We start from the raw sequence: 142,925 nt of genomic DNA, 5'->3' as shown, positions 1-142,925 counted from the left end.
TGAGTAAGTCCCTGGCTCCTTGGGGTCAGGTTTGACTCCCACATCCCAGACATTCGTGGTCGGGACTATTACATAGAAAGACCCCGCCCCCACCACCAGATTCACGTGTCCAGGGAGCCAGAGTGCAGCCTGTTGTCCAGGTGGATGTCATCTCCCCTGCCAGAGCACCCTCTCTGCCAGGGCTTTGCTCCTCTCTCTCTCCAGTCCTGACCAAAAACAGTTATTCCAGTCTGCACTGCACAGCGGGGCGCTCAGCCAGCAGACAGACCAGGACAGAACTGGCAGCCTGCAGCACCCCCACCCCAAGTTAGAACAAGTACAGCCCTATCAACCACAGCCTGTGTCTCCTGGGGCAAAATCACCTTCAACCAAGAACATGGCTTTCTTTTTCTTTTTCTTTCAGTCACTCAGTTTCTTTGACTGAGGAGCATTCTGAATTTGTTTTTGGTTGTTGTTGATGGTGGTATTTTGTTTGTTTGAGACAGGTTTTCCTGTAGCTCAGACTGGCCTTAAACTTATATCGTTGAAGATAATCTTGAACTCTTCATCTTCCTGCCTCCACCTCCCAAGTGGGAATCATAGGCAGGTACCATCATGCCTGTTCTATTACTGGTGATGGAAAACCTAGGGTTCGGTTCATGCCAGGCAAGCATCCTGCCAGCTGATTGGCACATATCACTGGTCACCGTGCAGCTCTGAGTAATGGCCATGTTCTCTAACCTGGGATGCGGGCGCTGCTTGGCACTGCCCCCATTGTATTGCACAGCTCTCTGCCTGCTGGTTCAGCAGCTCACCTGCCTATCATTGCCTAACCACTTGGCATTTTGCATCCTGGGCCTTTGCAGTGTCTGTGTTCTTGTCCCGATGTGTTTTCCCTGGTTTGCTCGCTCACTCTCATTGACCAGGCTGGGTGACCGTGGTTACCTCAGCCCTTTCTGCCTCTGATGTGTCTCACAGGACACACGGCTCTGTGGTTGTAGAGTACAGGCAGCTGGGCAGAGACCTTTTCTTCCACTTGAGCCTGGCAAAGTGTATGGCATACAGTAGGCATTTAATTGTGATAAAAACGGAGTGAAGAGTTCTCAGCCAACTCCAGCCCATCCCATCCCTCCACAGGAGGCTTCCCAGACCAGGGTCTGGTTCCTCTCAAGCTTCAGCAGCCCAGCACATTCCTGCTGTGTACACTGGAGCCTTTGTCTTCTGACCTGGCTGTTTGCAAGTCAACTAGTTAACCCGATGTTATTGAGGGGCGGGCACTGGTGACTGAAGGAGATTCAGGAAAACAAGGCAGGGCCCCTGTGCTTAGAGAGAGTGTGCATGGGTGGGGTGGACAGGTGAGTGCAGAGCTTTACATATGGACAACATCTTACAGCTTCAGGACCTGCACCAAGTCTGCTGTATAGCAAGGACATTCAGCAGCAGGCCAAGGCCTGACTGCATCGCCTGTATCCTCTCCTCCTTCCCATGCGTACCATTTGGCAACTGTTCAGAGTCCAGGCAGTAGACTGCTTGGGAAGAATTCAGTGACAGTAAGACTTGGCCACATCTAGGTCTCCCTTGGTGACAGCTGGTCCAGGACCATGGACTTACAGATTGTTAGAGACTGAATTTAGAATCTGACCCACACTCAAAGCCTGGCAGTGCCATAGTTTGAGCCTAGGGGAACTGGTCCAGTTTGCCTCAGCTTCTACACTGTCAAGCAGGGATAGGAGTACCAGCTGGTATCCAGCCTTCAAGAGAAACAGCAAGAGGGTTGATCACAAAGAAAAGGACAGGAGTCGAGAGAAGGCAGGCAGTGAGCCAGAAAGGCTGGTGGCTCTGACTGGAATGCAGAACGCCAACAGCTGTGTTCAGGGGCACTTGCTGTGTGCTGGCCCTCTGCTCAAAGCCACTCTTCTACCAAATTACAGGCATTATCCTCACTCCACAGACAAGGGGGAGAGCACCTGAAGGGATTAAAGACTCTGCCTGAGGTTGCTCAAAGCCAGGAATTGAACCTTAACTACCAGCCACCAAACCCTACCCCTCCCTATCCTCGGTATTGCCAATGAGGGATCTGTCCCAGCAGGGCCTGAGGCAGAAACCCTATGACCTCTCTGTGACTCCCTCCACACCCACATCTGTAAAGTGCTGATGAGTTGCCAGCTCCAAACAGCTAGAATCGTTTGACCTGTTGCCCTCCCTGCTCTCCAGAACTCAGCAGGAGACATAATCTCTGCCCTTTCAGCTGAACTGTTCAGAAACCCATCAGACTCTCCCTGTAGGAGGAGCATGAGGGAAAGCAGTCAGGCCGATGGGCCACCCCTCCAGTTGTCTGATTTTCTCCCTCACTCCCAATCTGAGACCAAGTGTAGGTGGGGATAGAAGAAGGGGAAACCGTGCACACACACACACACACACACACACACACACACAACACGCATACATGTACGAATGAAACAAAAACAATTTTATGTAAAGTGTCTGGAACTAGATTGCTGGTTTAACTTCTAGGCTCGGTGGTAGCAGAGCCCGAGTGAGTCACTGAACTGGCTGAGCAGTAGTTTTATCTGTCTTACCCAAGCAAGATGAGGATTAAATATAATTTCTGTTCAGTTCAGGGGCTGGCACAGAATATGTAACCCCCAAATCATAGGCATTCTGACTATTAAGATTTGTGAGAAATTTGGCGGGAAGGTCAGAACATACTCCACTGTCTTAGGTTTGGAAGGAATCAAGGGCACCTGATTAAAGAGGGAGAGAAGTGGAGCAGAGAGCCTGGTTCAGTGCCACCCTGTGTGGTCAGTGAGCCCCAGTGCTGCTCAGCTGGAGGCGTTCTGCGAGGTCCCGCCCTCCTTCCATATTTCGGCTGTTACTCGGCTTTTAGAGCCGATTACCAGAAGCTGGGTCATAGCGGAGTGGCTTTCCACACAAAGGCCTAATTCATTCCCAAACATGCCTGCAGGTTTTGCTTCCAACACAATCGCCCCAAACAACAAGCTGCCCCATGCATGGGGACCAGGAGCAGCCTGAGCATGGGCATCGCGTGCAGAGTCCTGCTTCAGGCCAAGCTGAGGGCTGGAGTCAGGCAGAAAGGTTCTGTCCTGACCTCCCACAGGCCTGGGCTCTGAGTAGCCCACTCTGATTCTGTGCCCATTCACCTGGTCTCTGTAGTGTCCAGAGGCTGAGTGCTGGGCTTCTGGTTTAATTGAGTATACATAAGTGTTCATCAAAGGTACCAAATGGGGGAAGTCTGTAGGGCTGTACTCTAGGATGCTAGCCACATCCTAGATGTTTCCAGCTGTCCACAGTGACCACCTGTGCCCTTTGCAGTTCTTGTTAAGAACAGTGATGTAATCAGGCATGGTACAGCACTCGCCTTTAATCCCGGCCCTAGGGAGTTAGAGGAAGGCAGATTCCTATGAGTTCAAAGCCAGCCTGGTCTACTTCGTGAGTTCCAAGACAACCAGGGCTGTGTAGAGAGACACTGTCTTATGATGATGATGGTGCCATGTCCAAAAGGTTCAGAATCCATGGAAGACAGGAAACTCCCAGGGCCCCTAAGAGATAAGTTACCTTCAGTTGAGAGAGTTGTCCCTCTGGCCCTTCTGGCCCCTAGAGGGACAACTCTCTGTAAGAGAGGCTTGGGGCAGCAGGCAACCAGGGCCTGGGTATGAATCCCTGCCTTAAAAAATAAGCATATCCATCTATACATAACTGTCTAAAGTTAAAAATAAATAAAACAGGGTACTTCTATACAAATTTTATCTCAGTCCTCACAGTGAGTTTACGAGAGAGGGCCAGTCAGTTGGTATCCCTGGAGGAGTAGGAACCAGGCATCCCACTGTGGAGTGGTGGTCACTATACAGTGATTGCTGGCAGAAGCAGCAATGTAACTGTCAAGAGAGTGGAATGGTGGCCCATTGGAGCCCAGCTCCCTCTACACACTCCACACCCTCCATGACCCCCAGTGACTGGGCTTCTCCATGACCAGGAGGCCCAACGGCATCCAAGGGCACCCTTGCCAGTGAAATGCTGAAGTCTTGAAGAAAAGCTGCTTTTTATTTCTGGAGGTCTTCAAAGTCACCCATGCCTTACTGACAAGCCCTGCCTTCCACTCACCAGGGGGACCTCAAAGTCCCAGCCACACACTTGAGACTTCATCCACGACAGGCTGGGATGAAGGCGCCACTAATCTCTTGAAGGTCAAGCCACCAGACACTTGAAATGGTGGCACAAACAGTTTCTGATTTAGTTCTTACAGATGCCATGGGGGCCACAGTGAAACTTGGCACTCCGTTCCTCCTGTGTTTACTGAGTCTCCTTTCCCCATGGACTGTGATTTCTGAGAGATCAGTGACCCTGTGTCCTGCTGCCTGTGTCACTGGCCTCAAGGACTTTGCCCCACTTTCTCCTTGCTGCCACACATTGGTGATCTGCTCCATTTTGCCAGAAAGGAAGCTCAGGCTTCTAGAACCTCAGGAACTCGTTAAGGTCTTACCTTGAATGAGAGCATCCGAGCTGGGCTCTGGGGTTGGCTGCTGACCCCAGCCATGGCTCGCACTCCTGAGAGTCATGTCTAAGGTACTTGTGTCATGAGAGAGACATACCTGGGGCCAGCACAGCTGTGTCCAAGTGTCAAGGGCAATGGGGCAGGAAGGGCAACTGGACCTAGAGAGGACTAAGCACACAGTGACACCAACAAGAGCCCCTGGCAGGCAGCAGTTATAAAGAAGTGACAAGCATGTGGAGTCCAGGCCTAGCGGCAAAGTTCTGACCCCACATAGTGACTTTGAGATCCTGGGCAAGTTAATCACTCTGAGCCTCAGTTCCCCTTTATATAATGGAAGTAATATCTCATGGGTTGTCATGAGGGTTAACTGAACTAAGACTTTTGGAGAACTTAGAGGAGCTATTGGTCTCTAGTGTGTATGTATGTGTATGCATATTTGTGTGTTGATGTATATATGTCTGTATACATGTGTATGTATGTGCATGTCTGTAAACAGCCATATATGTACGTATGCATGTGTATGTATGTGCATGTCTGTAAACGGCACCAAGACAGTCTCTGTGCAGCTCAGACTGTTGTGATGGAGACTGGCTGCCCCTGCATTCCCAGCCTCCTAGAATGGGTGCTTATGCACACACATACCCTAGTCAAGTCCCAGACTCTGCCGCATAAAATCACTATTCCTCATAATTCTTCAGCTGGTATCAGGAGACTGTTCTCCCATCGGTGTCATCCAGATTCACTGACTGCTACTGTTAGCGGGGAGGTCAACCGGGGCTTGTTCTAAGACAGGCTTTCTCTACTGCAGAGGTGTGGAGACAATTGAGACATGGGCTATATCTGAGGCAATCTAGAGACTTTTTGTTGTTGTTTTTGTTTTTCAAGACAGTTTCTCTATAACTTTGGAGGCTGTCCTGGAACTTGCTCTGTAGACCAGGCTGGTCTCGAACTCACAGAGATCCCCTACCTCTGCCTCCTGAGTGCTGGAATTAAAGGCATGGGCCACCAATGCCCAGCCAATCCAGAGCTTTTATTGTTGTCACTTACCTGGCTCTGTGGTTAACCTGTGTTTTTCTGTTCTGCTCACAGTAGTTCCCTTGCACTGGGGCCTGGGTTTGGCTTTGGGGAGATCAGTGTAGCTGAGGGAATTGCCAGGAAGAGTGATTCTCTTCCTGCTAGCTCTTCTACCCTCTACTCAAGCTCCAGATCCCAACCCTGTCTTTGCTCTTTTCTTCTGGTCCCACCCTTCCATCATTACGGTGCCCTCTGACCCCTTTCATCTCAGTGTAGCTCACTGCAGCCTCCTCCATTTGTAATTCTCCATTTCCAGGTCCCAGCGACACCTCCAATCCCAGACCATTTCCTCCAGTCAAGGTGCAAGCCTCAGCCTGTTCCTAAGCTTAGATGTGAGCACTGACTTCGAGTGCATCTCTCCACTCATAAACTGAGGGTGATGATGTGTTCCCAAGCACACACCCTGGGAATCTTACCAAGCCCAGGTAAGAAACCCTCTGTCCTGCTGCTCACCAAATGAGAGGCCACCCGAGTGGAGATCCTAAAAACTGTGGGTTTACTCTGGAGCTTCTACAGTTTGCTTCCAAGCTTTGCATCTACTCCCCCGCTTTATGGAAACAGCCAGAAAGAATGGCTTGCTGTCTCCCACCCTCTGCCCTTCAGTTTCCTCCTCCTTGGAATTTCATCTCCAGGCCCTTGTGCAAGTTTCCCCGTTCTAAATGTCATCTCTGCTGTCTTCATGGGTATGGGATCTCCCTCTCTGTTCAAAACACCACAGGATTCTGTCTCTCCTCAGTAACCTTTGCCCTTCTAAATTCTTGTAATTCTCCTTGGCCACATTGCCCTGTGTCATAATTCCAGGACTGTAAAGTGGAGCATTGCATATTAGCACAGGGGCTGCAAATTGATGCATGGGGCTTTGCCGCACAGACACAGTCAGAGAGCAGCTCCCCGGCCAGCCCTTCTGCCTCTGCTCTCTGAATACAGCTATGTCCCAGTGCTTAGCACTTGGGTGTGGTGATATCTTGCTTATGATCTAACAAATAAAGCTTGCCTGAAGATCAGAGTGTAGATCTAGCCACTACTTAGCCATAGAGGGCAGGCAGTGGTGACACACACCTTTAATCCCAGCACTTGGGAGGCACAGGCACACAGATCTCTGTGAGTTCAAGGCCAGCCTGGGCTACACGAGATTGCTCTAAAAGAGCCAGGTGATGGTGGTTCACACTTTAATCCCAGCACTAGGGAGGTGGAGACACAGGATCTTGCCCACTTTGGTGTGAGGATTTGGTAGAGGTAAAAAGTCTCTCTAGTGGCTGCTCCTTTACACTTCTCTGATCTTTCAGCATCTACCCCCGTATCTGACACTGGGTTTTTATTACTAAGAACAATTAGAATTCATGCTACACTTTGGGCCTTCCCTCTCATCCCCCCCCCCCATCTTGGTGAACTCACCAAGCCTTGCTCTCTGTCAGCAAGGGCTATATGGGCCACTGCAGCCCAGACCCCTATCGAGCTCGCTTACCCTCCCCCACCTGCTGGCTCCCCTTAGGGCGTCTGAGAGCATCACCATCCTCGTAGGTGTGAAGCCAAGTCCTCACCTTTTCTCCTCCTACAGTCAATGGTGGCAGTGCCATCACTGCTCAGGCCGCACAGTTGACTTCTGTGTCTCCCATGCCCGCATCCCTTCACCCTGCAAATGGATTCCGATGCTAACCCCTCTTGCCATTTCTGCTGTGAGCCACAGCTAGCCCCTTGCCTGCTTTGTTGTGGAACCCTTAACATATCCCTGCTTCCGTGTGTTTCTGTAATCCAAAGAACTAACTCAGCAGCCTGACCCTCTGCTGTCAAAACTCAGCCTTCTCCTCAGCTCACGCCCCTCCTGATGGTACCATGTCTCAGATCAGAGTAAGAACTGGTGTCCACGCTGTGGCCTGTGTGGCTCCTACCGCAGTGGCGAATGCTCACTGCAACCAGCCACGATGGGCTGAAGAACTCCAGTCTACCCCACTTCCACACCTGGGCCGTGGCCGCCTCTCTCCGCTCAGAGCATGTCTTCTGGGTGTGTGCATGGCAAGCTCCACCTGTGGGTTTGTTCGTAGCATTTTCCTTATGCCCCACCCATTTTTCTGCCCTTTCTTTTTGTCAGCAATACTTAACCCATCCTAACATGCCATATACCCTTTATTTTGTCTTTTCTGATGGACCACAAGCTCCTAAGAGGGCATGTTTTTTTTTTATCTGACACACTGTGGGTGCCCAGTGACTATCTCTGAGTGAAGGAATGACCAGGACAGAATGGTTCAGATGTGCCTGGACATCTTGCCTGGGAGCCGGGTTCCGCTCATCATGTATCACACTGAATTCCAGGGGATAGCAGGGGAAATAGGCTTCAAATTGTCAAGTTAAGCTGTTCCCGTGAGTGACTGCCAGGCATCTCAAACAGCATGGCACACTAACGGTCTCCTAGTGTCTCAGGCAAGGTCTGTCTTTTAGTCCCCTTGTTGCCCACAGCCAGAAGTCACTACATTCTGACAGAATTTCTAGTCTCCTGAGTTATAAATTTAGAAAAAAGGAATGAGGTATGGAGAAAGGGGGTATTTTTAGCCCTGCTGGTTTCTCAGTGCGTGCGTCTGTAGAAAGCTTTGTCTGTACTTAGTATCAAATCAGGAAGTAAGAGGAGTGAGTGGTGGCTCAGCTTCTCTGGGGGTGGCTGCAGGAGTCTGTTGCCACACAGGGTTGGGTCAGAGCAAGCTCCCCAGAAATGGCCCTGCAGAGTCATCATAGGCTCAGAAGCAAGAACTTACACCCTCCTGTTCCCTCTCTTCCCTCAGCCATAGGTGCCCACAAGAGTGGAAGGACCACCTGGACAGGTCGTAGCCAATCAGGCTCTCATGAGGACAGGCGGGACTCAGAGGCTCAAACACGGGTGTCTGCTGTGGGCCAGGCTAGGGAATGGCCCATAACAGTGATCTGAGACCAGCTTTCCCCTTTGGAGTTTTCCCTCAGGGAAAGGGGGCTTGAAGGCTGAAAAGAAGAAAACATTTAGGAGGGCAAGGGGCACATTCCTTTAGAATTTATGGTTTGGCAAGTGTCCTGGCAGAGGAGTGATGGGAAGTGGCCTGGTCAGTAATGAATTATAGGACATCCCTGCTATGGTTTGACTGTCCCTACCAAAACCTCATGTCACAATCTCCACTGGGAAGTATTTCCAGGGGCCATATGGAGCTGTGTCATGAGAGTTTGGTCCTCATTAATAGATTAGCCCATCCATGGGCTCATTTGGGCGCATAGTTTCAGAGGCTTGGCCCGTTGCCTTTGGGCCTGGGATGAGGCACAGCATCATGGGTAGTTAGTGCAGGTGGAATAAAGCTGCTCACCTCATGGCAGCCAGGCAGAGAGCACAGAAGGAGAAGGACGGGTGCTAACAGCCCCCCAGAGAGCATGCCCGTGGTAATCAGATGACCTCCCCGCTAGGATCCACCTCTGCCCAGTAGCACCAAGACTGGAGACCACGCCTTTCAGACACGGGCTTCTGTTTCCCTCGCAAGAGGTCTGTTAAGAAGCCAGTTTAGCGCTCTCTTGGATGCCCTATGATTTTGCCATGTGACGCCCTATGCCGCCTAGAGTCCTATAGCGCACGCTCAGCCTGTGAGTTTGGATCCCCAGGTTCAAATGACCCTTTACAGGAGTCTCCTCAGACCATCAGAAAACACAGATACTTACATTACGATCCGTAAAGGCAGCAAAATCACAGTTACGAAGTAACAACAAAAATAATTTTATGGTTGGGGGGTCACCACACACGAGGAACTGTATTAAAGGGTCGCAGCATTAGGCAAGATTGCTGTAGAGAGTCCCTTACCAGCAGTAAGAACCTCAGAAGATACGGCGGGCCAGCCTTCAGAGCTGTGAGCCAAACAAACCTCTCCTTATAAGATGCCCAGACTCTGGTGTTATGTTGCGGCAACACAGAACAGATGGAGAGAGATCACAAGACTTGCTAGTGGGCATGCCATAGAATGAGAAAAACAGAGGTCTTAGTGGTGACTTCTGGGATTTGGGTGAGCAACTCACTAAACAACAATCTGTTACTGTGGTGAGAAGCAAAGTGGGCTGAAGAGAGCTTTGAAGACAGAGACAGGGCCAGAATCCATGCAAAGGGTTCATAGATGAGGCCCAAACAAGGCAGCGCTGCAGCCCCACAGCGGGGTATAACCTGTGAAGGCTGGCTCCACACACTGCTGTTGGAAAGACTGAGAATCTGGGCCCAACAGGGCAGGTTTGGTTTTGTTTTTCAAAGATCGCAGACTGTGTTGGCTAGCTTTTTTAAACACAAGCTCAAGTCACCTGAAAGGAGGGAGCCTCATTTGAGAACATGCCTCCATAAAATCAGGTTATATTCTAAGGCCATACCACCCTGAAAGCAACCTATCTCGTCTGATCTCGGAAATCAGGTTGTAGGCACACCTGTAGGGCATTTCCTTATTAGTGATTGATGGCTGGTACCATCCCTGGGCAGGTGATCCTGGGTTCTTAAGAAAGCAGGCTGAGCAAGCCATGGCAGGAAGCCAGTAAGCAGCCCCCTCCCCAGCCTCTGCATCCTGCCTCCAGGCTCCTGCACCAGATGAGTTCCTGTCCTGACTTCCTTCAGTGATGAACAGTGATTTGGAAGTGTCAACCTAATAAACCCTTTCCTCCTGAAGTTGCTTTTGCCATGGTGTTTTATCTCAGCAATAACCCTAACCAGGACACAAAACTAGGCAGATGTTTCGTGAATGGTATAAACAATTCCCAGATACTTTTCATCATCTTTTCCCAACACCGTACATAAAAACAGTCACCAAATACCAGGAAATTAACATGAGCTCCTAACATTCCAATTCTGCTGGACTGCCCCACTGATGTCAGCTTCTGGCCTGTGAGCCCATCAGGCATCGACAGGGCATTCAGGTACTAAGTTTCCTTGGTCTGTGGTCTGAGATTGCACCACAGCTGACTCTTCAGAGATCCTCATAGTTCTGAAAAGTGCTTGCTGGGTTGTTCATTTGTAGGCAGTCCTTACATTGGGTTCTGGCTGATACCTGGACACTTTTGACTGGAACTTCATGGTTTATGTTGATCCCAGAGTCTCAAAGCAGATGGCCCATGAGCTTGATTATTGCTGGAGTAACTCTGGTAGCCCGGTGGTGTCTGCCAAGCCTTCCCCCTTGCTGTGTGAAGTGTCTCACGAGGAGACATCGACGTTATGCAAACATCCTGCTGCTCATCACATTTCCTCCCACGATGTTTGTTTCCCTTGATGCCTCCTCCTCAAAATAATCATTGCTGTGCTTGTTGAGCGGCCAATCTGTTTCCGCCATGCTGACACTCTGTAGACAGGAAGCTCTGTCCCTTCTCACTCAATCATTCATTCACTCACTCATTCATTCACAGACAGTTGTCCCTGATGTCTCCAGAAGAGAAGAGTGCTTCCAGGACCCATTGAGCCTACTAAACTTACATGATGAAATGGTTTGGTGTTTGAATATAACCTATGTAGTCTATACCTCCAGAGCCTCTCCAGAGCACTTACAAAGCCTATACAATGTGAATGCTGTGCAAATAGTTGTTGAATATGTTCTTTAGGGAATGAAACTGAACTTCCAATTCAGTAAAGATGGGGTTTTTGAACTAATTTCGGTCTGTAATTGGTAGGGTCCACAGGTAGAGGCTGGAGGTGCCTTCCTGTCTTCGATGTGACTTATCTGTACTGTTATCTGTATTGTGACAATGTGTTTGCTGTTGTCACTCATACTATCCACTAATTCCTGTCCTTGTCTATAGAGGCTGCAGTCTATGGCTGGTTGGCCCCGTGACTTTGGGGCCACAGCCAGGGACACAGTGTGGCAGGAGCAGGTGGCAGGTCCCTCAGCTCATGCCTGTGGGAAAGAAAGAAGAGGGGAAGGAGCTTGAGTTCCCAGTGTCCCCCATAAAGACATGCTCCAGTGACTAGAAGACCTCCTCTAAGTCCCCCCTCTTAAAAGTTCTGAAGCCTTCCAGTGGCTTCTGGGGAGCAAGTCTTTACCAGCCACATTTAGGAGACACCCAAATGGTGGCACTAAATAACTGGTTTACACTTCCCCAATTGGTGGCACTAAATGACTGGTTTACACTTGCCCAAATGGTGGCACTAAATGACTGGTTTACACTGACCCAAATGGTGGCACTAAATGACTGGTTTACACTCACCTAAATGGTGGCACTAAACGGCTGGTTTACACTCACCCAAATGGTGACACTAAATGACTGGTTTACACTGACCCAAATGGTGGCACTAAATGACTGGTTTACACTTGCCCAAATGGTGGCACTAAATGACTGGTTTACACTTGCCCAATTGGTGGCATTAAATGACTGGTTTACACTTGCCCAAATGGTGGCACTAAATGACTGGTTTACACTTGCCCAAATGGTGGCACTAAATGACTGGTTTACACTGACCCAAATGGTGGCACTAAATGACTGGTTTACACTCACCTAAATGGTGGCACTAAACGGCTGGTTTACACTCACCCAAATGGTGACACTAAATGACTGGTTTACACTGACCCAAATGGTGGCACTAAATGACTGGTTTACAACTTACCAAAATGGTGGCACTAAATGGCTGGTTTCTTCATTTCTTATATTACAGAACACCTGAAGTGGATGGTGGTCCTCCACCTTGTGTTTGGTTTGCCAGGCTCTTTCCTTTTTTCCGCTCTACCAGACTTCAGACACCGTGTGTCTCCTGTTGTCCTCCTCTCCGTTCTACCAGACTTCAGATGCGGTGTGTCTTCTGTTTTCAGGGTTGCCTTATGGTCATGGTTCCGGACATCACACCCTCATTCCAGACCAGAAAAGGAGAACAGTAGGGCAAAGGTGCTTGCCAGCTGAGCCTCCTTAAAGTGCTCACTCGGAAGCCCTCTGAGCAATGTCTATTTTCATCTCACTTCACCACACAGTGATCAGGGGAATCCTATCTGCAAGGGAGTCTGGGAAGTGTAGTTTCTTATCTGGGTGCACAGCTCCCATAAGTAAACAATGGAGGTCTCTAATAAAGAAAAGAGATGGGCGGCTGTGAGGGTGGGGCGTGTTTGAGGTGGTATGGCGGTGGTACTCTGTCACAGTTGAGATAATAGACAAGAGTTTATGGACTCACTTACTGTGGCCTTTAGTAAGTGCTATGCAATTCGGGAAATTGAGGGAGCAAGCCCAGTTTCCATCTTAGAGAAAAAGAAAATGAAACCTAAAGCCACTCAGTGACTCACCTGGGATCACTCAGCAGCATCCAGATATCATAGTCCCAAATCTACCAGACTTCCTTCTCGGCCAGCCTCACAGCCAGCTGGGGCCTGCTCCACAGAGAGGAAGGGAGGCCCTCAGGGAATCTCTGTGTTCCCAGTATCCTGCCATGACCCGTCCCAGGTGTCCTCAGGAGAACAGTCTCTGATTGCTCAGAGTGGGAATTTTTAAACAGAGAGTGCCTACTTAGGTATTCATTCTGAAAATAACTTAATCTGTTTTATAACTTTAAAAAGTCCAATGAAAAACTGAAGGGGAAATTTTCAGAGTTGATACTCCAGATGCAGGGCAAGGCAGGGCACCAGAGGATAAGGTAGCAAAGTGGACCATTGCTTAGAATGACCCCTTCAGGGATCCCTGAGGATGCTGGCCTTCTGGGAGGCTCAGGCGGATGGAAGCAGATGTGTGAGCAGCAGTCCTGGGTACATCCTTGCCCAGGGCTGATGGCCTGCAGCAGAACTCTGGGTGTCCTGTGGCTAAGGTCACACCTTACCCAACAATGTGGAAGGACCCTGTGAACCCAGCCCCACCACACACAGGTGTGTCCTGCCTGAGAGTGGAGGAGAGCCTAGGGTTTCAGGTATTGGCCTGACAGAGGCTATGGCTGAGCGCCCCCTTTGGGTAGAATCTGGGACTGCATTTAGAGGTACTAAGGGTCAGTGGGCTGCATCTACACTTTCTCTGTTGAGCCCAGCCTGCAGTGTGACTGAGGACGGCCATGAGTGTGACCAACACAAAACCACAGACTTACTGAAAACCTTAGGGGGGATTTTCACAATCCTTTTTGTGACTTAACTGTGTGATCCTGAGTATAAACTTTGTAGATGATAATATCATATTACAATGCCAAAAGGTTGACCACTCCGGCACGGTGACCTGAGACAAGGACTATAACCCACTGACTCTCAAGACCACATGTGGAAACTGAAATAACCAACCCCACCTTACAAGGTAGTGTGCAAAGAGACTGGGTCCCAACAGCACCGTAACTGTCATGCCAGCCCTCAGGTCGCTGAGGCAGAAGGATTACTGTGAGTTCAAGGCCAGTCTAGATTATGTAGGGAGTTTAAAGCCATACTGAGCCTGAATCATATAGCCAGACCCTGTCTCAAAAAACAAAATAAACAAAAACAACATATAACTCCCTCCCTGCCATGCTAATCTCACCGTTTTAGTTACTGTTTGTGGTAGATAATAGTGTCATTATAATAGTGTATTCCAATACAGAAAAAGTGGGTTTAGGGGAGGAGAGCTGGACACAATCATTTCTGTTTCAAGATAAATTGGAGCTGAAAAGCTGAAATGTGAAATGCAAGGACCTGGACTCCAATACTGTCTGATCTGCACCACGCTTTGCCATTTAGATAGGAAGTGCAGTGAAAACACAGCTGAGGGCCAGAAAAATGGCGCAGCTGGTAAAGGGGCTGCTAAACCTGGTGGCCCGAGATCAAGTCACTGCACTCACATGGAGGAAAGAAAGACACAACTTTTACAAGTTGCCCTCCTACCTTCACGCGCGTGCGTGTGCACACAAGCACACACACACCACATACACACCACATACACACACACACACACACCATACACACACCACACACACATACACACACACCACATACACACCACATACACACACACCACATACACACACACACATCACACACACACACACACACACACACACACACACACACACACACACCACACACACACACACACACCATACACACACACACACACACACACATACACACACACACACACACACACACACACACACACACCATACACACACACACCACATACACACACACACACACACACACACACACCACATACACACACATACATACACCATACACACACACACACCACACACACACACACACACACACACACACACCATACACACACACACACACACCATTTTTTTAAAGAAGAAAAACAAAACCCCAGGTAATCCATTAGAAGTATCTCATAGGAATTTCCTGGACACCTGAAAACTTTCCTGTTTAAATTTATAAAATTTGCTTTTTAAAGTGTTAAACTTAGGCAGGTGTGGTGGCGCAAGCCTTTTATCTCAACACTCTGGAGTCAGAGGCAGCAGGATCTCCGCATCCAGGCCAGCTTGGTCTACACAGTGATTTTGATACATAGTGAATCTGAGGCCAGCCTGGTCTACACAGTAAGACCCTGTGTCAATGCTAATAATGACAACAACACTAACAATACTTTTAAATGTCAAGCTCCGGAGGGGAGGTGTTTCTAAGTGTGTCATGCTGCCTCTGCCTTCTTGTGATGTTTTTCTGTCATCTTCTCTCCCCACACCTACCTGTCTGGGTGCCATATTGGTTTTGTGTCTGTTTTTGTTTTTCTAGTTCTTTTTTTCCCTCACCTTCAAATGTTTGTGTTGAGCTTTCCCTCCCCTCTTTGAGCCTTCCTTGAAGAGCTCTCACCTGACAACTTCTTGTTTGGTTTGGGGTTTCTGAGACAGGTCTCACTATGTCACCCTACGTGTCCTGGAACTCGCTCTGTAAACCAGGGTGGCCTCGATCTCACAGAGATCTGCCTGCCTCTGCCTCCTGAGTGCCGGGATTAAAGGCGTGCGTCACTACACCCAGTGTCTGACCACTTTTAATCTGCTCTGGGATTAAGACTACGTGCAAAAGCTTTAGCCCATCTCAGGAACAAAGGGAACTGTTACAACACACAGAGGTTTCATTATCTCTTTCAGACTGCATTTCATTTTCTAAACAACCCTGTGAGATGGCAATTTCCATCTCTATTTATAAATCAGCAGATTTTTTATAAATTTATACTTATGAACTGTTTATACATTTCTGAGGCTCAGAGAGTTTGGACAACTTGTTTAATACCACACAGCTAGGCAGGCAAAGCCAGGGCAGGCCTAACTCCTGGGGGGCCCTGGTTCTGAGTCTTTGCTCTAAAAAAACCTTTGGGGAGGGGAAAGATCCCATCACATGAGTGAAGGATTTCATCATGACTCCACAGTCCTGTCTGTGTTTGGCTCTCTGGTAGGAACCCCAGCTCAGTGGAGAGCACCTCCCCTCATGTGACTGGGGCACTCAAGCCAGGTCACATGATCACCTTTGCCCATGAGCAAGCATTTCTCTGCATGACATCATATCGACATTGCCTATTGCCCAGGTGTTTCATGGCCTCCCGGGGGCCCCGCCCGGAAGTTTCGTCATTCCTGCTGCTTGGCTTTTGAGTTGTTTGTCTTTGGTTAATAGTAAAGCTAGAATAGGATCTGGAAACGTTGTCAAGGCAACCAGACAGCAAATACTGTTTCTGTGGCCTGGGTGAATCATTTCATAGGCCTGCGGAAGGCAGGGTTTGGGCTGATCAGCTGAGAAGCCCCCTACAGTGTAGAAAAGACTAAAGCTGGCACCTTGATGTCCCCTAGCATCTCAACTGGCCACACAACCTGACTCACTGCATGGCCCCTCATGGCCTCCTAAGGAGGACCAGGCAAGGGACACAGGCCAAAGTTTGGGGCCAGGTTGGCTTGAGAAAGAGCAATCCCTCCGTGGCTCTGGAGGTCTCAAGCATTGTGTTCACAGAGTTCCCTAGAGGGTTCAAGAGGATACAGCCTGGGGACTCCCGAGGCACCTGAGTTTACCATTTGGTAGGTCTGAGGTGGGGTCAGTGAAGTCATATGGCTAGCAACTTCTCGGGTAATGTAACCTACAAGTTCAGCATCTGTGTGCTCTCCCTCCCTCCCCTTCCCTGAGCACAGGCACTTGAGATGGGTGGGACAAGGGGAAGAGTTGCCTCTGGTGCTGGCTGTGGCTCTTTGGCTCTAGAACTCTTTTTCAATATGTTCATTGAATGTGAACTTGGGCAAGAGCCAACCCTCCCTCTGAATTTTACCATCACACGAATAGAAATAAGTGCTACCAAGAAGCGGCTCAAGACTTGAGCACCATTCTCTGCCTAAGACCCTCCAGCAACTCCCTTGAGTCTAGTTCTTTGTGTGGTCTGGAGGGTTACAGGAGCCAACCCCCATCTCCCTATTCACACGGGGCCTTCAGCCATGCTCACCTGTTCTCTCTGGCACATGACCTCCCCAACATACAACCCATATAGTAATAGTAATAATAATAATAATAATAATACAAAAAACAACCAAGTGTGCTGGAGCTGGGGAGATAGATGCACTGAGCCATTTATCTCCCCAGCTCCAGAGTTTGGCTCTGCATATAAACATAATCCCAACACTCAGGAAATGGAAATGAGGGATCCCTAGTGCAAGCTGGCAAGCTAGAGTGGCTGTGTGAGTGAGCTCTGCATTCCAGTGAGAGACCCCAGTCGAGGAAGACAGCCAACATTAACCTCCTCTGGCCCACACCTGCTCACAGGCACACACCACACATGCTCACAGGCACACACCACACATGCTCACAGGCACACACCACGCTACACGTGCATACATATGCAAAGAAAATGTGTAGAATCATTAAGTATGAAATGACATAGACTCACTGATTGCAACACAAGCATAAGGTAGGGTAGATTTTTGCCCCTGAATTCATGGAGAAGGGGGGCAGAGCCGTCCTGCAGTCCGGGAAGATTCCAGTCCCAGGAGAAGAGGGGCATAAAGGGCCCTGGTGTGCCTGCTGATAGCAGGAGGGGGATTGGCACCAGCCAGAAGTCTCGGGATAAATGCAGAGGGACCGAAAGGGGAGGGCCAGGATGGTGGCTGCAAGAAAGGATGGAGAAAGTCCATGTAAGTTGCACCTGCTTCTCCTCCTACACGGCCAGCAGTCTGGACATAAAAAGCGGCTTTAAATCTGGAATAATGTTTATATTTCAGGGAAGCGGGGGTGTTTGGTGAGTGTGTGGGGTGTGGCTATGCACCTGTTTAGAGAAAGCTGGGAGGGACATCAGGGTGAAGCTGTTGTGGGACATTCCACAGTGTGTTGGGAACTAGAGCACTACCTTGTGTAAGGAATGTGCACAATAGTTTTTCAGTAGTTAATAGAGAAAAAAGAAGCCCATGCCATTTCCTCCCCCAGAGCTATCAGAAAGCATGGTGAGACGCTCAGTTTTATATTTTACGTGTACGAATGCTTTTCTGCATGCATGTATGTGCATCCATGTTCATGCCTGGTGCCGTTGGAATTTATGAGGTGTTGGATCCCCTGGGACTGGAATTAAAGGTGATTGTGAGTCTCTGTGTGGGTGCTGACAACTGAACCCAGGTCCTCTGCAAGAGCAGCAAATCCTCTTAACCACTGAGCCATCTCTCCAGTCCCAGGATGGTTGGTTGTATCTATAACTTGACCCAACCTAGAGCCACCTGGGAAGAGTGTATCTGTGAGGGACTGTCTAGATCAGGCCGGCCTGTGGACATGTCTGGGCCTGCCCACCAGCTCTTCCTCTGTGGCAGCAGACTGGTGGCCCTGTCACTAATGTCCTTCCCTGCCCTGCTAGCCACCCATAGTGCCGAGGGCACGGCTCTGTATATACACTGCAGGTGCCCTGGCTTGTGTGCTGTTGACTACATGGACAGGGAACTCGCTCTTGCTAAGGGGGGGAAGGCAGAAGGAGCCTGAGACCATGGGGAAGTGATTCCACGGAGGCGCCAGACCATGGCACAGTGACTCAGCTGCCCGTTGGCAGACAGACGTCAGTCCTCAAATCTGGCCCTTCCCTTTTCTTCCAGAAACAATAACAGGTCCTGCTCTGCACTTCAGTCACCATAGGAACTAGAAAACAAGGGGTAACATGGAGACTCTGGACAGGTGGGCTTGGTCAGGTCTGGATCACACTGATCTCTCTGTCCCATTACCCAGAACCCCAGGCATCTCACCTGCTTGGTGCAGGCTGGGTAAACAGCCAGATCTTGTGTAAACTCAGAAGGATGGGCAGGAGTCTGCAGGTCAGATCTTACCCATGCTGCACCAGGAAGGAATGGGATTTCTTACAGTCCCGTCCAGGGAACCCTGGGTATCCCGTGTGTGCCACTGCAGCCTGTGTGGATCCTGTCCTGGACCCTATGGGGAGTGGGAAGGAAGAGAAGGGGAGAGGCTGCGGGGGCTCAGGAAGCGCCTGGCCTGCCAGGGCAGGGCACTCATGGAAAAGCCCTGTCAGGGAGCCAGGAAAGCCAGGATGGAGCCGATGCGCTGTCTGGGAAGAGGCAGGGTTCTGTGTACTGGACCAGAACTCTCTGTTCCTGAACTCAGTGTGGCATATGTGAGGCCATGGGATTGCAGGGGGACGAGGGCTGCCCTGGCCATGGCTATCACCCTCTCTCTTGTCCTAGCGTCATCTCTGTGGCTGTGACAAGAGGTCCTGATCAAAAGCAGTTTAGGGAAGAAACGTGTATCTGGATTACAATTCCAGGTGACAGTCCTTCATTCCCAGGACGTGAAGGCAGGAGCTCACACGCACAGTGCGGAGCAGAGTGAAGCAATGCTTACCTGCTGCTCACCTCCTAAGTTAGTACTGCTGTAGAAGTGTGAGTGCTTTGCCTGTGCGCGGGCGCGCGCGCGCGCGCACGCGCGTGTGTGTGTGTGTGTGTGTGTGTGTGTGTGTGTGTGTGTGATGTATGTGGTGTGTGTGTGTGTGTGTGTGTGTGTGTGTGTGGTACGTATGTGGTATGTGTGGTGTGTTGTATGTATATACACAATATACCCTCACACTACATGGGTATATATCAGACTTTATTATTCTACGTGTGTGATATATGTGCAGTGACTGAGGAGGCCAGAGAGGGGCTGTGAGCTGCCATTTAGGTTTTGAGACTTAAACCTGGGTCCTCTGAGGTAAAGTGGGTGCTCTTGACCACTGAGCTGTTGCTCCAAGCCTCTAGGCGGCACATTGTAATCAGAGCATTCCGTATGGATGTCACATAGCTGTGAGTGGGGCTCAGCACCCCTAAGGCGGGAAGGTGAGCAGACTTCTAGATCCCAGTGTCAGAGTGCTGTGGAGTGAGTTCTGACAATCAGCTATCAACCTATGACAACCTAAACACCCAATGAAGAAATAAATCCTGCCCCCCCTTCCCGAATCCCACCAGGCTGCCCATAACTAAAGCCAAAGAAGGCCCAGTGTGCCATAGCCAAGGCCTGGGCACCACACAACGCTCCCAGGATGCCATGGAAGAGGCCCAGCGCTACCCACCCAGAGCCTTGATTAGTGACTTAAAAACCTGGTAACTGACGCCTTTAACTCCAGCACTAGAGAGGCAGAGGCAGAACCTCTGTGAGCTTGAGGGCAGCCTGGTCCACAGAGTGAGTTTCATTCAGGACAGCCAAAGTGGTGTAGAAAGACCCTGTCTAAAACAAAACAAAACACCTGTGCCTCAGATGCTCGGGTGACACTTTCACTGCTGGGGAAACTCAGAGCTTTTGATGCCCCCAGGGCAGCATCAGGATGGCACCGTGTGCTCCAGACATGCTGCTCTGACAAAGCTGAAGTCAACTTCACCAGCTGTCCGGGTCTGCCGGGATGTGGGCCGAAGGTCAGAGCCTAGTGACAGAGGGGCCTGTGTGGGTGGGAGGAACAAAGAGGCCTGTGGTCACAACACCCACATACAGTTTCCTGGACTCCTGAGGGACAAAGGGCAGAGCTCTAATTTGGGCTCCCAGTAGGAGCAAGAGAAACCACGTTCTTGTTTTCTGCACACTTGTGGTAGGCGTGCTCATCCCTGGCACTGGGGCTGTTGTTCTGGGCTCCCACGAGACTGTGTCCATCCTCATGTCCACAGCCCACACAACTGACCACTAAGCCCATCGTAGCTTGGTCACATGTACACTCCCTAACTCATCGTGACCAGGATCCTGACACCATGGCTGGGTCCCACCGTATGTGTGCCTCATGAGAACACTTTAGGCTGTCTCCCTCATGAGGCAGCCTCACAGCTAGGATGGGGAGTCCACGGTGCTCCCTGACAGCCAGGCCCAGTTTGCAAAACAGACTGACCTTGAGGGGAAACCAGTTTCCCTAGTGATGAAAGGAGGGGAAGGTATAATAACCAGCATTTGTGAGCAGAGACATCTCATTTTACTCTTCCCGTTTCCTTGGGAAGCAGCCCCACCCCTGCCTTGAGACTCCTCCAGGTTCCTCACCTCTGATAAATGTTTATTTGGGAATTGCTAAAGCAGACTGCGTGTAGCCCTTTGAACTTCCTCCTTCATACTCTCTTAACTTCTGTCTGCCATGCTCCTGTCACGGGCTGGCATTGAGAAGGAGACTGGAGGACCTTGCTTGAAGGTGGCTCCTGGTCCTTGCTCTCTCTTCCACCCAAACAGGAAGCTTTGGGTAGGACCCTCCCTAACATCCCGGGCTCAGGGACTTGGCTCATCAGCTCACCTTATCAAAGTAAGAAAAAGAAAAGACAGTCAAGGCAAGCTGTATTGGCTGCTGCACCCCGGTGCACTGACAGGGACTGCTCAACGGGGAGTCAGCCTCAGCTCAGCTCCCTTCTTCCCACCTCTGTGCCACCCTCCCCCTGTGGTCTGGCTGACTCTGCATCTCCTCCATAAATTGAGAGGGAGAGTCCCCCTGGGGAATGGATGGCATACTGGGGAGAGGGAACATTAGTGCTTTCCTCAGGGCCACCAACCAGCACGTTGCTCAGCCCCTCCTCCCTCCTCATGATGAACTTGAGTGCTCCTTCTTGTCCTTGGACACCTTGAGTGGCTCCAAGGCATGATGTAAGGCAAGGAGCCACACAGCTGACGATCATGTCCCACACAAACTTAGCGTTTGGTAAGATGTCCGCTGTGCCAGCTTGCCCATGGCATAAATCACCTTGTGGTCCTTGTTGAGGTCCACAGCCATGGGGGTAACACAGGGCTGTGCCTCTCTGATGGCAGCTGTGGCAGGAAGCTTTCACATTTTCAAAATAGGTTTTATTTAATTTATTTTACATGTGTGCATGTTTTGTCAGCTTGTATGTACGTTTCCTGGGAGTGTGTACCTGGTACCCTGGGAGTTCAGAAGAGGGCACCAGATCTCCCCAGAACTGGAATAACTGATAGTGTGATCCACCATGTGGGCACTGGTAACTAAACCCATATCCTCTGCAAGAGCAACACATGCTCTTAACTATTCAACCATCTCTTCAGCCCCAGCTTCAATTCTTTTGGCACTAAAAACCTTTAGTCCAAGAAAATCTCACCTAAGCTCCAATGAAAACCCAAGTAAGTCAGCAATCTCAAGTAAGATTGTTTAGTTAACCAATAAAATACATGAAGAAGAGAAAATGGGGGGGGCTGAGGAGGCACCTCAGTTGGTAAAGTGAGTGAGGACCTGGGTTCGGTCCCCAGAACTCATATTTTCATAAGTTGGATATGCCAGAAGGCGCCTGTAACCTCAGAACGGGGGAGGTGGAAACAGGTGTGGAGACAGACAGGTGTGGAGGCAGACAGACAGGTGTGGAGGCAGACAGACAGGTGTGGAGACAGACAGGTGTGGAGACAGACAGACAGGTGTGGAGACAGACAGACAGGTGTGGAGGCAGACAGACAGGTGTGGAGACAGACAGACAGGTGTGGAGACAGGTGTGGAGACAGGTAGGTCCAGGGTCTCCCTGGCCAGCCAGCCTAATGCACTCGGCATTTCCAGGCCAGTAAGAGACCCTGTCTCAATAAAACCAGGTAAATAACTCCACTGGCCTCTGCACGCACGCACACACACACACACACACACACACACACACACACACACACACACACACACACACGAAGGGAAAATAGGTTTTTTATTTACAGATTAAAGCCAATGTGAGGGGTTTAATGCAGCCCCCACACCAGCTATGTGTCCTACAGTTTGTTTTTTGAGTATAGGGACACAGAACAGGGCCTTGCACACTAGGCAAGCACTATACCACAGAGCTACATCCTCAGTTTACTTTGTTATTTTAAGTTTTATTTTTATGTGTGTGGGCGGGTGCTTTGTCTGTACATATGTATGCTCAGTGCCTGAGGAGGACAGAAGACAGAGTTGGATCCCCAAAGCTGGATTTATAGGCTGTGAATCACCCAGCATGGGTGCTGGGAATTGAACTCAGTTCCTTTCAGCAAGTGCTCTTTACCTTTGAACCATCTCTACAGCCCCATCCCAGCCCTACCCCAGCCACCCCTGCCCCAAGTTGCCCAGGTAATTTTGTAGTTGGCAATCTTCCTGCCTCAGGATCTGAAATAGCTGGGATTACGGGTCTACACCACCAAGATTAGCTTAATTTGGTCATGTGTGACACTACCAAGAATTATGGAGACCCCCACAGGTTAAGGGTCAAACACAGATCCCGTTACACCATCTTCACTGAAGTCTCCATTTTTCTTGCCCTGTGGAGACTGCTGTGGTTGGTTTTTCCTTCCTCTCCCTGCTCCAGCCTTTTCCTTTCTGATGGCAGCATCCACATATTCTCCCTGGTCATGTTGGGTGTATCCTAGTGGCTCCAGCCACCAGTGCTGGGCAGGTGATTAGGCAAGACCACACCTCCCTGTCTTTGCTCCTCTTTCCCCAGAAAAGCAGTGAAGGGCTGCAGCTTCCTGATCTGTGAGCTCCCTGGGGCATTCCAGCAGGAGGTCACTTGCAGAGGACAGAGGAGAGCCTCACCAGAGGACACCTGCTGACTTTTGTCTGTTCCTGTTCCAGTTCCTCCCTGTGTGGGGTGTCCCAAGGGCACCTTCCTACAAGAAGCCATTGGTCTTCTTGGGCCCATGTGTGTCCCAAGCTTAACCCAGGGCCTGCTTTTGTCTCAAGTGTTGGCTCTGGCCCTAGCTTCCTTCAGCATGGGGCCAAGAATCCAATAATCAGTATATTGTCACAGCATTGATGACAGCTAACCAAATGGGTGGCTGTGAGTTTCTAGATGCCTGGCCTCCAACCCATGTTGGTATTAAATAAGATGCATAGAAGGACATTGTTTTGGATCATGCCCAGCAAACCAGACCAAAATGGAGCCACTTATGGGAAGAGCTACACAACTGAACAGAAACCAAGAAGCAGAGGACATGCCCCACCCTGCCCCCGAAGACTAGATTGTCCCAACTACAGGAGAGTCACAGCAGCTCACCAGAAAGAGTCCCTGTGAACTGGTGTCATAAGGAGACAGTTCTGCTTTCCCTGCATCGATTTAAGCAATTGCTTTGCTGTCTCTCTGTTTCCTTGTTCCTGCTCCAGCCATGTTACAAAGCCCTGATGTTAAATGGAGTGGCCTCTATTTGATGCTTTCATTAATGAAAGCCAATTAGGTCTGTCTAGTATGTTTGTTGTAATTCTGTTTTTTAACCAGTGCCCTGGTTAGACCCGGGTGAGAAAGGTGGGCCTTTGATGACATCATCAGATGACGTCATCTCAAAGCTGTCTGATTCTGTGATTTCTAAACCTGTGTTGCTCTCTGGAAAATGTAGATTCATACATCTGTTCATCTGGAGCAGGGGTTCTCAACCTTCCTAATGCTGCAACCCTTTAACACAGTCCCTGTGCTGTGGTGACCCCCAACCACAAAACTATTTCATTGCTACTTCATGACTATAGTTTTGCCACTGTTATGAATTGTAACGTAAATATCCAACGTGCGACCCTTGTGAAAGGGTCATGTGACCCACAGGTTGAGAACCTTTGTTCTAGGGTCATAGTTGGCAGTTCCTAGATATGTATTATGGGCCAAACAAAAAGGAATAAATGAAAACTATTAGTGTCGCCAGTTTTTAACTGGCCACAAAGGCCAGAAACTTCCCTGGCAGGTGGCTGCTTGATCACCCAGGTCCTGGAAAGAGGAAATATCAGAGGAGAGCCCTGTACCAGCCCAAAGTAATCATACTTGTTTTGAGTTAGGCCCCTGAGGTATTGGGGATGTTTGTTACCACAACATAACCCATCCAACCCTGACTAATAACCCTGCATGAGCCCAGAATGCCAGGATTTCCGTGTGGCCTGAGCTGAGGTGTTATCCTGTCATTCCCTTCTGCTTTCCATGTGGATCTGAAGACCAGCTCTGAAGCCCCCTCATGCGGGAGGCTGTGGTGAGCTGATTGGTTCCATCCAGAAAGACCTGGGATTTCGGGGGGGGGATGGGATCTCTGTAGATGTAACTAGGTTAAGGTCCCTAAAGCAGAACCTGGATTAGCTATGTGGCCCTTAGTGGCCCAGTGACAAGTGCATTTCTTTGTTTCTTTTTTCTTTTTCTTTTTTAATTATATATACAACATTCTGCTTCCATGTATCCCTGCACACCAGAAGAGGACACCAGATCTCATAATGGATGGTTGTGAGCCACCATGTGATTGCTGGGAATTGAACTCAGGACCTCTGGAATAGCAGTTGGTGCTCTTAACCTCTGAGCCATCTCTCCAGCCCCCACAAGTGCATTTCTAAGTGTGAAGCGGAGAAGTAAGGGGTTTAACTTATTGGCAGAGCAGTTTTCTAGCAAGCCTGGAGCCCTGGCTTTAGCCCCCAGCCATATAAACAAGAGGACTCAGAAGGCCAAAGTGCCCAGGAGAAGGCCAATGAGCGCAGAAGGTCTGGAGGTTGCAGCACAGGCAGACATGCATCAGCCTCCAGGAGCCTACGGGACTCTAGAGATGCTGCTGCAATCTGTGTAGTCCTGAGAGACCTTGATTTCAGATTCCCAGCTTCCAGGACAATGGGAGAATCTTTTGTCACTTTAAGTCATTCACTTTGCTGTTGTAGGAAGCCTCATGCCCCTCCAGGAGCTCCCAGAGAGCAAAGGAGCTGTGCTGGAGAAGGGAAGCCCCTGAGCATGGGGGGAGTGTGAGTAGCTGTCTGGAAGGAACCGAATTACAAGGTAGGAGAGGGGCAGGGTAGAGTGTCTAGAGAAACACTGGGGATCCAGGCACCAGGAGGGAGACCTGGCCACTGCTCCAGCTGGGGTTTAAAGGGATGGGTGGGTCACGGGCATAACCTTGGAAACCAAGCTGACATTACTTAATTGGAACAGCCAGGATGGTAACTTGAAAAAAGAGTCAGTCCATAGTTTCAACCTACGCCCTAACAGAATAATTTTCATTGGTATTTATGACTTGGCCACACCCACAAATACACAAGGGTATACTTGCGTAGACAGCCATGTGTGGTGTGTGTGTGTGTGTGTGTGTGTGTGTGTGTGTATTTGTGTGTGTATTTGTGTGCATATGTGTATATGTGTGTGTGTGCATATGTATGTATGTATGTGTGTGTGTGTGGTGTGTGCACATGCATACCTAAGCAAAATATGGGAAAGTTATGAGTGCATGCATAAGTTTGTATGTATGTGTGTGTGTGTGTGTGTGTGTGTGTGTGTGTGTATGTGTGTGGTGTGTGTATGTATGTGTGTGTGTGCATGTGTGTGCATGTATGTGTGTGTGTGTGTGTGTGTGTGTGTGTGTGTGTGTGTGTGTGTGTGTGTCGTGCATACCTAAGCAAAATATGGGAAAGTTATGAGTTTGTATTCTGAGTTTCTATTGAAGTTGCAAACTTGCTTAATAGACAAAAAATGAAAACACAGATATCGGGGTTAATGTAAGAGTGGTGTGGAGTGAGGAAAAAAGATTAAAATGAGGGTTTAGGCCGTAGTGGGCCCAGCTCTGTTACAAGGGAGAGAAGAGGACGGGGCCCAGCCAAGCCCCTCGCCCCCCAGTGATGTGCCAGGAGTCACTGGAGCTTTCCATATCCATTGCCCTTCAGTGGCCAGACGGTGGGGGCAGCTGTCAGCCATCCAACCATCTCAGCACCAGCAGCCAGGAAGGCAGCCCTGTCGAAAGGCACTGTGCCTCACTGGCTCGGCAGAGCTGCACAATGGGGCCCCCTGGTGGGCAGAGATGGACAGCAAAGCAACAGGGCAAAGTAGGGTTGAGCCTGGAACTGGACACTCTCTGAGGATGTGGGAGTTGGTTGGTGCTGGAGGAGCAACTGCAAAAGTTCAGGGCAGGTGGGCTCTGCTCTAGGGAGTGTGGCGTGTGCAGCAGCCAGTGGGGAGCCTCGGGAGTTGGGCAAAGGCGTTAAATCCTAGAAGGTGGTTCCAGTCTGTACTTGAGCAAAGCTGTCACTTTGTGGGGCTCGGACTGGAGGAAGCAGGGGTGGTGGCAGGGAAGCCAGGCCTTGCTGAACTGTGGCAATGGGATGGGGAGAACACACCTACAATGTGCTTTGTTGTTTTCTTTATTTTGCCCGTACCTGCCACAGCGTGGCATGCGGAACTGTGAGGCCCTGCCCTGACCCCAGGCTGCCCTTTGTGGACCACGTGGAAGTAGGCTACTGACCTGCCCAAAGACTGGCACCCAAAATCTTGATATACATTCGGAGAGACCTGCAACAACCTGGACAGGGTTCGGGACATTGGGCTTGTGGCACTCCTGTGAGAGGCCCGAGCTCTGCTAGCTCGGAATTTGCCCTCAGATGACTTTTGCCAACCACTCACTCAACCAAAGTGCTCTTCCCCTGGCAGCTGCAGGAGCTGCCACTGTGCCAGCCGAGATTGAGGGTGAGGGGCAATGAGCCGGCTGTGAAGACATTCTTTTGCATTGAGAGTTGTCTTGGCAGAAATAGGATGGGTCTCAAGTTTTACTTCCTGGGTACACAGGGTTCGGCCAAGAGACCCTTTGACTTTGGGAGGGAGTGTTTTGAATTCCACCCTGCTGTCTGTGGTGCTGTGCAGCAGCCCTGGGGTATCCACACTCAGGTTCACCGCTGTGTTCGTTCCTCAGCTTGTTGCTGTGCAGGCTACCTGAAGAAAGCAACAGAAGCTTAGGAAGCAGGGCTTACTGTGTCCCATGGTTTAAGGAAAGATCAGGCCATTGTGGTGGGAAGACAGGATGTTGAGAGCAGGAGGCAGCTGGTCACATTGCATGGACAGGCTGGGGACAGAGGAGGGATCTAATATTCAGTTCACTTCCCTTTTTTGTTCCATCCAGGACCTCAACCCATGGAATGGTGCCCCACACACACACATTCAGGGTGTCGTCACTGCACTGTTGATTAACTCTGGAAACACCCCTTAGACACCCAGAGGCATGTCTCCCAGGTGATTCTAAATCCATCAATGAAGATGACAATCAATGTTAAGCTTTAAAAGTCTGCTCTTGTCACCTTGATACAAACATTCTTTAAATCAGATCAGCCACTTACTGGTTGTCACTCTGGGGGCTTCAACTGTATCACCAGCCTCGCTGGAAGCTTCACTGTGTGAGCATATTTCTTGTTGAGATATTGATTAGTTAACCACCAAGGAATAGCCAGACCTGGTGCACGCCTTTAATCCCATTACTCGGGAGGCAGAGGCAGGAGGATCTATGAGTTCAAGGCCAGCCTGGTCTACAAAGTGAGTTCCAGACAGCCAGAGCTACACTGAGAAACCTTGTATTGAAAAACAAGAACCCACTAAGGACTAAATGCTATTATGCATTATAACAGCATTATAATACTATTACCAGTTACTTTTTGTTGCTGTGATGAAATGCCATGACCGAGTTTGGTTATGGTTCCAGAGGGTTAGAGTCCATCCTGCAGGGAAGCATGGAGGCAGGCGGCGTGCGTGGCAGCAGGGTTAGGAAGTGGAGCAAGCACATCTTTAACAGTAAATACAGAGCAAGAAGCCCATGCTGCAAGGAAGGCTATAAACTCTCAACATCCGAACCCAGAGATGTGCTCCTCAACAAGTCTCTACTGCCCCGAGGCTCCACAGCCTCCCCAAACAGCTCCACCAACTGGAGACCAAGCATCCCAGTACCTATGGGGGACATTTCTCACTCAAGCCACCACACACCCACACAGAGACCATACACACTGTGCATATTCATATATGCAAAACCATATATACATACCAACGCACACACACAGCAGTTACAATAAGGAACAGACTAGTTCATCTCAGGAATAAAGTCCCCCAGGACAGAATGTGTGTCCTCCCCATTGGTCCTTATGTGGAAACCAGGTACTCACAGACCCTCAGGGATGGTGTGGCAAATACTGGGGTTCTGAACGAAGGGTCTTCTCTTACTTAATTGAGATCCTTTTAGCCTTTAAACCACCTTCAGGGACCAGGAAGCGGGTTGAGATGGGGGCGGTGAGCAGGTACCAATGTGACTGAAAGCCCTCCAGTCACCTACAGGTGCCAACGTTTCCCTCTAGCCTCACCATCCTCCTTAACAGTAGATCAGTAACTTACACTTAGCTCGGAGAACCGTGACAGAGTTTATCTGAGCAGTCCACACAGCCAGTGTTGAGCAGAGGAGAGCCAGCATAGGAAGTGAGGCCGCAGGCTGTGCCCTACCACTACCTTGGGGACCCAGAGTGGCAGTATCCCAGGCCTCAGGTGAGATCAAGACCAGACCCAGGCAGTGGCCAGCAGTATGATGGACCAGAACCAGGCAGGTGACATCCTGATTGCAGAGGAAGCATCTTGGTAAGCTAAAACAGAGTCTGGTAAGGTAAACAGAGGCCAGGCAGAGATACATTGTGGCTTGGAGAACAGCCTGGCTACATAGTGAGACCTCGCTCAAAACGCTAAAAAGCTAGAAAGCTAGAAGCTGGAGACATGGCTCAGTGGCCAAGTGAAGGGCAAATTAAGAAATAGCAAACATTTATTTAGGGAACACTCACACACTGAAGGTAAAGCACCGCCACAGTCTTCTGCCCTTGGAGGCTCAGGATGCTGAGATGTAGAATGATGGTCAGGTCTCAGACCATCACCCCAAGAGAGAGCAAGAGTGAGTGACCCCTCCTCTTCCTTATAGGGGATCACATCCAGACACTGAAGCCACACCCTAAGACTGTGAAACTACTGGTGGGAAGGAATTCCCACTACAGTTCCCCCTTTTGTCTAAATAAGAGGGTTTTAAACCTGATATAAAAACTATATACAATAGGAACAGATATCAAGCATTGTCCAGGAGAAAGAAAGGCAAAAAACATACACAGATGTAGACCTACAACCAGCAAGAGCAACATAAAGCGAGAGACACATCATGAAGTGTCCAGGCTACAAACTGGCAAAAAATAGAGAGGTTATTCCAACAGCTGTCCTATCCTGAGGAGTCCATGTCTTGTATCTAAAGTGTCTTAGCCAAGGTATGAGAGGACATTTGCTGTGACTGTCTAGTCTTCAGCCTCAACAAGACCTGAGAAGGAAAATAATATTACCTGGGTAGTCAGGGGACTTCTTCTTCTTCTTCTTCTTCTTTTCTTCTTCTTCTTCTTCTTCTTCTTCTTCTTCTTCTTCTTCTTCTTCTTCTTCTTCTTCTTCTTCTTCTTCTTCTTTTCTTCTTCTTCTTCTTCTTCTTCTTCTTCTTTCTTCCTCCTCCTCCTCCTCCTCCTCCTCCTCCTCCTCCTCCTCCTCCTTCTCTCCTTTTTTTTTCCGAGACAGGGTTTCTCTGTATAGCTTTGGAGCCTGTTCTGGCACTCGCTCTGGAGACCAGGCTGGCCTCGAACTCACAGAGATCCCCCTGCCTCTGCCTCCTGAGCACTGGGATTAAAGGCATGCGCCACCAACACCCGGCCAGCAGGGGACTTCTTAAAGGTGCAAGAAATGACAGAAACACCTGGCTGCCTGGACAAGGCCTCAGAGTAATTTCAGGGTGATCAACTTTGGCCAAGGTCTAGAATATTTGACAGACCATTATCAAAAGCAGGAAATTTGAAAGACTGTCCTACCCTGAGTTGGCAAAGTTCAGCAGTCTTTTTTTGTTTATATCCTGCTTGTCCAGTTGGGACAGTATGTCCAATGTCAGCAGTCGAGGCAAGGGCAATTCTTTGCTCAGTAGGCCAGTGTTGCCAAGAAGAAAACAAACTCCAGATATGGAGTGTCTCCGGTGCCCATCAAAACTCTCAGGAAAAGTTCTGTGCTGTCAGGAGCAATTGTGTCTCATGTCAGCAGAGTTCTAAATTATTAAAACATGTGAATGCCACATTCTGTAGTGTTTGAAGTGTTTGAAGATCAAATATCTATGCTGAGTGCATCTCTGAGCATCTAGAGAACCCCACTAACAAAACAAGGTATGAGAAGCATGGGTGACTATAACCCGTAATTCTCAAAAACATATATTGCTTACTGACTGAAACTTCCCAAATAGAAAATAAACAATCTTCAAACAGATGTGCAGCTTGAGGACAATGACCTCAAAATTGTAACTATATAACATACATATGTAAATATCTTGATCAGACGTAGAACTGAAATATCTTGATCAAAGATAGAACTATATTGTGCAAAATGATAAAAAAATCCTAAATTATATCAATATACAAAATATCTTAAGCATATGTATTAACACACAAACATACAATATGATAAATTAATTTTATATTAGTGTACAAAAACATTGTAAACAGAAAGAGGAACCTATACACTATGACAAATATAATTTCAAATTTGTAACAATATACAAATTATCTAAGACAGGAATACCAAATTAATTTTACATAAGTATCAATATACAAGAAGCTATATCAATTTCAGTTGTCTAATAGTTTCTAAAAATAGTTCACAAGTAGATACACTAATCTACCTATTATCTCATCCTATCCCATCCATTCCCCGTTTTTCTTTTCCAAAAGAGATTCCTGAGTCTGAACTTCATATTCTACCCCCAACCCTATTCAACTTATAACCAGCCCTAAATAGGTGACAATTATCCATAATCTAGAGAAAAAGCAAAAACCTATATCCATCCTACCTATTGGGAGAGGGGACATCATTTTCTTAGAATTACTTCCCGCTGTCCTGTGAGTGATGTTTCCTCTATGGGATCCTGTAAAAGAACTAAGACAATGGTTAAGTCTCGAGAGGGCCAGCTGTAACATTTTAGCTGGCCTCTGAGTAGTGGTTAAGGCTTATCTGAGGTTCTTATCTGAAGCTCTGACCAGAGTGTTGTCAGAGGGTAGAACATCTTAGCTAGCTAATCTGGAATTGTCTAGAGCAGTTTTAGTCCAAAACTGATGCTTGAGTGGTGTTTAACGGTTCCTGACATCATATGAACCAAGTGGGATCAATGTTGTGGGGCCCATCTTCTTTCTTGTCGGCAGAGATGTAGAAAATTTTTCTCTGTCTAGTCTCAGTCCCACTGACAGATTTCTTTCCAAGGAATCAGGTCTCCCCAGCTGCTATGAAATATCCACTCTGAGACTTAATATCTATTTGTAATTGTTTGGCCATTGACTTAGGCTTCTTACTGTCTATCTCTCTCTCAATTTTCAGCCATTAATTACTTACATTAATTACATTAATTACTATTAATCTGTGTCTCTTCACATGGCCCTTTCTTACCAGAGAATGTCCCGGCGTCCTATCTCGCCAGTGGCTACATGGCATCTCCCTGACTCCGCCTATTACCTCTTTCTATCCTTGTTCAGATTTCCCAAATAATACATCATTATATATCATCACATATAATGATGATAATAATAATAACCCCCTTTTTAAAAGCCCAGCACTAAAGAAATTAATAAATAAAAAGTGTCTGGTGGTGGCACCCAGATCAGTCCTTCCTTTTTATAGTTTTCTTAATTGACCAGAATTTTCACACTGAAAGGCTTTCTGCTTATAATTAGACCAAATGATCACCACAGGGAACTAGAATTTGTGCTGTTCACCCAGCAGCTGCTGCCGCCCAGGTAGCCTTTGGTCTTATGAGGCCAGAGCCCCTTTCCAGATGCTAATCTCACAAGGTTGTATCCAGCCCTCTCAGCACAGGCCCCTTTCTGACCACAGCTGCCCTCCCTGTCCTTCGAGGGTTTTCCAGAAATTCTTTGCCACAGTTTCTTGGCAGGAGAGTACGGCGTCACATGGCCAGTGACTGGTGCCTTCTGACTCATGGAATGGAAAGAAACCACACACAGAAACACACAGGGCCTCTGTTGCCAGCCAGGGTGACCACACGGAGTAGGAGGTGATTCACCAGAGCCTGCCTGGCATGGGCACTCCATACACTTTCCTGGGGCTGAGCCACACTTAAGTGACGCATGGGACATCTCCATCCCAGGGCAGACCCAGCCCCTCCTAGGAGAGACAAGGGGCCTCTGCCTCTGCCCCAGGGGCTGGTAGATAATGGGGAGGTTATACGGCAGCCTTGGGGACAGAGGTAATCATGGTGGGAGAATTTGGAGAAGAGGCTGAGTGTGGCCAAGGTCTTCTCTAAATTCTTAATGCACACCCAGGGTCTCCCACGTAGAGGAGACCACACATGTTCACCATCTCATAAGGAACGTGACAAGCTTTTTACACAGGGCAGAGGGCATGGAACACACAGGACAAACACAACTCTGCTTCATGCCCCACATCAATGAAGCCAAGAAAGAAAAAAACGAGGCTCAAGGTATGGTGGTTAGTGTTTGGGTTGTGAGCCTAGCATTTAACAGCTGACCTATCTCTCAGCTCTTTGATAGTTTTAATTGTTAAAATGATACACCCTGTGTAAGGATTCAGGCTGGCCTGCTCCTGTCACCTGGCAGAATGCACTCAGGCAGTAACCTGGTCAGCCCAGGTGCAAGGGACCCCTTTAAAAGAAAGACGTAGGCACATTAACGCTCTATTTCTGTTCTGTCTTCCCTGCTGTTCCCCTGGGGCAGACAGGGCTTTTCCTGGCTCCTGGCTCCTGGCTCCCTCTTCTCGTCTGTCCTCTCTCTGTCTCTGTCTCTTTTCCCTTCCCTTCCCCATCCCTTCTCTTTCTAAAAAGACTTCTCACTTAAGCTCCATCTGCCTGATACGCTTGTCCCTTGCCTTAGGTCACCCTTGCCTGCCATGGAATCCACCAAGATCCCCCATGCAAGGTTCCCCTCATGCTTTATCATGACACCCTGGAAGACCTGGGCAGAGAGTCTAGTGAAGGGCTATCTAGATCTTGTTGGCCTTTGGGGGATTATCTTGATTACCTTAGTTGGGGCAAAGGACCCACCTACCCTGGGAAACAGCAGGCAGGGCGTCCTGGACTGGGTAAGGAAGAGCAGAGGAGGTGAGCTGAGCAGTAGTGTGCGTGAGTTCATTCTCTTCATGGCTGTGACTAGCTTCTTCACCTTCCTGCCTTGGCCTTCCCACAGTGATGGTCTGTAACCTGGAGTTGAGAACTAAAACAAGTCCTTCTCCTGAGTAGTTTTTGGTCAGGGTGTCTGATCACAGCATCAGAGCCACACAAGGACACAGAGGCGTCTATGGTGATGTATGGCCTCCCCCAGCTCGGTCTGCTTGCTAAGTCCAGTACATATGGTTTCCACGGCATCTGTGTTTACGCTGCTTCGGGGACTGTGGTCCTCTTTTCTAAGCTGGAGCTCCATCGTTTGGGTTGTTTAGTACTTTACCAGCTGCCTATGGTTAAGTTTCCAAACCTGGCCTGTGCTGAGCTGTGGGAGAGAGGTCTCATGAGGGAAGCTCAGGCAACCCTGGTGCATAGGAGGGCAGGTAGGCTGGGGGCCCTTAGTTGGCTAACTACCTTTGACAAAACGAGTTTCTGGCATAGGAAGCACTCTACTAACTGCAGTGGAGAAAGAAACTGCCTGTCCCAAGCTCCCCTGAGGGCTCTGCAAACCTGTTCTACACTCCTTTCAGGCCACCCACATGCCATGTCCAGCCCCTCACCTGCCACCTGCCTCATCCCTATCTCTTAGGGGACATTTTCTAGCCCAGCACACATGAGTTCTGAGGTCTGGAAGGCACCCACTCTGGGCCTCCTGCTCAGCTGACATCCTGGGTTAAGCAGCTCATGCTGGCTTTGCTCCCCCTGAAGGAAACCTGGGTCACACCCCTGCCCTGGATCAAGCCTTTGAGCTTGGCAGAAGCGTGGAGGGTGAATGGAGAACCCAGTGTTGTGCCCAACAGAAAAGCCCAGCTTTTCCTGGAGCCGTCCCAGGTGTCCGGGGCCACCCATTCCATTGCGACAAACCTGGATGCCCACCCAGAGCAGAGTGGAAGTTAACCGCTGCATGACCTCTGCCCGCAGCTGACCCATGGGTCACCAGCTTCCCTCACCCTCTGCTCAGAAGCGCCAGTCTGAGAGCTCTGGAGCACCAGCACCTGCTGGACCACCCAAGGCTGGGCAGAGACCACAGCCAGGGCAGCACTGGGTATCCACAGCACAGCAACAGCTATAGAGGCCGGGTGCTTCCTCCATGTGCATAGGGGGAGAAACAAAGTCCTTCCTGTAGGGGTCCAGGCCTGGTGAGTGGGAGCCAGGTCACAGGTTGTGCCTGTGTTATGAGGCCCCTGGATCCCCATGTTCCTTAGTCAGGCCAGGGCATTGTCAGGGTCCCCAGTCTCTCAGATGCCCATGTGGCTCCCTTGAGAGCTGACAGCCCTGAGCAATGCTTGGCAACTGCCTTCTCCATTGCCCACTGCCAGTCAGGAGGCAGAGGGCTCAGACAACAGATCCTTAAAGGCAAGCGTGGCTCCTTCCCCAGGTGCAAGACACACACCCACACCACACACACACACACACACACACACACACACACACACACACACCACACCATACCACACGTGTACTACACATCACACCCACACCACACACACATACACACACACCACACATGTACTACACATCACACACACACCACACATGTACTACACATCACACACACACCACACACACCACACACACACCACACCATATCACACATACACACCTCATACACACACACTATACACTGCACACACACATACACACACCACATACCACACACACACACACAGAGGACATGGATATTGTGAGGTTTGACTGCTCCAGGATGCAGGCTCCTTGCTTTAGTTCTTTAAAGCATCTGTTCATTCTCTCTCTCTCTCTCTCTCTCTCTCTCTCTCTCTCTCTCTCTCTCTCTCCTCTCTCTCTCTCTCTCTCTCTCTCTCTCTCTCTCTCTCTCTGTGTGTGTATGTGTGTGTGTGTGTGTGTGTGTGTGTGTGTGTGTGTGTGCTGGTGCATGTCACAGTGCAAGTGTGGGGGGGGTCAGAGGGCAATGTTCAGGAGGCGAGCCCCATCTTCCACCCTGTTTTGAGGCAGGCTCCACCAGGCTGACTTTCTTGACACTGCTTGCATCTCACCACCAGAGTGCTGGAACTACAGACGCATGCCACCACACCCGGAGCTTTAGGTGGGTTCTGGGGACTGAACTTGAGTCATCAGGCTCATGCCTTTACCCACTGAGCCATCTCCCTGTTTCAACTATTATACCAGAAACATGGATCTCTTTTGCAATCTACTGAGCATCCTGGACTTTTGTGCCCTTTGTTGATTTTGCTGCTTAAAAATGTCTACCAGGTATAGCATTCCTCACAGAAGAAGCAGGTGAGGTGTGTCTCGTGGGAAAACAGCCGAGTGTGAGATGAGCTCGGTTCAGGCATTTTCTCCTCACTGGTGGCCGTAAGTTCACTGTTAATGGGTCAACAACATACAATAACTAGGCATCTTCAAGCAAAGCTCTGTGAAAGGGGGACACAAGTTGATGGGAAGGAGGTGCCATGGGCACCTGGCCTGTGTTTCTCCTGAGAGCAGTTTCTGTGGTCATCAGCTCTGTAATCACAGCAGGGTTCGGAACTGTGACTACAGTTAGCACACCGACGCCCCCTGGACTTAGATAAGAATCACCTCTTTTTGGCCCTGGGGCTTGTGTTTTTTCAGTTTCATAGGTGATGCTGAGGCTGGTCCTGGTCTAGGACCTCTGCATGCCATGCCTGGGAGTAGCTAGGACAAGCTTGCAGAGTAGAGATTTTAGAACATGTCTGGGCACCATGAGACACTGTGTGCTATGAGGCTGTGCTGTGAGCACAGGGCCAACAGTGTTAGGGACCTGGAGACCCTGTGTGTCCTTGAGCAGGTCACCTCACCTCAAGAGCCCCAGTTTCTCCACCTATCTCACAAGGTAGCAGGATACACAGTGGGGGGTTGCTTGGGGATCCAGGTATGTTTGTATACAAGGACCCCAGAGTTCCATTGATACCAGAAACTAGTGTGTCTGTTTCCCCCTCTCTCTCCCCCTCTTCTCTCTCTCTCCCCCTCTTTCCTTTCTCCTCTCTCTTGCCACTCCTGTCTCTGGAAGCTGGTCTCCCCTTTCCCCCTTTTATGATCCCTTTCCCTAATTTAAAACAAAACAAAAAACCCTGTCACATGGCATCTTTCACATTCAGCTTTTCTTAAATTACAGCAGTGTCTTTTGAGAAAGGACTCACCACAAGAGACACAGCAGATGGACTTGATACAGGGACAGCAGGCACCTACCCTCGGAAGGGCAGGAGGAGGAAGGACTCGGAAGGCCACTTGATGTTGGCCACCCAGGTAGGCCTTTGACCTGGAATGTGTAGGCTTGTGCCTCAGGACACTACAGGGAAAGCTTACTCAAGAATCTTAATGAGATCTAAGAGTGAAAGACCACACTGCATAGAAACTGACATCCGGCCTGTGGGACAGACCTGAGAGGAGAGCCCCATACAGCCACACTGCCTGGCAGCATCCCTTCCCCACACCTCAGATGGGGAGGGCAAGCCACAGATGTCACCTCAGACAGCTGGGTGAGGAGGGTAGGGCACTTCCTGAGACACCTTCGAGGGACCCAGGGACCCTGTTTGGTGGCTGCAGCTGGTACAAAGCTGAGGAGGACGGCTTGTACTGTTTCCCTGTTCATCCAGCACCTGTTGGGATAGGTGAGGTCAAGTCCCTGATTCTTGAGATTGGCAGAGCTGGTCTCTACCAAATAATTTTGGAAGGGAGCAGAAAGAGCCAGACCAACAGGATGCTTCACAACAATCCTTTCAGACACACTTTGGCAGAGCAACATGCACCATGAACAAACAGGACCTGGCAGGTCTGAACGTCAGAGCATACTGTGCAGGGCTCTGTCTGGTGAGCCATTGGGCCTGGGAGAGGCATGCTCGAGGTGGTGTCCTCTCTCCCAAGTTTATGTGTCTTGGAAGGCAGCTAGTGTTTGCTCTCCCAAGCCAGGCTTTCCTGAAATATAATTTCCTGTAATACAGACCCAACGGAATCATATTTTCATTCGGTGTTCTTCTGTTTGCTTTGGATGGAGAAACTGTAGTTTTTTCTCCCTTACTCATAATAGCCAAGATATAGAAACAACCCAAATGTCTGTCAACAGGTGATGGATAAAGAATAAAACATGGAAGTGAAGCACCATGGAATATTATTGATCCTTTAGAAGGAGGAGGAGGGGGCTGGAGAGATGGCTCAGAGGTTAAGAGCACCGACTGCTTGCTCTTCCAGAGGTCCTGAGTTCGATTCCCAGAAACCACATAGTGGCTCACAACCATCCGTTATGAGATCTGGTGCCCTCTTCTGGTGTGCAGATATACTTGGAAGCAGAATGTTGTATACATAATAAATAAATAAAATCTTAAAAAAAAAAAAAAAGGGAGGAGGAACTCCTGTCAGTTGAAACGCATGGAAGGAAAACCCTGGAGGACTGTATTCCAGGGAAAGTAGCCAGACAGTGAGAGACGGGCACTGCATGAGGCCACATCTATGAGGTATCTGGAGCAGTTAAAACTTAGGAACAGAGCACGGTGGCGGGTTCCAGGGTTGGGATGGAAAGTGGAAAAAAATAGGAAAAATATTTTTGTTACAAAAGAGGCAAGTGCCAGAGATTTGCTTTACTGCAAAACCCCCATGAAAAATACGGTGTGTGCTGGGGGCAGGGGTGCACACCTGCAACCCCAGCATTACAGATATGGAGGAGAGCAGGAGAGGCAGGAGCTCAGGGTCATCCTTGGCTACATGTTGAGTTCAAGGCCAGCCTGGGCTACATGAGACCTTGTGACAAACACTAAAACAGCATGGTAACACCACACGGAGACCCACAAAAGGCCACACATGCATTTGGGGGAGTAACAATAGATTGTGGAAACGGTGTCATAGATGTGATGGCTAGTACTGTAGACCTAATAGGACACAGATCTCTGGGTGTTTGTGGGGTAACTGAGGTGCAAGGGTGCCCTAAATGTGACTGTGTCAGGAAGTCCCCAGACAGAGGAACCCAGGTCCTCGCTCTGCTGCACACTGAACCTTCCCTGGGCCTTGAGAAAATGGGGACAGTGTTGGTCTCACAGGGTCTCCAGGAGCAAAAGTCAGCCATGTATGCCAAGCTGGGTTAAAGCCACTAGTGAGTCAACCACGCTATTATTGTAGTTGCTATATCACTGCTTCTTTGCTGCTGACGTGAGCTGCACAGCAGCCTCCTGACCCGGGATCTGCTGTTCTTTCCAACACGTCACTACGAGACTACACACTCTTTTGCCTCTGCAGCCAGATTGTGACCAGAAAAAGCCACCCCCCTGGGACCTGTGCATCAAAGCCTGTGGAGTAGAGACACCAGCACCTGGGAGCCAAGAGCAGATTTAGTCCTGGGAACAGGGGTGTAGAACAAGGGCCCGGCAGTGTGGCGTCCGGGTCCTTTGCCGAGCCATCTGGCTGCTCCTGTTAGCATTTCGTTTTGGAAATACTGAGAACCAAAAATAGAAGTTCCTGAGCAAAGCTTAATCCTCCTGGCTTTCAAGACAACTGCTGGGACGGCTGCTGCCCGGCCACCAGGGGGCACTGTGGTCTGTGCCGGTGCTGGACCGTGCGCAGTCTATAGAGGGCTATAGGGGGCCATAGTGTGACGGCAGTTTCCTAGGAAGCCACCTGCCATCCCTGCTACCTGATTCTGCGCTGCTGCCCGCAGACCAGCTCCTGGTCCTAGGAAAACAACTTTGCAACTCAGCTCACTGCTTTCCCCGCGGGGGACCCTTCAGAGCCAGACCAATTCCTCTTGTCCTAAATTCTTCCAGGATAAACCCCAGGACCTAACCCACGGCCCGACTGCCTCATCTAGGTGTTCAACAGATGAATGTGTAAAAGTGTAGTTAACAGCATCAAAGAGCAGTTTTAAACATCTAATTAGCTTCAATGAGCCCATGCTGTTAGTCTTCAGTCATCTGCACTGGCCTGCCCTTGTAGTTCTGACAGGACACGCCCTCAGCTGCTGCCACTAAGAGTACCACCTGTGCACATTCACTACGTTCCCTTTTGCCCACCTGCTGTCTCCCTCCCTGCCCTGTCTGTCTCTCCACTCTTGTTCCAAGGACCAGTCTCTCCCCTTTCTCTCTCCTCTTCCAGTAAACCTCCCATGTGAGCCCTGTTGTACGGTGTGAGTCCTTCCCACCATTTCCTTTTTAAAGTATAACACATGGGCCTATCAGAGAGTGACTTTCGTGGGCAGAGAAGGCTGAGGAGAGAAGCGCGCTGGTCCCAGGCAGGTCGTTTGTAAACTCCCTTTCCTTCTAGAGAGTCTCTGCTCACTGAGATTGGCCTGTCGTCTCTCCTGCTTCTAGGAAGGGCAGATCTTAGGCTTGCGTGCATGTGGGGCTCCATTTTGGGTTGTCCTGTTGGGAACCCAGTGCAGGAGCTTGGTGAAAGTTAATGGCCTTCCATTAAAAAATACTTATTTTTGTGTATGTGTGTATGATACATGTTTGTATATGAGGTCATGTGTGTCACAGGTCGGAGTCAACCTTGGGTGTTGTTTCTCAACCTTGTTTTTGAAGCAGGGTCTCTCTTGTTTGCCACTGGTCTGCATACTCCAGGCCGGCTGGCCCATGAGCTTACAGGAGCTTCTCCTGTTTCCACCTCCCATCTGGAAGCAAGAGAGCTAGAATTACAGCCATGTGCCAAGACCCAGGTTCAGGGTCAGGGATCCAACGCAAGTGCCAGGTTTGCCAGCAGGTGCCACCTCCCCAGCCCCGTAGTTTCTTGAATGAAAAGCTGCCCAAGTTTTAATGGCGTGCTGGAGGAAGTAGAGCATGTTGGGTCAGAGAAGGTCATAGCGAGGCGTTAAGGAGAAGACCACAGATGAGGGGAAGGAGAGAGGACCAGACAGGGTTGGGCAGGAAGACATTGCTTGAGCTTTGGGGGACCTTTTAGGAAAATGCTCCTTAATGCTGAGACCAAACCCTCCAATGCAGGGTCCCAAGTGGCAGGACGGGAAAGACATAGCCACTTCCCACCTGGCTTCCACCTGGGCTTCTAGTCGCCACCATCAGCTATAGCTCCCCCTGGTGGGCCTGGCTCCTACAGACTTCCTTTGAAGATACCATGGGGCCAGGACCCCAAGTCTGTATCGAAGTAATAGCTTACCGTCACCACAGAATTCTCGAGCAGTCTAGAACACTGTAAATATTTTACAGTCCCATAATCTAATCTAATCTAATCTAATCTAAGGATTAGATTATGGGAAGGAGGTGGAGGTGGTGGTGTCTCAAGATGCCTTTCCTGCCCAGGATCCAGAGTCTCTGCCACCAGCCAGCCCCCCCCCCGCCCCCCAACCCCAGCTGTGTCCTCACTGTCATTGCCCTGAGCCACGACTCCAACAGAAGACTCCACCTTTGTATACCAAGTAGTAAATACAGAGACCCAGTACATGGTCCTTGCAGAGCACAAGAGCAGGCCACCTACCAGGCTGCAGACTCAGACAAGCATATCAGGGTGAGGGATGCTGAGCCTGAGCAGAAGTGGAGATTACAGTGGTACTTACGGCTATATCACCCTGAATCTCCCTGATCTCGCCAGAGGAGTAAGAGATAACCAGAGCCAAGGCATGCAACAAGCTTCTCGTTCCAGGAGGTGGCGTGTGAGACAAGGGCCACAGAGAGCCAGAGAGCCAGGCAGCTCCAAAGGAGCCACAGAGTGAATGTCCCACTTGCACACACCCAGGGTCAATTCCAGGCTCTGCCTCCAAACAGCTTGGATCTCAGCTGCTGGCTTCCTTCCTGCAGGTGGTACTGAGCCCTGCTTCCTGGCCACATCTGCTTTACCCTCTTGCCTTTCTCTTCTAGGAACTGCTATAGTTCACAACCTGTCCCTCCCCACTCCCCCAGGACCTCCAGCACCTTAGGTGACACACCCCCACCCTCTAAGCATCCTATAGAGGAGAAGGCAAGAACCAGGCTGTCTGGAGGGCAGAAAGGGACTACAGCCAGGGAACTGAGGACCTAAGCCAAGACTAAAGCATCAGAAGGCTTTGGCTGAAAGATGCTAACATCACTCAGGGAAGTCCCTGGACACCAGGGAACCTAGCAGTGGCCTTCAGTGACCCCACGGAGGGGACAGGGTGGCAACCCCAGGACTGACGATGGTCTGGCTCCAGGGAGTCTCCTCCCACCCCATTTCCCCTCTGGACTCCAGAGCAGGTGGTCAGAGGCCAGAAGAGGCAGCCCAGCTGGCTCCCTGGGCAGCCAAGATCACTAGCAAGGGCAGTGTTTGTTTTCCTCCCAGAATGCCCAGGCTGGTTACCGATTGCTGCTGTGGTTGCCTGGGGGACCCTTGCTATTTTCATGCAGGCTTTGGCTGATGAGCCATGGAAACACTGGCAAGGTTGGTCTGGGAGGTGATACCCAAGTAGGCTGTGCCAGAGAGGAGAGCTTGGCAGGAAGAGAGAAGGCTCAGCACACACACACACACACACGCACGCACGCACGCACGCACGCACGCACACACACACACACACACACACACACACACACACACGCACACGCACACACACCACACACACACACACACACACACACACACACGCACATACACACACACACACACACACACATACACACACACGCACATACACACACACACACACACACACACGCACACACACACACACACACACGCACACACACACACGCACACACACACACACACACGCACACACGCACACCACACACACACACACACACACACACACACACACACACACACACACACACACACGCGCGCGCACACACACACACACACACACACACACACACACACACACACACACGTGTGAGCATGGTAGAGAGGGATGGCTGGTGAAGGCTATGCCCAGAGACAGGAGTACCAATTCATTCCCACCTCCATTTCCCTTCTGTTCATGGGATCAAACATTCAAGGACTTCACACTAGGTGGCATGGATATGGCAAACGGAGTGAGGGGATCCAGCCCCATGGGAAGCTATAAAATACCACTTCTGTTCAGAAGGATCTGTACCACACAGGGCCATGTCGGGGTCTGAGACGCTTCCCTGATGATGTATCTAAGAGAAGATAGGGTTTTGCAGCCAGTGTAGATGAGGGCAGGGACAGCATTGCATGGGTCCAAAAGAGGTTGAGTGTATTACTTCCATTTTGGGATGAGATGAGCTGGGGCCACTGAAACAGTTGTGATGAACCCTGGGGTAGCAAAAATGCAGCCGGGCCATTCTCTGGAGAGAGGCCCATGGGATGCAGAGAGGCTCTGCAGGGCATCTGGGAGCCTTGAAGCTGCAGGAAGGAACCTCCACAAGGAAAGCCAGGCTAGGGCTCGGGTTCAGGCTCACTCGCTGCTGCCCATCTACGCCTCTTCCAAAGCCCAGTCTACCACCCCCACACTGGGCATGCCCCTAAATGCCTTCTGCCTACCTGTGGTCATACCCCAGCTGGAAGATGCCTACTGGCCCGGAAGGTGGAGGCAGCATGCAGCAGAGGGGAGTCAAATGTGAAGAAATGCATCACTCACAGGTGTCAGGAGCCAGCTGGGTACAACACACACCTGCCTCCCCCAGTCCTGAGCCAGCCTTGTGCCATGGCTGTTTTTGCTCTCATTATAAACATTAAGAAACTGAAGATCCAAGAAACTAACTAACCTCAGCAGAGCTGTGGCGACGCAGTCAGGACTCAAAGGCAGTTATGACTCTGAAACCCATCTCTCCAAGGCCTTGCATATCTGCTTATGCCAGGAATGAAGAGTCCAGGACAGCAAGTCCAGTGGCTTGCAATTAGATTCCCCAGCCCTGGAATGTGCCACCAAGTAAGGTGACAGTGACAGTCACACCAGTCCTTAGGAAGGATCCGAACCTGCTCTCTCTGAGGTGTGGGAAGCCCAGGGTTGGCTTTCCCAGTGCCTTTAATCCAGTCAAAGCTTCCTAAGGCGCTGGTTAACAACAGTCAAAGGTTCCCAGGCTATGCTGTAGGGGTACTGAGTCCTGGGGCATGGATCTGGACAGTCCTCTGCTTAGTGAAAATACTCTCTCATAGGCTGACTTTAATTTCTAGTTTTGTACACACACACACACTTATGTCAGGGACTCAAGTATTCCAAGTATTGCCCTTAAACCCACGACATAGTTGAGGACAGTGTGGAAGTTCCGATCCTTCTGGGCCCTAGGATCACAGGTGTGTGTCACCACTCCCGTTGTTTTGTGCTGGGGCTGGAATCCAGAGTTGCATGCGTGCTAAGGCAAGCAACTCTACCAAATGAGCTACATCCCAGCCTGTTGCTGTTTAGACTTGTTTGTTTGTTTAATGGGTGTGTGTGTATTTTGTCTGCATGTAAGTTGTGAACCGTGTGTGTGACTGGTGTCCACAGAGGCCAGAAGAGGGCATCAGATTATCTAGGGCTGGAGTTACAGATGGTTGCAAACACCATGTGGGTGCTGGGAATTGCATCCAAGTCCTCTGGAAGAGCAGGCAGTGCTCTTAACTGCTGAGCCATCTCTCCAGCCTGCATTTATTTTTAAAGGTTTATTTTTATTTTTAATTGTGTGTATGCAGAGGGAGCAGCAGGTGTATATGAGTGGAAGTGTCCAGGGAAGTCACAGGCACTAGGTCCCCTGGAACCGGAGTTGCAGGTGGTTGTGAATTCTCAACTCACAAGAATAGTTCCTGTTCTTAACTGCTGAGTCACCTCTACAGGACAGTTGATTTTAGTAAATAACAAAGGATAAGCTGGGCATGTTGGCACATGCTTCTAATCCTAAAGGCAGAGGCAGGCTGATCTCTCCGAATTTGTGACCAGCCTGATCTACATAGTGAGTTCCAAGATAGTCAGGACTACATAGTGGAATCCTGCCTCAAAAATACAAAATAAATAAGTGGGTAAATAAATAGATAAATGGCTTATATAAAGACATTTCCTGCTCCTACAAGGTCTGAGGGTTCACGATGACACAGCATTGTCTCAGACTCAGCATGTCTGTCATTTGGGCCAGGTAATTCTGTCTACAGGTGCAGTACATCCCTGTAGTCCTTAGAACCCAACTGAAACTGTCTTCAAAGAGTGTTTATGTCACCAGCAGGGGCAGTACCCCCAGAGGAGGAATTTCTTCCTGGGACCTGGGACCAGTGTGAGGTGTGGGTGTCAGCGTTCTCTGAAAAACCACTGGCCAGGCTCGCCTCCAAGCTCCTTACCACAGTCTGGCTGTGGCCAGTTCCCACGATTGCCAATTCCCATTCATCCCTCCAGCGATTCTCCTTTCTTACCCATGGTCCTAACCACCCCTGTCCCCATGGTCCTGACCTCCAGTGTCCCCATGGTCCTGACCTCCGCTGTCCCCATGGTCCTGACCTCCAGTGTCCCCATGGTCCTGACCTCCGCTGTCCCCATGGTCCTGACCTCCACTGCCCCCATGGTCCTGACCTCCACTGCCCCCATGGTCCTGACCTCCCCTGCCCCCATGGTCCTGACCTCCACTGCCCCCATGGTCCTGACCTCCCCTGCCCCCATGGTCCTGACCTCCACTGCCCCCATGGTCCTGACCTCCCCTGCCCCCATGGTCCTGACCTCCACTGCCCCCATGGTCCTGACCTCCACTGCCCCCATGGTCCTGACCTCCACTGCCCCCATGGTCCTGACCTCCCCTGTCCCCATGGTCCTGACCTCCCCTGTCCCCATGGTCCTGACCTCCCCTGTCCCCATGATCCTGACCTCCACTGCCCCCATGGTCCTGACCTCCATTGCCCCCATGGTCCTGACCTCCACTGCCCCCATGGTCCTGACCTCCCCTGCCCCCATGGTCCTGATCTCCATTGCCCCCATGGTCCTGACCTCCATTGCCCCCATGGTCCTGACCTCCACTGTCCCCATGGTCCTGACCTCCCCTGTCCCCATGGTCCTGACCTCCGCTGTCCCCATGGTCCTGACCTCCACTGCCCCCATGGTCCTGACCTCCATTGCCCCCATGGTCCTGACCTCCCCTGTCCCCATGGTCCTGACCTCCACTGCCCCCAAGGTCCTGACCATCTCCCAGCGTCTTCACAGGCAGACAAGGATGGGAACCTCAAGCCTCACTCCCTCCCCTGCAAGCTGTGCATATGAAGTACAGAGAGAATTCTTTTGCTGCATGGGGTCGTTATTCTCATCCTTACTGCACATGAACGTGGCTGTGGTAGGGAAGTTGGGAGCACTCGAGTGTGTGAAGAGGCAGTGACGGTTCCTTACAGCCTGCCACCGAGACAGCAACGGTGACCTGCAGTTGCAGCTAGATGTACCACCGTAGGGGCTGTGCAGGCTGGGACACCCAGACAGGCATAGGACATTACACCAAGGACATCACAGAGCAGTCTCCCAGTTAAACGTCAGCTTTATTCAGATGCAGGTGACCCCAGGGGGGCTTCCCCAGATTGTTCCACGGGACACTTAACCCCTGTCCCACCCCTCACCTCACCCCAGAACCAGCCCTTTGCAGCTAGACGTCAGAACTCATCCTTTATGTCAAAGTGGGGTTGGTCTTCAGGCTTGAAGTCCAGGTTGGGGCTGCCATCCTCGTGGAGGATCCTGCGGGCTGTGTAGCCAACAATGGGGTACTTGGCTTTGTACACCTTGCTGAAGACGTCATCCAGGGCCTCCAGCTCCTTAGCTGTGAGACCCGTCTTGGGGAGAAGAAACAGGAGAGGGAGGTGAGCAAATTGAATTTGACTGCATTGTGTCTGACACTGTCTTCTCTCTGGCCCTGTCCTACCCACTCCAAACCCCAAATGCAAGAGGAAAACACACTTAAGAAAAACAAAAACAAAACCTTTTTCTTTTTTTTTTTTTTAAGGAGAGATCAGAAACACAGTCCTCACCATCACAGTTTATGCAGGGAGTTTCTTGCATTTAGGGAAATGGCAGGAGTCAGCACCTCTGAAGTACACAATGGATGAGGCTCACCCCGAGATACCTTTGTGTTCATGGTGTCCCCGCTTGCCAGAAATACATGGAAAACCTTCTTAGATCACACAATGGACAACTGCTGTAGAGCAGTCCTTTTGTATGCTGTGAGGATGTGTCGCCATCATTGTTAATGAGGGCTGACTGGCCAATGGCCGCACAGGAAGAGGTTAGATGGGAGAACCAGACTGAGAGAGCACTGGGAAGGAGGGCGGGGTGGCCAGCCAGACACAGAGGGATCAGGAGGCGGACATGATGAGCGTAGATAAGAAATAGGGGTGAATTTAAGCTGAAAGAGCTAGCTAGTAACAAGCCTAAGCTACTGGCTGAGCATTTATAGTTAATAGTAAGTCTCTGTGTGGTTATTTGGGGAGTCCCCGGTCCTGATGAAAAAGTTTGCCTACAGACTTTTAAAGAAACAGTCCTAAGTATAAAGAGAATGTGTGCAGAGGGTAAGTGAGGGTATTTATAGGATGTGAGTGCAGCGGGCGTGTGCAGGGGTGCGTGTAGGATGTATGTGCAGGGGTGAGTGCAGCGGGTGTGCAGGTGTAATACAGCATGTGTATGTGCAGGGTGAGTGCAGGGTGTGTGTGCAGGGGTGAATGCAGTGTGTGTCTGTGTGAGCACATAGAGGTGAAGTGCAGGATGTGTGCAGGGGTGAGTGCAGCGTGTGTCTGTGTGAGCACATAGAGGTGAAGTGCAGGATGTGTGTGCAGGGGTGAGTGTGGCACATGTGTGCAAGGTGTAGATGCAAAGCGTCTGTGGAGAGGGGAGTGCCGGCTGCGTGCAGGGGAAGAATGCAGGGGAGCAAATAGGAATTACCGTCCACAGGACACCGGGTCTTGGGCGGGTGGCCCTACAGCCTGTGCCCACTTCTCTATACTAGTACGCCTACTGTCTGCTGTAGTTTGGAGGGACAGTGTCACTTTATGAAAGGTCCCCGTGTCAGTGGTTTGGTCTCCAGGGCGCAGCTATTGGGAGGTGATGGAGACTTTAAGGGCGGGGCCTAGCCAGTGGTCCTTACATTGAGAGTTTGCCCTCCACAGGAATTGTGGGACACTGGCCACGCCCCTTTCTCTTCTGCTTTCTGGTCATGAGGATCATGGGTTTTTGCGTGCTGTAGCCATGAGGTAGTCACTCATGGACCACAGCCTCCAGATTAACCCTTTCCTCTTTAGACATTGCTTTCAAGGCTGGAGAGATGGCTCAGTGTTAAGGACGGGCACTGCTCTTGTAGAGGAGCCAGGTACGGTTCCCAGCACCCACTCCAGGCAGTTCACAACTGCCTGAGTCCAGCTGCAGGGGCTCTGACGCCCTCTGCTGGCCTCTCTAGGCACCTGCAGGTGTGGTTCACATAAGCTGATATGGGCACACACATACACAAAAATAAAAATAATTTTTAAAGTTATTTATGTCAGATATTTTGTTACAGTAATGGAAGGTTAGCTAAATCCTCCCCCTTATTTCTGTAATATTAGGACTTAAGAATTTGGCTTATCTCACTGGACAGTGGTGACAAACGAATCTCTGAGTTTGACACCAGTCTGGTCTACACAGAGTTCCAGTCCAGACAGGGCTACATAGTGACACCCTGTCTTTAAAAACAATAAACAAAAAACAAGGACAAAATCCACAGCATGGGAACAGTGCATTTTGACAAATGTTCATCGGCTTACAGTGTCATGAGTGAGGTCTGCAGGATCCAGTGACATCTTGGCCACACCTCTGGTGGCGTCCTTCCCGGTCAAGGCATTATAGGGGGCTCCTCGACCATAAAACTCTGCAGTGGCGGGGAGAGAGTGTGGGTGGTCATGGAGAGCATGGAGAGCATCCAGGAGCTTACACTTGGGGCTCTACAGCTCCCACAATCCTCTGAAAGGCTGTAGTTTTGAGGATGAGCACGGCAGGGCAGATGGTGCTCCATCAATCCAGAGTGATGCTCCACCAATCCAAGATGGTGCTCCACCAGTCCAGGATGGTGCTCCACCAATCCAGGATGGTGCTCCACCAGTCCAGGATGGTGCTCCACCAGTCCAGGATGGTGCTCCACCAGTCCAGGATGGTGCTCCACCAGTCCAGGATGGTGCTCCACCAATCCAGAGCGGTGCTCTAATAATCCAGGATGGTGCTCCACCAATCCAGGATGGTGCTCCACCAATCCAGAATGGTGCTCCACCAATCCAGGATGGTGCTCCACCAATCCAGGATGGTGCTCCACCAACCCAGGATGGTGCTCCACCAACCCAGGATGGTGCTCCACCAATCCAGGATGGTACCCCACCAATCCAGAATGGTACCCCACCAGTCCAGAGTGGTGCTCCACCAATCCAGGATGGTGCTCCACCAGTCCAGGATGGTGCTCCACCAGTCCAGGATGGTGCTCCACCAGTCCAGGATGGTGCTCCACCAGTCCAGGATGGTGCTCCACCAATCCAGAGCGGTGCTCTAATAATCCAGGATGGTGCTCCACCAATCCAGGATGGTGCTCCACCAATCCAGAATGGTGCTCCACCAATCCAGGATGGTGCTCCACCAATCCAGGATGGTGCTCCACCAACCCAGGATGGTGCTCCACCAATCCAGGATGGTACCCCACCAATCCAGAATGGTACCCCACCAGTCCAGAGTGGTGCTCCACCAATCCAGGATGGTACCCCACCAATCCAGAATGGTACTCCACCAGTCCAGAGTGGTGCTCCACCAATCCAGAACACGAGTGAAACATACCTGCCAACTGAGCGATTGTTTGCAGAAAACACACAATGAAGTCTTTTTAAAAATTAAAAAGTAAGTCATGCCTAACGATGCAGGCCTGTCATCACAGCTAGGAAGGAGGCTGACACAGGAGGATTGCAGGTTCAAGGCTAGCCTGCACCCATCTCAAAATAAGTATTTAAAAGGGGGAAAGGAGGAGGGGGGGTGGGGTGTGGCTCAGTGGTAGACTACTTTGCTACCTTTATTATCATACATAAAGTCCTGGTTCAGTTCTGTGTGTGTGTGTGTGTGTGTGTGTATGCATGAGTGTGTGTGTGTCTGTGTGTGTGTGTGTGTGTGTGTGACTGTATGTGTGTGTATGTGTGTGTGTGTGTGTGTCTGTATGTATGTGTATGTGTGTGTGTCTGTATGTGTGTGTGTGTGTGTGTGTCTGTATGTGTGTGTGTGTGTGTGTGTGTGTGTCTGTGTGTGTCTGTGTGTGTGTGTGTCTGTATGTGTGTGTATGTGTGTGTGTGTCTGTGTCTGTGTGTGTGTGTCTGTATGTGTGTGTATGTGTGTGTGTGTCTGTGTCTGTGTGTGTGTGTCTGTGTCTGTGTGTGTGCATGAGTGTGTGTGTGTGTGACTGTGTGTGCGTGTGTGTGACTGTGTGTGCGTGTGTGTGACTGTGTGTATGTGTGTCTGTATGTGTGTGTGTGTGTGTGTGTGTGGTGTTTGTCTCTATGTATGTATGTATGTATGTATGTATGTATGTATGTGATGTACACACAAATACAGACAAGAAGAGCCTCTGGTCTCAAACGCCTCAGGCGGCCATGTCTCCTTCTACCATGTGCTCTTACAGGATGGGTCGTGAAAACCGACCTCCAGGGGCTGGAGAGATGGCTCAGTGGTCAAGAGCACTGACTCGTGTACAGGACCCAGGTTCAATTCCCAGCACCCACATGATGACTCACAGCCATTCCAGGGGATCCAACATCCTTCTGGCCTCTGCAAGCACTGTATGCACATGGCACTCAGACGTACATGCAGGCAGAACACCCGTACACAAAATAAAAATGAAAAAAATATTTAAAAACACCACGTCCTGGTACTATGTATGGGTAGAGTCGGGAAGCTGTGACATGGTGTTGCAATGTTCTGTCCCCTTCTACAGCAGCCACTCTTAACTGAGGGCACTGCTCTGGCTTCACCTGGAGTTCATTGGGTTTGAAGTGGATTCCACAGCCCTTCAAATAGGAGCCATTGAGAGGGATACTACACAGATGAGACCTCTTGGTAAAACCCTGACCGGGATCAGCTCCATCAGGGCCCTTTCAGAGGGAAGAGGGAAGCGAGAGGCCCTGCCTGACATGGCCCTTTGCCTCACCCTCCAGGTACCTGCCCTGCCCTGCCCTGCCCTGCCCTGCATTCCTCCGAAAGAAAGAACCACTTACCCTTTCCAGAGGTGACATCAAAGACCACTCCCTTCACCGCCAAGTAGATGGGCTGGTCCTCCTGGAAAGCAGGGGAGAGGAGTGATGAGCAGGGGAGAGGGGAGAGGGGAGAGGAGTGATGAGCAGGGGAGAGGGGAGAGGAGTGACGAGCAGGGGAGAGGGGAGAGGAGCGACGAGCAGGGGAGAGGGGAGAGGAGTGATGAGCAGGGGAGAAGTGTGAGGAGCAGGGGAGAGGCACTGGCTCTCTGTACACAGGAAGTGAGGACTGCTTCCCACAAGCTAGGTAAGCAGTGTGGTAGGTCCCAAGGCTTGACCCTGGCAGGCTCTCACCACCTCTCAGGCAATTCGCCAAATTCACCCATTCACCAAAGCTCAGGGGTCATAAAGCGCCATGGAGAAAGTGTGGCAATGCGAAACAGTCAGGACTGGAAGCAGACAAGAGAGCCAGGCATGGTGGTGCACTCCATACTCTCAGCATTCAGGAAGCAGAGGCAGGAGGATCAGAGGTTCAAGGTTAGTCTCAGCTACTTATCAAATGAGACTAGCCTGGGCTACGTGAGACCCTATCTTAAAATAACAAATAAAATACAAATCAAAAGAATGGAAAATTCCTGTCACCAACAGACGCACATGGGTCATGCATGCTAGTGACCCACTTTTTATTTTGCTTCTTAAAAAAAAAAAAGATTTATTTGGTCCTGGAGAGATGACTCCATGGATAAGAGCACACTGGCTGTTCTTCCAGAGAACCTGGGTTCGATTCCCAGCACCTGCATGGCAGCTCACAACCATCTGCAACTCCAATTCCAGAGACTCTGCTAACTTTGGCCTGGGTGACAGCCACCTTCTTGGGTGAATGCCCATGAGAACAGCTGCACTGTTAAGCCCCCACTCCCCACTGCACTTGTTCAGTGACAACCTCCTTCCCGTAAACCTGGACCACTTTGACAATCCGCTGACCTCTGAGGGTTCCTCGTACAACATGACCTTTGCCATCCTTTCAAAGGGCATTGATGGACATTATACTCAGCTCTCTAGAAAGAGGGGAGACATGACCTTCCTCCCCACGTGGAAAGGGACATTGGAATGCCTCTTCCAAAGTCACAAAGGGATTGAACACCATTCTGGCTGCTGCCACTCAAGAGAGATGAGAACAAAATGGAAGAGCCCAATTTAAGTTTTAAGAATTGTAAACTCAAGAAGAATCAGATAACCAAGAAGAAAAACTGATATTTTCCTAATGGAAAGTATCTTAAGTGTAATCCGGCTAGATGAGGGTAGCTCTCACCTTTAATCCCAGCATTCAAGAGGCAGAGGCAGAGGCAAAGGCAGGCAGATCTCTGAGTTTGAGGCCAGCCTGGTCTACAGAGTGAGTTTCTGGCCAGCCAGAGTAGGCTGGCTGTTTTGTCAACTTGACATAAGCTAAAGACATTTTGGAAGAGGAAACCGCAAATGAAAAATATCCATGTAAGACTGGCCTATAGGCTAGTTTGTGGTTCATTTTCTTGGTTGATGTGGGAAGGACCAGCTCACTGTGGGCAGTGCCACCCCTGGGCTGGTGGTGCTGGGTGCAATAAGAAAGCAGGCACAAGCGTGAGGAGTGAGCCATTGGGCAGCACCCCACCTCCCAGTGGCTTCTGCTTCAGTCCCTGGCCCCAGGTTCCCGCTCTACTTGAGTTTCTGCCATGACCACCTTCAGTGAATGGAATATGACCCAAAAGTGTAACATGAAATAAACCCTTTCCTCCCAAGTTGCCTTTGGTCATGGTCATGATGCTGCATCACAGCAACAGAAACTGTAAGGCACAGGGCTAAACAGTGAGACCTTGTCTCAAAATGCAATTCCACATTGTTCACAGAAACTTTGAAGTTAAAACTGGAAGGAGTCTAGAAGATGCTTGAACACTTTCCCTACGGGTGAGGCCGTTAGTTGTGCATATGTGCAGAGGTGTGTGTGTGTGTGTGTGTGTGTGTGTGTGTGTTGAGAAACTGCCTGCTATGTAACCTAGGCTAGCCTTGAACTCAGTTCTCCTGAGGCCCTGCTGAGTAAGGCTGTTTGGACCCAAGGAGGTTAAATGATAGAGTGACTCAGAGGGGAAGGCAGGACGGACCACAAGTGGAGCTTTGGAACACAAGGTTCCTCCCGCCCTCTCTCATGACCACCAGAGGGCATCCTTAGCCCAGAGAGAACTTGCCGGGATGTAGGGGAGAGTAGGGGCTCACAGTTGGTGCTCCAGGAGAGCATATGCATGGCAGGAGGGACAAGCTTTCCCTTCCCTGTTCTTCACCTGGGTCATACAGTGACCTCACCATCTGGTCTTTCTGCCTGTCTCTGGCCAAACTGAGGTCAATGGCAAGGCCTCATAGCTCCAGTGCAGGGGCCATGGAAGTGCTGGGCAGAGAGCAAGGAAGTAGAGTCTGGGCACAGCTGGCAGGCGGGCTTAGCCATTGGCCTGAGCTCTTGTGCCTCACCACCCTCTGGGCCCAGGCCAGGGCTGAGCCAGACCAGCTCCTCAGCACCCCTCTGTGGAAAAGAGGGAACCTGCTATGGGTGGGTTTTTTCAGAGAAAACTCTGCCCTCCTGGGGTGAGGCCATGTTCTTCTAACCTCAGGCAGCACCCATGACGTATCTGTGGGTCACAGAACAGGGATTTGTCAACGGACTAAAAGGGATAGGAGAAAATAGTGGAAAGGCAAAGAAAACAGAAGTGTCCAGGTCTAAGATTTTCCTTCAACATTCTCGTTAACTTTCATACAATCTAATAAGGCTGGCAGCAGCTGACACTGCTCAAGGGTCGCTGTGCCAAGCACTTTGTGTGTCCCCAGCTCTTTCATCATCACAAAATGCCTGTGACGGGGAGGAGCTCACTGTAACCGTGTGATGAGTTTTACACAGCCACCCAGAAGTGCTACCAACCAAAGTTTATCAGTACTCAGCCAGGTGATGCAGAGACGCCATCTGCAGGCAGGTGACTTTACATAAAGTCACCACAGATAATCTGCATGGATGTGGCCAGCCCCAACCCACCAAAAGGCCATGAGGGTCCCTGAAGAAAAAGGAACCCCACCTGGGCGGGCATAGTGGTACCTGCCTTAAGATCTCTAGGAGTTCTCCGGGCACCCGGTCTACATAGTGAGTCCAGGATAGCTAGAATTACATAGTGAGACAACACTATGTCTCAACAACCCCTCCGAGGGCGGGAGGGAGGGAGGGAAGGAAGGAAGGAAAGAGAGGGGAGGCAGAACCACCTGCTGGAGAATTCCAGCCTCCTTCCTGGTCCAGCCTGGCGAGTTAGCCAGCCCCACCATCTACAAACTGTTGTAATAACATCTCCCCCTCTCTCTGGTGCCAACACAGTAAGTTGAAATTATGGCAGCTGTGAGACTTAGTAACTTGGCTCAAATCACAAAGCACAGCAGGAATGCAAGCCAGGTACCATCCAAAGGTTTCAGGTTTTGAGTGACCAAATAATACATCGCATTATTATTATGCTGTGGTGGGGGCTACTGGTAATTTCTCAGGATCCAAAACTTAGACCAGAGCTGTTTCCGGCACGCTCAGCCCTACTATTCTTCCCAGGGTACTCTTAGGATTCTGCCCCAAGTTATGCCTCTCTACCCTAAGTTTCAATCCCCAATATGATTAATATAAAAACTAGGGTCTTTCTCAGCCCTTGGCCTGCAGTCTCTGGGTCTGCCTTTCCTTGGAGTGTGTGCTGGGGGTGGGGCCAAGATACAGATGAATGCAAAGAACTCTGCAGAGGGCCATACTCCCAGGTTCTTTGCACCATCTCTTCCCCTTGAATTCGCTCTTTCCCGCAGCAGCAAGTGATGAGGAGCCAGTCACCCACTAGAAACCGTGGGTTCTTCCCCAGCTATTCTGGATGCTCCCATGCAGAGCGATCCACAGAAACCATACTGCACACCCAGTGCAGGCAGCCAGACACCCCCATCCGTTAGGGAGGAATGGAACGCCTCAGTAGGTTGCTAAGCTGTTTTCTGCACACATCTGCACCAAGAGCTCCCTCCGGCTCTCCCTTAGCACCAGTCACACCCCCGGACACACACACACATCATGTCCGTGTGTCCTCGCGGACCCATGTGTCTAAACGAGTGGCTCTCAACCTTCCCAACGCTGTGAGCTTTAATCCCCAACCATAAAATCATCATGACTGTCACGTGGCTACTGTTATGAATCATAATGCAACTATCTGTGTTTTCAGATGGTCTTAGGGGATCCCTGTGAAAGAATCGTTTGATCCAAAGGGGTCGTGACGCACGGGTTGAGAACCGCTGGCCTAAGCAGTCACTCATAAGGATATGCTTTGGAGTGACCCTTGTATATCTGGTCTATGGAAGGCCGGCTAACACACAGGAGAGGCCAGAGAGATTCAGCAAAGCAACACCAGTCCCTCCCTCCTGAACCACCGCGCACTTCAGTTTCCCCATGGGTAGAGGCAGGGGATTCATTCCTAGAAAGCACTGCAATGCCATGGGTGTGTGTGTGTGTGTAGGCGTTGCTTCCCCCTCTGTATTCATCCCCCGCGGACCCAGACACTAAATGGGGTTAGATGGATAGGTTTCAGAAAGCCTGGGACAGCCGGGGCAGGAAGAGAGGGCTGGGAAGGCCGGGATCATGCTGGCTCGCCCCAGCACCCCTGTCCCAGGGAGCGCGCGCTGGCTGGCCTCTCCACAAACGCAGGCCCTGTGGCCCTAGAAAGGTCTGAGGTCTGTGCTCAAAGCCACGGCGACAAGGCGGAGCGAGGGAAGTGTGGGGTGTGGCGTGAGGGCAACGCTCGGCCTCCACCAAGGGCCTCGCGTGGGGCCCCTGCCACGGGCTGGGGCCCGGGGACAGCAGCCGGCCCAGGCCGGGCCGCCTACCTCCTCGCCGCTGTAGCGGGCCAGCTCCTCCTCCGTGAAGAGCCGCACCGGGGGCCCGCGCTCCACGGGGCGCGGCGTGTGCCCAGCGCGGGCCGAGGGCACCAGGGTCAGAGCCAGCACCAGGGCGAGCGCCGCCAGCGGCCGCAGCCGCCACCCGGGCGCCGGGCACGCCATAGACCGCGAGGAGCGGGCGGGAGGACGGCGGGGCGGGGCGGAGCACCGTCGGCACCATGGGAGGAGCTCTGTAGGACACGGCCCAGCTTATTAACCGGCTTCTCTCTCGCCTCCTTTCTCTGAGACTTAGTACTACTATGTAGCCTATAATGTTCTTGAACTGGCGGTGATCCTCCTGCCTCAGCCTTCAGAAAACTGGAATTACAGGCAAGTGGCACCAAGCCCAGCTAACTTCCTTCCTTCCTTCCTTCCTTCCTTCCTTCCTTCCTTCCTTCCTCCCTCCCTCCTCCCTCCCTCTCTCCTCCCCCTCCCTCCCTCCCTCCCTTCCTTCTTCCTTCCAGGTTTTCACTCTAGTTTGTGTCTGCAGCAAGGCTACTCTTGCAGGAAGCCTCCTACCCTGGCTGTTTTATAGGACTGTGCTGCAACAAACACAATTGTGGCCTTGAAGAGGCTCTTCAGGCCAAACATAACTTGACAACATCGGCCCTACAGCACTCTGTCTGGCTGCTCCAGCCCCTTCTTCTGCAGGCCTATGTGCCAGGACCCTCTTGAAATCAAACGATCCTTCCTGGGATTTCTGATGACCACACCTAGCTGCCAACTTCCCAGAGACACTAAGGATCATTTTATAACTGATTAACATATCCACCAGGCACACTAGCATCTACCTGAACCCAGATTCTCCAGGTACCTCAAGTGCTCTCTGCTACTCAAACCCAGACTCATTTTTTTAAAAAACACTTGGAAGCAATAGTTATCTGTAGAGAAAATAGAAACTGAGGCTGGAGAGATGGCTCAGTGGTTAAGAACACTTGCTGTTATTCTAGAAGACCTGGGCTCAATTCCCAGCACTTACATGGCAGCTCACAACCGTCAGTAACTCCAGTCCCAGGGCTCTGATACCCTTTCTGACCTCTCTGAGCAACTGGCCCTTTCCCTTTCCTGGACCTGCCAATCTCAGACAGCACATCCTCTGGACTGAATTCAATGGAAATGCTGCTCTAAATACTTCCTGATAAATCATTTATCCCCTCATCCCCAGGATACAATTCCTTACCAATATCTCAGCAATGCCTTAGGGTTCCTTATTCCATGGTCAAGTTGGCAGACAAATTTAACCGTCACAAACAGGTAGTAATAGTGTCAGATTACCCATCAGGTAACTGAGGTCCAGGCAGGTTAAAGTAACTACCAAGACCACAGGAGTGGTCAGAACAGAACCAAGACTTGGGCATCTGGGTGCCCGGTTCCAGTTTTTGCTATTGGCCCTCTGGTGTCTCTGGGTGGAGTTTGAGTGGAGAAGTGGCATACAAGCCGAGGGCTCGGACAGCAGGCAGTGACAGGTTCATGTGCGTTTGGGAGTGGGGTCTGCTTCCTATGGCCACTGCACTGAAGGACCACAAACTGGATGATTTGTAGATGCATCCAATTTTTTGCCATTGTGACATAATGTTGTCATCTACAAAGCTCATGTTTGAGAACTGTCCAATCAAATTACAAAAAAAAAAAACCAATCAAATATTTTAACTAAGTTGGTGATTTTGTATTGGACTGGGTCCATAGCTGTCCCCAGGCACACATGGCCCAGGGATGGCATGGAGACCTGCAGCCATCATGTGAGTAACTGGACCCACTTTGGCTTGCTGGGCTATGTCACTTCAGGCTGCTTCTGTCGTCACATGGTATCCTCCTGTCTGGTCTTCATATCACTGTCTGTGGTGGTTTGAACTAGAACGCCTCCCATAGGCTCATATATTTGAATGCTTTGTCCCTAGTTGTTGGAACTGTTTGGAAAGGGTTAAGATGTGTGACTTTGTTGGAGGAGAGATGTGTCACTGGGGGTGGCTTTGAGGTTTCAAAGGATTTATGGAATTCTCAGAGTTTTCTCTCTGCCTCATGGTTGCAGATCAAACAAGATGTGGGCCTTACTCCACACTCATGGACTCTAACCTCTGAAACTGAAAGCAAATTAAATGCTTCCATTTATAAGCTGCCTTGCTCGTGGTGTTGTATCACAGCAATGGGAAAGTAAGAAGGCAACTTCCATCTTTTCATAGGGACACAGGTCCATTTGGAGAGGGCCTATCCCATGCCACTTAAGTCCCATTAAATCTTCAATGACCCTATTTCCAACGAAGTCACATTCTGAAGTACGGATGAACATTTTTTGAAGGGATAAAAACTCATTCAAGACTCTAGGACAGAGAGAGTAATTGAAGCCATGAGACAGGGCCCCAGGGAACCAGAGGAAAGGAGCTAGAGAAGGTTGTTTTAAGGAGTCACCTTGTGGAGCTAGGGGGAGGAGCCAGAGCACAAGACTGGGAAAGAAGGTATCAGCTGGGGTCCATGAAGCCTGGCGGGAAAGCATGTCGAGATTGGGGTCCAGTGCTGCAGGGAGGACAGGCACAAGAAGCCTGGGGGGGCAGTGAGATGGCTCAGAGGTACAGTGCTTGCCTTGCAAGCCTTACTGAGTTCATGCCCTGGAACCTGTATAAAGGTGGAAGGAGGGAACAGACTACAAAAAGTTGTATTCTGACCTCCGTGTACCCACCGTGGCATGTACACACACAAACCACAATCTCTCACATGCTTGCTAATAATAGACCAAGCAATCAGGAAGAGACATGTGGTGTCACAAAACAGAGACGCACTCTTTTGAAGCATGACTGCTCAGGAGGGTGGGAGAAGAGGCCTTGGGGACATCAAGGGCTGCAAACCCCATTTTTATGGCCTCTCCGCACTCACACAACAAAGCCACAGGAATGAGAGAGCTGGGTATCTTAGTCACTTCAGGATCCAGTGTGGGCATGGCACTTTGTACGAGTTAAACTGGGTTGACCATTGCATTAGTCTGTATTGACTCCAAATGTACCATTGGTCCAGTATGGCTGGGGTAGATTGATCTGGTTCCTTTGGGCTATAAAATCCAATGTGTGACACATTCCATCAGCTAACCTTTGATCCATACAGTAAGAAATTTAATTAATTGCTTGTATTTTTCTTTGGTAAATGTCTTACCTAGGGTTTCTATTGTTATGATAAAATACCATGACTAAAGGCAACTTGGGGAGAAAGGGGTTTATTTCACCTTACAGCTTTTAAATCCTTCATTCAGGGAAGTCGGGGCAGGAGCTGAAGCAGAGGTCATGGGAGAACAATGCTTACTGGCTTGCTTTCTCAGACAACCCAGGACCACCAACCCAGGGTAGCACTGCCCAAATGAACTGGGCCCTCCCCCATCTATCATCAGTCAAGAAAATGCATCCCAGGCCAGTCTGGTGGGACAAGGTTTTCATTTGAAGTTCCCTCCTCCAAAATGACTCCAGCTTGTGTCAAGTTAACACAAAACTAACCAGCACAGTGAGCTCTAATTAAGTGAGATGGCTGAGCTAGTATTCTATTAATAAACTTAACCAACATTTGTTGAGCACCTACACTGTCTTAGGTGCTATACAAACTGTCTATAGCTGCTTCTCAGGCTTTGGCTATGATCAAATGTGTATTGTCTATACACTGGCCCATTTAATAGATGTAAGAGCAGAGGACCTAGGGCGGGGTGTGACACTGGGCAGGTGTTGAGAATGGTTAAGCTTTTATCAAAGATCTGTTATGTTCTTAAGTATTCCTTCTGATGATTATTTCTGACAGATAAACAAAGGCATTTATGGGGTAGGGGTAGGGCAATTGGATGCCATAACCAGCCCTGATTGGGCTGTCCTGGCTGTCTTAGGCAGAAAGACTGTCAGTTAGATAGTCAGCTGACTATCTTATGGCTGCACCAGCCATTCTGAACACTGCCCAAGAGCCTTAGAAAACTATCCAGCTATTGCAACCCACTGCTTTGGCTCTTGAAGTTGCCACCTCAGCCAGAGTTGTTTCACACAGTTCATAACAGACTACTTGCTATATCACAAGCCTTGCGAACCCTAGGTAACCCACAACCATTTCAAGTTAGGCCAGATGAAGGGCACTCCCACCTGGTGGCCCAGCAGGGGTATGCATGATTGGTAAAAACACAAACCTTCCTTTGCTTGTGAAGTTTTCTGTGATTGGTTTGACACCCCTTCTCTGACTATATAAACAAACTGCTTAGCTCACTCAGGGAGAGGCTGCCTCTCCCTTGGTGTCCCAACATTACCCCCAATAAGAAGCTTTCCTTAGTGGTCTTGTATTGCCTGCTTTTAGAGGTGCAGGCTGAGCAGGAAACAGGAAGCCAGCAGCCTTGGAGACAAGACAGCAGCAACAACAACCGAAGCTGATCGGTCAGAAGGCTGAGCAGCAAAAGCAGCAAGACAGCCAGCCGCTTGGCAGTTGGAGAGCATGGCCATGGCCAGCACAGGAACGAGGATGACAAAAGTAGAGAGTCGGGAGCAAGGCTGGAGAAAGCAAGCCTGAAAAGAGAACTGTAGGACCTGGTTACTGAAGATTTCGGGAGCTGCCGGAACTTGAGGGCCAAGGGTCTCAGACTCCCTAGGTTCAGGAGCGGGAATACCGGCTGGGGTCAAGGCTGGGGAACGCTGGGGAACCCTGCCTTACCGTGCCTAGTAAGAGCTGTAACATTGTGGAGCGAAGGGTCCTGTTATCTAGGTGTATGTAAGAGCTTCATGTGTAACTGTATAACAGGATCCTGTAGCTAAGGGTCCTATTACCGAGGCCTGGGTAAGAGCTGTTAACACTAGAGGGAGCCACCTGGGGCTCTCACTTGTCTGGGGGCACTTCTAGCTGCTGCTGGTAAACACCTCGAGATATAAGACCTTCTAAAGACAAGCACTTCCAGAGTTCCAACCAGGCTGCCCTGATGTGGTTGGCGCTACTATGCTTGCCACTGAGACGGGAAGGAGTCAAGTGTCAAGAGAAGGTTGGGGCGGGGCCAAGCTGCAGCTGCAGGGGGCACAGAGCCATGCTCACTCGCTGAGGTTTAATAAGCAGCGGCTGTCTGCTTCACAGTTGAGCGGCTCTAGGCAGTGAGAGGAGGAAAATGTGGTCCCGAGTCACGGCACAGACAGACATTTCATTCTCCCCACATTCAGAGCCTGTGGCTAAGGCTGAACAGGTACGTGGGTGTTTACAAAATGGCCCTTTTTGCTTCTTACAAGGTACTGTGAGGCTGCGGTGTTGGCTGTAGTGGTAGACAAAAGGAGGGCTCAGAACATGGCGAAAATGGGGGGGGGGCAGACTTGCAAGTGTGCAACTTGAGGATGAAGGCACCTGCTGAGTGATGGCTAAGGGGGTAGGAGCACTTGTTATTCTTGCAGTGTACCTGGGTTTGCTTCCCAACAATACATAGGAGGCTGGGATGTGTGTGATACTCTCCGGTCACCTGTACCCAGGAGGTACAGTTACACACACACACACTGCATTAATAAATCTTTAAAAAAGAATAAAGATTCTATGAATTGGAGAAAGGTGTAATCCTAGGACTTGGGAAGCTGAGACTCAGTTCCTGCCTATGAATTAGAGGCCAGTTTCAGCTTCAAAGTGAGGGACTGTCTGCTTCCACCATCACCACCCCCTCAGATTTTGTTAGTCCTCTCCCAGATGAAATAACTTTTTGGTCACCACCATCTCCTTAAAGGATACTTACAATCTCCTAATCTGTAAGAAAAAAATGTTCCCGTTGCAGGATGCCTGGAAGGGTCAAGACATAAGGGCAAGGAGAGCTTGGTAACACAGGGTTCTCTGGACTTTCATTCCCGTTATAAACCACAAGGCCAAGTTTCCTCTTCCCGTTTCTGGGCGCTCCGACCCAGCTGACCTGGACCGCGGGCCACGCTGCACTCAGGCACCCGGCTCCTCGGGCCTGACAAAGAGAGGAAGTGTAAGACTCGCGCTGGCCTCTCTGGCAGGAGGTTGAGCCCAGCTGGTTCTTCCCGCAGCCTCTCCCGCCTCACAGAACTACAACTCCCGGCGTCGCCCGCGCGGGCCCGGCGGCAGCAGGAGGTGCGCATGCGCCGAGCGCCGCCACGCCTGGTCTTCGGCGGTAGACGCGAGCGGGTCTGGCTCAGTGCGGCGGGCACATCTTGCAGCGCGGTCCTCCGCCGCGGCGTCGCGGTCCCGGGCGAGCCGCAGCGGGCTGGTGCCATGATCCGGCAGGACCTCTCCACATCCTACCAGGAGGTGAGGGCGGGCGGGGGCGGGCGGAGCACCGCGACCCCCGCGCAGGTGGATGATTGGCAGGCACCCGTGCGTGCGGGCTCTGCAGCAGGTGGAGCCGCTGTGTGATCCCCGCACGCGGGGTGACGGGGACTCTGGGCTCCGGCCGGCCGCTCCCCGCCGCCTCCACTGCCCCGCGACCCCTGCAGCTCTTTGTCTGTGGCCCGAGCCTCCGGCTCCCCCTGGCAGAGCCGCGCTCGCCCAGGGCCCCTGCTGCTCCGGCCCCGGCCCTGCCCTGGGAGTCTTCCCCGCGGCGCCGCATCCTAGGCCGTCTGCCTCCGCTCTCCAGGCTTGCTCGGGCGGTGCAGCCGCCCCACACCGTTAGACCTTGTCCAACCGGAGCGGCCCACGCTTCTCAGCAGCTTTCCCCAGCCCAGCAGCTGGAAACTCGCGGTCTCCAAACGAGTGCTGAGCTCAGCGCCCGGTTGAGTTAGTGACCCCGAGTGAATAACAGGATGCAGTCAGTGGTCAGGTCCTGCTTCTGGGGCGTTTGGGGGACTTGGCTTCAGAGGACCGCGGTCCAGCCACACATGGCGGGTATCTCCTTACTTAGCAGGGCTTAGAAGATGTTTTATTGAAGCACGGGCTGCTGTTCTGCTTGCAGAGCAAGGCCACAGGTGGAATCCGATGTTCGCTGGAGTCATGCCCAACGGGTGGAAGGCTCTAGAAGGGCCTTTACCTTCTTCAGGTCTGTTTTGAAGTCCCAGGAAGAGAACCCAGAGATTGGCCTGCGTCTTTCTTGCCTGGGTTGGTTGTGAGAGTCAACCTGACTCTGCTGAGGGGAGGTTTTGGCGCTCCAGGATGGGGGACACTCTGAGAAGTTTGGCTGGGCACAGGCAAAGGCTTCTGATGACTGCTGTGTGTCAGGAAGGGGAGGTGGGGGGGAGGTGGTGTCGCCAGGCCTGGGTCAAGGTGACTTGGGCCAGGCTTGGCCCCGAGGAGTTCCAGTTTTCCTGGGACCATTGTCTCTCTTGAGACTTTAACTTAAATCATCTGGGATGAATTTGAAAGATCCCTGAGGACTGGGGCTGTTTGTAGCTGAGCTCGTGCAGCACTTGATTAGTGCTTAAGCTCAGCACATAGTAGGTGGACATAGAAGAGTCAAAAATTCAAGGGCATTCTCCACCGTAGTGAGTTTGAAGCCAGCCTGGGTTACATGAGACCCTGTCTCAGGGGTGGAGGAGTAGGGGGATGAGGGGTGTACCTTGTAACTTTACTTGATCACATGTTAAGCCTGGGAAAAGCTATTGCCCCTCCCAGTTGGATGGAATCTCTCCAAACTGACTTCACTGCCTCCTTCCTGAAGTCTTAGGGCGCTTACCCTAATCTCTGCTTCCTCAATGCCAAGATTTCCCCCATCTGGCAGGTTAGGTGAGGACGGTGATGGGTTGCATTGCCTGGTACCCTGTTGCTAATTAACGCTTGTCACCTGCTAATTAACTCTTGTCACCTAGGCATCCCTCACCCTGTTCTGCCATTTGCACCCCACATCTGTGGGCTTTCGAGTCCCCACAAGCTCTGACACCAGCTTCGTTGTTCTCAATTCTCTCTGAGCACAGTCTAAGCCACATTTCCTCTTCCTCTGGGAAGTGGTTAAGACCATGGGCTTGGGAACTAGACCAAGGTGGAGTGACTCCTGCTTCATTGACTGCCTCTGTGGCTGTGGTTTGGTGTTTCCCAGGAGGGGGGGGGGATGTGGAAGTGTAACTCCAGTTCTTGTCTTGTTTGGAACTGGAAATAGCCACTCAGGTGTATCACACAAAGACGAGGTTGTACTGGGCCCCAAATCCAGTGTGGTTGAGTGTCCTCAAAAACGCACCCCCAGAGGGGCACACACTACATGGGGACCTTGTGAAGATGGAGGCAGTGGTTAGACAACAGAATGCCAGGGGTTGCTGGCTGTCACCAGAAGCTAGGAGAGAGGCTGGGAACAAGTCTCCCTCACAACTCGGAGGGAGCCAGCCCTGCTGAAAACTTTAGTTTCCCAGGCTCGGGCTGTGAGAGAAGACAGTAGAAATGGTCTCACACATCCCATGTCATGTGGTCTTTGTGTAAGTGTGACAGTTATGTGAATGGTAGCTTCTGCTTTTTAGCCTTGAAAAGGCAAGGCTGCCTCAGCTGAGCTGCTAACTCCTTTCTTCTCCTTTAGCTCAGTGAGGAGTTGGACCAGGTCGTTGAGAACTCAGAGCAGGCAGACGAGCGGGACAAGGAGCCAGTCCAAGTCCAAGGTCCAGGGGTCTTGCCAGGTAAGTGGGTTTAGGGTGCTAGACATTGGCTGTGCTGTTGCTGCTGCCACCACTGCAGGAGGCCCAGCCAGGCGCCTTGCCAGCCGAGGGAGTGGCAGCCTCCTCTCCCCCACACTTGTCCCCTGGTGTTGGGTCTCAAGGTCTGCCCCAGTTCTAAAACGCCACATATTTAATCAGCCTCCGGGTGTAGGATGCCTGTGCCTGCTCAAGGCCTGCATTCTTTTTATTTTTTTTTTATTAGTTCAAATTAGCAACAAGCTTGCTTCACATGTCAATCCCTTCTCCCTCTCCCCCCAACCCTCCCCCCAAGGCCTGCATTCTTGATGGTGGGTTTTAATGAGTTCCTGAGGCCAGGCATCCCTCTTCCCTGAGGAGGGGCTGGGCAGTGTGACAGACTGCAATGTCTTGATCATGTCTCAGAGCCTTGTAGAAGAGCTCCTGTCAGCCCTCTCCAGGACTGCTATCTGGTGGGTGAGCTCACCAGGGCTCCTGTTTCAGATTCTTCTTTGGCTTAACTTCCTTGCTTCCATCCTTAGCCCAGTGGTCTCCTCTAACCAGGCCTTTGTGTCTTAGAGCCCCGTCCGCCCAGCAGAGGCCACCTTTGCTGTTTCATTTCTCTTTCTGAAGTTCTCTGGCTCCTTTTTTAAAGACTTGTTTTTATTTATATATTGTTGGTGTGTGTCTGTGTAAATGTATGCCACATACGGGGGGGGGGGTGCGAGAAGAGGGCATCAGATGCCCTGGAGCTGGAGTTGAGGTCGGTGTGAGCACCTGGCGTGGACGCTGGGAAGGGGAACTTGGGTCCTCTGTAAAAGCAGCAAGGGCTCTTAGCCACTGAGCCACCTCTTCAGCTAGCCCCCTTTAAAATTTAAATTATTGTTTTGGGGGTGTGCACAAGACAGGGACACATGTATGTGACGGCTTGAAGGCCATGGCGTGTGCGTGGAGATCAGAGGACAACCCTGTGGACCTAGTTCTTGCCATCCACCTTTAACATGGGCTCCTGTGGGTAAGCTCAGGTTGCTAGGCTTGTGGGGCAAGCGCTTCCCTTCCTTTCCTAGTTAATGCCTAATCATTCCTTGGCTCCCCAGTGCTGGCAGGGTCATGTCCCTGTCCTCTGCACTCCTGTCCTCTGCAGTATTGCTGTTGGAGGGAGGTTCCTCTGTCCGTCACCCACCAGTGTCTGTTCTCCAGTGAAGCCTGGTGACATAGTCACAGCTGTTTACCTTAGCCTTGGCTAGACAGTGTGGGTGGGAGGAGTCCCTGACTGGTGTCTGCTCCTTGAGTGAGCTGGGGAGGTGTGTGGGTGAGTAAGTGTGTGGGTGAGTAGGTGTGTGAGTTGGTGTGTGAATGAGTGTGTGGGTGAGTGTGTAGGTGTGTAGGTGAGTGAGTGTGGGGGTGAGTGAATGGGTGAGTGAGTGTGTGTGTGAGTTGGTGTGTGAATGAGTGAATGAGTGGGTGTGTGGGTGACTGGGTGTGTGTGTGAGTGTAGGTGAGTGTGAGTGTATGAGTGGGTGAGCGTGTGTGGGTGAGTATGATTATGTGTGTGTGTGAGTGTGGGTGTGTGGGTGAGTATGAGTATGTGTGGGTGAGTGTAGGGGTGAGTGAGTGAATGAGTGTATGAGTGTGTATGTGTGGGTGAGTGGTTGTGTGGGTGAGCGTGTGGGTGAGCGTGTGTGTGTGTGTGTGTGTGTGTGTGTGTGTGTGTGTGTGTGTGTGTGAGTGTGTGTGAGTGTGTGTGTTGAGTGGAAAGGGTCCCTGCCTGGTTCTTAGCTCCGAGAGTGAGCTGGGAGATGTGTTCTGTTCTCTTGGTTCCTCTGTCTGTGGGGAGAGGAAGTCCTGTCATTCTGCTCACTGCTTAGAGGAGACCAAGAAAGAAGGCAGCGCGGCCACTGTTTGCCACTGCTCCCCCATGCCAGACTCTGCCTCCCCTCCACCCCCACCCCCACCCCTTTTAATTCTCAAAGGAACTCTGCAAGATGGTTCCCTCGTTCTTATAGATAAGGGCTGCAGACTCAGGCTGGGTGGAGCATGGAAACAGACTCAGATACTCTGACCCCTATTGACTGACTTTTTTTTTTTTTCTTTTTAACATCTATTTTGTGTGAGGGTGGGCATTGTGGAGGTCAGGGGACAACTTGGGGGAGTTGCATCTTCCACTGTGTGGGTTCCAGGAATTGAACTCAGGCTGTTGGGCTTGCAAGTGTCTTTGTTCACAAAGCCACCCCCCTGGTCTGGCTTATTTTTAAATTGACACACAGTTGTCCGTAATTGGGAGGTTCGCTGTGGTATTTCAGTACCTGTGTACGCTCTGTGGTGAGTTCACCATGGTGGTTACTGCATTGTCTCATAACATTCTCACTCCTTTGTGGTAAAAGCATTGAAAATCTCTTGTGGTTATTTTGAAATATGTGGCTCACCGCTGCTAACCGGAAGTCCCTGGCGTACAGGAGGGCCTGGGGACACATGGCTCCTGTCTCCTGTGTCTTGAGACCCTGTGGGCTCACCTTTCTCATGCTCCCCTCCCTATGTCTGGCACCCATTGTTTTTTCTCCTCTGGTGAGGCCAGCCATTTCCACGTGAGTGAGCTTGTGTGATGTTTGCCTTTCTGTGTCTGTTTGTAGGTCCATCCCCATCACAAATGAAAAGATTCAGACTTCCTGTTTAGATAAGGTCTTATGTAGCCCAGGCTGGTCTTGAACTCTCTGAGGATGGCTGGAACTTGTAATCCTACCTACCCTAACTAAGATTTTGGTTTATCTGCATAAATATATGGGATGTCTTCACTGTTGTTCTCTTCTGACTGAAATTCACTCCACGAGGCAGGGAGCCATCAGACTGCCAGGGAACTTCTAGATTGTTATCTTGTAATTGATCTACTCACACGACAGTGACCCAACAACTTGTGACCCAGTTTCCCTTTCCAGCCACTGAGGATCCACACCAGGAGGTACCTTGCCTTGTGTGGTAATTTTTAAATATCTGAGCTTCCAGACTTGATTTGTTACAGTTGGGTCTCCTGGTCCACTTGTAGGTCCATGCCACTCCTGTCTCTACTGTGCCTTTTTTGAGACAGGGTCTCTCACTGGCCTGGAGCTCACTGTGTAGGCAAGACTGCCTGCCATGGAGCCCCCAGAGAGATTCCTTCTCAACCTCTCCAGCTCTGGGATTTCAAGCATGACCCTCAAGACTTGGCTTTTTTACACTTACAGTCCTAGGCTTGGGCTTGGATCCGTCTGTGTGATTGGCTGAACCTTCTCCCCAGCCCTGGACCTTTAGATTGGTTCCAATTCTTGGCTTTTGTGAGTAACCTGATTTTGTCTTCTCCGGGTACAATGGTGTATCGCTGAATCTCATAGTATTTCTCCTCTTTCTTCATGTTTTTATTTTAATTTTTTGAGGGTCTGATGCATCTCAGGCTGTCCTTGTTGTATAGGGGAGGGTGGCCTTAGTTCCCTGTCTTCCTGCTTGCACCTCCTGAGTGCCAGGATCACAGTTGTGACCAGTGACAACCCTGGGCCCTGCGTTTTGTTTCTTTAACCTCTATTTACATATTCTCTGATCTCTGTTAACTCTTACCCTAACTTTGGATTTAGTTCTTTTAATTTTTCAAAAAGAAATTTATTTCATTGACCTAAAATTTTATTTTTATTTGTGTGACTGTGCTTGTGTCTGTGTGTGCACATGCGTGTGGGTGCCTGAGGGAACTGGAAGAGGGTGCTGGCTTGGGCTGGAGTTACAGGTGGTTGTCTGCCCTCTGCCCTTGGTGTGGGTGCTGGAAATCAATTCATTCTCTGCAAGCACAACAAGTGCTCTAATTGCTGGGCTTCCCCCCCCCCCCCCCGCCCAGACCCTGGATTGGTTCCTTGAGGTGCAGCATGAAGTTGCTTATTTGGGCCAGGCAGTGGTGGCACACGCCTTTACTCCCAGCACTTGGGAGGCAGAGGCAGGCGGATTTCCAGGATAGGCTCCAAAGCTACACAGAGAAACAAAACAAAAAGTTGCCTATTTGGGATTTTTATAAAAATGTAAACATGTTTTGAGATTAGTGGGGAGAGTTGAGAGAGGGTTTCTCTTTGTAACCCTGGAATACCATAGACCGGGCTGACCTGGAACTCAGAGAGATTTGCCTACCTCTGCCTCCCGAGTGCTAGGATTAAAGGCGTGTGCTGCCGCCACCGTTAGGCTCTATTTATTACTTTTATGTACATATGTATGTGGGAAGCAGCCCATGGAGGCCAGAAAAGGGTGTTGGATCCCCTGGAGCAGGAGTTATAGGCAGTTGTGAGCCATTTGAAGTGAGTGCTGGGAATTGAACTTGGGTCCTCTGGAACAGCAAGTGCTTTGTGACTCCTGAGCCACTCTGCAGCCCTTGTCATTATTACTGTGTTGGCACGTGTGCTTACGTCTATGCAGGGCAGAAGAGGGCAAGGCATAGCCTCCTGTAGCATTGCCCATCTGTTGTCTGTTTCTTTGACGTAGGGTCTCCCCTGCAGCTGGGAACTCATGTTTCTTGGCTTAGGCTAGAACGTAGCAAGCCCCAGCAACTCTCCACCCCTGTTCCCTCAGTCTGGCTTCCTCTGTGGGATCAGGATCTGGCCTTGTGATAGAGAAAGGGCCGGTGTCCCTGCAGCCCCGTGTCCCTGTGTTGATGGAGATACTTGCTGTTGGGAGCTCCTTTTTGACACCGGGTCACAAGTCCAGGCCGGCCTTGAGACCTCCTGGTTCTTGGCTTTCTGGTTGCTTGGGTTACATAAAAATGGGGCCACCTCACTTGACTCCACCTGACTTTCATTCCTCCCACTTATAATCTGCAGAGGACCTGAGGGTGTTTCCCGGCACCCATGTCACCTGTAGCTCTAACTCTGGGAGCCTCAGCGCCCTCTTCTGGTGTTTGTAGGCACCTTCCCCGGCACATAGGACACGCATCCCCAAAATTAAAAGTCTTAAATTTTGGAAGCTGATATTTTGTGTCACATAATTACGCCTGTGCTTCTGGCTGAAACAGTTCCATGGTGAAGATGTCTCCTAGTCGTGTCTGTCTGGGTTCCTGAAGCCTTTTACATCAGTACTAGAAATTGAACCCAGGTTCTTTGTAAGAGCAGCCAGTGCTCTTAACTACTGAGCCATCTCTCCAGCCCCTCATGCATAGTAATTTTAATTGAACACTGATGTATTAGGCGTGTTCTTCTAGGTGAACAGAACTAATAGAATGTGTGTGTGTCTCTGTGTGTATGTGTGTGTGTGTGTGTACATGTGTATCAAAGAGCATTTGTTAGACTGGCTTACATGATAAAGTCCAGCATGTCTGTCTGCCTGCAGGAGAGGCAGAGAACCTGGTACCTGCTTAGTTCACAGAGCTTGGTGCTTTGGCAGTTCCCCTGGTGCTAGGTGCTAGGTACCTGGAAGCTTCCAGGGGAGCTGCTGGAGGTCTGTCTGCGTTGGAAGGCCTGGGGAACTGGAGTTAGGCATAGCAGGGCTTGACAGTGTTCACTCAAGAAGCAGCCGAACAGGCAGGCCATGCTCCCTTCTCCTCAGGGCTCTTCCTGTCTGGGCAGCCCATTGGCAGATGGCGCTCACTTTGGCTGCAGGTCATCCCTCCCTCTGCAGTCCTCCCACCTGGATGCTCCCTCTCACCGTGGTCAATCCTCTCTGGAAAGCCCTAGTCTCCAGAGGCTTGTCTCCTGGGGAGAGCAGCTGTCACAGCTGTAGGTTCTGGACTCTTCTGTGGTTGAAGAACTTTTGTCTCAGCAGTGGCATGGCAAGGTGGACGCTCTGAGGCTTGACTGCCTTCCATGGTAGCAGCTGGAATTGCCCATTTCTCTTCATACTTCAGCTCTGCTCTTCCAGCCCTTGGGACCTCCAGGCAGTGATTTGAGCATATCAATTATTTGCATAATTAGGGATCTCATCTCTCTGGGACTTTTCTACTTTGGGGATCTCCCCTTGACTTTCAGCCCTGAACCCTGTCACCCTGAACCATATCATTAGGGGGTTGGTATAAGCCTTCAGGCAAGAAGTTAGGCACTCATGCATCTCCATGGGGCCATTCTTCTCTCCAGGGGTAGATTCCCCTCCCTCTGTCAACCTGCGTTTGCCCATTTTCTAATGCCTTCATTAAATTTCAAGACACCGTTCAGATCTTATGGTCATTTATTATCTGAGGCAGGTGGTATGACCATGACGCTCGGTCCCTGTTGGAAGCCACAGCCACAGGGACAGCTGGCCTTTTCCTCAGGGAGCTGTGGTGTGAACTGAAGGGCAGAAGCACCATGGGAAGGTGAACCAGGCTGCCGTAGCAAGCACCGTCCCATGTGGCTCTTATCAGGGAACCCCCTGACATGTTCACACACCTGGTGCCTGTGTCTGAGGTCGAGGCGCTGCGGTGCTGGTCTCTGGGATGGAAACACCTAAAAGAAGGAGGGGTTTATTTGGCTCATGGTTTTGAGAACATGGTTTATTTGGCTTAGACGTGGTTGCTGGTTGTATGGCGTCAGTATCACGTATCAGAGGGACATGAGTACATTGCTCGGCATGGAGACTGAGTCAGATTAGCCACCAAGGGAAGGTTTCCTTGGGAAAGGGCATTTCTAGGTGAAAACAGGGTAGGGTGGTTATGAGCAGTGCTTCAGAATAGGCCTCGGAACGGCAGATATGAGCAGTTCCAGCATTGAAAGAAAGGGAAGTTGTTAAGCAGGGGAGGGGACAGAATGTGGGCCTGACTGACCGAGACTGCCGGTCCCTGCAGACAGCTTGTTAGGCGAAGGCCTCGAGGAAGCAGACCATTGCTGGCTGCTCTGTGACTCTCTGCTGTCCTGTCAGCAGGCGTGGACAGCGAGTCTGCCTCCAGCACCATCCGCTTCAGCAAGGCCTGCCTAAAGAACGTCTTCTCCGTCCTGCTCATCCTCATCTACCTGCTGCTCATGGCTGTGGCCGTCTTCCTGGTCTACCAGACCATCACTGACTTCCGAGAGAAGCTCAAACACCCTGTCATGTCTGTGTCTTACAAGGAGGTGGACCGCTATGATGCCCCAGGTAGGGCCTGCTGGGCCAGGCTTCAGCGCTCCAGCTCTGGGGTTTTGTTTAGCAAGCATTGCCTCCCTGAGCCACCATTGTGTTCCCAGCACAGGCAGAGTGGAGCGGACAGCGCTCAGTTGTAGGCATGCATCAGAGAGCCAGTGCCAGGCCATGGAGCCCTGGGTGGGCAGGAAGGTTAGCAGGAGAGCCAGGTTTTGTTAGGAGGAGGAGCAGGGCCCTGGGTGTGTATAGGGAGGCAGTGGTCCTCTTGGGAGAGAGGCGAGAACTCTGCCTAGAACTGAAGTCCAGGGAAAAAGGGCAGTGTGTTGGTTCCTTTTCCATTGTCAAAACAAAACAGCACGGCCAAGGCAACTTATAAAAGAAGGCATCTGATTGGCTTACAGTTACAGAAGGTTAGAGGCTGTTGTGGCGGAGCAGAAGTAGGAACAGCTGGAATCTCATAGCTGGAATGGAAAGCAGGAGGCAGAGAGAACACTGGGAGCAGCATCAGTCTTTTGAAACCTCAAGCCCGCCCTTAGTGACACACCTCCACCAGCAAGGCCACACCTCCCAATCCTTCCCAAACAGTTCTACCAACTGGAGACCAAACATTCAAACACAGGCGCCCAGGGGCCATTTTTATTCAGAGTAGCACAGGCAGTGAGCCACAAGGTGGGAGCAGGGCTTAGGAAGGTGCTAGCATATGGAGGCACACAGTGTTAGGGGGGGTGCACACACTCAGAGTTAGAGGGAGGCACACACTCAGGGTTAGAGGGAGGCACACACTCGGGGTTAGAGGGGTGCACACACTCGGGGTTGAGTTAGAGGGGTGCACACATTTGGGGTTAGAGGGAGGCACACACTCGGGGTTGGAGGGAGGCACACACTCGGGGTTAGAGGGAGGCACACACTCGGGGTTGGGTTAGAGGGAGGCACACACTCGGGGTTAGAGGGAGGCACACACTCGGGGTTGGAGGGAGGCACACATTCGGGGTTAGAGGGAGGCGCACACTCAGGGAGGGCCCAGCCTAGAGGGCTCCAGGCTGTTGTGTTCCTTCCTCTGCATGTTGGCATGGCTGACCCTGAGGACTGTTGTCTGCCATAGTGGGTGATCTGTTGTGTTAGAGGTGGAATGTGAGCTGTGGCCGGAGTGAGGAGTGACACCAGGACATCCTGCCCACAGGCTAGAACCAGAGTCGGGAGTCCCCCTGCCTGGAGCTCCCGGACATCGCCCTGCTCCAGGCCTGATCATTTGCTTCTTGCCTTGGTGTGGCTGTGTCTGTGGCTTTGTGGTTCTTTCTGGCAGTGTTTACTCGAACCTCAGCTCTGCCTTGACACCATGTTGTCGTCAGCGTTTCTGCGCCCGAGTCCTGACCTAGGAGCCTCAGCTGAGCGCACACAGGACACTCTGTGGTGCGTGTTCTTGAAGCGCCGGGCAGAGCAGAAAACTGTGCTCTGGGGAACCCTACAGCCCAGAGCCTTTGCAGCACCAGACAGACAGCCGGGGCCTGGGAGGCGGTGCTGTGCCATGAGGTGCTCTGGTGGAGTGTTGGAGCCCTGGAAGCCATATTCCAGGCGGGGTGAGGAGTGACTGAGGGGGTGTGTGCCCTCTACCCCTTTGCTGCTACCTCCTCAGCATTTTCCCGAGGAGGTAGGTGTGAGGTGAGGTGGCGTGCTCAGGGCTGTGACTTCTTACACCCACTGATTTCTGTTTGTTCCAGGGATTGCCCTCTACCCCGGTCAGGCTCAACTGCTCAGCTGTAAGCACCACTATGAGGTCATCCCACCTCTTGCCAGCCCTGGCCAGCCCGGAGACAGGAACTGCACCACCCAGAGGGTCAATTACACGAATCCCTTCTCCAATCATACCATGGTAACAAAGCTGGTTTCCCTGGGTTGCGTTCTGCTGGCCACATCCTCTAGGGGTTATAGCCTTCCTTCTCTCATAGCTTGTAGGCACGGTCTTCTTGGTAGGTGAGACGCATGAGGTGTGTGCCCTTGGGGCTGATAACCCTCAGGGCTTCCTGCTGAGGGGAGGGTGGCAGGGCTGCAGGTCACCTAAAATTCCAGTTTGCAGGACTTGTCACCATTCCTGTGGATGGGGCCTCGGAATCGTATTTTGAGGGATTTGCCCGTGTGGAGGTGATGTGCACTGGGGGTGGGGACCACTGGCACCCCATATCCATCACAGAGCACGGCTCAGCCATGAGCATGCTGTGTTCTTGGGTAGGATTTTCCCTCCTCCAAGAGGGGGCCATATGAGAGCTTCCCATCAGAACAAAAGCTTCCTGGGCATAGGACATCGCTGATGTGGTGGTTTGAATGAGAATGGCTCCCATAGGCCCTATGTTTGAATGCTTGGTTCCCAGTTCGTAGAACCATTGGGGAAGGATTAGGAGGTGTGGCCTTGTTGGAGGAGGTGTGTCACTGGGGGTGGGCTTTAAGGTTTCAAAAGCTCATGCCAAGCCAATGGCTTGCTCTCTCTCTCCTTGTGGACCAGGATGTAGTTCTTAGCTACTTGCCCAGCGCCATGCCTGCCTGTGTGGTGCCATGTTCCCTGCCATGGTGATAGTGGACCAAAGCCTCTCAAGCTGCAAGCAAGTCCCTGGCTTTCTTTTATAGGAGTTATCAATGCTTTGCTTTATAAGCGGTGCCTTGGTCATGTCTCCTCACCGGAACAGTGGCTGACAGCAGAACAGTGGCTGTGGTGATTGAGAGGACGTGCATTTGGGCAGGGGATGGTGGGGGTGGTTTAGAGGGCCTTGCAGGAGTATGCGACTGAGATGTGGCTAGGGACAAAAGCAAAGGGCAGTGAGTGTGTCCTGCTGTGGGGCCTGCCCTACCCCTTTGGGTGAGAGGAACCACCATAAGTTAGAGAAGAAGGGACTGTACTGATAGTCGAGCTGAGTGTTCCCAGGTCACCTCCTAAAGCCAGACTGAGTGATTTCTACTCCTTACAAAACAGGATAGGATAGGGGCACGAGGACAGCCCCTGCACCCTGGTAGACCAGAAGGCTGGAGGAGCTAGTGTACGGTGCAGATTACTGATTGGAACTGGTTGATGGAGCTGGCCAATCAGAGAAGGCTCATAACCCAGGACAGGACTGCTGGGAAGTGCCGGCCTCTGGCCCCCAGCTCAGTATGACTGAGTGACGGAATTTGGAGCATGGCTGATGCTGTGACGCCAGGACTGTCTAGGAAAGTGTTTCTCTGGGTGCCAGGCCTCAGAGCAGCTGAGGGACGGCCCTCTGCTCAGGTGTGGGGACAGGCCTGCTGCAGGAACCTCAGGTGCTCCCTGCCCACAGCTGCATAGTGCTCCCATGGGTGGAGAGTGTTAGGCAGGCACCCTTGGACCACTATTTGGCACGAAACAGGCAAGAGCAAGCACCAACCTTACCCAGTAAAGGTGTTCCACTGCGTGGGCAGCCTGTGAAAAGGGACAATGTGTGTCACACTCAGCTGGGCTCTGGGCGCTGTGCTGAGAAGTCCCCCTGGCCAGCTTGCATCCCTGGGCGGGAGGGTTTGCTGGGCAGTGCTTGTGGGCTTGTGTGAGCATCGGGGAAGTGTGCAGCTCCGAGCACTAAGGCTCTGGCTTTTGTCTCCCCGCAGCAGTCGGCCCTGATTGTCCAGGGGCCACAGGACGTGAGGAAGCGGGAGCTGGTGTTCCTGCAGTTCCGCCTGAGCCAGAGCAACGAGGACTTCAGTGCCATCGACTACCTGCTCTTCTCCTCTTTCCAGGAGTTCATGCGCAGGTGGTCGTCCAGGGTCCATGGGGCCTGTCTCCTGCCTTGTGCACGTCCATGCTGGAAATGTTGGGGTGAAGGAGGCCGGAGGGGAGCAGGCCTGGCTCAGGATAGGAGCTACCCTAAGAGCCGGGCGGCCCATTACATTGACCAAGTGTGGATGCTGAGTTCTTGCCCTCTGCATGCAGTGCACTCCTGGAGGGGACTCTTGGTTGTCCCTGGAAGGAGCTGCCCTCTATATGGCCCAGGAGCCTTGTGTCTGCAGATCCCTGCCCACCGACAGCTCCTGCTGTTTGCAAACACTAGGGGAACATTCAGTGCCCTCTTGGGGACTAAAACACTTAGTAGAAAACAGGAATACTCCGGCCTGTCCCTTGCCGGGCTACGGCTCCATTTCTGTGATGTTGGAAGATAAGTCACAGTGGCAGGAGGTGACGTCCATCTGAACAGGAGGCACCTTTACTGCCTCTGTGGTCCTTCCCACCCTGGATCTCTGAGTCCCGGCCTCATTGTCTCCCTGCCAGCACCTTCTCTGCTTATAGCCTGCTTGCCCCTACCAGATTCTGGAGAGAGAGCAGGGAACCCATAGCATCCTGATTGTACCAGAAAAGAAACCAGATTGACACAGTTTGCTTTTGCTACACTGGGCTCCATTGGTCAGGCCTGGGTTAACCTGGACTTTCCCTCTCTCTTCCCCAAGCTCAGACAAGGCGGGCTTCATGCAGGCCTGTGAGAGTGCCTACTCCAGCTGGAAGTTCTCGGGAGGCTTCCGCACCTGGGTCAAGATGTCACTGGTGAAGACCAAAGAGGAGGACGGACGTGAAGCTGTTGAGTTCCGGCAAGAGGTAGCAGCTGTCTCCGTACATGATTTCCACACTTGAATTTGTGGTAGAGGGGGACTCTGAGGGGAAGGGTCTTTTGGGTGGGGTCCTAGGATGAGTGTATCTTTAGTAGCCCTTGTGAAGGCTTCACATGCTGAAGGCAGTCCACAGCAGTTTGCTTGCTCTCCATAAAACCATCTCTGCGCCTCAGACATGGGGAGTACTTCCTGATGCTGCCAAGGATTGTGGTGGATTAGGGGGACCAGGCTCAGGGGTTGTGGTGGGTGAGTGGGTGAGGGGGCCAAGCACAGGGATTGTGGGGGGTGAGGGGACCAAGCACGGGTTGTGGGGGGTGAGGGGACCAAGCACAGGGATTGTGGGGGGTGAGGGGACCGGGCACAGGGGTTGTGGGGGGTGAGGGTACCAAGCACAGGGATTGTGGGTGAGGGGACCAAGCACGGGTTGTGGGGGTGAGGGGACCAAGCACAGGGATTGTGGGGGTGAGGGAGGCACAGGGGTTGTGGGGTGAGGGGGCCAAGCACAGGGATTGTGGGGGGTGAGGGGACCAAGCACGGGGTGGGGGGTGAGGGGACCAAGCACAGGGATTGTGGGGGTGAGGGGACCGGGCACAGGGTTGGGGGGTGAGGGGACCAAGCAAGGGTTGTGGGGGTGAGTGGGTGAGGGGACCGGGCACAGGGGTTGGGGGGGGTGAGGGGACCGGGCACAGGGGTTGGGGGGGTAAGGGGACCAAGCACGGGTTGTGGGGGGTGAGGGGACCAAGCACGGGTTGTGGGGGGTGAGTGGGTGAGGGGACCGGGCACAGGGGTTGGGGGGGGGTGAGGGACCGGCACAGGGGTTGGGGGGGAGGGGACCAAGCACGGGTTGTGGGGGGTGAGGGGACCAAGCACAGGGATTGTGGGGGTGAGGGGACCGGGCACAGGGTTGGGGGGGTGAGGGGGACCAAGCACAGGGGTTGGGGGGGGGAGGGACAGGCACAGGGATTGTGGGGGGTGAGGGGACCGGGCACAGAGGTTGGGGGGGTGAGGGGGACCAAGCACGGGTTGCGGGGGGTGAGGGGACCAAGCACAGGGATTGTGGGGGGTGAGGGGACCGGGCACAGGGATTGGGGGGATGAGGGGACCAGGCACAGCATGGGTGTGATGGCCTGTTAGGATGCAGGAGGAGGAGATGGGCCTCCTTTTTGTCAGAAAGCTTTTGGTCCCTTAGCTGGGAGCCAGGAGCATGCTGGATGTTGAGGCAGGAGGATCCTGGGAAGACAGAAAAGGCATGGCTGTGGTATGGAAAGGGATCTGCTTGCTTCCTCGGGAGCAAGAACCACCTAGTCCTGCCTCTGCTGAAGTGACTTCTTGCTGTGTCCTCTGTGTGCATGTGGGACCCTGGCACCTAGGTTTAGTCAAGGGGCGGGAGTTTTCCCACCTTAGGTGGTGACAAACCCTGAAAACAAGACTACAAAATGCTATTGTAAGATGACTGTCCAGTCCCACCACGCTTGGGGTGTCCTTCGTCACTTCACGGGCAGCCCTGCTGTAAGCCTCAGCGTAGTCTTCCTGTGGCCACTGTGAGCATCAGATCAGAGGTGGCCTGAGCCTTGAGCCTTCTTTCCACCACTGTTTCACGATGCTTTACAGTTGATTGCCTGATCTTATCATGTATGCCTAAGTATTTAAAAAGACTTGAAGCGTTAGACTGCTTCTCTCTTAAGACCCAAGTACTTTGAAATTTGGGAGCCGGGCAGTGGTGGTGCACGACTTTAATCCCAGCACTCAGGAGGCAGAGGCAGGGGATCTCTGTGAGTTCCAGACCAGCCTGGTCTACAAGAGCTAGTTCCAGGACAGCCTCCAAAGCCACAGGGAAACCTTGTCTCGAAAAACCAAAAAAAAAAAAAAAAAAAATTGGGAATATGGCTTAATTGTGAGTCTTGACATCTGATGGCAGATATTGGTAATAATTCAAAACACTATCAGGCATTGCAGTCTTTTCTCTATCCAAGAACCATAAAGCCCCAGCTGGCTCTTGTACCTGTGAAAAGGGCTTGTATAAGAGTCTTGACTTTGTTTCTCCAGAAAATGTTAGGAGAGCCATTGGCTGAGTCCCTTCCGGAAGCTCTTACTTCCCGGGTCCAGAAGGGCTAATTCTCTGTCTGTCCCACCTTAGACCAGCGTGGTTAATTATATTGACCAGAGGCCTGCTGCCGAGAAAAACACTCAGTTGTTCTTTGTGGTCTTCGAATGGAAAGATCCCTTCATCCAGAAGGTCCAGGATGTAAGTATGCGAAGAGTGGTCTTCCTCAGCTTATCACAGACGTCCTGAAGTGATCACAGCAACGGCAGAGTCCAAAGCTCACATGTGGACACTTCAGATCCCAGGATGGAGTCAGTGAAATGGATTTATTTTGCTGTCACCCAGGACTCTGTATAAGGGGTGAAGGCTTGAGGCTAAGACAACTCGGGTGAAAGGAACTAGTTCATGGCTGTGCGTGTTAAGTGTGTATGCCAGTGTCTTCAAGCCAAGCTACCCCGTTATGAGAGGCTTATTTTGGTCCAAGTAGAGCCCTTAAAGCCCTTGAGTCATGTGTCACAGCAGTCCTGAAGGCAGAGGTACGGTCACTGCATGTATGAGAACAGGGGCTCACCCTGTCTTAAACCACTCCACTGAACCAGGCTTACAAGTGCTTTTTTCTAAGCCACACGTGGGACTTCCAAAATGTACAAATTCTGCCTTAGTTTGGTGAGGGAGATGAAGTCCATGGAAGCATGTTTCCCCATCATGCACAAGGCCGAGTCCATCCGTTAGCACTTCATGGGGGTAAGACAGCTTTTAATGGGGACAAAGCTATTGCTTTAAATCATTGCTAGACAGCAAACAGCTGTCACAGGGCTCTGTAGGATAAACTACTTTTGCTAAAGAAAGGTTTTTGGCTGAGTGGCTGGAGAAAGTGCTGAGTTGGAAGGGTTAGTAAGTCCAGACAGGACAACACCCCAGCAGGGGGAGGGAAGGAGCAGAGGCCTGGTGGCAGATGGGGGGGGGGGCACTGCTGGAAACAGGGAACTGAGATGAGAAGGACTTTAGGGAAATTTGAGTCACTTGTAGGGACCATGTCACTAAATTAAAGCTGAGCCCAAGTGTCTTACTTGTACAGTTCTGAGAAGGATCTCAGTTACTTATATGGCAGGGCTCATAGTTCCCTCCCGACCAGCTCCCATTAAGTCTGAATGAACAGAACACACATGTCCCTGTGGCTCCAACATCCAGAACACAGAGTCAACATCAATGCAAACCAACCAACCCCATTTTTGTTTGTGTTCTATAGATAATCACGGCCAATCCTTGGAACACCATCGCACTCCTCTGTGGGGCTTTCCTTGCATTATTTAAAGCAGCCGAGTTTGCCAAACTGAGTGTGAAGTGGATGATCAAAATCAGGAAACGATACCTAAAAAGAAGAGGCCAGGCAACAAACCACATAAGCTGAAGCCGTGTCACAGCGCTCTCACCTGACGGAAGCCTTGTCCTCCCATCGACACACCCAGCCACCAGCAATCCTGTGCTCACTTGAAAGGACCTTGCAGGGAAGGACAGTCTTTCAAACTGGACGGTCAAACCTGGCCCACAAGGAGGCTGTTCTGAGCCCACAGGCAAACACCCAGTGAAACCTGAACCTTATTTAAATCCTTAAATTATTAACAGACATTTTACAGAGCTGTCTAGTGTCTTGGAGAGGGGGTTGTTGAAGGCAGCATCTTCCTATTTGTCCATTAAATAGTTAAGCTCCAGGTTAAGACTCCCTCTTTATCTTAGTTTTGTTTTAAAGTGGACAGGTATACCCTGTATACAAAATTTCTCATGACTTTTACACCATCCACTGTTGTTACATAACAAGAACTTGTCAGCTCCTAGATGAGACTATTTTAAACGTAGCCCCCCCCCCCCCCAGTGGAACTCACTGTGTAGACCAGGCCTCCTGCTACTTTGGCATTGCCTGGAATAAAAAGCCTGCACCGCCTCGCCCAGCCTTACACGAGACTTTTAAAGGCTACTAGAAACTAGCGATTACATTTCTGATGGACTGTGTGGACAGTGGTGTGAGCTCAGTGGTCATTGCTGGAAGCGCTAGCATAGATTTATACCTACTTAGTGTATCTTGATTTCATTAACAGGTAAATAAAGTTGGGCTAATACAAAAGGAATGAGTGTGAATGCCCAGTAAACCAACAGGCACCAATCCTGGACTTGTTCATGCTATGGTAGTGTGAGTCTGGACTGGACCACGATGGCTCTGACCCCTGAGGTATGTCATCACTGCTTCCAGGGAAGGTAAGCTGGACGTACCACACTGTGAATAAGCTGCTCAATATGTCACTGTGTCCTACAGAGACACTCACCTGACAGGGTGGCCTTTAAGCACTTACATAAACCCAAACCCTGTCTTTTCCAAATTGTGTGACCAGAGGGACTATGGTAACATTAAAAAAATTCACAGTTTGGCCTTGGGGAACCGGAAGGGAACTTGCTCATATGTATATAAGGAAGGCATCTTTGTCTCCAAATTTAGCAGCAAGAAACTGTTTTGGCCGAATCCCTAGAAATAAACTTGTATAATGAAATATTCCCTACTACCTTTCTGTTTCGTAGCTGTATAAGAATTTAGATTTTTGGACTAAATTTTTTTATAAAATACCATTATAGTACAAATGCCAAGCATAAACGCATCAACATGAAAAACAAGCTGAAGGCTTCACGTCTAGGGGCGAGAATACAGCCCCCGTGATAGGATGTGTGGTTAGTATGCGAGGCCCTGGTTACGAAACTCTTAACTGGCACATCACTTTAATAGTTAAATAATGAAATGGGCCTCATTGAAGCAGCTTGTGTGAGTGGAAGGCCTTTCCAGGGTCATGGAGGCTGCCTAGGTTGCTATCAGAGCAGCAAGAATCCCGTGCTTATTTTTAACCAATGTTTAGTTGAAACCACATTACAATCTGCCAGTCCCTCACAGAACTGCTGCTGTTGTAGATTGAGATTAAGCGTGGGGTTTTTGAAAAACGGCTAGATTACGAATCCATGGACCACAAACATCCTAATTTTAATTAGCCACATCCACAAGTTGTGATTTTCTGTAACTGTCTCCCAGATATAAAAGAGCAGGTGACATAAGGCAAAATACAAACATAGACTTTATTAAATGGTGCTCAATCCCCAGTGAAGAGCGTCCGCTATAAAACAGTTTCCATACAGTGGCGAGGCAAGAGGCTGGAATGGTACTGATAACGACCTGGGAGAAAACACCTGACCAGGTAGGAACACACCAGGCTTCTACAGTCAGTGCATCTCCTAAAGCCAGGTGGTGACAGCTAGCAGTCTGCATCACACTGTGGGACTCAGAGCCTCCACCCTGCAGGCAGGCCTGGGGTCGGGCAGTCGAGGACTGGGAAGGCCCTGCCTCCAGCCTTGGAGAGGAGGGGAATGAAGGCAAGGTGAGCCTAGGGTCCACCCACTCTGGGGCGCTGCTGCTGAAGGGGGTATTTGGGAACAGTCAGAATTTTGGTTTCTTTCCCTCAGCTTTAATACTTTGGGCTTCAGAAGCCTGGAAAACTAAGGTGTTGCAAAACCCAGAGTATGGCAGTATCTTTAAAGAGGCTGGGCTTCTACCCCACCACCTCTCTAGGAGAGGCTCAGGGAGGACAACACCTCAGTTTACCTCAGTTCTTTCCCAGGTGTAACCAAGGCCTGCAGTCCTGTGAAAGAAAGCACAGAGGATGACCTGATCTGCGCGCAGCACAATGAGAGTTCAGGTCGTGATTCTTGCCACTCCTACAATCGCCCCCCCTCACAACAGATGATAAAGTGACAAAGTCGATGATTTAGACAAAGGTTACAATGTACTGTGGCCACAAAACAGCACAGGGCTATGTTTAGTCCAGATTTCTTTCGCTTTACATTTGCCAGGAAAACTGGCCTCCTAACTATATTATACTGATGAGGTTTGCTTGGAAGATTTTGTGTACGGAGCTGTCCGCCCAGCAGTGGTGGGAGTGGCTCTTTAGCTGGCATTTGTGTTGCATTCGAGAATACCGTGCTCGGTGTAAGCACTGTTCTGTTTTTCCAGAGCTTTCTTCAGCTTCAGCTCTTCTAATTTTTTCCATAATTCTTCACGTTCCAATTCCTTCTTTTTCTCTCTGAGGAGAAACCAACAGTTTTAATCAGAAGCTCACGGAAGTCGCTCATTGGCAGACAGTGATACCTCATTTTTTGTCGGCTTGCCTAGATGACCACACATGGGATTAATTCACCATAGTCACTAGAGTGCCTCTAGGTCAGCGCTAACACTTGGGCCCTGGACGGGCAAGCAGAAGCTGCTCCCCTTCTCATGCCTATAGAATGGTGCTTCAACCCAACCATAAGTTGATGTTCACTTGGGGTACAGGCTATAAACACGTAAACATGGGCTTTTATTTCTACAGCTCTCTTCACCTCTTTCTACCTGTTGCTTTGTTTGACAGAGTCTCAACTATATAGTCCTATCCTCAGAGTCACAGAGATCCACCTGCCTATTCTTCCAGAGTCCTGGGATCAAAGGCTGACCCACTATGCCCTGCTGAGGGCTGGATCTCTTCTATGTAAACAAAATAGCAAGTGGTAGCCTTGATGGACGGAATAGTTACTGCCCACCTTGTATGATGAGGCATTAGTCACTAAGGCATGTTCCTAAAGATGGAACACCAGATAACTGTCACCCTAAGCCAGAGCTGTGGCAGTATCCACAGCACTGGAACTGCCAAACTGTGAGGGAAGTCAGTGCGGACAAAACGGTTTGTGTAAATTACAGTGTACATGCTACCAGCTTAAGGTTCAGCATGAGATCAACAGAAAAACCACAATCGAGCCATTAGTGGAGGAAAATCATGTCACCCTTAAACTTAAAATACCAGGATTACTTTACTGGGCAACGGCTTTACTGTCAGAGGCTTTCAAGTTGCAATGCCTAATGTATTCACCATCACTCCTACAACAAAGCGGTAGACCTTTCTCAGCTGAATCACACAATGTCTCAAGTACCTCTGTCTCTCGGCTTTGTAGGAACTAGTGAGATCATCAAAGAGCTTGCCGTTCATCTCCATCAGGGTTTTCAGCACGTTGTACACAAGTGCTACAATGGTCCTGATGAAAAGAAGCCAGTTGTGGGTTAGAGGCCAGCAGCTGGGAAACACTGCTTTCATCTCTGAATTGGGCTGGTGTCAGCTGAGCACGTGATTAGCCTTAGATGATGTAACTCTGGCCAGAGGTGCCTGTGTGATCTGATTCCAAAGCTTACGGCCTTCCCATGTTATGCTGAGGTTTATAGCTAAGAATGTTCTGGTTCTCTTCATGTGTGTCTCATCTGAAACCCTGGGTAGTAAGACAAAAATGTCACGGCTGTAGTCTTCAGCTCCTAGCTGGGGGAGGCCAGGTGCAGCTCAGCCACACTGTTTCCACAGGGGCACTCATCCACACTTGGTAGGACCATTTGCTGAGGGACATCCACATACAACTTTAATATCTAAAACTGTGACACTAGCCTGCAGCACAGGTTTCAAATGGTTAAAACAAAAACTTACTGATTCCAGTGTTCTTTGGAAATTTTATACAGACTGGCAAACATAATTGGCAGAATTTTATCAATATTCTCTTCAATTAAACTAAGAATATATTCATTATTCCAGAAGTACAGTGCTCTTTCTGCAACCTACAAAAGATATCAGAAATGTCAGAATTTACAGGGAAAAAGCACAGTACAAAATCATGATGTCACCAAAGAAGGGAGATGTTACCTGAAAATGAGAACTGGAGACACACTTGGATATTTGCTTAAAAAGTGGCTCTTCAATTTTTTTGAATTGTGTTGGTTCAATGACATCTAAGATTTCTTCAATTTCTCCTAAAAACATCACCTAGATTTAAAAAAAAAAAAAAACTTAAAAATTTTACAACAAATGATGCTAATACAGACAAGGTACAACTTCATGTTAGGACGTGGACACTGTTCAGGGCTGTGCTGTCTCCCTGCTCCTCCCACTCTGGACCAGGGTAAGATTGCAAAGTCTGACTAAAATGCATTTATTAAAACCTACCTCTTTGCGGGCATTGCTGGCGCACACCTTTAATCACAGCACTCCAGAGGCAGAGGCAGGTGGATCTCTGAGTTCGAGACCAGCCTGGTCTACATGAGCTAGTTCCAGGACAGCCTCCAAAGCCACAGAGAAACCCTGTTTCGAAAAAAAAAAAAAACAAAACAAAAACCTACCTCTTTCTGACTGCATGTTTTTGGCCAAAATTTCAGCAGTCCTCTGATCACCTACAAGAAACAACCAAGTTTAGGATGAACTGAGCAGTTAGGTGTGGTGATGCAAGTCTGTAATCCCAGACCTTGGGGTTACAGGACTTGGAGGACAGCCTGTCCAGTAGGGACTCCCTACTCAGTAGGGAGTAGCTAGCCTCCCTACTAGCTAATGTCAGGGTATTTCCTCATTCTGAAGGATTAGTTCATGAAAATTCTTACTTGGCTTCACACTTTGTCTAATTCAACAAATAAATACAGACCGAGGGCCTGGGACATGACACTGGACACAGATGAGCAGATGGAGTCTCTACCTACATTCTAATGGAAGGAGATCAACACATATGACCAATTATAACATGAGAAAATGAAATGCAACCTGATGGGGGGGGGGAGGTTATTTTACAAGAAAGTTTTGTTTTCAGGACATAGCGTAGCAGAGAGTGACCTTGGATTACTGATCTCTGCCTTCCACTAGGAGGTTGCCAGCACAGTACACAACCTGAGCTCAAGCTTTAGCTCTTTAAGGTAATCTTAAAGAACAATTTCCCATTATCTAAACTTATACAGTACACATTTTGAAAGCCAGGGTTCCCAAATTATTTCTTGGCTGATAAAATCAAGGTATAAAATATTAAAAGGGGACCATATATATTAAAAGGGGACCATATATTTCAACAAACAGTTAAAGAAATTTTACTAATCCGATAGTGCATTAATACTAGAAATGCCAGGGTGGTTAAAAGGAAAAACAAACACCTATATAACCTTAAAAACTCCTTAATCTTCTTTATTCACCCCACATTAAGTTATATTTTATGTTTACTAGGTGTGAGCCATCATGACTTAATCTTGTAGTTTTGAGTGCTTGTTTCATGTGTACCACAAAACTTCTAATTCTGATTTATCTTTAAACTTTGTTTTCAGTTGTGATACTGCAACTACTTTTCAAGTGAAAGATGAATACCATGTATAGACATTTTTAAGCACCTCTTGGGTTAGCCTAAAATTGTTGAATTTTAATCCTCCAGTCTCTGTATTTAAAATGCTTAGAAAGCATTCTACCGGAACATTCGTATTTGCAATGGTTTATATGTTTAATCGGGGAGCTCAAAATCCCAGCATTTATTTAGGGCGCTGAGACAGAAGAACCATAGGGAGCTGGAAGCCAGTCTAGGTAATATATACAGATATGCCAGTGCCGAAGTTCATTATGCTTCTGTCCTCAACCTAACTCAATCATTTTCAATCTGCAATCAGGCTGCAAAAGATGAGGGAACAGTCAGTGTTTTACTTCTGAACATACGCTCAAGGGATGGTTCTGGGATTCCAGTTCACTGCAGTCTCTACATCTTGCCACACACCTTTAACTATCCGTCCACTCAATTCCTTGTGAGCATGCTCCCTTCCCTGCCTCCCTGAAGCTGTCCCTACTATGTGACAGACCAAGTGCATGAGCAGGGACTGGACACTTACAGGCTCTGTCAGTGTGGTGTCTTTCTCCAGGAACTGCACGACACAGTACGCCAGCTGAAGGGCAGAGACAAGTTTAAGAGATATCGGTGAAGTGACATTGAGGGATACAGAACATTTTCACAAAATGGCACTTCAGTTTTTAGTTGTAGTTGAGATGAATATATTCATAATTTAAACTTTTGATCTTTAAGTTCTAAATTCAACAAATTGTCAGCTCTAGACTTGGTTAACTTTACAATACCCACTTAGTATTCCAGTGCTTATCTGTGAATATGAAATATGCAGATATCCTCTAAGACAGTGGTTCTCAATCTGTAGGTCATGACCCCTTTGGGGGTTGCATACCAGATGTTACAATTTGTTACAGCAGCAATGCAAATCATTGTGTCAGCACAACTTGAGGCTATGCATTAAAGGAAGGGTGGGAGTGTTAGGAGGTTGAGAACCACTGGTCTAAGATTAGCAGCAACCAAGACCTTTCTAACAGGTCCTTAGGGTTTGATGCATAAGATTCATTCAGGGTCATGCAACAAAGTAGTTTTAGTTTAGGTCCTGGACCTGAGTATAAGCAAACTTATATGTCTTGTTTGTTTTTTGAGACAAGGTTTCTGTGTGTAGACCAGGCTGGCCTCAGCCTCCCAAGTGCTGGGATTAAAAGTGTGTGCACCACCACGGCCTTCTATGTCTACTTACAACTGTACTAGTAGTAAATAAACTCATAAAATTCCCAAGTTAAGACACAACACTAGTATCTTAGTATTTCTCAAATTCTTTGCCTTTATTATTAACTACTGATTTCACTTGCCACACTTGTGAATCTTACCTGAGCATGAAACAAAGCCAGTCCTTTTGCAGTATGCATAGGAATAAGAACCTTCATTAGAAATTGCTTATGTTCTGCTTTCAGCGGCAATGCAAAGCCATTGATGATACTGGAGGGAGAAAAGGCAGGGGAAGGGTTAAGTTGTCACTGTCTGTGCGGGAGTGGAAGGCAGGCGGCGGCTGGGCTCTGCTCCTACGGGGCAGTGTGTAGCCTGTCATCTGAACTCTGCATGCCTTCATTTATTTTTCCTCCAAAAAGCAGGAAGAGAGAGCCTGCTATAGAATTCCAACATGTTCCAAGTGGGGAGTTTCTCCTACAGTTTTGAATAACCTGGAATGGATTCTATCATTCTGTGTAGTAAACAGAAAGGAAATGTGTTATAAAACCAAAGACTAAAGGTTCTTCCTAATCTAGCCGTTCTTTTCCATCAGCAGTTCTCGTGAATGTTTGATGAAATGACAATTTCCATACCTTTCTAGCTGGAGCCTGAAAATATCTGTGGCATACGCACCACAGCTCCAAAGGGAGAAGGCAGTACTTGATATGCCAAGGCCCTAAAACTGTCTTATGCTCTGTTGTTGGGGGTTGAACCCAGGACCTCTAGCATTGTGCTCTAAACTCTAAAAATATGGGCATTTGTTTTTTTTCCCCCCAACTCCAGCTGTTTAGTACATAAAACATGTAGTAACTTAATTCTTAAAAAAAAAACAAAAAAAACAAAAAAAACAAAAACCCAGGGGGCTGGAGAGATGGCTCAGCGGTTAAGAGCACTGACTGTTCTTCCAGAGGTCCAGAGTTCAATTCCCAGCAACCACATGGTGGCTCACAACAACCTTGAATGAGATTTGGTACCCTCTGCTGGCATGCAGGCAGAAGACTATATACATAATAAATAAATAAAATCTAAATAATAAAAAAGAAAGTAGAGCCTGGGATTGCCAGTCTCTTAAAACAAACAAACACCCCCATACCTACCTTCCTAATATCTCAAGGAGTTCAGCCACACCATTGAAATGTTCTGTTTCATATATAAACCTGAATTTGAAATAAAGGCAGATATAATAAAATGTAAACACAGTGAAGAAACCAAGCCAACGTCAGAAGCAGTGACAGGTTTCTCTGGAACTGTTCAGCCCTTAGGCATTTTGTTCACACCACTCTCTCTCTCTTTTATGAGACGGGGTCTCAAGCATCCCAAACTGTCTTCAAGCTTGCTATGTGTAGCTAATCTTGACTTTTTGATGTATTTCCTCGAGTCACATACACCTAAAATTTGCCACTTGAGAATAACAATCTCCTTTCCTCAGGATTGTTATATTTTACTCCATATGTAAGGAAGGAATGCTCAAAGAGACCTTCTCAAATTAGGTAACTACTACTCACATGACTATCCCAGGAAAAACTTTCAACTTTCAGAATTTTCCTAGATTGTAAATGACATAGGCTATCCAGTTTTCTATTATCAGGCCTGCCTTGAAAGCAAATGCCAGCACGAAGGGCTACAGTAGATGACTGGATGGAACCCTGACATGGGAGGGGGGCACCACTCATCTCCAACACTTGCCTAATTCTTGTCTTCAATTAATAGAGACAAGGAGAATAAACCTGAAACACAGGCATTCATGCAAATGTTTCACAAGTGTTTAAACCACAGTCCCATATGGATTTTAATTAGCTTTGTCAGAAAAAAAGCACTTCTACAGGTGTTGACTTCATAGCAAACACTGTCCTCATTATCACTGCCAACCTAGAAAAGGAGGTGGCATTGCTTCAAAATGTGAAGCTGTCCCAAGTGAGAACCACAAAACGGGTAGGAATGACTGAGACACCACCAGCTAGGTCAGGCGCTTAGTTAAAGGAAGACTCAGGGGCGGGCGGGGGTGGGGGGGGCGAATGCGCTCCATGGCGAGCTTACCTGAGGAAGATGTTGTTAATCTGCTTCCTGATGAACGCTCTCAGCCCCAGGAACTTCCCATAAATCCGATGCAGGACTGTCTTCAGGAAGTCGCGCTCTCTGGGATCTTCACTATCAAAAAGCTCCAGGAGCTTGAAAAAAAATCTGACAAATTACTTTAAAAAAATAATCGAGCTAAAACTGCTATTTTTTATAACCAATGAAATATTTAACATTTTTCTAAATATTCTGCCAAGTAACCAAAACAAGCATGAATATTTTCAGTAAATTCATCTTTATACAGTCTTTATGTCATTTTAAAGAATATAAAAATAAGATTTTTTTTAACCTTGCCAGTGACTTTAAAATTCTTTCCTAACCTAATTTTTAGTGTGAAAATTTGAGAGATGTTTAAAAATGTTTTTTGAGACAGCGACCCATTATGTGGCCAGGCTAGTTGAACTTGTAATCCTTCTGCCTTTACCTCCCAAGTACTCATCCTGGGAGGCCAGCCTGACCTACACAGTGGTTAGACTGTCTCAAATAGCAAGCCCATATGCAAAGACACATGGTCTATCAAACTGCATGGAACCTTACATTCTGAACTGTGATGCTGGGTTTTACAAGACAGGTGACAAGCTCTCACCAGATGCTCTGACTCCATTTTGTCTTAATTATGTGGAGATTTCAAACCCAAGTAGAATTTCTGAGGTAGCGGTAAGTCACACTCACGTGCCCTACACAAATGACTTGCTTGTGGTTTGCACTCATTTTTGGCTAGATTACAGTACTGCATGAGGCTACAGCAAGAAATACCTATGGAACAGAAGCACTGATCCAAGTTATTATAGTTAAAAATGCCTAAACTTCTCATTTTAACCTTAACCTCCTGTTTCTGATGTTGGTTTACTTGAAAGATGATTTTGTTCAAAATAGATTGATCTCTAAGGGAAATACTAAGTTTGAGGGTGCTTGTTAGCTAGACTCTTATAACTAAATAAATCCAATTAGAAATGTCATATTCATATCAGGAAACCCGCTTTTTCTGGCTCTGTTGCCCTCAAACTATTAAGAGTAATTCATCAAGCTCGGAGGGTCTAGTTCAGCAATTCTCGACGCATGGGTCGTGACACCCTTGAGGTCTCCTAGCAGATGTACTACATACTAAATAGTTACGTTATTCATAATAGTAGCAGCAGTGAAATCATTTTATGGTTGGGAGTCAGCACAACCTGGGGAACTGTATTAAACTGTCGCAGCATTAGGAAGGTTGAAAACCACTGCTCTAGTTCAAATCCAGACTCTGCCATTTACTAGCTGTGTGGCACTGGATATGGGCTTTCTTTACAACAAGCTTGACATATTCAAATGATAGGTTCCATGTCACAAAAAAACCATGAATACATCTTAGTTTTCTTTGGAGATTCTCTGATTTGAACAAATTTAAATTATGCAGCGTCCTGCCTCCCATTCTGAGTTTTCAAACTTTCAAAAGCTGAGAATTTTCCTAGAGCAGTTTACAGACGCAGCCCCCAATCCCCCAGAGGCAACTGTAGGCAGCACACAGACCTGTCAGAGTAAGATTATTGTCTTGGCTTCCCACAGAGTTTGGGGTAGAGGTAGAAATGGTTCCCCCTCACACCCCAGAAAAGCCCAGCTTTCTGAGTGCCCAGAGCACCAGGCTGTTATTTAATGTGTGTGGCTTCCCTAGGTGCTGAGTGCGTGAGAAACATACAAGAAAATAAATGTGCCTTCCTCTTCAATAGCCCCAAAGACCCCACTTTAATTTGGCTGATTTTATTCATGCCTGAAGTGTATATTGTACTGTTAAAGAACACATAATCTTGTGTAATTTATGAAGGGACAGTTCTGAATATGTGGACTCTAACATCCAGAACACCTGACAGTGCTCTGAAAGGTCCTCATAACAGAGTTCAAATGTGCCCTCAGCATCAAATTCCTAACTGATAATGGCTTTAAAAGAGAAAATGGATAGAGAAACGGTTTGGGTTACTTTACAGTTCTGTTTAGGGGCAGACAATTTCAGTGATTAAAAGGCTATAAAACTGTCTTAAAAGCTCTTGACCATAAAAACAAATGGACACATTCTCAGAAATTAATTGCATGTAAGTTCTGGAATTAGAGTTAATACCAGTTTCTAAAAACCAAGAAGTCATTCCTCTCTTTACTGGTCCCATTTTATTTCCCCTGTGGCGCTAGGACAGGAATGACAGGCGACTGATGCTGGGTACCCAGAAAGGCACTCAGATCATCCCTCCCTGTCAGCTCGAAGTCACAGGTGTTTAACACAGAAGTTAAACACCCTTAGATGAAATGGTCACCCCAAACTTTTGAGAAACTGCAGAAAGGGCAGTTTGATTTCATTGGGTGCTCACTCTTGATACAAAACTCTTAATTTCTGAAAGCTACTTAAAAAAAAAAAGTGTGACCTGTGCAGGTCAGAAGACCACCTGCTCCCCTGAGACTGGAGTTAGCAGGCTTTTGTGAGGGGCCCTGTGTGGATGCCGAGACTTGAACACAGAGCCTCTGGAAAAGCAGGAGGGGCTTTGACCCGAGTCATCTTGCCAACCCCTCAAGCTGCTCTTATTTTGTTTGTCAAGAACAATTACTAATACTTTTAAGTTACTTATGTTTTGAGGGACTCGTCTTAAAAAGCAAGTGCTAGGACAGGAAGATCTGAGATCTAGGAGTCCCTTACCTGTTGTACAAACTTCTGATCAATGTATCGCTTTGCAATGCTGGGCTGGAAGTCAGGGCTCTCCAAGAATCTCAAGAAGAATTCATATACCAGCTGTGTAGGAAAGTAAAATAAAAGCAAAATAATGCCTATAAAATCATACCCTGAATAACACTTTAGTAAAAACACACCTCTCTGATCAGCTTGAGTTGGCAATTGTTTCTAAAAAAAAAAAAACAACAACAACAAAAAAAAACACCTTTTATAGTTTGGTTTTTGTCCTGATTGGCTTTTTTCAACTTGAGACAAGCCACAGTTATCTGGGAAGGGGAAGTCAATCCATAAAAATGCCTCCATTGGATTACTGTGGGAGGGCTCAGGCTCCCACAGGCAGATGGTCCTGGGATGTGTCAGAAAGCAAACCAGTAATCGGTGTCTATGGTTTCTGCTCAGTTCCCATCTCCAGTCCTTGGTAGACTGCTGTGAACCTGTAGGCCAGGGGACTCTCCCCTGCTCCCAGACCACTCTCGGTCATGGAGTGGTCATCACAGTGGCAGGGTCTCCTCAGCCGCAGTTCATCACTGTGCATCACTCATCAGTCAGAGTGACCCTAAGGTATCAGGGTTCCTTCCCCCATACTACCAGACTACCTCAACTTCACCCCTAGGGTCGCCTAATCACAGGCTCACGATGAGTAGGCAGTGTGCTCATACCGGTTTTAAAAATCACGTCTCCTATAAAACTGGAGTAGGGGATCTGGCAAGATGGTTCAGCAGGTAACAGTGCTTGCCGTCAACTGCGACCTGAGTACCCATGTGATAGAAGGTGGAAAAATAAAAAAACTAGACTCCCACAGGTTTTACACACACACACACACACACACACACACACACACACACACACACACAAAAGCAGAGCAGCAAATTAAAATGGAAAGCAGTACACTTGGAGAACAGACCAAACTGTACAAGCCAGAGCCTGAGAGAGGAAGGTCTGTACAGCAGAGCAAATAAAGCCGACAGGTGGGCGAGCCTGATACCAAGAAGCACCATGTGACCTGCACTTTTGACAGCACTGTGACTGCAAGTCAAAATTACAGCAGCATATGGAGAAAGTGTGGCTAGAGTCTCTTATTTTTAATCATAGCTGGGTGGTAGCGCAAGCACTCAGGAGTCAGAGACAAATGGATCTCTGTGAGTTCAAGCCCAGCCTGGTCTATGGACTGAGTTCCAGGACATCCAGGCTGACACAGAGAAACCCTGCATTGAAAAACAAACAAAACCCCATAATAAATTTTGCTTTGGAGCACAAACATGCTAAAACACAGCCTGGATGATGTGACAAATTAAACTGTTGAGCTTTGCTGACAGTACAGGTTGTTTGGTACCTGTTTTCATACTGGGCACTGGGTGGGCTACAAACAGTGTGAGCAAGAATAAGCACTGTGCAGTTCAAGAAGCTCATCCAACTAACCTGAGTAGTCAGGTGAGCAAAAAGCTAAGAGGAACACACAAAAGTTACCAGGCACAGACTGACTGAGGGGAACATCTGACAGACGGCCCTACTGGTGGAAGATATGCAGCTTGAGCTTCAGATTCACTTTGATCTGGAGAATATAGGCAGAGGGCTTTTATAATAGTGTCAATGTGTGTGTCGAGATGGGGATGACGCAGGGCAGGGTACGCAGATCCCAACCACCCACTTGCTTAAGCACTCCACCAAATAACTTTTCAGGGAAAGAGCGTATCCCTCAGGAGACGTACATGACATCAAGCCCCAGATTCCTAAACCAATATACTGTTGGACACTATGCTGTTCATAAGTTGTATATGGCTTCTTTCTTAATCGTATCATTGTTTTATGTGTGTGGGTATTTCGCCTGCATGTCTGTATGAGGGCATTGGAGCCACAGACAGTTGTGAGCTGCCATGTGGGTGCTGGGAATTGATCCTGGGTCCTATGGAAGAACAGCAATGCTCTTAACCACTGAGGCATCTCTCTAGCCAGGTCTGTCTGTGTACCATGGTATGTAGTGCTCAAGAGGTCAGGAGAGGGCATCACATCTCCCTGGAACTGGAGTTACAGACAGCTGTCAGTTGTGATGTCTGTGCTGCGGCTCAAACCTAGGCAGCCAGTGTCCACTCTTAACTGCTGAGCCATCTTTCCAGACCCCTACTTTCTAATCCCTGACAACACTGCACATGAAGTGACTGCTGTTTGGCGCTGACTTAGCAGTACCGAGGAGATGAAAACGGTTATTTAAAGCACACACAGGTGGGAGAAACAACTGGCCTACAGAGCTGACAGTCTTCAAAATGTCACAGTAGACCATGCTTCTGTGAAATGAAGCTGTCCCCAGAGCTACTCTACATATCTTATCTGTAGACTAGGCTGGCCTCGAACTCAAGAGTGCTGGGATTAAAGGTGGGAGTCACCATGCCCGTCCCATCTGCTCTGCTAAGTGAAAGCACAGAAAGTTACCAGTCATAGAAATAGTATCTTGAGAACAATTACCATCTTCTAAAATGTTAACTATTTTCTCTCAGGGAATTTAAATGGAGCCTCAAATTATACCAGTGAAAAATGGAAACACATTGTTTACTTGGCTGAATTTCTTGTGTTAATTTCTATGAGTCCATAAAAAATATCCTGATGGAAAATCTGTCTTTGCTTTTAAAATTTCAAAAACTAAAAGTCTCTTCCAAAGACTCTATAAACTATACATAATAAAAAAGAGTAACACCAGCTAATGAGAATTTCATGCTTTAAAAACCCTCCATTACTAAATTTATACCAAGTATGGCAGAAAATTCCAGATGAACTTGTGCTCAATTCTACTAAAAAATAATTTAGGAGCCAGGTATGGAAGGCAGAAGCAGGCAGATCTCTGTAAGTTCCAGGCCAGAAGGAACGTAAGAGAGAAACTTACCTCAAAACAGCAGCAGATATATAGCACCTCCAACTAAATGCTATTGTAAGAGACACACTTTAGAGTCAAAGACAAAGAGGTTAAAACAAAAAGGATGGAGAATATAAGTCATGTAAACAGTAGCTTAAAGTTGGAACGGCTATACAACATCAGACAACCTAACTTCAAAATATGGACAAATGATAAGGTCCACCCACAAGAAAGATGCAGTTACAAACATAAGCTTATATGCACCTGTCAACCAGGTCCCAAAACACACAAAGCAAAAACTCAGAAATGCCAAGACAATTTAACATGTAGAGATTCATTACCTTTCTTTCAATAAACACAACAGATCAGTAAGGTAACAGACCTGACATTATAAACCAACTAGGCCCAGCAGCACACACACCCTTGACAAGTATAAACACACAATGTTCTCTAGGATATATTGTACACTGCCATCAACTAACTCTGTAAGAACTAAGATCATACAATGCATATTCTCTAAACAGTGAAATAAAATCATGTGGGAAATTAGAAAATATTTTAAATGGATAAAAAACAAACATCATATCTTACAGGAAGTAAGTGCTTAAATAAAACTTAGATATGAATGTATTAGCAGCCCTAGTTGTAACAACAGCCTGTGGTAGTTTGAAATGTAATTGGTCCCCATAAGCTCCTAAGGGAGTGGCACTCTTAGGAGGTGTGGCTTTGTTAGAGTGGGTGTGGCCTTGTTGGAGGAAGTGTGTCACTGTGGGGACAAGCTTAGAGGTCTCTCAAGCTATGCTCAGTGTGACAGAGTCTACTTCCTGTTGCCTGCAAGATACAGAACTCTCAGCTATCTCTCTAGCACCATGTCTCCTGCATACATACCGCCATGTCCCACCATGACGACAATGGACTGAACCTCTGAAACGCTAAGCCATCACCTCAATTAAGCGTTTTCCCTTATAAGAGTTGCCATGGTCATGGTGTCTCTTCACAGCAATAGAAACCCTAACTAAGACACAGCCAAAAAAGTAAAAGAACTTTAACATCTAATAACTGATAAATGGATTTTTACAAACTATACATCCATAAACTTGAGTATTATTCAGCCATAAAAAGCAGTGACTTGGGTCTGGAGAGATGGCTCAGAGGTTAAGAGCACTGGCTGCACTTTCCAGAGGTCCTGAGTTCAATTCCCAGCAACCACATGGTGGTTCACAACCATCTATAATAAGATCTAATGCCCTCTTCTGGCATGCAAGCATACAAGCAGACAGAACACTGTGTACATAATAAATAAGTAAATAAATAAATAGCAGTGACTTATGCTACAACATAGATAAACCTTGAAAATACTATACTAAGTAAAAGAATCCAGACATGAAAAGCCACACATGATGATTCTGTGTATATGAAATATCCAACTAGGTTAAGTGTATCTTCTGGCAGAAAACAGAATTTGTTTTAATGTTTGCTATGAGCTATGAAGATGTGACACAGAGAGCTGACTACTGATGAGGATACTGGGTCCACCTGTGCTGAGGAACGCTCTGGACCCAGACAGCAACAGCACTAGCACAGTACTCGGGATGAACTGAAAATGTCTCTAAGTAACATTTTATCTTAACATAGGTGTATTTTATGACAATGAAAAAAATTACTTTTAGCTAGGCACAGTGGCATGCCTTTAATCCCACCACTCAGCAGGCAGATCTCTGTGAGTTCCAGGTAAGCCTGGTCTACACAGTGAGTTCCACTCCAGCCAGGGCTACACAGAAAGCCTGTCACAAAACATTACTTATAGAAAACAAAATAATGTTAAGAAATGTATTCAAACTAAATTATTTTGGTATTTTAAAAATGTAACATGTTTTTTGGGGGGGGAGGGGTGCACGTCACACCTTCCATCTCGAGGTTAGAGCACACCTGGCAGGGGTCTGTTCTCTCATTCCACCATGTGGGCTCTAGGACTGCACCCAGTCAGCAGGCTTGACAGCATGTGTGCACCCTCACCCACTGCAACACCCACATTTTTAGTTTTTGGAGACAGGTTCTTACTACGAGGTTCAAGTTGGTCTTGAACGAATGATCTTCCTGTCTCAAGCCTCCCAGGGGCTAACACTGCAGGCCATGACAACATGGACATTTTAAAAGTCAAGTATTTTAAATAAACCAGCAGAATATTGAATGTAAACATTATTAACAGAAACATGTAGCCCATACCTGTATGTGAGGCCAAGAGGCCTCCAGTGTGGGTTCGTCCTCTTCTGGATCAAAATCTGGATTATCACTTGGAGGAAGCGTACGGAAGATATTAGCACTAATCTGGAAGAAATTAAATTTGGATTCATGTTCTTTGCTGTATAACTGAATTTTTAACAGTGAAAAACAAAACATTCTGGATCAATCTACAACTCCTTCCATATTCTATCCCAGCCATGTTCTGTACCTATAACAGGAACACCCTCCCTGCTATTACAGTTATAAAACCTGAATGACAGTTTAACTCTCTGTATTTTAATACTTTTGAGATTTGAGACTTTAAAAACACAAACTACTCTAAAACAAGGAAGTGCTCTGTGATTCATTTTAGAGTCAGTGAAATATAGTATTTAAAATTCCCTCCTTTGTCTCCTCAGTATCGCCAGGACCTAGGGAACCACACACGTCCTTTTTCTCCAGCAACGACTACACTGTGGTTCCAGCCCACAATTCTTTTTGTTTTTGGAACTTGCTCTGTAGACCAGGCTGGCCTCAAACTCACAGAGATCTGCCTGCCTCTGTCTCCTGAGTGCTGGGATTAAAGGTGTGCTCCACCACATCCAGCCTCATTTCTTTTAAGAAAGAAGAATAGACCTCAGTTTAGTAACCATTTAAGACAGAGCTAATGTGGGGATGACTACAGTGTCAGGATATAACTACAGTGTGGACAGACTATACAGTGAGGGAATGACTGCAGTGTGGCAGGTGTAACTATGGTGACAGGATATGATTACAATGAGAGAGTTAAATGGGCAATGGTGGTGCACGCCTTTCATTCCAGAACGCAGGAGGCAGAGACTGGTGGATCTCTGTGACTTCAAGGCCAGCCTGGTCTAGGACAGCTAAAGCGGTTACAAGGAGAAACCCTGTCTCAAAAAACCAAAATAGTGATGATGATAATAATGATAACAAAGGGGAGGCCTACAGTGAGGGGAGGACTATAGTTGAAGGGAGGACTATTTGAAGTAAACCACCTGGGGCAAGAGGGTAACCCAAGCAATGTACAGGTAACTCTCCAACTATTCTTATAAAGCAGCACCCAGGACAGTCAAATACCTGTCTGCACCATTACCATAACCTAACAGCCAGGTGGCAACTATCTAGAACTTCCCAAGTTACAACTCAAAACCATTTTTTGTTGTTTATTTTACTGGAGACAGAGTTTCTCTGTGTGGCCGTGGCTGACCTGGCACTCTCTCTTTAGACCAGGCTGGCCTCAAACTCAGAGATCACCTGCCTCTGCCTCCTGAGTGTTGGGATTAAAGTCATGAGCCACCACACCCAGCTCTCAAAACCAAATTTAAAGGTAAACCACTAATAGTCTGATGGGCATCAATTTCACAAATAGCAGGAAGTCACATGACTGTCATCAGTAAAATCAAAAGTTAACCTGAAGCCACCAATAAAATAACCTGTAACAAATACTCAGGAACATGTTAAAGGGCCACGGTTGATGATCAGGTGGCCCAACTCTTACCTAGAAACTAGCACCAGAATTAGACAACAAAAACAATGAAATGTACATGTCTTTTCACTTGAGGTCAGAGAGTAAATCCCAGGATAATATACAGAAAATTATGGACAATCTGACAAATATTTGAGTATTTTTAGTGTCTCTCAACTTTATAAAGTATCTTCCATTGGAATTTCACGATTCCTCAATAAAAACCACTTGAAATCAGTTAACAGAAGAAAAATAACCTTTACTCTTGAATTTTTTAATAACAAAATAAAATAGGAAGTTCAGCCAGGCATGGTGGTGCACACCTTTAATCCCAGCACTTGGGAGGCAGAAGCAGGTGGATGTTTGTGAGTTCAAAGACAGCCAGCCAGTGTGCTACACTGAGAAATGAGAAATCCTGTCCCAAAAAACAAACGAAAAAACCAGTCAACCAACCAAACAAGTAAATACATAAAAATAGAAAGTTCATCAATACTTACATACCCCTTTACTAGCAATGGGAGTTTAGGAAGCTAGTTTTATTCTGGTTAATGTTCTTTCTATAGCCAATCTTAAAAAACAAAACAAAACAAAAAACACTAAAGCATTAATTTCTGTTCTTAAAAATATAACACCAATTCCTAAGTTCCTTTGACAGGACTTCAACTGTGATAAAAAGAAAGCCCAGCTAGTTTATTAAAGCCAAGTCTGTCTTTTCTACTACCTATTTTATTTTTCTCCCAGAACACGTATTAGGTTGTTCTTCTGTCTGATGCAGTTTAAATTATGTCCCCACAAGTTTTACATTTCATTAGTATGGGACAAAAGCCAGTTACAAACCCTGAAACAATTTCCACTGCTGAAGGAGGTTCAAGCATTATTAAACTACTAATAGCATCAACCTTAAAAAACAAAAAAGACAAACATGAGAGATTCCACAATTTATCTACTGAGCTGAGTATTCCTTCCCTAAAATGCCTGGAGCAAGACGAGTCCTGGATTTTGGCTTACTCAACTGTATCTGCCTATAATGAGGAACCCATGGCATCTAAGCATGAAGTTCATTTGTTTCAAGAGTGCCTTATACACATAAAGTAAAGGAAACCACAGCCAGTACTTTTATTTCACTTGTGTGGATTTGATGGTTGGTTTCCCACTTAGGGAATCACACCAGTGTTCAAGCCTGTGCTTCAGGTTTCTGACTTCCACTCTGAGATGCCTATTTAACTCTTTAAAGGTTTGTGGGTGATCATCAAAATGTTATAATCTACAAAAACATGAAAACGTCCTATATAGAATTTCTTCTAATCCTGACTCCCTTAGCCACTGCTCAGACATCATCTGTCATCTGGATAAACGAGTATATATATTTTAAAGATATTAGTTTTAGTTACAAGCATGTGTGCATTTGCAGATATGTATACCTCAGTGCAGATGCCAGAGGCCAGAAGCACCCTCCTGGAGATGGAGTTACATACAAATAGTAACTGCAGATATGGGTGTTGGGAACCGAACTCTAGTAGTCCTATACAAGAACTTTTTTTTTTTTTTTTTTCGAGACAGGGTTTCTCTGTGTAGCTTTGGAGCCTATCCTGGCACTTGCTCTGGAGACCAGGCTAGCCTCGAGATCCGCCTGCCTCTGCCTCCCGAGAGCTGGGATTAAAGGAGTGCACCACCAACACCCAGCAAGAACTTTATTCTTGAACCTACATCTAAGTTCAAGAACTGAACTATCCAATATGGTGTCCAAGAGCACTGGAACTACTAATCTCTCTGACTTCTATAATCAATGGCCACACCAAGGAATGGATAACATTTCAAATGGGCTTTTTCCTTTGAAACAGAATCTCACTGTGCAGCCCTGGCTGTCCTGGCACTCGCTCTGTAGACCAGGCTGTCCTGGAACTCAGAGACCCACCTGCCTCTGCCTTCCAAGTGCTGGGATTAATGGCGTGCACCACCACACCAAACCCAATGGGGTTTCTGAGAACATCCTTCTGGGTGCGATAGTTACTGTACATACACCTCAGATCCTTGAGCTTACATACTCTGAGGGGTAGAAATCTAGAGGCTTACCATTTTTACTATATCAGAATACGCTGATTCAACAATTACACCACGATTAGTTGAAACATACTCAACCAGTTCATTCAACGTTGCTCTTTTAATTTCTTTGCTCTTCAAGTCTGAAACAGAGTCCATGAAATCAAACAGTACACAGCACTGCTGTAGCTTCTGGCAGAAAAGCTCTTGTTGTTCATTTGAAGTAACATCTATAAACAGAAAAGGGAAAGGCTCTGAATAAATCAACCTTAACATGACTTTTGTGTTTTTTAAATTTAACTTTGTAGAAGGTATTTGCATCGCACAGTCCTCTAAGTGATTGAGGTAAATTTATGCATCTATAATCCTATCATGTGGGGATTTACACTGGCAGTTCTTGCTGCCCACAACCAATCACTGAATATTACTGATTCACACACACCTTTCTTGGGATCACCTCAAATACTTTAGATGCTCATCACCCCACACCTAGATTTCAGTCAGAACATGATAGTTTTCGTAACTAATTACTCATTTCTGATTATTATCTAAGCTGCTTGAAAGTTAAAAAGAATCAATACTATTGTAAGATCCTCTGTATTGTATCAAAGAGCAGCTGCCTATCCCAAATCACCATGCCTCACCACCCCAGTGAAACCACAGGCCTGGAGGCTCCTGGGAGCACATGCTCTTTTCTCAGAATGCCCATCTCCCCACATTACTGTCTTGGAGACTCCACCCCCTGGTTCCATTTTGGCCTAAGTCCTTCATAAGGATTTTCCTAATAGAACTGAAACTAAACAGGCGGGTTAATCCACCTCTTCTCAAGTATTTTAGGCCTGTATCTCTGCTGCAGTACTTTCTGTATCATATGGCAATTGTATCTGTTATTTTCAATTATCCTAATCTACGATGTCCCCCAGAGCAGGAGCCAAGTGTTACCTCACGCCTACTGTTCCCTTCTCCCCTCTAATGCCCAGCATAGAGCCTGGCCCATAAAAGCACGTAATAGATATCTGCCTTTTGCTTGTTACAGAAACAAGGTACTTTACATCAATCCTAACAAATATATTACGTTTTTTTGTTCTTAGCATAAAAAATTACAACCTTTAAACTCTAGACCTTCAAATCTGTCAACAGGAACCTTCCAGTAGCTTACCTAAGTCTCTTGAACTACTGAGATTACATTTCCAAGATCATATACATAAAACCTGATATTTAGTTTCATAACATATAACATTTTTCCAACCAAAACCAGCACCTGTTTTATATAAAGGTATGAAAAAGATCTTCAAAAACATTAAAATATCACCACAGGTATCTACACTGTATGTCCCCATGTGTGGGTGTGTATGTGTGTGTTTGAGAGTACATGTAGGGGCCAAAGGTTGACCTCACATGCCTTTCTCAATCAAGTTCTTCCTTGTTTTTTGAGTCTGGATCTTTCACTGAGCCTGTAACACCACATGTTCAGAACCTGATCCATCTCCACTAAGTCAACCGCATCTGAATGGCCTTTTTCTTAAATCTTTTGGAGTTTTTGGCTCTTAAAGTCGAATGGTTCGTATTTCATTAACAAATGACATTTCCTAGCACTGGTACCAAGTTCATTAGTTTAGAAAGCCACAAGATTCTGTAAACTAACAATGGTAAGCTTTCCGGAATACGTATTACAGATAGCCACTTGAGAAGATGAAATCATTTCTAAGAACCCTTTCTCAACTCACAGAAAAATCCCCATAGTTCTCTCAGTTACTCACTTTTCAAACACACCCATATCATTCAAATACAGATTTATCTTTTCTAAAGTAGACAATGTATCTGTATTACAACTTAGTCTCTTGTGTGTTTGTGGGACTGGGAACTGAACACAAACATCACCCACGCTAGGCAAGAGTCCTACTACTGAGCAACGTTCCCGCCCTGGTATTGCATCTTTAATGTAATTAGATCCCATTACAATGGTCTGAAGATGACAGACGGCACCTTCAGAGGCTGACGCAGTTCTAACAGTCTTAAAACATTTCCTGAGCTTTTTCTCCTCCTCGGCGCTGACATGAACACAACTTCCAGCTGTACCCACTTTTACACATCATCATCTCTCTCAGCGAGTCCTGGTAGCTCACCTCTCCACTCTCACATGTGAAACCATTCAAAACCTTAGCCAGGCATAGTGGCTCACTCATTTAATCCTGGAGACAGAGGCAGGAGAATTTCTAAGAGTGAGGGGCCAGCCTGGTTACACATTGCGACCTTTCTCAACATCAACAGTAAACCCATGCCTTGATGCTACAATACAGTAAGAAAGTGGTAGGAAAATGGTTTGCATTCAGAAGAAACTGATTTCAATTCCAATCCCTTCCCCAACGCTGGAGACACATGGTACAAGACCCTCTCGTGATGCTGGGCAGCTTCATGAAACCTCAAGTATTCGTATCACTCATATCCTAAGATACAGACTATTCCCATTTGCTCAGTCATTCCGAATTTAATTATCCTAAGCTACTTAGAGTTTTGTTCACCCACAAGGTGAACCCTTGGTTGCCAGTCAGGTGGGTCTACCTGGAAGAAATGGATCACTAGGGTTATGCCACTTCTGCCACAATAATGTTCTGCCCAAGAGCATACAGCTTACATAAATAATAAAACAACTTCCTCCTTTATCAGGTATCTTTTGTCAATGCAATCAGAAAACAAACACACTGATGGATAGTAATCTCTTTGAAAACATATAAATGAACGTGACTGTATAAAGGAAGAATATTTAAAACAACAGGCTTGAGTCTCAACTGTCCCCCCCCCTCAGGCTCATGTGGTCCATAGCTGCTGGTGTTGTTTCTGGGGCTGTGGAGCCTTTGGAATCTGGGGCCTAGATGGCAGAGGTAGGTGACTAGGGCTGGGCTTTTCAAAGTTTTAGCACTTGTGGCTCTGGCCTGTATTCTCTGCTTCCTGCCTGACCTGATGCAAATGAGCATCTGCAGCCAGGTGCTCCCAAGGCTGTGCCATCCTGGCTGACAGACTGCCACTCTCTGGAACCATGAGCCACAACTAACACTTCCTCCCTTGAATGGTTTCTGTCAGGTATTTCTGTCACAGAGACGAGGAGAGTTTCCTAATAAATACTTGATCTCCCCAAGTATTTACCAATGAGCAATTGAGAACTACTATATGTACAGCACATTTAACAATTTCAATGCCTTAAGGTTTTTAATGTTGTTCAGGGAAGTATATTACATAATGGTCTGCACTACCCAACTGTACTATTTTTCAGTAACATCCTCAGAACTAAGGCCTTTTTAAAAAAAAATATTTATTAATTATGTATATAGAATTCTGCATCTATGTTCGCCTGCACACCAGAAGGGGGCACCAGATCTCATCACAGATGGCTGTGAGCCACCATGTGGTTGCTGGGACTTGAACTCAGGACCTCTGGAAGAGCAGTCAATGCTCTTAACCTCTGGAGAGCCAGCTCTCCAGCCCGCCTTTTTTTTTTTTTCAAAACTTTTCTGTATAGCTCTGGCTGTCCTAGAACTCAGAGATACCTCCCTCTGGCTCTTAAGTTCTGGAATTAAAGGATGCACCACACCATCCCCAGCCAGAATATGAGTTTTTAAAATGCATGTAACTTTTCCATTTTATTATGACTAAAACTATATTTCACAAAAGACTGTTAAAAATAAAAGTCACTGTGACAAGCAGGTAGGAAAGAGACAGCTCTGAGGAAAAGAGGTTTCCTCTTTGGGGATTCATTAGCATACTGTCAACAACTCCCCAAAGCCCTGTTACATGCTCCCTGAACTTTTCACACCCAACCTGAAGATGTACCTAGCTCATACTGTAAGAAATATTGTCCTACAGTGCTATTTTTCTTTCTTTTCTTTTTTAAGTTTTTTTTCGAGACAGGGTTTCCCTGTGGCTTTGGAGCCTGTCCTGAAACTAGCTCTTGTAGACCAGCTGGTCTCAAACTCACAGAGATCCACTGGCCTCTGCCTCCCGAGAGTGCCAGTACTGTTTTTCAAACTATGGAATGGAACCAACTGGGTAGGAGTATCGTGCTGATGGGTCACAACTAGAGTTATGCAAGTGAACCAATCAGAGGGTCCTGCGTGTAACAGCGTTATATTATTGCACTGTGGATAGGTCCTCAGTTGTAAAGCAAGAAGTGCTCCCCACATCATCCTACGATATGTAAAACAACACTACAGTATCAGCGGCTGGAGTGCAGACGCAGAGCACCTACTACTACATGTATGAGACACGAGACTTCATCCCTACAAGATCCCACACTGGGCAGGCCTAGTGATGAAGGAAATTAGTCACGATACAAAGGGAACGGTGCTATCCACGGAGCACCCAATGTCCCCACAAAGGTGCATCCTGAGGCAGGCCAGTTAGCTCTAAACTGTGGTGTGACCTAACTCCGTGGTCTAAGCGTCCTCATATATGGCAATCAGGTTTCAACAGAAAGGAAATCTAAGAGGTAACAAAAGACAAGCAAGACCTTTGTAAAGAAAATCAAGACACAGCTGGGCGTGGTGCACACCTTTTGGTCCCAGCACTCAGAAGTCAGAAGCAGGCTGATCTCTGTGAACTTGAGGCCAGTCTGTGCTACATAGTGAGTTCCAGGATAGCCAGGGCTATGTAGAGAGGCACTGTCTCAAAAAGCCAAAAGAAAAAAGAGAGAGAGAGAGAGAGAGAGAGAGAGAGAGAGAGAGAGAGAGAGAGAGAGAGAGAGAGGTCCTAACACTGTCATCAAATAAATGGAGATAGATTACAACATATTCAGTATCTTCATCAATGAGTCTACTCAAATAATTTAATTTGGATCAAAATCTTGGCACAATGTTTTGAGAACCTGAAAAGCTGACCTAAAGAACCTAAACATTCATCTAGACCAGAGGTTCTCAGAGGCCTGTGGGTCAAAATCCCTTTGGGGCTGAATGACCGGTTCACAGGGGTCACCTAACATCATCAAAAACAGATATTTACATTACAATTCACAGCAGTAGCAAAATTAGTTATGAGGTAGTGATGAAAATAACTTGGGGGGGGTCCACCGCACCAAGAGAACTGTAGTAAAGGGGCACGGCTTTAGGAAGGTTGGGAACCGCTGCTCTGGACAGTTAAGGAGGCAAGAGCTGCCTCTTGTACTTCACTGTTCCATGTACCCAACACCTATCTGATTGCCCTCAGTTTACCCCACACACTCATCTCTTCCAGCTCCACCCCTTTCTCTCTGTGTTCTCTGCATAAGAGAGAACAAGTGGTTACTGGTTTTCTGACACTGGCTTGTTCCTCTTAATGCTTTCCAGTCCCATTTATTCTCCTGTGCATGCTTGGCTTCACTCATGTTCTCCTCATGGCTAATCTTGGCTGTCAACTTGAATCAATTAAAACCCAGGTAAGGAGATGGCACACCATTGAAGGTTTTTTCTTGACTGGATCATTTGATGTCGGAAGACCACCCTACATCTAGGCCACCCCTCAGGTAACAATGTGCATAAAAAGACATGGAAGAAGGAAGCTTTTGCTTTTTGCCTGTTTGCCCTCACTCTGGCTGGCAAGTTCATTTATTCTGCTGAGGCATTCCTTGGTTAGTTTCAAACTTACTTCTTTGGGACTCCAACACGAGCTAAAAACCAAGCCTTGTGGCCTGAACAACTCCAGATGCTTGGCCTTTCCTTCAAGAGACCACCATTGTTGGACTAACTGAATCACAGCCTATAAGCCACTCTAATAAATTCCCTTTAAATATAGATTCATTCTATCAGCTCTACACCTCTAGAGAACCCCAACTCAAGGTGAATAAAATTCTGGGTGTACCTACTACATTCTGTTTGATAGACATCTGAGCTGGTTTCATTGTTTTGACTATTATGAACAGCGTAGCCACAGCAGACAGGGGTGTGCAAATTCTCTATGATATGCTGATTTAATAGTCCTGTGCGTACACCAACACTGGAATAGATGGGTCATAGGGTAGTTCTATTTTTAGTTATAAGAAACTTGCACAGGGCTGGACAGATGGCTCAGTGGTTAAGAGCAATGACTGTTCTTCCAGAGGTCCTGAGTTCAATTCCCGGCAACCACATGGTGGCTCACAACCACCTGGAATGAGATCTGGTGCCCTCTGCTGGCCTGCAGGCAGAAGACTGTGTACACAATAAGTAAATAAAATCTTAAAAAAGAAATTTCCACACTGATTTCCACAGTGCAGCACAAGTCTCCTCCCCCTAGCAGGGAATAGGGGCCCTTTTCCCCATAGTCTTGCTAGCATTTGCTGTCATTTGTTTTCTTGACAGTCATCTGGCAGGGGTGAGAGGGGCTCTCAAAACAGTTTTAGTTTGCATTTTCCTGATGGCTAAGGATATAGAGCACTTTTAAAAGTACTACTGGCCATTTTCTTTCTTCTATTGGGAACTATGTATTTGGCTATTAATTCATTTACTCACGGGATGATTTCTGTGATTAACTTTTACAGCTCTCTATTTGAACAACTCTCTGGTCTGACAGCAGATGGCCAAGATTCGCTTCTCCCGGTCCAGTCAGCTGTCTCCTCACTCTGGGACTGTCTCCTTTGCTTTGCAGAAGCTTAATTTCATGTCATTACAATTTTGCCAATTCTTGGGATTTCCTGGGCTGTTGAATCCTTTCCAGGAAGTCCTTGCCATGACGTATAGTGAAATGCTTTACTTCCAGCAGTTTTGGAGTTAAGACTTGGCTAACTGAAGGCCTCTGATCCACCCTGAGCTGACGGCAGTACCTGTGTCGGGCCGTCTTCCACATATGAAATCCAGAGTTTCTGGCACTGTTGAGGAGGTGAACTTTTCTTCAACCTTTATTCTTTACATCTTTGTAAAAAACTAACGCAGTTGTGTTTTACACTAGACTAGGCAAAAGGCCAAGAAATGATTGTTGGTCATTTTTTAAATAAATGAATAGTTTTACAACCCTTGTATGAATCTTACATGGTCAATAAATATTATTCTACCTATAATTTTAGAATTCAACTTGCTAATATTTTATTAAAGACTGTTCAATTTATGTTTACTGGAGACATTGCTCTGTAACTTACTTTCTAGTAATTTTTTCCTTAATTCAGAGTCAACCAAATAGACACATACCTATTGAAATTTTTGTTTCTTCTTGTGTCGTTTTTAGAAAGCGTTTTACTTCAAAGAATTTTCCCATATCCTTTAAGATTTCAAACAAAAGAGCATAATTTTGTACCTGAAAGCTATGAAATCCTAGATAAAAGGTACTAACTATTACTATAAAACAAGTTAAAACTGTAGTCAAAGTCAGAGGTCAGCTTCCAGCAAGACAAAGTAAGAATTCCTCAGACCTATCTGCTTCCCACAAAGTTCAGTTTAAAACAACCATTTAGCCAAGTGTGATGGTACTTGTCTGTAATTCCAGCACTTGACAGGTAGAGGCAGGAAGCTCACCAAAAGTTCAAGGCCAGCCTCGCCTACATATAGAGATCCAGGATAGTCAGGGCTATAGAGCAAGATCCTTTTTCAAAATAAATAAAGTTCTAAGATAATAAAACACATTTAAAGACTCTATGAATAGACCCAAGGGCAAGCAAACACCTAAGAATATCTATGAAAACTCAGGGAACTAGCTGGGGTGGGTGGGGGGGGGGGAGGACACCCATCTCATGAACAAGGCCTCGGATTTGAGCCCTATACCACAAATAACTTAAGAAAATTCAGGAATCAGAATCTGAACTAAGATGCTCCCTTCGCTCGGCAAGGCATGAACACTACTCAAAGAACCAGAGGTTCCCTACCTCAAGCTCCCTGACGGCCTCCTTCAGGTAAGGGACAGACAGGGGCACTCTATCCTGCTGTAGAGGCTCAGCTCTAGCCAATTGCAGCACAGAAGTGAGGGTTCCTTTCTTACACCACTCACACCACAGAGACTGTACTTTGGGGCAACACCACCAAGAATACGCCCCCAACCACTGTACGCTTGCCCTTTATCACACCGAAAAGACCTTAGGCCACCGCACACAAGTTACCCTTAACACAGTTAGCTCTTCTTTCCCGAAGGATCCTCCAGTTTACAGGTGCTCCAGAAACTGCTGGGCTATGAGAGAAAGGAATATTAGAGACTTCTATATTCACCAAAGACACCAGATAGCCGCAGGCCAATTCATTGTCAGGAGAGATCTGTAAGAACAGATCGTGTATAAGAACACAATCACTGGTATAAATCCCTTGAAGCCTAAACTAAATTGGTTTAAACCAACTGAGTCCTATAGCATTGCTAAAAACAATGGAGCAGTCAGTCAGGTGGAAAAGTGGGGTGTAAGAGGTAGGAGTACTGTTGGGAACAGAGGAACGATGTGAGCACAACCAAAGCAGCACCTCTCTGAGGAGCACTATCAGAGGCCGGAAACACCGTATCAGTGGTGAGGTGGGGAGATCTCCCCCAGGCACTAACAACCCAGATGCTGAGGCCAGTACTCAATACATACTTTACATACCATCCCCTACGCTTCCTACTTCTACCTCTCCCTCTCTGTCTGCAAAAGTACAGCCCACAGGTTAACAAGAGGGGAGGAAAAAGCGTAACGTAACTGCTTGTGAGAGTACTCAGTAGATTTAACAGAGTATGATTCTCAAGTAGCCATTATTCAAAGAAAACCACAATTAAAGAAGAAAAGTGTCACGACACTGTCAAGTAGAGAATACCAATAAAGAGAAAAAAATACCAACAAAAAGTAAATGAGAAGTCTAACAAAATGAAAAATTCACTAACAGGACTCATCAGAAACTGAAAGACATATCAAGACTATATTCCAATCTCAAAGAACTGGAACAAGGGCTAGAGAGATAGCTGCTCCCGTAGAGGACCTGGGTTTGAGTTCCAGGACCCACGTGGTGACTTACAACGATCCATTACTCCTGTTCCAGGGACTCCAATGCCCTCTTTTAACCAAACACACATAGTACACACATAGACACAGGCCAAACATTCACATACAAAGTAAAACAAATAGATCTAATGTTTTAAAATGAAGAACATAGGCTGTACTTTTCCAGCCAGACGGTTCCTTCTTTATGGGATAGACCAATGAGGACACCCTAAAGAATCCTTGTGTGGAATCTTCACCAGCCTAGTAGGAATTCAGAACTCTCAAATCCCCCAGAGTGGTGTCCAGCTCTCTCCTCAGCAACAGACTGAGGGAGCTGGACGCATCCTATACATGACATAACCTTGTGTGGTTCTGTATCCCAGCCTACAAGCTTTATCCGGCTGGGTGTGTGGGTAAGTGAGTCCTGTGTAGCACAGAGAGCTGGCGGTATAGCCAGCGGTGGCCCCTCAGAACAAAGTGCATCCCATCATACTGCAGCTTCTCCCACAGCTGCTGGAAGTGTTTGTACGCACCCATCTCGGCCCACCTGATGGCTGCTGCCAGTGGAAAGGGAACACTGATACTTGAACAGCCTATTTTAAAGTTCTCTTCCTCTTCTTCGCCATTTTTTTTCTTTTTCTTTTTCTTTTTTTTTTTTTTTTGGATTTTATTTATTTAATATGTATACGACATTCTGCTCCCATGTATATCTGCACACCAGCAGAGGGCACCAGATCTCATAATGGATGATTGTGAGCCACCATGTGGTTGCTGGGAATTGAACTCAGGACCTCTGGAAGAACAGTCAGTGCTCCTAACCTCTGAGGCATCTCTCCAGCCCCGTTCTTCGCCATTTTCTTCAGAGTCAGTGTGAGAAGCCCAGGTACAATCATTTCAAGTTTTTCATTCATTACTGTTGTGTTTAATAACAAATACTCGAAAGGGCAGGCGTAATTTGTAATGAGATAGTTTATTAACCAATTCCCAGTCGCTGCTGCTCTTTTAATTGAAATCTAAACTAACATCGCATATAGGATTCATGCTAAAAAATTATATACTAAACACAGTATCATAGCAACCCAGCACTGCCATTCAGTGGCATGCTGAGGGTGTGGCCCAGAATTCTAATTTAAGAGACTGACACAGATATAGGACATGTAGCTTTTTTAGCAATACCCAAGACCATTAAAACTAAGAGCCTGAGCTAGCTTTTGTCTGAAGCTCGAGATCAGGCTATAGCAATGGAGCAAAGGAAATACCTGCTTTGGTTAGCAAATGCCTCAGCGCTATGACTGCACACATGCAAACAAACACAGAAATAAGTGGATAAAAATTAAGAAGGAAACTTCCTTTTAGTCTGTGCAACTTATTGTTTTAGAATGAGTATGTGATCTCAGGGTGTGGTGTGGGAGTGGGAATCAGAGAACACTCCAAATGCTCGGCATCAAGTACATTTTGCCTGATGAATCAATCATCTCAAAAGCCCTAGTAAGTGGAATTTATAACCAAGGTTTCAAATGACCCAAATCAGTATTTCTAGAAATAAACAATTTATTCAGAATCAGTCCAAAATTGTTATTATTCTTCCATCATAATATTTGATGAAGTTAAAGCATGGTGTGAACAACCTACAATTACATGGGTCCCATTGACAGAAAAGTATGAGATATTAAATTTGAGGTTTGCTCTAAATGGGGAGTTTTGCTTTTAACAATCTACAAGCTGTTAAAAAATAAAGACACACACACAGAAAAAAAAAAAAAAAAGACACAAGAGAGGTAGTTAAGAATGATATTCCTGACTACGTATTCTTCAAATGAGTTTATTTCAGAAAACAATGAAAACCGAGACTCAATTATGACTCACACCAAGTATTATATCCTAAATTAGTCATCACTGCTCTAGAACTAAAAACAAGTTTCCAAGTATGTGCAGGGTCACCCAGGTGATGATGCTAACACCAGATGTCAGCTACATGAAGCACCGACCCCACCCCTCCTGTCCTGTGGCTGGGTCAGCTAAGGGAAGCTGAGCTATTTCCCCCTCTCCCAGGAAGGAAAGAGGACTTCAGACTAACCCAGAAGCGTTTCATGGTACATCTGCTACTCTAGATGCACTTTACACTCCAGCTAAGGCTTGTTCCCTAACTCCGGGCACAAATGCATCTGCAACACGACTTAAAGAGATGATACATATTTGTCCAATTTTATCTCCTCTGGAAATTTTATCTCCTTTAGGAGACTAAAATTAGTGAAGTGTTTGATGAATTTTCCTAATTAGGTTTATATGCAAATCTCAGTTTTCTCATCCCACTTTATTTCCAGCTTTCAAATTGGGGGAAACCAACAGGAGAGACAGTGCTATGCTAATATGGCTACAGTGTAAGAAAATCCCAAAAGAGAGGTGAGGTATCAACAGTTCTGGAACAGATCACTGTAGTCTGGAATGGCTGGTGACCCGGATTACAAATCTCTCTCTGTCACAAATGTGCTGCACCATCAACAGTTATCTTATTATCAGGGTCTGGTCATAAAGCAAATGTTCTCCATTATTTCTAGGACAAACTTTAGGTTATTTAAGGGCAGTGAAGGCAGTGTTAAATATTAATGGACCATTTGTCCAGCATCTAAGAAATCAGCAGCTTTCTTAGAAAGTTCTCAACCACAAGTCTTTCTCCTGCACAAAAGGAAACGGTGCCCAGTTTTACTTTAATGCAGTCAACATAAATCTTCAGTTTAACACCACAGAGAAGGTGTTAACAACCAACCAAGAAAATCAAACTCTAAGTGACTGGCACAGAATAAACCTAACCTAGGGTTTAGTTTCTTTATCTACAAAATGGTAAAAATGTTGATGTATCTACACATCACTCAGTTAATGTGCTGGTTTGAATGAGAATGGCGCCCACAGGCTCACAGGTTGGAACATCTGGGGAACAGATATTCCAACTGGAACTGTCTGAGAAGGGCCAGGAGGGGTAGCCTTGCTGAAGGACATATGTCACTGTGGGTAGTCTTTCAAGTTCCAAAAGCCCATGCCATCCCCAGACAGTGTTGTCTCTCCTGTCCTCTCTTCTACTTGCAGTTAAGATATAAGTGCTCAGCTACTTATATAGCAACGTGCCTGTCTGCCTTCTGCTATGCTCACAGATATGGTAGTAATGAATTCTCAATTCTCTGAAACTGTAAATTCCTGATAAACTCTTTCTTCTGTAAGTTGCCTTGTTCATGGTGTCTCTTTAAAGCAATAGAAAAATAACTTAAGCGGTCATAAAACATTATAAAATAGATATCAAATATATATGTTATATAAATATATAAGATATAAAAATAATTAAAATTGTTAACTATAACTAGATATAAAATGTTTTTTAGATAAACTTAATAGCTTTTGCTTCATTATTTCACTCAATAAACAATATGGCAAGCTCTCAAAGCTGTGTGGGAAGATACTGGTATCAGACTGGTATCAGATTTCAAAACACTTAGTCTAAAGGCACAAAGCAGGCAACTAAATGACTCATTCAATTCTCCCAGGACACCATCTCCTCTACTAACACACCAAGGAAATCCTGCACTACGTGTACACAGAAGACCAATGGCTGGTAAATCCAACTAAGGACAAGTCCTTCATAAGCAAATCCGGAGTCTTTAGCAGGCTACTGAGGTGAAACCACAAATGTTCATGTGTTTGGCAATCACAGAGACACCCAATGGACACTGATTCAAATACGCAGGGCAGGTGAGAGTGGAAAAGGCACTTGCCTCCAAACCTGCGGACCTGCATTCCATCCTGAAGACATACATGCACGAGCGTGTGCACACACACAGACATATGTGCAACCAAAGAGCCAAAGGTTTTCTTGATATTTAGAACTGTATTTCCAAAAAGGATCTTAAACATAAAGTTTACAAAACAAAACTGGATCTTTACCCCCTACTTGCTCCCTCAGCGGTGGAGTTCAGTCAAGTGTCCAGGACAAAGCACACCTCTTCCCACTTCAAACAATTAGCACGTCCTAGGTACAACCTACTTTAAATAACCCTGTTTGCACTTCTGCAGCTCCCATTCTGAACACAGCTGTATCATGACTTAAGTAGCCTGTTAAAAGCAACCTCCTGACTGGCCCTTCCCTTCTTAAAACCTTGTTCTGCTGTAATACATTCTCCCCTCTGCAGCCACAACACACATTTTAAAAGATTTTTTACCTGTGTATGGGTGTTTTGCCTGCATGCATGTCTGTACACAAGTGTGTCTGGTGCCTGTAGAGGCTAGAAAATCCTCTGGAACTGGAGTTAAGAACTGTTGTGAGCTGCGATGTGGGAGCTGGAATATGAACCCTGAGTTCTGTGGAAGAGCAGCCAGTGATCTTAACCATTGAACCATCTCTCCAGCCAATATTTAAATGAATATATGTATTCATATATATAGAGAGAGACATATTATATCTGCCAAACTTTCTAAAGAGTTAGCCTTACTTGCTGACTACTTACACAATTTCTACTTAATCTTCCTATCAACCCTCTGAGATGCCCCCCAAAATAACCAATGACACCAGAAGGAAGACTGTCAAAAGCATGGAAAAGTTTTAGCTCTTACTTGATCCGTCCACTTTTCTGCTGTTCCCTGCCCTACCTGCGCAGTTGCTAAGACTTTGCTGTGCAGTCTGTCCCCTCCAGACGTTGGGACGCTCTGGCCGCTTCCAATTCTACACATTTCTACCGAGCAGCTGCTTCAACTTCCATTGCTTTAAACGCCACTAACAAGCTGAAGACTCCCAGATTACTATCATAGTGTCCATGTAGTCAGCTCCAGGCCCAAATTAACTTTCCAACAGGCAACTTCAATTCCCCACAGGTACTTCAACCTGTCCCACAAAAATCAATTACCATTTTTAAGCCTAGCATGGTGGCTCACCCCCACAATCTCTCAGCACTTGGATGGCTGAGGCAGATCACCGTGAGTTTTAGGCCAGCCTGCACTACAGTGTGACCCTATCTCAAAACAAAAACAAAATTAAAAAAAAAAAGCAGTACCAACAAAAACAACAATAAAAATGTTATTTTTCTTTCCACAAATCTGATTTGTCTCTCTGTAAACTGTTTCAGCTGGGTGAGGTAGTGCATACCCGGAATGTCATCACTCAGATGGCAGGATTGTTGAGTATGAGGTTAGCCTGGGCTACCAACTAACAAACTACTATTTTATGTCTAGCTGTTCAAATAAAACCATATCATTCTTGACTTCCTTTCACCAGCCCTCTGTCTGAGACACCACCCCCTCTCCATTTAGGAAGACGATTTTTGTATCTCATGTCCAGATTACAATCAGCATCCTTATTTCCATCTCCCACACTCCTCACAACGGTCAAGTATAAACGCAGTGCACTAACTGGACCCTTTCCTTAAGGTAACATCGAAAGTGCGACCAGGAACTGCTACTCCAGTGTCTAAGCACACAATGGCTGGCAATCCTCACACATGCTGTGCTCAACAGTGGATCACGAATGCTGTCCCATGGGTGGGTCTCAGGCTCCATCTATCTTTGCCCAACACCTCCTAGTCAGTTGATGTTTCTCCAGGAAGTTTTCCGTTTTCTCTTCTTCCATAATAAAACTAGGCTGGGTCTCTCTCACTTCCCTGACAGCCCAATGCGAAGCAAACTTCTTAAGGATTGAAACTTCTTAAAGGATGTATTCTTTGCCCCACTATAAGTTACTAAATATGATTAATTTATTGTTTTATTTACCTAAGTAACATTTTAATCCCCAAAATGGATCGTGTAAATTCTAAGTATCATGGAAACCAGAGGGAGAAAAATTTTGTACTAGATTTTTTTTTTTAAAGGCAAAGTTCATATCAGGCAAGCAAATTCTTTTCAAAGAATAGTAGTGGTAAGGGTAATTTTTATTACAACATAGTTCTACAAAAGTTTTATCTTATTTTACTTAGAACTTTAACAGATGTTTATCTTTAGAAGTCTACCTAAAAAATTGTTTTAAAAACTCACCAAGTTTTGCTAACTTCAGGATTATAAAAATTTTGTTATATTTTTCACTTTTATCAATTGAAGAAAAAATAATGATTTCAAATACTACTTGGCTTCTGATAATAATTACAATTCTAGAACATCCTTTATCAGACAAAGTATACATTTTTAAGGGGTCTAGTTTTGACATTTGATATTCCTGAACTTCAAGTTCTAAGCCCAGTGATTAAAAAGTTCTTATTTCAGGCACTTAATCTCTAGTCATTGTCTATACTATTTTTATGTATATAAGATTTATTTATTTTTACGTGCTGACTGCTTGACTCCATGTATGTATGTGTGCCATGTGCATAGCTAACAAGCAGTTGTGAGCTGCCATGTGAGTTCCAGGAAGCCAATCTGAGTCCTTCACAAGAGCAGCAGTGCTCTTAGCCATTCAGCCTCTCTCCAGCCACCTACACTGTTTTAAACCCACACTTGCCTCCCTGTTTTCAAGAGATCCTCTGATAAAATAACTAGAATGCTATTTATTTAGAAGAAGCGTGAGATCAATTCCCAAAGGAGGCTCAAGAGAATAACTTCTGAGTCCCTCCTGCCCAGCACCTCACAGTGGGCTGGAGGTGAATTAATTAGCTTAGCTTGGGATCCAGGACTGTGATCCCAAGAAATCTCCAATATCCAAGTTAGAAACAGGTTCTCTCGGGTCATGTAACCCTGCAAACTACAACAGGTGTGAACAATAAAACACCAGGAGGTCTCTTTAGGGAAATGTGAATCAGAATGATAGCATTTCTAAAATGCTTCATTGCTCACTCAAAAGGCTCACATAAACAAATCCCTTCAGCCAAGAGTTCAAAAAGATACTGGGGAAAAGTAGTTCTGAAGCTGCTTTATTAGTCAAGTATCCTGCTCAGACAAGTAGACTCTTTTACATAAACCCAGCCTGTCATGTCAAACTTTCAGCAGCTAGGTTTCTTGTTACATAATAACTCACTAAGAGTAATCATGCATTTTAAATATTTCTTTTATTTTCTTCAAGGACATCCTCATCAATTAAGACTGCACCTTGAATTTAGAAATTAATATAAACTAGCTGGGCAGGGTAGGGCAGGGGCAGGGTAGGACAGGGTAGGGTAGGACAGGGTAGGGTAGGGGGCAGGGTAGGACAGGATAGGGTAGGGGCAGGGTAGAGTAGGGGCAGGGTAGGGGCAGGGTAGGGGCAGGGCAGGGGCAGAGGCAGGGGCAGAGGCAGGGGCAGGGTAGGGTACGGCAGGGGTAGGGCAGGGGCAGGGTAGTGTAGAGGCAGGGCAGGGCAGGGCATGGTAAGGCAGGGGCAGGGTAGGGGCAGGGCAGGGTAAGGACAGGGTAGGGCAGGGGCAGGGTAGGGCAGGGTAGGGCAGGAGCAGGCTAGGGGCAGGGTAGGGTAGGGGCAGGGTAGGGTAGGTAGGGGGGGGGCAGGTGTAAGGACAGGGTAGGGCAGGAGGTAGGGCAGGGTAGGGTAGGGTGGGTAGGCAGGGGCAGGGTAGTGTAGGGGCAGGGCAGGGCATGGTAAGGCAGGGCAGGGTAGGGGCAGGGCAGGGTAGGGGGCAGGGTAGGGCGGGGCAGGTAGGGCAGGGTAGGGGCAGGAGCAGGGTAGGGGTAAGGGCAGGGTAAGGACAGGGTAGGGCAGGAGCAGGGTAGGGCAGGGGCAGGGTAGGGCAGGGTAAGGACAGGGTAGGGCATGGTAGGGGCAAGGTAGGGCAGGCCTGTAATCACTTGGGAGGAAGGAGGGTCATGAGTTCAAGTCCAGTCTGGCTACATAGTAGTAAGTCTGAGGTCACTCCCAGGCTACACAGTGAGATCCTATCACACACAATAAATAAATAAATAAATAAATAAATAAATAAATAAATAAATAGAAAAAGAAAAAATTACTATAAACCATTTCACTTTATCCAATTTTAAATACATGTAAGTCTGTATCTGAGGCAACCCTGTATTACTTTTCCACACAGGACTCTATACAACTGCTTTCCTAGAACAGTGTTACACAGCTCACACTATGTCAAAATTCGAGAGCAAACACCTTTGTTTTAATCCTGTATTCACTGTGCTCATTTCAGCAGTGCAGACACTAAAACAAAACCCAAGCCAAACCCGTATTTACTCTTTATTATCAAAGTACTAAGAAATCAGAACTCATTTACTTGGTCTCAACTGTTTTAGGCATAAAATGTTAAAACAAAAAGCAAATAAAAGAGAATGAATCTCTGATAGTTGATACTGAATATTCTGGAAAAGGCACTATCAACTCAGGAAGGTAGGTGACTAAGACAACCAAGGGAAATTTTATCAAAATACTGTGTCTACATGAAATCTGTTATACTGTATTTGGTACTATGAGTTTTGAAAGAAGATGGTAATGACACCTAGTTTTGCAAAACAAAATTTATCATTTCATTCTAGGGATAAAACTACTACACACCAACTGAACACTCACTCATAACAAATCAGCAAATGCTAGTATTATTCAAAGTGGTCAGCAGAAAAGCCAAAGACAAATTAGGAAAATGGATTAAAAGTGACTCTGGATCCTCACTGCTACCTTTCACAAAAAGCTGTGGTCAAGATTAAGTTAAACATCAACACGAAAACTTTCTGAAAGAAAATACTTGGGTCCACTATGCAGTCTTGGTTGACCTGGAATTTGCTATTGTAAGACCAGGATGGCCAGCCTCAAACTCACAGAGACCTGTTTGATTCCAGAATGGTGGGATTAAAGATGTACAGCACCATTACATTTTATCATTATACCCAGTAGACAGAAGACCTCAGTTTGACATTCCAAGGTGACTGGCATCATCACCTATGGTCCTGAAAGACTGGGTTAAAGCCAGGCCAACCCATATGTTCTCAATTCTTGCCTACTTAGTTCTCAGCTCCTAAAAAAAATAAAAGTATGATTATCTGGCACTGAATGGCAATAGCTGGGCTTTCATTCAGCTAAATAAATAAGTAAAGCAAGATCTAAAAGCGTCACCTCATCAGCACACGAAAACTCCAGACACCAACATTTTCCCCTTTGGAAAAGCAGCTGATTAGACGGCCATAGGGGGCAGCAGAGTTAAGAGAGTGAATTATAAATACCAGAAGGTGAAGTGAGGGCAGAAAAGCTAAAGGGCTGAGTAAGGAGCCATGAGGATCAGAGGGAAGGAAAGACAAAGCTTCAATTAATTAATTAAACCAGCAGACGCCTCAGACTGTACTAGCGATGCTCAGCCTTGACCCCTACCTGTTTAAAAAAATAAACATGCCTGGATCCCACCTTAGACTAGTTGCAGACAATCAGACCAGGTGTGGGCTTGTTTAAAGCTTTCCAAGGTAAACTAGACTCTACCCCAGATGCTACAATGTTAAAAACTAAATTGGAAGATAAAAAAAAAGCACAAGAACCTGCTATTATTTCCCAAATATATTATTTTGTAGCTAAACCTTTGTCTCTAAAACTCAAAGAAGCAATAACAATCTTAAAGGCCATCTATCAGAGGGCCTTTATCAAGGAGAACATTATTCTTAAAGGTGAAAACGACAAGTTCATAGGGGTTAAACAGCTAGCCCAAAGCAACAGCTAGCCCAAAGCAACAGCTAGCCCAAAGCAACAGTTAGCCCAAAGCAACAGCTAGCCCAAAGCAACCGTGAGTCACCACTGCGGTGGGAAGACAATTCAGATCTTCCATTCACAGGACGTGCTCTACCCCAACAGTCTCACCAGTGCTCTAGATGTATTTTCCTGGATTATCACTTTCCCCAATTATATGCTTTCAAAAACAATCCAAAATTAAGAAAGATAACCAAAAAAATGAGGGGGGGGTATGATTAAACAGGATTTCTGAAGATGCCAGCCTTAAAGGGGAAAAGATTTCCTCATGTGTATAGCAGCACTAGACACTATATTTAGCAATTCCTCTAAATATCCTTAAAAGTAAAAAGAAAAATTAATTATGTCTTCTAGAAGGGCTAGGACAATAGTCAGAAAACAGTCCTAAAATAACTAAATGTTACAGCCCACTGAAAACATTTCTCTTAACTTACTCAGATGAACACCAGTGTTTTCCAAATTACAAAGGTGTTGTTTGGACGGAACAGTAACTTGTGAATACCCAGGAACCTTAAAAGTTAACTGGGTAGTTTAGTGTGCCCCTTCCCAAATCAAGACAACTAAAAGCCCTAAAAACCAATCATGTCACAATTAACTCAGAAGACCACATACCTGGACAAAACAAGCCCATTCGTTTCCCCTAATGCTAAGCAAGCTCCTTCAACCAGCCGCCATGTTCTAGCCTCAGTTCTTCAGAGGTCAACAAGGAAACCGAATGATTCTCGGAAAGTTCTTCATTTATTTATTTTAACTTGTGTGAGTGTATGTCTGTGTGCCACTTATGTGCCTGGTGTCCTCACAGGCCAAAGGAGGGCACTGAATCCCCTGGAACTGGAGTTACAGATGGCTGTGAACCACCTTGTGGGTGCTGGGATCAGAACCTGAAACCTCTGAAAGAGGAGTCCGTGCTCTTAACCACTGAACCATCTCGCCAAGCCCTCTTTATACCTCATGCTAAGAGGAGTTTAAAATCAAAATCAGTTTCTGTTCCTTGCTGCTTACTGACTATATTCTAGGAGACACACAGACATGTATAATTGCAATGACTAATTTGATCCCTGTTCTGGGAAAAAACGCATCACTACAGGCTGGAGGGAGGACTCCTAGGTTAAAAGCATGTTACTCCCAGAGGACCCATCCCTGTTCAGTTCCCAGCACCTACATCAGCTGCTCACAACCACTCATTCGTGAGTCCAGCTCCAGGGGACCTCCTGCTTCTGGCTTCCAGACACCTGTGCTCACAAGCACATACCCATAATCAAAAATAGCATTCTGAGAAAGTTTATATTTAAGTACTCCAGTTAGTAATTCTTCATTTTAAAATATTTTAATCTGGGGCTGGAGAGATGGCTCAGAAGTTAAGAGCACTGACTGCTCTTCCAGGGGTCCTGAGTTCAAGTCCTAGCAACCACATGGTGGCTCACAACCATCCATTATGAGATCTGGTGCCCTCTTCTGGTGTGCAGATATACATGGAAGCAGAATGTTGTATACATAATAAATAAAATCTTTAAGAAAATATTTTAATCTGGCCAGGAATTGGTGGCACAAGCTTTTAATCCCAGCACTCGGGAGGCAGAGGCAGGCGGATCTCTGTGAGTTCGAGGCCAGCCTGGTCTCCAGAGTGAGTGCCAGGATAGACTCCAAAGCTACACAGAGAAACCCTGTCTCTAAAAAACAAACAAACAAAAAAATTTAATCTGGATCTTCAAACACAAAAGGGAATGGGAGCTAGCATTCCTTGCTTATTTTTATTTAGGTACTTAAATTATTCCACTTAATCCTTCCAATCCTGGGAGATAGTATTATTCCCACTTTACAGAGAAGGAAAATAACTCAAATCAAAAACTGACTTTTCACCCTGAACTAAATAACTCCACTGACCCGACTTTCTCAACCATTCTACTTCAGGTTTATGTAAAACAAGCTTACGGCAAAAATACTGACATTTGACCAGAGACCAGAGTCCGATGAAGCACCCTGCAGATAACCGCCTGAAACTAACCTTCTTAAGCCTCAACTGTCTCCTAAATAGTTACTAGTGTCAACCAAAGAAAGATATTTGTGAAAATACTGAGCCCTAGACTGTCAAATAACAGCAAAACCACAGTAGGTGTGAAAAGGCAGATGACAAGGGTCAACAATACACATTTTGGGTTGTTCCAGTTGTCAGGGACAACACTGGTTTGTCTTTTTAAAGATAACCATTTGAAATACTAAGCTGTTATTATACATATAAGCAATCAGCTGTTTTACCAAGCCAATCCTCCCAGAAATTTAAAACAAAACAGACTAGAGACACTGAAAGACTACCTATTTTAAATGACAAGTTTCCTAATTATTCATTATCAAATAGCAAGTTTTAGGTGAAAAAAAAATTACATCCTACATGAATGTAAGTTGCCAGGCCAGAAAAAAAAAAAAGATTCATATATAATTTTCCTAATTTTATTTCCCAGCACCCAGCTCAGAGGAACTTACTATTTATTTTGAACGTTTTCAACATTAAAAATCATGCAGCCCACTCACCTACATGATTTTGCAAAAATAAACTGAAAAGGTTGTACTGTTTTGTTAATCCTTACTCACAGTCTGCTTTTAAGAAAACTACTTGGCATCTTTCCAGTCCGGATCCGTGTGGACAAAGTGTAGAGTAAGCAGGTTGATATAAATACTTGAAAGATCTCGGATGCCCACGGATATCTGAATCACTCCACAGTAAGACTGTATTTCAGAGCAGGAAGAATTCTCTTTCATACTAAAGGGCTTTCTGGTGGTGTTTTTGTTAAACCCCTAAGTGGGGGAGAAATACTACTGGCAGAAAAAACATGCAACACTGTTGTATCAAGGGCACTGCCAAAGTACCAAGTAAAACAATTCAATTTTTCAAAGCATTTTGGCAACTACAGTAAAAGTTCTTTTTCCTACTCTAGGGTTTTATTTCCAAGTAAAAGTTTTATTTCCTCAATTGAATCTTCATCAGTTTATAGCGAGTAACACCTTTAGGAATAGAACACAAACAAATATCTAAAATCGGTCTGGAGTTTCAACTTTTTTTCTACTACTGACCAAATTCTGTACATAAACGCAACTTATGGTACCTGCAACTTCTTGAGTCAGACCCCATGTACTGAGAATAGGGTTAGTGATTCTATAAATTTCTGTCAGCTTTAAAGGCAAAGACCTATTAAAACTGCAGCTCTTGAGACTAACCAGATGTTTAAAATCAAATTATTAGGTAAAAGCACTAAAGTACAATATGAAGAACAAGAATAACTCACTTGAGAGGATTAAATATGAAAGAAAAATACTAGTATCAAGACTTCAAGCTAAAAATAACTCGATAAACTAATGAAAAACAACCAAGTACAAAATAACTTTTGTATAAAAACTTAAACCTCTGAATAGTGATTCAATAGCCTAACAGGTAAGACAGGATTGTTTCACGGCTATGGCTGCACTCCACTGACCGCGCTGTTATCAATTCAAACAATCCTAGTATGTCAACAACAAAGGAAATACACATTGAACATTTATACACTCTTTTCAAAAGTCCGCTGTGGTGTGTCCTTGACTCAGACGCACCCCAAGAGGCAGATGTCGGGTCTGAACGGGGTTCCCAATCTGTTGTTGGTCAACTGTTGAGCTGGGATTTTCTTTACACTCCTTCCTTGCCTGACGGACTAAGTTAGGATTCACAGACCCAAAGACAAATCAGAACCAGACTGGCCTTGAAAGAAAGGATGCTGGATCTCTGTCAAACGCACTGAAAACTCTGCTGATCGTTTATCTATTTAGGCATGAGCCCTTAATTTGTTGGCCTTGTAAATCATTCTCTAGACTCCTATCAGGTTTGCAAGAATTTCTCAAATACCTAGGAGCGTAATTATCTTCCCACAGTGACATCCAGCTCATAAGACGCAAAGGCGTTAAGACCATTAAACCAAATGCAAGTAATTCTCAAAAGGACAAGCAAGAGCGCCAGGAAAACAACTTCGTGAAAAGCCCCCAAACCCAGTGGGAAAAGTAAGTGAGCCAAAAGAAGTGCCAAGCACTCCTGCAAGGCATTGGGCACCACACCAATTTGAACCACCGTGCAAAACCTCACTCACGAGGTGCCGGCAGGCACAGCCGCGGGAACCGAGCTGCCGGTGCACGGCACAGACACAGTCCTCCCCGCACACCTCTCCAGAGACACCCGCGGTCTTCTGGGGGCTGACACCGACGCCTCTCCACACTCGGGGCAGCAGCCAGCGCACTCGGACCCCGGGTCTGGCGACCGAGGGGCGAGCAGAGAAAGTGAAGCAGCAGCTGGCGAAGCCTGGGGGGAGCCAGGGCAGAGGCTCGGCCGAGTGGGGAGTCGGGGTCCCCGGGGCCGCCACCGGGGGCATGTGGGAAGAGGTGCGGGGCTCGCCGGGGTGGGGGGGGAGGCTGGGGGCGGGCGGGCGAGCGCGCCGGCTTTACCTTTGAGCTGGGGCAGGGGGTGCAGCTCCGCCTGGCCGCCCTGGCTGCGGAACTGCGACGAGCCCTGCGAGCGCTTCTGCCTCTGCGCCTTGCGCACCGATTTCCGGGTGAAGCCGTCCACTTTCTCCGCGGCCGAGATGGCGGCGGCGCAGGAAACCGGCGCGGGCGGCGACGGCGACGACATCTCCGCGGCCCGGGAGCCCGGCTGGCCCGGGGAGTCGGCGAGGGACGGGCGCGGCGAGCCTGCGCCCCTGCGCCCCGGGCCCGGGCGCGCCGCCTGGCGCTCCGCGAGCTGCTCCCCGCCCGACAGCGCCTCACGGCCGCATCCCGGCCGGCGGACGGGGGGGGGGAGGGGGGCGCGGCGCGGCCGCCACAAGTGTGCTGGACGCCCGCCGAGGGGGGGCGAGCGGGCGAGCGGCGGGCGGAGGTGAGCCCGAAGTTTGGACGACGGCTGGGGGCGAGCGCGGGGTGCGGACCGCGGGCGCGCTCGGCGCCCCCTTTCAGCGCGCGGAGCCCCGGCGGCTCCTCAGAGGCCGCTACCCGCGCCGTCCGCCCGGCCGGGAGCCTCCTCCCGGGGCGCTGCTGCCATCGCCGGTCCGCGCGAGCCGCCGCCGAGCGCTTCGCCCTGCCTGTCCGTCAGCGCCGCGCCCCTCATCGCGCCGCGGCGGCCACCCGCGCCCGGACCCTGCGAGCGAGCGTCGCCCTGGCTCTGCTCCCCCGCGCGCACACGACGCCCACGGAGCACGCCGGGCGAGCGACTGCTACAACTCGAGCGGGCGGCTGGGACGGCGCGGGGCGGCGGCGGCGGATGGCTGCGGCGGCGGTGGGGCGGGCAGGGGGCGCCGTGCGCGTGCTTGCCGTGCGCGCTCCCGCGGCCCGGGGGCGGTCCTGGGGGGGGGGGCGGAGGGAGGGGTTTGGCCGACAACTTCCGCGGGGTCCCACGGGCCTCCCGAGGCTCCGGAGGGGGCCGGGGCGGGAAAGCATGCCAGTGCCCTCAGCCAATCACAGGGCGAAGCGGGGACGGGGCGTGGCCTCCCGGATGTCTCTCGGGAGTCCAGCGCGGGGAGGGAGGGGGGTGCTGCGTGACAGACGCGGGCTGCAGCCAATCGCAAGTGGAGGCGGTGAGCGGGTGGGCGGGGTGTGCCTGTGCGTCACAACTGCGAGGAACGCTCTCCGGAGGGACGGGCGCGGGGAAACGCCGCCGTCGGCTCCGGCCCGCGCTGCGCTCCTGACAGAGGGAGAACGGAAAAGGAGACCAGCAGCTCGGGAAGCAGAGGCGCGGCGGGCACGGCCAGAGAGGACCTAAGAAGGCCGACTGTGGCGTCAGCGGGGCGGGGCGGGGCGAAGCGAAGGTGGCGTCACAGCCATGTGATTGACGGGTGGAGAGGAGTGAGCTCGTCCAATCGGGACGCGGTGCTGGGCTCCTGGGCGGGCCCTGGTCCTTCGGGTCCGAAACCGCGTAGTTGATGGTTTGGGAGGCTTTTGTAGCGCCCGAGGTTTGGGCGCCGCCGCGGTGCTCTGAGCGCTGCTCTCGCCTGGGGTTTGGGCGAGCTCGCCTCTGCCACCTCAGAGAACTCTGCGGGTCCACGCCCTCTGAGAAGAAGTTCTCCGTTTCGAACTTAGCCCCGTTTGACCCCTTCGGCTGGAAGGCCTTCGGTCATCCGTAGTCAAGTTCAGATCTCGGTGGAGATTCCGAGTAAACTTCTCTAAATTTGCAGCCAAGGAGGGTTCGAGTTAGTTTTTGTGCCTTCCATGTGATGCTCCGATAGTAGGTGACACCCCCCTACACACACACACACACACACACACACACACACACACACACACACACTGTCCCCTGTGGGCTGCGCGCTCTCCTGCAAGCCTCACACCTTTCCCTTTGGACTTAATAAGAACATAAGCAGACTCACTAATGCGTGAGGGGGATCGAGAGTTAGGCACAAATTGAGTTCTAGACCTACACTAGCAAGTTATGAAACCAACCAACCAACGGGAATGGATAAAGAAAATGGTGTGTGTATTCACAATGAATTTTTTTTCACCATAAAGAACAAATTTATGTCATGGGTATGTAAATGATCCAACTGGAGATAAAAACATTAAGCTGATTAAAGCAGTTTCAAAAAGACAAATATCCTGTTTCCTCTCCTTTGTGGTTCCTGTATTTTGCAGAGATAGATTAAATCATGTAGGTATTTGCAACTTGGAGTAGATGTGAAGCCTTCTAAGAGAATAAGAAGGGTTAATAAATTAATAAATGAGAGGGGAATGTGATGAACAAGAAATATTTGTATGAAGTTTCTAATTAAATATTTTTTTAAAAAAACAACAAGGATATAATACCATCTTCCCAATCACACTTGGTGCAGTCCCGCCTTCTCCATACTTGGTGGAATCCCGCCTTCTCCATACTTGGTGGAATCCCGCCTTCTCCATATTTGGTGGAATCCCGCCTTCTCCACACTTGGTGGAATCCCGCCTTCTTCACACTTGGTGCAGTCCCGCCTTCTCCACACTTGGTGGAATCCCGCCTTCTTCACACTTGGTGCAGTCCTGCCTTCTCCATACTTGGTGGAATCCCGCCTTCTCCACACTTGGTGGAATCCCGCCTTCTCCACACTTGGTGCAGTCCTGCCTTCTCCATACTTGGTGGGATCCCGCCTTCTTCACACTTGGTGGAATCCTGCCTTCTCCATACTTGGTGGAATCCCGCCTTCTCCATACTTGGTGGGATCCCGCCTTCTCCATACTTGGTGGGATCCCGCCTTCTTCACACTTGGTGGAATCCCGCCTTCTTCACACTTGGTGGGATCCCGCCTTCTTCACACTTGGTGGGATCCCGCCTTCTCCACACTTGGTGGAATCCCGCCTTCTCCATACTTGGTGGGATCCCGCCTTCTTCACACTTGGTGCAGTCCTGCCTTCTCCATACTTGGTGGGATCCCGCCTTCTTCACACTTGGTGGGATCCCGCCTTCTTCACACTTGGTGGAATCCTGCCTTCTCCATACTTGGTGGGATCCCGCCTTCTTCACACTTGGTGCAGTCCCGCCTTCTTCACACTTGGTGCAGTCCCGCCTTCTTCACACTTGGTGGGATCCCGCCTTCTTCACACTTGGTGGGATCCCGCCTTCTCCATACTTGGTGGGATCCCGCCTTCTTCACACTTGGTGGGATCCCGCCTTCTTCACACTTGGTGGAATCCTGCCTTCTCCATACTTGGTGGGATCCCGCCTTCTCCACACTTGGTGCAGTCCCGCCTTCTTCACACTTGGTGCAGTCCCGCCTTCTTCACACTTGGTGCAGTCCCGCCTTCTTCACACTTGGTGGGATCCCGCCTTCTTCACACTTGGTGGGATCCCGCCTTCTCCATACTTGGTGGGATCCCGCCTTCTTCACACTTGGTGGGATCCCGCCTTCTTCACACTTGGTGGGATCCCGCCTTCTTCACACTTGGTGGGATCCCGCCTTCTCCATACTTGGTGGGATCCCGCCTTCTTCACACTTGGTGCAGTCCCGCCTCCTTGAAATGATCCATCTCATCCACATTTGTTGAAATGTCTTTTCCTCCAAGCCCAGCTATACACCCACCCACCTTGTGGGGAGCTATTCACAGTAATCTGCCCCGAGGGGCTGCCTCCCTTCTTAGTGTTCCAATTGTAGGTCTTACCCATATTCCTCACAGGACCTGCTGCCTCGCACTCCCTGCCGGCGGCATGCTTCTTCTCCTCTGAAGATTTGAAAGCACCAAGAAAGCAGGAACTGAGTTGCTTAATTGCTCCTGGTCTCTACTGAAACAGTCGGTATAGAGCAATGTAATGTTCAGCTCTCAACCGTTTCTGAGACTGGCAACTGAATTCCTTGTGTCAGAATCCTTGAGGTGATTATTTGAAATTAAGTCTTTAATTTTATTTTTTATTGTATGTGCATTGGTGTTTTACCTGCATGTATTTGTGGGTGGAGATGTCAGATCTTGGAGTTACAGACAGTTGTGAGCTGCCATGGAGGGGCTGGGACTTGAACCCACTAAGTCCAGTTATTGCTGCCCTTAGGTGCATGGATGTGGGGCTATCCACTGGAACATGGGGACCATAGCAGTGAATTGGCCCAACTTTAAATGGTATTAGTGGTACATGCCTGTCATATCACTCTTAGCTTGTCAGGGTCTTGTCTCCTACAGTCATCACCGGTAGGAAAAAAGAGTTCTCAGTGCAGCCTTCTCAGAAGGGTTGGCATGGGTTTAAAATGCGACATCTGAAAGACAACACTTGACGAAACGAACCTTCTAAAGACAACACTTTTACACACAGGTATTTGTCAAAACTCTATTTCCACCCTTTGTCTTAAAGTATCTGCGTCCTGGACAGAAATTTGGTCACTATGACCCATCTGTGTGGTAGCAAACACCTGCAAACCTCCTCCTGGGAGGCAAAGGAAGAACAACTTCAGAGAGTCCCATGCTAGGCTGCTCTGTATCGTTAGCTCCTGGCCACCCAGGACTACATAGGATGCCCCTGTCTCAAATCAAACAAAACTGTCTTACTGAAGATTAGCTATGTGCAAGACGATCTTTCGACTAATAAGCTGCCATGTGCGCTGTTAAAAGGTATGGAAATTTGTTTTACCTAAACCATATTTATTACGATTAATTACTAATACGTAGCCTGTAATGGTCAGGATATATTTATTAGGTAAATGCCTTGCAGAATTCCTGAGTCAACCGGCAGGCAAGTAGAGCAAGCCAAAGCAGCAGGGGAAAAGAGGGCTACCATGTGCGTTCTCTAACCCTTTAAATATCTCTCACATCAACCTGACATCACCTTGACCACATCCTGATGGGCGTGGTCAGGCAACCCTAACCCTTAGGTTACGGTGTCTCCCTACACATACTTGGTGCTTATTTGTTTTTTGAGACAGGGTCTTGTAAAAATAACCTCAGATGGCCTTGAACTTGAAATCCTCCTACCTCTGCCTCCCAGAGCCATAGACTTAAAGACAAGTGCCATCACCCCCAGCCACTTCTGTAGGTTTTCAAGCACTAAAATTCTATGTGGTTTCTCCGGGTGCTTTGTAAACGCAACTGTGTGTTGAGGTGTTTTGAATTCCCATGACTTCAGAAAGAGATGTCAGCAGGACAAGGTGAAAAGTCCTGGTTTTCAACTGGTACCATTTTTCTCTTTTTAATTATAAAATTTTCTTTAAGCTCATCATTTCAACTCAGTCTGTTTCGGGCTACTGTGTTAGCCAACCAGGACTTTCCACAAGGCCCATGGCAATCGGTTAGACTGGAGATCTGTTTGGGGTGAGTAGTGCAAGAGACCTGTAGGTGACCAGAATGGATGGAGCAGAGGTGTGAATGTGCCCGAAGTGTTCTGCTGCCTGGCGATCATCTGACTCTCTCTCTCTCTCTCTCTCTCTCTCTCTCTCTCTCTCTCTCTCTCTCTCTCTTTCTCTCTCTCCTCTCTCAGCCAGGGAGCCTGTGAGCCATCTCTGAGAGCATGAGTGTTGGCTAGCACTTGCTCTACCTGATCTTTGACCTATGTAGACTGAGGAGTCAGACAGAATTGTAAAGTTCATGTCATGTACCAATGTCATTGCAGAATGCAACTAAAAAGCCTGAGCTTGGCAATCTCCCCATGCTATAATAATAAAATCCTACAAGCATTTTATAGGTGCCTTGGTGTTGGGTAATATTCCAGTTGCCAGAAATGGAGATAAATAAAGTGTGGCCCTTACAGTAGCCCAGTGAGAAGAACAGACTGAAACAAATATCAAATAAGCCTGTCATGTCGGCATGTACGCAAGTGTCAGCACTTAGGAAGTAGGGACAGAAAAATCAGGAGTCCAAGGCAGGGCTTGGATATGTAACAAGTTTAAGAGCAGCCTGGGCAACATGAGACCCTGTCTCAAAACAGAAAACAAAGCAAAACAAAACAAAACAAAAAAACGGAAAGAAAAAGTAAGTAAAACCACCAAAACAACAGAAGCACAGTCACAACAACAAAACACACAAACAAAAACTTACCACAGATGTTCTTTATGGTATTGTGGGAAAATATCTCATTTGGTTTGGGAAGAAAGAGTCAGAGAAAATTTAACAGACACCACGTTTGAAATAAATGAGACTTGAAGAAAACCAACTTTTGAGACGATCATCAAGAAAGAAAATCTTGCTGGCTATAAATCAGTCCCCTGACATTTCTTCATCACTATAAAGCTTTGCATGTTTTACATAACACGCAGCCAAAAATTAAAATGCCAAAGCCACAGGAAAACACCTTCTGTCACATCTTGTATCAGAATCTGACCTGAAAGAAGAAGGGCGGGGTGGGCTCTGACGCATCCCTGGCCTCTGGCCGCATTATGAAATGCGGTGAAGTAAAAACCTGCATGTCGGCTTGGTGTGAACATGCAGCTCTTACGTGAGTCTGAGGGTGATCTTTCCTCATTTACCTGAAGAGGCAGTTGGTAGTTCACGGCTGTTGCTGTTCCACAACACACAGCTGCTGAATGTCAGCCGTCTGTCCTCTTTCCTTGACTTGCTGCTTAGGCTCAAATTTGCAGGAGGAAAAAAAGAAAATCAGTTTGAAAAGCCAGCAAGTTGACTTTTACCTTCAGTAGTGTGATGTCGCCAGTTGGATGAAATAATAATCGTAGTGTGAGGGGGTTTTCGGGAATTGCCGAGTTAGAAATACTCAGTATTCACAGAGCCTCTATTTTGACTTCCGTAACAAAGCCATCAGTTTTTCAGAACCGTGTGAATCAGAGGCAGGCGGATCTCTGTGAGTTCCAGGACAGCCTGGACTACATAGCAAGTTCCAGGCCAGCCAGAGCTGCATAGTGAGACCCTGTCTCAAAAACAACGACAAAAGGCAAACAAACAAACCCTCACCACCACCACCAACAGAGTGTATGAGTCAGGGGCAGTGGGTGTTCATAAAATCCTAACATTTAGGAGGCTGAGGTAGGGAGGCTGGACATCTGAGGCCAACCTAGACTATGCAGCAAGACCTTATTGAAAGGGAAGAGAAAGACGGACAGAGGGAGGGAGGGAGGGAGGGAGGAGGAGGAGGGAGGGAGGGAGGGAGGGTCACTATGGGCCTGTAAGTATGTTGTGAATGTCATCTCCATCACGCATGTCATACTTCCAGTGTGTCAGGGCCCCACTATGAAGAACCTGGCAGAAAGAGAGTGAGGTGGAGCTTCTCTCTGGTCTCTCTCATCTATGTGACACTCTTCATGCCTCTTGGTTATTTCTGTCACATTCAGGAACATTTTCTTTTTTCTGACAGGGTCTCACTTCACAGGCCCAGCTCTTCTGAAACTTACTCTATAGCCCGGGGTGACCTTAAGCTCTCAGCAATCCTATTGCTTCAGCCTCCTGAGTTCTAGAATCACAGACACAAGTCACCTGATTAATTTTTTTTTATCTTTTTAATTATAGTATCCTGTCTGTCTTTCTCGTCTAAAACTGTGTTGAGACCGAAGGCTCTGTTCATGCTTAGCCGAAGCTTTGACAAAAGATGACTGCAGGATGGACTGGGTGTTTGCTACCATAGACTCTTGCTCCTGCTTACAAATGGTGGCCGATACCCTGTCAGTTGTTTGGAGTACATAAGAGGATGAGACAAAATTTATCAACGACGGTGAACCTTCACGTCAATTAAAGTCCAGCTATGGAAACTAAGCATGTTTGCATATCTCAAGCAGCCTGGGTGAGCTGGTAGAGCACACTTTGCTAGGGACTGTTCAGGTTCTAGCACTGAAGTCCTGTCTCCCAGGACTCTCTTGGTCCAGGACAGTTGGCCTGTATATGAACAAAAGGGATTTATTAAAGGCCTTCAGTGTGCATGTGGTCTCCACACTAAGGAAACGTTCGTTCTAGAGGAGGTTAGATCTGGAGATAGAGTCTCCTTCAGGACACTATATGATAAGCACCAAGCCATAGAGAGGGTTAACTACCTGTCAGGTGCCCACGGTCCTGGAAGTAACCAGAATGGAACTGGCTTACCATGTTAGATTTTAATGAAATCATTTCTTCGGTCTTGCATTACTCTATGTGGCATGGATAGACACCAAGTCCCCAGGAAAAGTCACAAGCAGGGAGAAACAGGTAAAAGCAAAACCCCAAACCTCATGATAGTGGCATTCTATTGTCTAAATAGTAGTAGATACAGAGTAGTGTGTGGAACCCTCAGCTCCCAGGTGGGTGGGGAAGGAAAGGTTCTGAATGAAGGCATGTGATCATCAAGGAGCTAGAAGTTAGCCACAACAAAGAAAGGAAATTGTTCTAAGCATGGGGAGCAAGGAACAGGGGGTGGGAACTCTAAGAAGAGGTAGTTCAGGTACCTGGGGGGACACTGTTCTGGGGGACACTGTTCCTAACTCTGCAGACCACAGGAGGGGAGCCTTGTGTGTGGGGGTCTAGATTTGTATGCTAGAAAAACTACATTTTTGGCAATGTAGAGGACGAACTGATTACAGTGGGTAAAGTGGGATCCAGGAGATGAAAGGAAAGAGTGGGAACCAGGATCTGCTTGCAAGGTGGGAGACAGAGCTCAGATTTGGACTTAAGAATATATATATATTCTTAAGAAGAAGGGATGACCCCCAGGTATCTAGATTGAGTGCATGGGGTTGGGGGTGGGTGGTGACATGTGTCTAGACATGTCACATCTGAGGGAAATGGAGTAAGTAGTTGGGCAGTGAAGTCTGGCCAGAAAGAGGTCTAGGCTGGAGAGAGAGGCTTGGGAGAGGACACAGAATAAATGGAGCACAAAGGGTACCGTGTACTGTCCCGAGCAGAGAGCTGTGGCGTGTGGAATGAGAAAGGATGACAGCCAGGAAGCTGCCGGGGTGGCCAGGTCTGCGGCAGATTCGGGAGATATCCGCTAAGAGTCAGTGGATCTTGGACCTGCCCTGAGATCGGGGAGGCGGAGCTGGGGAACATTTGGTGAAGATGGGAAGTGGTGTTTCCCGAACAGCGGGTCGTGGAAGTAGAAGCGGAAGGAATTGGTTGGAGGGGATTGCGAGTGTCCATGAAGGAGGGCTGGGCAGTGCGGCGCTAAGCGGTGAGTACAAGTGCACCCATAGGGGGTTCTCCATGCTACCGCCCCTAGCTCCCCAAAGGCAGCTAAAGCCATAAGGTAGAAGAGGCAAACTGTGTTTGGGGACGATAAATAAATCTCCCAACTCAACCCTTGCCCCAATTCCTAAGCAATGAGTGGTTTAAGCTAAACTTGGCTTTGAGAATAGGTGTCGGGAGCTGCAACAGAAGAAATGATAGAGAGTTTTGGTAAAAGATGGGATTTGAGGGCCAAAGTTGTAGATCAGTGGTGGACCACTTGCCAGAGTCCCCCAAAACAAATCAAGACAAACAGTTAAGTTCAAGGTCAGCTTGAGCTACAGGGTCAGAGCACAAGTAACAAATGGCTAGGGATATAGCTCAGTTATAGCGTGCTACACCAGCATGCACGTATGTCTAAGATAATGGGTTTAGTGCGTGTACACACATGAGCTCACAGGCACACTTGCGAGCGCGCGCGTGCGCGCGCGCACACACACACACACACACACACACACACACACACACACACACACACGAGCGCGGCCTGTAGGCTGGGAACTATCAAGCCGGAACAACTACAAATGATGCCGAGGTTTTGAACAATAATCAAGTGAATTGGACCCTTTACCAAAGGGGCAGAAGCTGAACCAGTTCCATTCTGGGGGAAGGAGGGATGACAAAGGGAGGAAGAAAGAGAAGGCAAAGATGAGTCCAAGGTTAGCTGTATGGAGTTAATAGAGTTTTTAAGGTCATTGGAGCTGGCGGAGTGGATCTTTATTTTTAAAGAGAGGTGATGACACGTATATTAATTTGGGGAAAGAAGATGACTAGACTGGGCTGACAGCCTGAAGTAGGCCAGAGCAGAGAAGAAAATTATACAAACACAAGCTTCTTTCTCTTTCAGGAAGAAAAACAAAAAACAAAAAACAAAACAAAACAAAAAACACCACGACAGAAGCAAAGCTCATGTCCTATCATGTGCCTACGGTTCTCTGGCACTGAGTGTGGAGAGGTGTGGAGAGGACCCCAGGGCCCATGACAAGCCCGATACCTCCTGTGCAATGGCTGGAAGTCGGGAATAAGGCGGCATACACTATCCACAGGCTGAGAGCCACTGTGTGTGCCGTCTGTACACAGTGTGTGTGCCGTCTGTACACAGTGTGTGTGCCGTCTGTACACAGTGTGTGTGCCGTCTGTACACTGTGTGTACACTACACAATGCACCCTCTGTCATCTGCCCTCTGCCTTCCACTTAGAACTATGAAAGTCTTCACAATGCCTTTACAGAAAGTCTAAAGTCTGACCTGCCCATGGAGCACTGTCTCCCAGTATTAGGCAAGGCCTGTGTAAAATGTAAACAGCTTCCCAGCGTCTTGATTAGCTATGCCCTTGTCCCCGGCACTTGTCTTACTATCACACTCTGAATTACAGTAATTGTCTTTCCCAGCTTCTCCAGATCAAGGACAAAGGATGAAATAGGAGCGTGTCCTTAAGCTCCTGCAAGATGCAATTCTATTCTGCACCCAGGCTGAACTCTGTATTTCAACATGAATTGTTTGAGTTCGGTCCTCTGAGGAGAGAAGGTGCTACATCAATTCAAGGATCTCAGATAGCCCTGTGTCCTCCTGGACCTTAGGAGGAGCAAAGGTGAGGAAGGACGGCTCATTGGGAGTTTCCAGTTTCATGGGGTTGGGAAAGGCAAGCACACAGACATCACAGGTAATCCAAAAGGATAAGGGATGCACTAAATTCACTCAGGGCTGGGAGAGGAAGAGGGGTTTTCTGGTTAGGAGGTGAAAACCCTGGCAGTCTACACTGAGGTCCGATGGGTAAACGGAAGATGGGAAGAGGAAGAGCCAGAGCAGGCAGTTGGCTGAGGTGTGAGAGGAGAACAGGCAATAAAACCAGGTTTATTAAAGGAGTGTAAAGGAACTGGACTTGGAATGTCAAGGCAAGGACTTTTTACAGAGCTGTTTGGGCACTGAGGAATTAGTGAAGAATTTAGAACAGGGTAGTCCCGGGTTACACCTGGAACTTAGAGGCTTGTGCTGTTAATTTTTGTCACCTTGACACAAGCTTCTTGGGTCATCTGGGAAGAGGGGACTCTGGTTGAGAAAAATGCCTCCATCAGATAGGCCTATGGGTATGTCTGTGGGGTATTTTCTTTATTCTGTTTGGGGGGTGGGAGACAACCCACTGTGGGGAGTGATATCCCTGGGCTGGTGGTCCCGGTCTGTAGGAAAAGCAGGCTGAGCAAGCCGTGGGGAGCAAGCCATGGCCTCTGCTTCAGTTCCTACCTCCAGGTTCTTACCCTGCTTAAGTTCCCAATTCCCTCAGTGATGGGTCGTGATCTGAATGTGTAAGCCAAATAAACCCTCTCGTTCCCAGGTCGATTTAGGTTGTGGCCTTTCTTACAGCAATAGGAAGCAAACTAAAACAAGGTTTGATTCTGTAGCTGGGAAGAATTCAGAGTGGGGAGAACAATTTTGGACATATTGGGCTTAACAGGTCGGCACAGTCCCTGAGGGAAGATTGCTCACTAAGACTTGGGAAGAGGGCCTGCCCTTCAGGAAGAAGATAGATGCAGTTACAGTCTGTGCAGCCCAGCTTCTCCATCTCTAAGGCAGGGACAAACACGCTTTCTTCAGGTTGTTTTGGGAACCAGACACAATGCTTCAGAAAGCACTTAGCACAGCGCCTGACTCACTCACGGTGGGCACGAAGCAGTTTGGTAAAGATGCTGTGGTTACATCAGAGACGGTTGTTACACTGTTCCTTCTTCCATGAAGCCCTTTTATTCTCTCCAGAATTCTCCCCCAAGGCCAGTAAACAAAAACACATGGCAAACACGTGCTGCAGCCACAGTTGCCTTTTCCCTGCAACTGCCAAGGCTCAACATTGAAACAACAGTTAACTGGCTCTGTTTTCCCCACACAGGCACACTCCAGGGTGGATCTGGGAAATGGAATTCTGCTGAATGTCTTTCTTTTTTGTTTTTGTCTTCTGTCTCCAGGCACAGGGCTTCATAAAAGTGATAACCTTGGATACATTAATGGAGTTAAAATATGTATCCTATATTGTTTATGAATACATAGAAAGTATATATGTGTGTGTGTGTGTGTGTGTGTGTATACATACAAATTTATACACAGAAAACTTCATATTCCATGTCCCCAAACTGTAAACACAGTATACACACACACACACACACACACACACACACACACACACACACTCTTTATGAGACTTCAGATCCAATGAGATGGTTCAGTGAGTGAAGGTGCTTGTTACACAAGCCTGGAGACTTGGGTTTGATCCTGGGACCCCAGTAAAGGTGGAGGCGAGAACAGACTCCACAGCCTTGTCCCCTGACTTCACAGGCGTGTGGCACACCCAGTCTAATGATAGCAATTAGTAACATTTTAAGACACACTGAATTCAATAGCCCGCTTACTACCTGTGAGAAAAGTAAGAAGGGAAAACAAACTCCATCTGTAATGCTTCCCTCCTTTTCTACCTGGGTGCTGGGTGAATGGTTATTATTCGATTCTCTACACAGCTGTGTACAGGGAATAACATATCGGTATGTGTATGCAATTTTCCATTCTTGAGAGAAAAACGTCGGCCCTCTATTTTTGAAATGGTGAGCTTGAACAGGCATCTGGGTTCTGTCAAAGAGGGAAACCAGAGGGAAGGCTCCTTTGCCACCTACGTCTGATCCAGCCCGAAGACAGACTGCCAGCCCTCAGACGCCACAGGAGGAATCCCCACAGAAAAAGAGTGGGATACCAGAAGACAGTCTCCAGGGCCTCCCTGGGGGAGACACACCACAGAAAAAGTGCAAGGGCTGGAGGGGCAGATGGGTGGCTCAGACAAAGACCAGGGAAGTCCGGTCCTTTGGATTTCTGGGGAGAAGAAAACACAGAAGAGGAAGGGCGAAACTGTGGCGGCAGGGAAGAAAACAGGATGTCAGAGAAGCTTTGAGCAGTGCAGACAGTGCCACCACGGAGACTCCCAGACACAAATGCTCACACAACTGGGCTTCTCCGCTCACCAGTGAACAGAAAACTGGGGGAATACATGGAACAGTCGTTTTCATTGGGCAACACACAGCATAGGGAGAGACACGAGGGACCCACACAGTATCCCTGGAGCTCTGCCTGGACATACTTCCTGGACCACAGGGGAAATTGTCCTGCTGAGATGAAGAGGAAAGGTCATTGTTTGGAAAGTGCAGTGGCGTCACAACCTGTGACCCAAGTCAGGTCTGGTCACCTGTTCTCAATAAGCCAATTAGGAGACTCAAATTCAAAGTAAGGAGAAGGGAAAGGGGGTATATATTCAGTGTGGCCACCGTGACAAGAGGGACAAAAAGATCCAGTAACACCCCGCCCCACCCCTGCACCCCCCCCCCAGTCCATCTTCTGGGTCCTCCTGAAGTGAGACCAAATCTAAGGCCAAGGATATGTCCACCTAAGCAATCCTGGTCAAGACGCGGCCCCACCCACCACTGATCTATCTATGTCTGGGCTTCAGTCTCATCCTGTAAGGTGGGCTGACAAGTTAGAACCGAGTGGAGTCTCTCTCTGGGAAGCAGATTCCCACTCAAGCTGGTATCTATTTCTTTTCCCAGCATGAGATTCCCGGGAAAGTTGCCATTTCTTGGGGGTCGATTGTTTTAACAGCCTTGTAGTCAGACTGAAAAACACAAGTGTCTCTTTGGAGTCTCCCCATTCCAGCCAGGCCTGCTCCAGAGGCAAAAGTGAGGCAGAATACGAGCTAGAGAGGGGGAGTATGCTAAAATGAGCTTCCTTGTTACTAAACACAATTTCACACGGTGGGTGCACTCCAGGCAATTGGGCAAAGAACCCCCTGGAAGCAGGAAGCAGATCAGTTTCCTGAGCTTGGAAGGATGGGAAGCGTTTCATTGCCAACAAGACAGAGTGCACAGACCTTGCTGGTCTTTAAGAGAGACTCTGGAGTAGCCTACCTACGACATTCTTCTACAGAGGCCCTACAGTGACTCTGAAGTAGAGCTGTGGATACACTTTACACCCCCACCCTATTGGTTCTCTGAACCCCAGTCTATAGGTCTTGAACCCAGAGGGCCATGAAAGTGTCTCCTAGGAGGCTCCTTTCCTGACCCCCAGAAGGGACTGAGGAAGACATTCTGCACTTGGGACCTGAGTCTGCCGCCAAGAGACAGTCAGGGGCTGTGTAGTCTGTTGCCTAAGTCAGTAGCCTCCAGCCAAATGTGGCTACTGAGCATGGGAAATGTAGTTAGCCTAAATGAATTTTCAATTTAATTAGTTAATTAATTTTCATATAGAGATTTTTTTCTTTTGTTTTTTGACATAGGGTTTCTTCATTATATCCCTGGTTGTCCTGGAACTCACTCTGTAGACCAGGCTGGACTCCAACTCACAGAGATAGCCTGCCTCTGTCTCCCTAGTGCTGGGATTAAAGGTGCTCACTACCAATTCCTGGTGATACAGAGATTTTCCTATATCTTAGGTTGGCTTGGGAACTCATTATATCACCCAGGCTGGCTTTAAACTCTTGAGTCATCCTTCAAGTATAAGTGTGTGTCACCATGGCCTTCCTGTAAACTTAATTAAATTTTAGTTATAATTCTTCATCATTTATTTATTTGAGGCATGCACATGGGGAGGTCAGGGGCAGCTTTCAGGAGTTAGTTCTCCTGAAAGTTAGTTCTCTCCTTTGAATATATGGGCTTCGGGGATTGAACTCAAGTTGGTAGGATTGGTGCCAAGCCCTATACTTGCTGAACCCTCTTGCCAGCCCTTAAACTCCAGAGGACCCAGGTTCAGTTCCCAGCACCCTCACTGGGCAGCTCACATCCAAGTCTAACTCTACCTCCAGGGCATCTGACGCCCTCTTCTGGCCTCCAAGGACATCTTCACTCAGGTGTATATATCCACACACACATAATTCAAAAGAAGTCTATTTAAAAATCATGACAATTGTATTTGATTCCTGGCACCTACATGGAACTCCTGTAGTGTGTCTTCTGTCCTCCACACAGGGCACAGAGGCAAAAGCAAGGCATCGTCCCCTAAAAACATTCATGTTGATGTTTAATTGCTACTGTGATGGTATTGGAAGGACCCCTGTGTGCTGATCTGTTATAAGAGGACTCCTCTCCATCCTCCCGTCCTTCCTCCTGTCTCTCTCCCTCTTCCTCTTTCTCTGGAAGAAGAATCAGACAGGCAAAATCAGAAACCATGATTAAACAGAGATGTTACTCACATACCATGCAAGCTCCTGTCATCCTGAGGTGAGGAGGGTCCTGCTGACTGACTGTGAGGAGGGTCCTGCTGACTGACTGTGAGGAGGGTCCTGCTGACTGACTGTGAGGAGGGTCCTGCTGACTGACTGTGAGGAGGGTCCTGCTGACTGACTGACGGTGAGGAGGGTCCTGCTGACTGACTGACGGTGAGGAGGGTCCTGCTGACTGACTGACGGTGAGGAGGGTTCTCCTGATATTGTTGGCACTCTCTCGCTCCCCACTGCTGTCTGTCTTGCCAGTCAGCTTCCTCTATTCACAAAGCCTTCACCTGTTATGATACAGCAAGGAGGACATGCTCTTAGATTTCTCAGCTTCCAAAACTATGAGGAAAACAGTCTTCTTTACAAATTGCTCAGTCTGTTGTAGTCTTTTATAACAGCAGGAAACGGGGAGTTGGAGTGAACCACATGCCGTGCGCACACCTGCAATCCTTCCACTTGAGTAGCGGGAGCAGGAGTCTAGGCCAGCCTGGGCTACATGAGACACTTTCAGTGAAAAGACAGAAATTTTAAATAGCTTTTCTTTCAATGGTTAAACAAGAATCAATATTAGTTACCTGAAACTGGAATTAAATGTTCAATAGATATTTTTAAGCAATTCTTACCAGGACCTAGCTCATAATGTTGTCCTACAAGATGACTTGAATTCTCGAACCCAAAGGAGAAGCACTTTATTTTATTTTATTTTTGGAGAGGTAGCCAAAGACACTACCATCTTCATCAAGGAAATTCTATTGGAAATGTAAGGGAAAGATCTGAAGGACATTTAACAACTAGTATAAGCTCAGCACAGTCGTTAGGGAAACAGCTTTGGAAGTTCCTTACAAAAAAATTAAAAGCAGAACTACCATATGGTCCAACAATCCTACTTCTGGGTATGGATCCAAAGGAGATGAAATCAGTATCTTGGAGATATTTAGACTGCTCTCTCCAGCATAGTTTACAATAGATGAGATAAGGAAACAGCCTAATGCCTGCTGGTGGGTGAGTGTATGAAGAAAATGTGAGATAGATATATGAAGACATATGTTTATATCTATGTGATTCAGCCTGATAAAGAAGGAAATCTATTTCCTGCATTGTGGATAAAACTGGAAGGCACCATGCAAATGAGATAAGCTAGAAGTTCCAGAACAGATGCTGTGCCCTCTCACTTACATGGGGCAGCTAAGTAGTCAAAGCAGCATGGTCGTCCTTAGCGACGGGAAGTACGGGACATGGGGAGATGCAGATGGAAGGCCACTGCCTTTTATTTGTAAGATGAAGATACTTCACAGTGTGGAGATCCAGAGAGCTGCTGTTACAATAATGTTTCTGGGGTTGGGGTGGAAGAATGCTTGCCTAGCAAGAGCAATGCCCAGGGTTCAGTCCCTAGCCACCCCCCCAAAAAAAACCAACACAATGAGAATGTATTAATTACTGGTAATGTATAGTACATTAGATCTTAAGTATTCCCATCACTCATTAAAGGGTACCTGAGGTGGTCGATGTAAAATACTTGAGTATCATGAAAAATGAAAGACTCAGAGACTGATATTGGGGTTCAAACTTGAAGCTGGAGACCAGAAAAGCAAAGTAGCAGGCCACTGGCTCTTACAGCCACCTCAGGCTGAATGGGCTGCTGCTGCTGCCTCTCCTCAGCGTGGCTGTAGAATTCTGAGACTGAATGTCTTCCTATCCCCAGTGTGCCTGGAGAATGATGCTGACTACTGAAGACCCTGATCCCTATCTTTTATACCCCTCTAGTGCTAGGATTAAAGGCGTGTGATCCCGGGTGATGAGATCATCTTTGTGTGAGCTGTTTCTCTTTAGGACTGGATCAATCTTGTGTAGATCTGGGTGGCCTTGGACTCACAGAGATCCATTTACCTCTTAATCCTGAGTCCTAGAATTAAAGGTGTGCACCACCACCTCCTAGCTTCTGGCTGTTGGGATTAAAGGTGTGTATCACCACTGATCTCTATAGCTTGAGGCTGACTTTGCTTTTCTGAATCCACAGACAAGCTTTAATAAATCATAAATAATACATCACCACATGCTTGGTTTTATTTGGCAATCCTGTCACAGCACCTATCAAATGGATACATCTTAAAAATGTACAGATTTTGTCAGGCAAGCCTTAATAAAGCTGGAGAGGGAAAGCCAAAAGTTCTTCAGTAAAAGCAACCAAACAATTGCACTGGAATACAAAGTCTTCCCGACAGCATCAAAATTTGATCAATTCAGAATCCTGTTTGTCAGGGACTTTCTTCAGCTGCAGAGAAAGTCACATGATGCAAGGAGCACAGCCAGTTGACATTTGGGGTAGATTTGTCTCACAGGACTTTCAGACGTATGCTCTTTAAAAGTACTGCCATTGTGTGAATATTGAGTTCATTCATATAGACACTTGGGAATTTTACATCTGTCAAAGTCCTCTGCCAGAGAAGACAAGCGTAACTTGAGTCACAGTGAAGGGCGCTCACCACAGATCAAGGACTGGGTTGCCTGTGGTGTTTGCTTGCTTGCTTGGCTTCAGGGCTTAGGCCAGGGCTTCTCTCATCCCAGGCAAATGCTCCATACCCCGGGCCCTTGGCTTTTGAGGCCGGGTCTCTTCCAGCTTCTCAAGAAGCTAAGTTTATGAAACCCTGAAGTCCTCCAACTCTCCTGCCTCTGCCTCTCATGGATAGCTGGACTGGGGAATCCCGACCACGCCTCCCTGGACTCAGGGCAGTTTCAAAACAAGAAGCTCGTCCTCTGCCTGATGCTTTGCTCCTCTATTTTATTTGTTTGTTTTTGAGACAAGGTCTCACCATGCATCTCCTGCTATCCTGGAACTCACTATGAACACCAGGCTGGTTCACAAAAATCTACCTGCCTCTGTCTCCTGGGTGCTAGGATTAAAGGTGTGCACCACCAACACCCTGCTCTTTGTTCCACTTAAATGATACATAGTGAAGATGCTTGTGATCAGCTTGCAAGCTCGTGGGTGTAGTTCTCAAAGTTATCCTAAAGGTGTGCACATGCTATGATTCACCCTCTTGTGTAGAAATAGAAGACAGTTATCTGTGCTCTCTGCCAACACTCAGTGTGTGTAGGTGTTGGTCATAAAACTAGGGAGGTGATGACGGAGGGGAATAAGGGATCTTAGGAGAGGGTGATGGAAGTCAGGGGGCACCTACCGAGGGTAGGAAGAGCATTGGCAGGGTGGAGGAGCTTTGCCAAGATTTCATGGTTAGTTCTTAAGATATTCTTGAAGCAAAAGGAATATTTGTTGGATATTCAATAATCCAAGACACCAGGGTGAATTAAGTCTCTTGTTGCTACCCTGTACATGAATAAGCTAACTTGAGGCTCCGAGGGAAGCAAAGCTTGTCTGTGATCTAGCTTGGTAGGCACAAAAAATTATGTGGAAATTGAATTTTTTAAACAGTATGAATCAGTCACTAAGTGGGCAGATTTTCATTGTAATCAGGACTGTTATGCTAATTAGTTGCAAAGACTAAAGAATGTGAAGTAGACGTTGGTAACTTTGTTCTAACCCCTTTGAATTTCATGCTGATACCTAGTTGACAGGAAGCCGACTACCTCACGATTTTTCTTGTATGCTCTGTGCTGGTTGGTTTTTAACTGTCAACTGGACACAGCTGAGACTCACTTAGGAGACTCAGTGAGGGATTGTCTAGAGCAGTTTGGTGTCTGGGCACGTCCATGCAGCCTCAAATGTGTTCACTGGTGCACAAAGACCCAGCCTGAACTAGGCCCCACGATTCCCTGGGTCTGGGCTGAGGATTATACACTGGTGGCAAAATCAAGTCAGGCAGTGAGTGTGCAAGTGTTCATTTCTCTCTGCTCTTGACTGTGGATGTGGTGAACCAGCTGCTCGGGTCCCCGTTGTCATGGCAACCCCTCAGCTATAGACTGTAGCCTGGAACTGTGAGCTGAGATAAGCCCGTTAAGTCGCTCTTTGTCAGACAAAACCAGGATGTGGGTGATCTGTGTTTAAAATGAGAAATGTACATATGCATGTATTTATGTGTCGGTGTTGGTCATAAAACTAGGGAGGTGAGGCGGAGGGGAGAAGAGGTCTTAGGGGAGGGTTCTGGAAGGCAGAGGGGGGTCCTACCTGCGGTAAGAAAAGGAACCAGAGAAAGGAGGGGCCCATGGACCGTAACCTGGGACAGCGGCGAGCTAAGATAACCCACCATTGTGTGCTAAACTTAAAGAATAAATAAATGAACAACAGTACAGAGTCACATAAAGTTAACAAACGAGACGGTTTTGAAACCCATGGGGTTTTACTTTAAAGTCGGTTCTAAAATAAAGCAGCTAGACTGAACAATATGGATGCAGATATTAAGAGAGAAAATTATTTTTGGTACTCACCCTAGATATCGGAAAGCTTTGAAGTATGTTTGGAATAAATCAGGTATGTGAATACTTTTGCAGCCATAAATTTGTGAAATATGAATACAGATCAAGTATTTCTGTTGCAAATTTAGCATTTGAGTCGGAATATGCTGTAAGATTAAAAATACACAGATGAACGTGGAAGGAGTTCACACGAAGAAAACAAAGCGAAAGGAAAAGCTTTCATGCTGATTTTATGTTTAAGTGATGGTTTTGAGGCATTTGGAGAAAGCGAATATGTTTTTAAAATGGATTTCCTCTCCAAACACCAAAAAAATTTTTTTCATCTGTTTCTCTTTTTACCACAACTACAAAAGCATGTCCAGTTCTCCATGTTTCTAGAATTCTTCCTGTTGGCAGCTTTGCCTGGAAGGATGGCCTCCCGAGGCCAATGCGTCCAGTCTATGACGCCTCCTATTCATACACAGT

The 142,925-nt window shown here is 48.0% G+C and overlaps 3 protein-coding genes and 1 long non-coding RNA gene across 9 annotated transcripts; 1 reads left to right on the top strand and 3 right to left on the bottom strand.

Annotated features, from left to right (window-relative positions):
• Positions 1-46,130: 46,130 nt before the first annotated feature.
• On the bottom strand, positions 46,131-56,152 carry Nenf (neudesin neurotrophic factor). Its single transcript, XM_027418685.2, has 4 exons — positions 55,747-56,152; positions 50,866-50,926; positions 48,394-48,497; positions 46,131-46,437 (listed from the first exon to the last, which is right to left on the bottom strand). The coding sequence occupies exons 1-4, from the start codon at positions 55,918-55,920 to the stop codon at positions 46,261-46,263; spliced, it is 516 nt and encodes a 171-aa protein (XP_027274486.1). The 5' UTR covers positions 55,921-56,152; the 3' UTR covers positions 46,131-46,260.
• A 2,831-nt stretch (positions 56,153-58,983) lies between these two features.
• On the bottom strand, positions 58,984-61,829 carry LOC118238822. The gene is made up of 2 exons (XR_004770037.1): positions 61,676-61,829; positions 58,984-61,548 (listed from the first exon to the last, which is right to left on the bottom strand). It is a non-coding gene; the product is annotated as an uncharacterized LOC118238822 (long non-coding RNA).
• A 50-nt stretch (positions 61,830-61,879) lies between these two features.
• On the top strand, positions 61,880-80,525 carry Pacc1 (proton activated chloride channel 1). Of its 5 annotated transcripts, none has more exons than XM_027418683.2 (8): positions 61,880-62,037; positions 64,223-64,319; positions 71,145-71,354; positions 73,058-73,209; positions 74,946-75,088; positions 75,780-75,924; positions 78,076-78,183; positions 79,232-80,525. In XM_027418683.2, the coding sequence occupies exons 1-8, from the start codon at positions 62,002-62,004 to the stop codon at positions 79,391-79,393; spliced, it is 1,053 nt and encodes a 350-aa protein (XP_027274484.1). In that variant the 5' UTR covers positions 61,880-62,001; the 3' UTR covers positions 79,394-80,525. The 5 variants fall into 5 exon arrangements, with proteins under 5 accessions (XP_027274484.1, XP_027274483.1, XP_035300895.1 ...); XM_027418682.2 differs by having other exon boundaries at positions 71,142-71,354; XM_035445003.1 differs by lacking the exon at positions 61,880-62,037 and adding an exon at positions 62,643-62,761 and having other exon boundaries at positions 71,142-71,354.
• A 547-nt stretch (positions 80,526-81,072) lies between these two features.
• Positions 81,073-123,074, bottom strand: Ppp2r5a (protein phosphatase 2 regulatory subunit B'alpha). Of its 2 annotated transcripts, XM_027418680.2 has the most exons (13): positions 122,733-123,059; positions 99,808-100,004; positions 96,252-96,353; positions 91,148-91,240; positions 88,450-88,580; positions 87,510-87,569; positions 86,535-86,643; positions 85,712-85,765; positions 84,203-84,253; positions 83,730-83,849; positions 83,517-83,644; positions 82,978-83,079; positions 81,073-82,097 (listed from the first exon to the last, which is right to left on the bottom strand). In XM_027418680.2, exons 1-13 carry the CDS (start codon positions 122,914-122,916, stop codon positions 81,962-81,964), a joined length of 1,467 nt encoding a protein of 488 aa, XP_027274481.1. In that variant the 5' UTR covers positions 122,917-123,059; the 3' UTR covers positions 81,073-81,961. The 2 variants fall into 2 exon arrangements, with proteins under 2 accessions (XP_027274481.1, XP_027274482.1); XM_027418681.2 differs by lacking the exons at positions 81,073-82,097; positions 82,978-83,079 and adding an exon at positions 83,086-83,307 and having other exon boundaries at positions 122,733-123,074.
• Positions 123,075-142,925: the final 19,851 nt, after the last annotated feature.

This window comes from Cricetulus griseus, chromosome 5, assembly GCF_003668045.3.
Source record: "Cricetulus griseus strain 17A/GY chromosome 5, alternate assembly CriGri-PICRH-1.0, whole genome shotgun sequence".
In the NCBI taxonomy this organism is placed as follows: Eukaryota; Metazoa; Chordata; class Mammalia; order Rodentia; family Cricetidae; genus Cricetulus; species Cricetulus griseus.
This window is presented reverse-complemented; position numbering and strand designations above follow the sequence as displayed.

Coding starts and splice junctions, on each gene's coding strand:
- Nenf (XM_027418685.2), bottom strand. CDS start 55,920: ATGGCGTGCCCGGCGCCCGGGTGGCGGCTGCGGCCGCTGGCGGCGCTC. Junction 50,927..55,746: donor CCCGCTACAGCGGCGAGGAG/GTAGGCGGCCCG, acceptor CCTGCTTTCCAG/GAGGACCAGCCCATCTACTT. Junction 46,438..48,393: donor CAGACCTCACTCATGACACT/GTAAGCCGATGA, acceptor CTTCTCCCCAAG/ACGGGTCTCACAGCTAAGGA.
- Pacc1 (XM_027418682.2), top strand. CDS start 62,002: ATGATCCGGCAGGACCTCTCCACATCCTACCAGGAG. Junction 71,355..73,057: donor GGACCGCTATGATGCCCCAG/GTAGGGCCTGCT, acceptor TGTTTGTTCCAG/GGATTGCCCTCTACCCCGGT. Junction 75,089..75,779: donor TTCCAGGAGTTCATGCGCAG/GTGGTCGTCCAG, acceptor CTCTTCCCCAAG/CTCAGACAAGGCGGGCTTCA.
- Ppp2r5a (XM_027418680.2), bottom strand. CDS start 122,916: ATGTCGTCGCCGTCGCCGCCCGCGCCGGTTTCCTGCGCCGCCGCCATC. Junction 100,005..122,732: donor CCCCCTGCCCCAGCTCAAAG/GTAAAGCCGGCG, acceptor TTCTGTTTATAG/ATGTTACTTCAAATGAACAA. Junction 83,850..84,202: donor AAACATGCAGTCAGAAAGAG/GTAGGTTTTTGT, acceptor TTTTAAATCTAG/GTGATGTTTTTAGGAGAAAT.